The following is a 137,956-nucleotide window of genomic DNA, read 5'->3' on the forward strand; positions in this document are numbered from 1 at the left end:
TTGCTCCTTTGCTTCTTCTCATCTTCATTTTTTTCAATCTTTCCTCTTCTCTCTGACCCGCTGTGCTGAGATTGAGTTGCTCACCATCAAACTGGAATGTATCTCCAACCAGATGTTGGGAGGAACTTCTAGGAGCATATAGACTTATTTTTCCCCCCACTCCTTTTTTTTTTTGCTGTCACTCCCTCGGCCTCCCTTTCAGTTCACTTAAATTATTCTCCCTTTTCTTCCCCTCTCTCAGTATTTCCTACCTCTAAATTTCTTTCTCGTCTATTTATCATTCTAGTGTTTTTCTTTTCATTCCTCTCCCCTCCATACATCTTCCCTCTCTCTTCCTGGCTGTTTGAAGTGGTTTTAGTCTATGCCGGGTGGTATTAGCAAGTTGTGCTTCATTACAGTGGAATGCATCAGGGCCCAGATGTTGCAGGGACACTGTGTGCCCCTCCACTCCTCCTTTACCACTCCTCCCATCCCTCATCCCTCTCTGCTCCTGTGAAGTGGTTCTGATCAGAGTGGTGCTGCATGTGCATGGGCCAGAGAGAGATGCTGACTCGGCTCTCAGCCCATTCCTGTGGTTCTGTTTCATGTCTGACATGTGAGCCCTGCTCGGCTGTTCTTCGGAGGAAAGAAAAAACACTCCTGGGTTTAAGCCTCAGCTCTCTGCTCCTTCTGATGCTATGGCAGCACGCAGGCTCACTTCAAAGTGCCTCTTGCACTTTTGCTACGGGCTCTGGGCGAGGTCGGCCGCTCTCAAGTCTCTCAGCTCTCCAGCTGTTCTTAAGCCGTCCGAGCTTGTGGCTGATTGATCTCTGATCTCACTAGTGGCGCAGCAGTGCCTCATGTTGCTACACAAGCTGACCTAAGACATACTTACCCCTCACCCCTATACACTCAACTTCAGACAGGCCGGCTAAAAATAAGCTCCAGCTCTGCTCTTAAAGATTACAGAGGGCACAAATTTCTTCTTAAGCAAGAAGTGTTTTAAGACTTTATTCATAGTAATGGTCTACATATTTTTCTCTTCTTTCTGGTGCCCAAAATCCACCTGAGTTAACACTTTTAATAATTTCTTGCACCCTCTGATGCCCCACCCTCAGCCCACTGCTGACTTGACACTCTCTCTGTTCCCCCGCTGCTTTCTCAACCTGCCCCCTTGTGCCACTCGGCTGCTCAGGAAAACCACAGCAATTCTAGGCCTAATAAAGGCGTTCTGGCGAGGCTAGCCGCAGGACCACCTGAGTCAATTAATCATTGACTTGACTGCTCTCATTTAGGACCCTTTCTCCTGCCATAAAACACTGGTGGAGGGCAGGCAGAATTGCTGCTCCATGGCCTGCAGTCAAAGGTGAAATCTAGCCTGGGGCAGGTTTAAGGTACTAGGCAGAGGCTGTTTCATTCCTTGTGTTGCAGGCTGATTTTGTCCTCCTTATCTGCCTCTTTTAAAAACTCTAGTTGACATTATAGCTGCGATTGTGCCGACTGTTTCAGTCCCAGCAGGCCTGCTAATGTGCTAACAGAGCTCGGGTCAGAGGTGTAGCCTCTCTTTGTCTCTCTGCTCTCCTTATCCTTCTCACCTGGTACTTGTTTGTCATGGGGTGTCAAGGGGTTCCTGTTGTGATGGGAAAGCTTATGGAACTGTCCTCTTGAGTGTCAAACACACACACATCCACACATCAGCATTTTTTTTTAATAAGAAATGTTTAACTTTGTTTTTCTTTTTTTTGCCATCAGCAGCTTATCCAGCTCTGTTTGGTACAAAACCCAGAGCTCAGGGCAGCTGAATTCTGCTGTGCCTTCTTTGTGAATAAATAATCATTTGTGGGAATGGAAATTACTGTGACACCAGTTGGCCGTGTGTGTCTGTGTGTGTGAGGAACACGTATTCGTGCATGGCAGGACCAACCACGGTTGTGTGTTTTTCTGTAAGTGGTGTTTAACTGGAAGGTTGTAACCTTCCAGTTAAACCCATCAACAAGATTTTTATCATGCCGCAAGACCCAGAGTGCTAAAGAAGTCATGGGCTTTTCCTGTTTCTGTTTGTAGTGCTCAATCAAATTTTGGCTCTAAACTCATCTGCCCTCTTTCTTTATTTCCTCTTAGCACCCTGTCAGCCCTGCAGTGATGCTGAGGTGCTTCTAGCAGTCTGCACCAATGACTTTGGTAAGTAACAGAGCTGTTTTGAAGAATTATAAGCTTCCTGCTGGTGTATGGCAGCAGAAATGTCCAAAGAAAACACCAGTCTGTGTAGCATAAAATCTAGCTACTACCAGTATCTAAATCTTCCTGTTTGGTGTTTCAGTGGCACTGGGCAGCATTAAGAAGGTGGAGCAGGAGGAGGAGCACTCGTCTGTCACTGTGGAGATCAGTCGCCTCTACAGACAGAAGACCCAGGTCTTTGTATCTGGTGGTGTGAGGGTACGGAGCTGGACTGGCCACATCAAGATGCCCCTGCAGTGTGGGGTGAGGTCTGGTGAGGGTGAGTTCCTCTTCACTGGGACAGTGAGGTTTGGGGAGGCCTGGATGGGCTGCGCACCACGCTACAAAGATTTCCTGCGGCTGTATCATGAGGCGCAGCAGCAGGGAACCAACCCCTGTCACGTGGACACTGATTGACTGGATTGCTTGCCCACACTTGGAAATAGGACAAGTCCTCGCTGGGTAGGGACGAGAGCTGAACCAAGTGTTCATGCTGCAGAGAGAAAAGACTGACAGACTGGCCCAGTGGCAGCGCCTCTCTTCTCTCTTCCTGTCTCGAGACTCCTTAATGTACGGAGCTCCTTAATGTTGCAAAGCAGCATGTTAGCTGGACTCTGTGCAACATGATGCAAAGTGGAATGTGTTCGGGCTGCCTTTTCTCGCAGACGAGGAACTCCCCAGGTTTTAAATGTAGCAGACCCCGTTTGGTTTTCATGTGTATAAAATGTGAATGAACATTGTATATTTTGAAGCTCTGCGTGCTTTGTAAAAAGCTTGATGTACAGTTCTGAAGTTATTTCTTATGACAGAAATGTATAAAGTGAAAGCCTCTTATTTTTATTTTGTTTAAAAAAAAAAAAGATTTGCAATTTAATGCCTGAATTCATGTGCTGTTCAGGCCGTACAATTGTTTAAAAAAGAAAAAAACATAAACCAAAAAAAAGCAAAATCTCTTTTTTGCTCTTGAGAATAAAAGCTTTTATTCCATGGAACTGAGTTTGTCTGTGGTATTTACTCATAAAGTAGGTAATTGACTAAATCTTCAGGGAGCAAATTCTAACTTTGGCAGACCATTGTTTCTGGATTTTGACTGAGGTGAGGATTTGCTGCTTTGCTATGTTTTAGATCATTCTGAACTGATTTATTTTTTGGGTTTTGGATTGTTGGTTGGACAAAACGAGATGTGTTAACCTTGGGCTCTGGGAACCTGTAATGCATTTTTTACTATTTGTTAAATATTTAATGTCAACTAAATTTAGTGTCCATGGCCGTAGGATTAATCTGGTAAATTAAATAATTGGCAGTTAATTGGCAGATTAACTGATGATGAAAATAATCATCTATTTCAGCATTAATTACATTAAAATTAAATAATTATATTAAAAAAATATTTTGACACATTAAAGCTTTAAACCTAAAATTTATATTTTACATTTCAGTGTATATAGACATAGTGGATAATTTCAGATCAGATATAATATTCACAGTGGTGCCAACGTTTTGTTTTTTTTTTCATATTTCCTCGTAGAAATAAAAACCCCATCATATGATGCTCATTATCCTCCACTCCAAGGTTCACCTCAGCCTCGAGCTGAGACTGTCTGCCAGGGGTACAGAGAGATTGATATCAGAGAGTTGGGGTGGATTCCTCTGCGCTGGTTCCTGTGGTGATGGGGGTGGCCGTGTGTCAAGGTCAATGTGAAAGGCCTCTTTGTTCCAGTGCGGCAGCCTGGTATGAGAGAGAGGACTGAAGACAGACCTGAATACAGCCCTGTGACTGGGCACGCAGCAGAAAGCAGCACTCTCCAACCACACTCCAAATTTTGATTGGCACGCACAGTTCTGCTCAAGCTCCCTGTCTAAATGAAAGCTTTTCATTTTCATCACCTCAAATAAAACACAAGGAACCAATCAGGTTATAGGATAGCCCATAGTTGGGCTTCCACACCAGATGATGCAGCCTGCGAGCCAGGCTTGTTAAGATGACATCTAGTTCATGGCCAAGGCTCTTTTTGTCTGCCTTTTCACTTAAATGGAAATGCACCTAGAATGTCTTTCAATAAGTTGCCCCACATAGACAATCGCTTTTCCAGACAGTGCTGTGCATTGAATTGAATGTCTGAATTCCAGCTGAAAGCCAGCGGTCCCAGAATTGCTCACTGGGAAATGCAAACACAGTTTCTATGGTAACGATGCCTTACTGTGAACCTTCTCGCTCTGGCTTTAAGACTAGGAACCTTGGAGGAAGAGGAGGAGGAAGAAAGAGGAGGAGGAAGAGGCTCAGTGGGCATTACTTAGCTGTTTGGTTTTCGTTGGTACAGCTGTCCTGGTAGTCAGACCTCCCTCTCTCCTTCCTCTCTGGCCAGTCAGCCTTCCTCTGCTTGGATCATGTGGCCAACAGCAGCTGCTGGTGACAGAAGCACAAAGTCTTCAGGTGATTCCACTGCGCACATAATCAATATCTGCATCACTGTCCAACATGTTGATGGTGTGTGCTGTGCTGTACTTCTTCTGATCCAGAGCAAATGAGCTCTTTCCACTGTTAACAGGAGAATCATTTATCTTCAAACAGTCTAAGGTTTATTTTCACAAGAGCTGCAACGATCAGTCAACTAATCAATTAGTTAACCAACAGAAAATCAATCTACAACTGTTTTGATAATGAATGTATTGTTTAAACAGTGGTTCCAGCTTTACACGTGAGAAATTGCTGCTTTTTCTTGTCTTTTACAATATAGTAAATTGAAAATCTTTGTGGTTTTGGACATCTGGTCTCACAAAACATTTGATAACATATCCTCAAGCTCTAGAAAACTGTGATTAATTTTTCACTGCTTTCCAATGTTTTATAGACCAAACAATTTAGCGATTAAAGAAATGATGAGCCATAGCGCCACATTATCAGTGAAGACCAGAGGATAAAGCATTATCCTCTGCTCATGCTCATGCCAGTAATCACAATATAAGCCTCTGCTCCTTGTTGACGACACTAAATTTATCAACAAGATAAGCCACCTGACAAATCTCTAAAAAGTGTCTGTGTCCCTGTCAAAATTATCTACAGATAGTTTTGTGCTCTGCTTATTGTCACAGATACTGAACTTTCTCTCTAGGTGTAAGGTACTTGATGAGCAGAACAGATCCAACCTAAAATGAAACAGAATATCATTTCAGATGATATTTACAAGTTACATTTCACCAAGGACACTGTGAGCAGCTCATTCAGTTAATCTGTTATATGTGCACATGCAGTCGGTTTCAACTTCATGGGCAAGGTCAGATTTTGTTTTAATTCCAGTTGGGAAGGACCAGTCTAAACCAGACGTGAATACGTGGAGTCTTTGTGCTGTCAAGTGTGATTCACTCAGAAGTCACTGCATGGTCATCTCGTGGGTGGAATTTTAAAAAAGAGAATGAAAAAAAAAACTGCCATTGATAACTGCATTCACAGAAAAGCGCGCAGTCACTTGGCAGAAAGAAGGGCAGTTGAGTTAAAGAGCAGGAGGACCCCAGCAGAGAGAAGAGGCCTGTGAGCTCAGTGCAGTGGCTAATATTTCATGCCTCTCTGGGAAGTGCTGGAATGTGGGGAATGTGTTGACTTCACACACGCGTGTGCAGCTTCCCCCAGCGCTGCTGCCTTGATTAGCCGGAATCAATAGAGTCTCTGTGGTTTTTCAGTGTGTGTGTGTGTATGCCTTTACTGTGCGCGTGGCCCTAACCTCAGCACACATAAACACACCACCCCAGCAGCAAGAGAGCCGCCACCCACACTGAGCCACAGCTCACTCTACAGCTGCAGTCCTAACACCTCCAGTCGGACACAATGCTGCGGAAAGAGGCCTAAAGTTGTGCAATAATTTCTGCATAATTCAATTTTCGCCAGTTAAATAAGTGCATTTACACAGAGGGAGAAAGACATTCCTGTCCTACAGTCCACAGCCATTCCAGCGGCTCTGCTGTGAGGCTGGTGGGCAAATTGGTGCTTCAGGCTAAATGGCAACAACAGCATCCTAACATGCTCACAGGGACAATGCTAGCATGCTGATGTTTTGTTGGTAATATTTACCAAGTTCATAATTTCAGTTCGGCCTGGTCACATGCAAGCATTTGCTAGTGTAACTTGTGTATTAGGCAAACTGAAATTTTGACTCAATGATGGCATGAGACTAACAGTCAGGGGATCACCAAAGTCATAGCATTTGTCCTCTCAGGACATCTCATCTGCAACAATTCATCCAATAGTTTTTAAGATATGTCAGCCTGGACCAAAGTGGTGGACCAAACAACAGTCAAATATTACCATTCTTAGAGCCACACCACTGGCAAAATCCACACCGTGCCTAAAATAAGCATTTTCATGTTAGAATTGCTCAAAAATATTTTAATAATACGTCTATGTTTTGATTTATTTTGACTAAATGCAGATGTGTTGATACAATGCCACACATGTGATTTCCTTCCATAGAAATGAACACATCAGAAAGAAAGGGTCAACAAGCCAATAAGGCGCCTGCCAGAATGCTCATTAGTCCCCAGTGGGTCATGAGTTTCTCAGTCGTGAAATGCCTTGCAGCCATCTCCTTCGCCCTGCCTCTCCCACCGAAGCGATGCGGCAGGATTAAGGTCTAGGGTGTTGGGTGTCTTCTAGCAAAAAGTGAATATGGGGCCTGCATGTCTCAATATCAGGTATCAAGTGGGATCAGGGGAATTGTGTGCTTCTACTGAGTAAATGGGTAGTGTGCATGAAGTGGACCAGGCACTGTCTTCATCAGATGGTTTTGAGATCAGGGTTGCTTAGTTTTGGCTGATGGCAGCCTGTCAAGACAAAGTTTGACTCTGTCTTAAAGTTGGCAGAGACTTTTGGGATCACATCCAGTCAAAAATATACAGTCTCAATAGCCTGCGAATTACCTATGGAGCTCCTGCATTTGATGTAAAACTCCACACTGCTAAGCTTTATCATGTAGATTTCTCTCTCTTGGCTGATGTCTCTGTTATGTCTAATTATTTCTGTTTGTGAATGGTGATTTACTGCTGCAGTCTGCGCCGACAAGACTGTCTCCTTCTTCCTTTGTCGCACATCGTCCTCTTTTCTCAATGAATGAATGTGTGCGGCTGCTGTCAGCTCACATGGCTCCCAGAGGCCGTGTTGGGGTGCCCTGAATGTTCGGCAAACACGCCAAAGTCCTCCAAAAGCAGGGGGTCCCGCTACATGGAGCCACTGGGAGCCCCCCACCCCACCCCATCAATGCTCAGCAGCCCAATAACAGAGCAGAATTTGGCTCAGAGGAAGTCAAGCAAACACACTGCAAATGGCACTTTTCTTTACTTGCCTTGCCTTGCATTTCCCCTCCCCCAGCAGCCTTCATTTACTGGGATCTGCAGTGCCATTTTCAGGAGCCCCATGGCAACAGCAGGCCTTGTCAACGGGGGGACAACTTTCTCATGATGTCACCATGCCATGGTGATTGGCGGTCTGTAGGAAGCTGATGAAGCTCTCCGTGAAATATCAGAATCCTGAAAGAAATAATATTTCTTATGAACACATGAAAGAACACAAACTTTGGATTTAGCTACAAAGCTTCAGCTGTGATACATCACAATCCTGTTTTCTCTCACCATCATCATAGTAAATAACACAGTGCATTGTGGGTGAACCATAACAGAAATTTCCACTGATCACAGTAACAAAAGCTCATCCTGCCACTATAGCTCTCTTAACTTAATCTTGGTTATAAATGAGCGTGGTGCTGCATGCTCTATACAACCTGTCATTCATCAATACTTGCTTCTCGTCTGATTGTGATAATGCAGTCTGCTCTGGCTCCTCTGCTCTCAGGCCTGTCACAGTCACGGTCAGCCTGGCAGATCTGCTGTTTGCACAGGCCAATGAGCACCAGTGGTTTTGACTTGTTGGCTGGCAACCAGGCCATCCCCCTCTGACCTCTGACCTGGGTTGTGGCCTTTGGATGACAGAAGAAAAAAGTGGTTTGTGTCTAAATTCAGCAATCAGAATCTGGAGGAGACAGGGGCGTGCCCTCTAGCCCTTAAAGGAAACTCACATCTTTGGCCATTGTGGGAGCAACAAAAATCATCAACCAATGGCGGGACAAGTTTAGAGCATGATGGATTGTGTATTTGAACGCATGACGTTTGATGGATGTCTAAATGAGGAGCATAATAGGTTTTGTGATGGATAGGTAGGAAGTGAACACTTAGATTTTCACACAGGAGCGGATGTGAGCTGTTTGCTTTTTGGACAGAGAATGATTAATCGATTCTTGAGAGATGAGGACTCAGCAAAAGAGGAAATAGATGCAACGCACTGCTGTTTAGTTTTTACATAATTTCTGTTTTTGTTGTCACCCAGAGAGTTGCATGCATAAACTCAATTTAAAGCCACGAGCCAGAGACCAGCATGATCAAAATCAAATATTTGCAAATAGCAAATGTTGCCTTGTATCTTTTGTGGTGTAGGCACTGGTTATACACTGCAAGCATAAAACACTGATTATAATCTCCCCTAATGTGCAAAACAGACTTGTAGTCATGCAGAAGAGCACAAGCACATTTTTTTTCAATGTGGTAGTCATGGATGGTTGAAATTCCTTAGAAATTTTTAATCTTTAATCTTAAACTGTATTAAATAATGCATTTAATTAAATTTAGCTTGGTTTTGAGTTTTCAATTTGAAATGAATAAAAACAATTACACTACAAATAATGGTAAATTTCCATTTTAAAATAATCTAAATAAAATTATGTTTCCTTGTGCCTGATTTTCAGAAAAAAAAATCAACAAAAGCTGCAAAGTCATTTGAACATGCTTCTTTAACAGTGTGCACACATATTAAATGGAAATCTAAACCAACAGCAGAGCTGGCAAGTTCAGGAAAGCATCAGAGGAATTCAGGGCGGTCACACACCGTCTCACGCACCCTACGGAATTTTTACTCGAGCAAATAGATAAACCATGGATGAAAATTTCTCCCAGTACAATCCTAAAAATAAGATTCTCTGTTGAATTATAGATTCTGGCTGCCACCTCAGACTAGAGCTGAGGGATTTCATTAAAATCATTACTGGTTGTAAAACCAGGGTGCTGAGTTCTGGGCTATGGCAACAGTTATCAAGTGGACAAGTGTTGGCAACAGCTGAAGGGTCAGCTGGGAAAAACATGGCTGAGGCCAGGGAAAGTAGAGCTGCTGGGGGTCACACACACAGACACACACACACACACACACACACATTCATGCATGTAGCTGTTTCACATAGTAGTTTAACACAGGTGACAGCCACTGACCCTTGATCAGAGTTCATGACCCTGTTACATTGCTAGGGACCTGCCTGCACTCCACAAAAGGTCAAAAGTCAACCTGACTGATTAATCCACAACAGAATTTCTAAAAAGTCAAACTACAACTTTGCTTATACGCCGGTGACAGTAAATCATCAACAATGGCAAGAGAGAAGCAAAATGAGACCTCAGACATAAGAAACCAATAAAACATAAGGAAAATTTATTTCATCCCCTTCATGGTTTCAATTCTTTGCTCCGCTTGCAGTATTTTCAATCTCTGTCTCAAGTAGCTTCTTGAGAAAGCGGTTGTGGAGCTGTGTGCTCGTGTTGCACCGCAGTCACGTCAAGTTTACCCCCGTTGCAGACTGAGGAGACAAGTGCTCGTTGGTGTGACATAATGCGTAGATTTTGGGAGGATTATCGCTGCTCGGCTGTGGAATGCGCAACACGTCTGAGTGGGGAAATCATAGAGAGAGAGGCAATGGGGTCATAGGAGCCTCGCGGCGTGCTGACAATGAAATTTTCCTTTGCCCTATTATTTAAAAAATGTGAGGCTGCTGAGAGAAAGAAGCTTCTCTCATTTACCTCCACTCCTGCTGCTATGATCACTGCAGGCCTTATAGTTTTTTTGTTTTTTTTTTAGATAGCTTTATCACTTGGACATTATTCTCTGTTAAATATGCAACTAATGTGGTCAATCTGACAACTGTAGTGTATGGAAACAACTGTATGCTTGGGACAGCAGACACATTTCCAGTGGTGGAATGCAGCTACAAGTCATGTACTTAAGTGCAATTTTGTGGTACTTGGAACATTGAGTATTTACATTTTCTACTTCATGCAGAAAATATTGCACTTTGTACTTTACTGCGCTGATTTCATAGCTTTAGTTACTATTTACTTGGCAATATATGATTTTAACCACAAAACATATTACATTATAAAAAATTAAAAATGACTTATTACTGCTTTTAACGGGGACTGTTTTTCATAACTTGCTTTTGCTTTAAATAAGTACATTTTGCTAATACTTATACACGCCTATTTTTTTGTGTAAAGAATTTGTATACTTAGTCTATCATTGCACACGTCTACAATACAGTAGCATGACTTGCAAAATGATTTGATATGAAGCAAAGTATAAGTGGTTTGTAGTAAATCAGATAAAACAAGCAAAACCACTGACATGGTGCTATAAATGACAGTGAATGCATACTATTCGTTTTGATACAGGCTTGTGCTTCGAAAAAACCCAGCAAAATGCAAAGTCTTGCCAAAAAAAAAATTTTTTTAAATGACTTGTTGACAGTGAGGGTTTGTCCCATGCATGCTCACATTAAGGGACAGGTTTGATCCCTCTTTCCCAGACAGATGCTGCCCCCCGCTGGATGAAAGCCTCTTGTCGCAGATTGAGATATCGTGTCACCGCTGTATATGGCAAATCTTGAGATAATGTTTAGGTCAGAGTACATTCCTCTACTTATCACCCATAATGCCTGCACCGATGGACCAAGTTATGTGCAGTATTAGCCCACAAACCAAAGCCATAATAACAGTGCATCGAGAACACACACAAAAAAATGGATTTATGCTTAAAGCCTCGCTCCAATCCCAGAGAGGCTGCTCATATTTCCAGCCGTGGTGAAATGCAGATTTATGCTGTAGTCATAACAAAGCCTGAACATGACTGACACTGCATAATAAAAGGGCTGGGACTGTGATCATTTGTGCTGCAGACATGCTGTCCACGCACTGATGGATGACTTGAATCTGTCTAATGTAACACTGGATCTATCCACTTCAATAAGGCATCGATTCAAGTATATGAGGCCGTGCCTACCTGCAGACATGAGTAAATAAAGAAAGAGGAGAGCGCTTTTGCCCTGCTGATGCAGAAAACTGACAACTACACGTCTCTGTCCCAAAGACAACAGTGACCCCATGAGGGAAGGAAACCATACTCTGCTTTCTGCTGAGTGATTTGGCCGAGTGTGTACTTAAAAACTCATCAGTGTATCCACAAGGGTTAGATTTTCAGTGAGTGTTTGAGGATATTTCATACCAAATTTAGAAAGAAAACACAGTCCAGCAGATCAAGTTGAGTTCATGACGCCCGGGAAGAAATCCAGTAATAAAATAACAGTTGTTTGCCTGTGAGAGATCTGTGAGGTTGTTTATAATGGGCCTGTGAACACTGACGACCTTTAATTCAATTTCACTGATCACAAAAAGTACGAACATTGCATCATATTGTCTGGATTTTCTTTCAGGAATCACTAAAGTCTAATTAAGAAGAAATCAAGCAAATATGTCAAGTTCCATTTTCATTTCCCTCCTTCAGTCATGCATCTCTTACAATGGGGAAAAAAAACAAACCGTCATTTTATAAACTGAATGAACAAACAGTGCCTTTATACACATAGTGTACAGGTTTTCCTCAGTGGGAGATACATGTTATAGAATTTAATCAGGGTGGTGCATTTACAGTTCGGCAATGGGTTTGTGTGGCCAGTAAGGATGTTTCACTTTGTCCAGTTTTGTTTCCGGGAAAGTCTGGTTCAAGTCTTCAATGGTCATTTGTTCAAAGGGAATCATGTTCCTGAAATTGTCCAGCTGGGAAAGGTGGAACAGAGGATCATTACAAAAGAGGGATTTTGATTGTTTCCACCTGGATCTGATAAATTAAGAAGGTGGGTGAAAATACAGTGTAGTAGGTATTACAGTTGGCAAAAGGGTCTTAAAGAGCAACAGAGTCAGAAGACAAATCTGCATTTATATTTTTCTATCTGTACAAGAGAATACATATAAAAGCTCAGTATAAGTTTTAAGGCAATATTCTGCCGTATTAATGACACACCGGGACTGATCATGTAAGTTTAATTTTAAAGTACTCACCTCTTTCTCATACTGGATGATACGAGCTTTGGATGCTTCAATGTAAGCAGCAGCTGTTGTGTTCTGGAAGACAGAGAAATGAAAAAAAAAAGCTTTAATACAATTTGTATTCACTACATCAAGACCATCTAAAACAAATGCACCTGGGGAAGATGCAGTCTAAAATGGCAATGCTCATATTTTACCGCAAGAAAAAAAAATCTCAAACATGTTTGTTAAAATAAATTTTGTTCAGTTTTCAAAGTTTTCAAATAAAGCCAAAGAAAAAAAAATAAGGATCTGGTTTATTCTTAGTGATTAGTGGTGATTACACACAACATACATCTATGCTTCAGACATTTTAAAAATTGCTCTGCCTAAACTTAATCTCAGTGCACACAGAGGCCCCTACTCACCGCTTCTGCTTCCTGAGAGTTGATAAGTGCTGTCTGAGTGTCTACAGCAGGGGTGTCAAACCTGTCCACAAAGGGCCGGTGTGGCTGCAGGTTTTTGTTCCAACCAATGAAGAGCACACAGTTTGACCAATCAACTGTCTGAAGACTGAGATCAGTTGATTAAATGAGTCAAGTCTGGTGTGCTGCTGCTTGGTTGGAACAAAAACCTGCAGCCACACCGGCCCTTTGTGGACAGGTTTGACACCCCTGGTCTACAGGCTCAGGAACCTTCAGGGCGCTGAACTTAGGGGAAACAGAAGGTTAATACTACAGTATATGTGATAACATTACACTCAAACAACCGTTACTGTGCCTAATAATTATCCAGTAAAGACATACAAAACAATTTTTTTTTTTTTTACGAATCATTTTTCAGAGTCACAGCAGTACAACTGCCCAAACCTTCTGCTGATAGCTTGTTCACTTTATGATCTTCTCTTACCTTCTTCTCAAACTCATCCACCATGCCTGCTTTAGCCACAGCTGACCTGTAGTAGCTCCAGTCAATGAGGACAGGTTTCTCAGGCAGGGAGGCGAGTCTGTGAAAAGCAAACTCCAGTCAGTGGGTTTGAACCAACGAGCTTCTTACTTTGCACCACCACAGAAAATGTGGTGTAATGGTGAAGCACCGCTGTTGTACTTTTGAAGATAAACCCAGATTAGGATTAATCATGGTAACAATGATAAAGTGGTGACAAATGTTGGATATAGTCGGGCATACAAACTTTGCAGAAATGGCATCGCTTCGTGTCTTCAGGTTGTTGAACATGGTCCTCTGGCTGGGCGGCACCCTCTCTGCAAAAGCCACCCAGTCAATGGCTTTGAGTGCAGCTCGTCTCCCAGCCATGCTTCAAAGATGTGTTATCTGCAAGGGACAGAAAAACTCGACAATGATATTCTGCTCATGAATGCTGCTAATGGCTTCGCTTCTTGTGAAGCCTCCTCTTCATTCACGCTGTCCTTTAAAAACCAGTGGTTTCGAGTCTGAAACTTGTCCAACAAACAGACAACAAACTAATTATCGTTTATAAACTGTACTAACTTTATGCCACTCTGCTCTAACACCGGTCCTCTCTGTATCGCCCACAACGTTTTTCATACTTGATCATTTTTCTCATCCTGTCGTTCAGTCTGATGGACAATTAATTAAATCCAGTTAGCAAACATAGCTAACGTTAGTAAGGTCTTAAAACACCAAGGACAGACAGAATAAACTGGCGTTTTAAATCAGTGTTATTCTGTAATATTTTCTAAACGTATGTGCGTGATGAGATCGCGACAATGAGATCAAAGCATAATTTTTTAATGCTAAATTTGAACATCTGTGCAACATATCTCACCGTGAACGGGACACAGACCCCTCCAAACTGCCAGCGATTGACCGGAAACGGAATTGAGCTAATTTAACCTTCGGTTCAAGCGAAGCTTTCAGCTGTTGATCTCAGTGTTGAAAGACTGTGATTATAATTCGTGGTATAATAATTGACAGATCATGTTTTATCATATATATATCTCAGTTGTGTTTTTTTATTTATTTATTTATTTATTTTACTGTAAACGATCATCGGAGACCATTTGTTTTATTTTCAAGTTGCCTCCTAGTGGTGAATAGGAGATACTGCAACTCCAAAATCAGCTCAGCGTCTCTGCAGGTGTGATGAGTTACTCTGGTTCTTACTTTAAAAATAGAGTTAATTAAAAGAAGAAATCATAAAATACACACACAAACAGTATAAACCCTTGCATCAAGTAATGCAGTCAAATACACAAATCTATAATGAATACTACTGCTTTGTCCAAGGCTGGATTACCAACCAGGCAAAGTGGGCAGCTTTACTATTCAGGTTTACTGTACTCTGTCTGTATAATGGGATTAATTGCAAATTGGTTAAAAATTTGCACCACTGAATGTGTACACATTTATGCACAAGAGAAACTGTATAGGATACTACAAAAGTGCACAAAATCTTTTAGTTTTCAAACATTAACATGTGGTGTATAAAACTACATTTGAACTCACTGTATGAGTAAAGTTAATGTTTTCTTGAAATATGCTGAAATGTGCTTTAAATGGCCAAAAGACAAAGATCTTATCTCTCAGCGAGTGTGGATGCGTGGAAGTTAAAGATTACACATACAATGATAAAACCAGAGTAAAAACGGGGATGTAGAACCAGCTCATTTATTGTTGAGATCTAGAGTCTCCTACTTGGACATATTCAGACTGTTTAGATCCAGCTCAAACAGACTGACAGTGAAACTTCAGAGCAATGTCAGCACTGATTTCTTTGTCAGTGCTAAGGTCCTGCACTCTCAGTCTCAGATCTGTGGGTGGACTCAAACACGACAAGACATGGAAATCATGCAGCACGAGTTTGCTCCAGAGGTTTCGGTAAGTTTATGCTCCTTGTGTACAGTAAAATGGCAACATGATGTTACTCTCAAAGTCTGCAAAGGTTTACAGTAAATCCAAAAATGTGGCTTTGTAAATCAAATAACAAAGATCTTGAAGTCAGTGATTAAAAAATAGGCCATGTCATCTTGTACATGATCTTACATGCTTAACCTGAAGGTGGCCACCATCTCCACAAGCAATATTAATTGATCACACATGAATTTAACACAGTGTTTCCCTTTTCAGTTGGAGGTTAAACCAGTTATCTCAGACTTCAACCTCTTAGACTTAACCTTTAGCTTAACCCTGAATGCTTGCATTTCTCATTTGCTGTCTGTGGATATGTTAATATTTGCTGATGCAGGTAGGTTTGTTCTCTAACAATGATTAAGCATCATAACAGTCTTCCAAAACCAAGGCCTCTGTAGTGGTTTTCTATTTAAAAAAAACAAAAAACAAACCCATGTACCTCTTTATTATTAATGGCCAGGAAATTCAGCAGCTGGACAGTTATCAATTTCTGGTAACAACTATTTTTGTCTTAAAAAGAGTAGAAATTTGCTGGGTTGTTAGTAGAGTTTGGGGAGTGTCACCTTTACAATACAAAAAACAAAAACAAAAACAAAGAGCAAAAATATTTCCCAGTTCTTTCTCGTCCCCATGTATTTAAAGGCTAACCATGACTGTTCTGTCTGTCAACAATATGAGCTCAGTCTTTCCGTTTTTTTGTTTGGTTTAAGGGTCACATCACTGCTCTAAAACAATGCCCCCTATTAATTCCTTGTGAATGTTTTTGCTCTCACTTGTTAGCTCATGCATTGGTTTTTCTTGGCCATTAAGACTGAACCTGATTGCCTTGGCATGGTGTCTGTTTTTACCTCTTATTCATTAGGCCTGTCCAAGGCTCACTGTTTAAACAGCCTCATGTATTCTGTAAAATAGAGGAACGGCAAAAAATCAGTGTGTATTCTCCTCAAAATCTGGAGTTAATTATAGTGCTCAAATCATAGACCATACACTGTATTTGACCCTTGTGCTTTTTCTTGAATTTTGTTCTGACTGGCAGGTCACTCCATGTGGACAGTCCTCCTCACAAACCCTCTCTGACCAGCAGCTATGTCCATGGCACTTCTTTGTTCTCTCTGCTCCCCCTGACTGTGGGCCAGAGCCTGGACGCCACAGTGCAGCGCTGGCCTGACCGTGAAGCTGTGGTCTTCCTGCAGGACGGCATTCGGAAAACCTTTGCACAGTTTCAGCAAGATGTGCGTCAATCAGCACCAATCAAATTTAGTTTTATGAAGTGAATTTTGGTTCTCTTGCTCCACTCTTTGGAAGAAATAAGTAATAAGAAATAATCATCAGCATTGTGCAAATAACAGGTTAAATAAATTGCATGCAATAGAAATAAATTTCTCTAGTGCTAATGTTGGCGTGTAAAAGAAAGAATTGTCTAATACTTTTGTGACATTCATTGGTGCAGGTTGACAAGGCGGCTGCAGGTCTCCTTGCTCTGGGCCTGAAACGAGGCGACAGACTGGGAGTTTGGGGACCCAACACATATGAATGGATCCTTTTCCAGTTTGCTTCAGCCAAGGCTGGAATAATACTGGTCAGTTCGGGCAGTACGTGTACCTTTAAAATTACATTCGCAGCAGTGTAGCCTTGTGGTTAGACACACAGTCTTTCAGCTTAGTGACTGAACAAATTAAGCCAATGCCCTGTGTCACTAAATACCATGCTGTCAAGTGTCATCAGTGAGCAGGACATTGTACCTGTCCAGGGGCACAGGGGAGCTGTTCTGTACTATTATATATTTACCAGGTCAACATAGTTCCAAATATAACATAATATGTATTAAGCTCTATACAGAGAATGATGTAATGGGTTATGTGTCTAATAGAAAATGTAATTGTTAGAATCTTACAGTCATGTATGGTAATGAAAAGCCTTTGAGAAATGTGTGGTGAAGGGCTGTATAAATAGACTTGACTTTAACCTGTTGTTGTCCTTGCAGGTGTCATTGAACCCAGCCTATCAGGTGAAGGAAGTGGAGTTTACTTTGAAGAAGGTACAATCTGTGACCGGTGTCACAGTGCATTAGCCTACTTACATAACCACATACTTCCTATACTATTTAACCAAAGTAAAATGCAAAAGCTATCAATCAATGTAAACAACTGACGACGGAAAATGTCCTACTTTCATACCAACAAAATCCTTACACACAACTATGTAAGACTACAAATTCAATAGAATTAATATGTTGTGTCTAGGTGCAATGTAAAGCAGTGGTCTGCCCTACCCACCATAAAACCCAGCAGTTCTGTGAGATGCTGAGGGAGATCTGTCCAGAGATCGACATGACACCAGCTGGCATGATCAAAAGCTCCAGGTGTGACCGATGGTCTTCCTCTATCATCACTGTGGGAGTGAGATACAGTAAATACACCAAGAGGTTATGGTGTGTAACTGATGGTTTTCTGGATGTGATATATCCTGTCTTGGCTCTGCCAGGGTACCAGACTTGCGTATGGTGATCGTGACAGATAGCAGACAGCCAGGGATGCTTCATGTAGAGGATGTGATGGAAGCAGGAGAGAGTCGGCACCACAAAGAGCTGATGGATCTGCAGAGCAAGCTGTCCTTCGATGAACCCATCAACATTCAGTTCACATCAGTAACCTACAGTATTACAGCTTTTACACTGGCACACTTGCATTGTATTACTTGGACTGACATTATGACTTAACATAATACTCACCGAGCACTTTATTAGAAACACTAATATTTGGCCTTTCTATGCTCAGCCTCAGTTCTGGGTGGTATGGATTCCTCAAACAGTTGTAAACTTTCCTCTGGCTGATTGGATAATTGCATGAATGAGCAGGTGTCCTAGTGTTCTTAATAAAGTGCTCGGTGAGTGTTGCTCTAACAATGATTCAGATATAGTCATGTTTTTGTTTTAGGGCACTACTGGGAGTCCAAAGGGAGCCACTCTTTCCCACCACAATATTGTAAATAATGCCTACTTTATGGGCCTCCGAGTGGGTTATGCAGCAAGAGTAAGTCCACATTTATCTCCTGATTTGAAGAAAATGCAAACAGTGAAACACGAATAATCTTGATTTCCATATTTCCATCAGCCTCGGGTGCGAGTGTGCTTGCCCGTACCCTTGTACCACTGCTTTGGCTCTGTGCTCGGAGGGATGAGTATGGCAGTGCATGGTATTACACTCGTCTTCCCTTCCTCTGGCTACAGCACCCGAGCCAATTTAGAGGCCATTCAGAGTGAAAAGTACGACATGCTGCTCAACATCCAAATGACTTTCAAATGTATAGAATTATGCACTTTCACTGATTGCCACCCATGTATTTTTTCTCAAGGTGCAATTTCATCTACGGCACTCCCACAATGTTCACCGACTTGGTAAACCAACCAGATTTACACAAGTATGATTTGTCATCAGTTGAAGCTGGTAAGAAATTTGAAGACTAAATCTATGTTGTACTGAACTTGCTGAGATGCTCTGCCATTATATGAGGCCTCCTTGTGTATTTGTTGTGCTTTAGGGCTCATGGGAGGTTCTCCGTGCCCCCCTGAGATCGTGAGAAAACTGAAAGAAGACATGAACATGAAAGAAATAATGGTGAGCATTTACATGTCGTGCACCTTTTCAAATAACACAAACAAAAAAAATAAGAGTTGCTTCTCCAGCATAAAAGAACATGTCTCCATCATGCTTTAACAGATTTGTTATGGAACCACTGAGAATAGCCCCATTACATTTCTGGGATTCCCACAAGACAGCGAGGAGCTGAAGATAAATACTGTTGGATGCATCATGAGCCACACTGAGGTACGCCCCCTCTTCTGCACAGACCTATATCTGCACATCTCTATGACAATACTGTGACTTACAGTATGACTATAACTCAGGCTAAAGTTCTGGACCCCACGACTGGGGAGACAGTCCCTCTGGGAGCATCAGGGGAGCTGATGATCAGAGGCAGCTGCGTCATGCATGGGTACTGGGACGATCCTGAGAAAACCAGTGAGGTTATCTCCGCAGATCGCTGGTACAGGACTGGGTAAGATGAATGTTGACTTTTGACTTGACATGTTAATGGCACAGAGGTTGATGCTCCACATGAGAATCCCTGTGGGAAATGCCATAAATACAAAGTTTCTGTACAATCGTCCTCTGCACAGTGACACAGCCAGCCTGAACAGTCTGGGATACTGCCGCATTGAAGGGCGCATTAAGGACATGATTATCCGTGGAGGGGAGAACATCTACCCTGCTGAGATAGAGCAGTTTCTTTATACACATCCCAAAGTGAAGGAAGTGCAGGTAAGATTCAAAACCACTAGAGGGCAGCAAAGTACCTCTAAATGGTTGATGGCAACTATCCACTGTCAAGTTAATCTCAGTGTGAGAACAATGATTTGAAAACCTTTTGTTTTGTTGTAGTTGTAAACAATATGCAGTCTGAGCAAGTATATTTCACATAAATTTCACGGTGATATCACATTAATCAGCTGTGGCCGTAGGTCTAAAGTCTACGTGTTCTGTTTCACTGTTTCCCAGGTGGTTGGAGTGAAAGATGAGAGGCTGGGCGAGCAGGTGTGTGCCTGCATCAGGCTGAAGGAGGGCCAGACCTCCAGCACAGAGGAGATAAGAGCATTCTGCAAAGGCCAGGTGAGAGGGGGTGATAAATAAATCAGCTGAAAGCTCAACATACCCAGCCTCAGACTCCAACTGTATAATATGTAGACTGATAGTTTTTTTGTTTTTTTCTAGATTTCTCAGTTCAAAATCCCCCACTATGTGATCTTCGTACACAGCTACCCCCTGACTGTTTCCGGAAAGGTAACTTCTGCTCTAATACCAACATTTCTAAACTATGAAAATGTGTGGGATGAATTATGATTAATCAGAAAACTGAGATGGCTGCTACTTTGTTTTTTTTTTTGTAGATCAAGAAGAACATATTAAGGCAGGATATGGAGAAGAAACTGGGCCTTTAATTTGTGCACTGATGGATATCTAGTGCACCTGCAGGGAAAGAAAGAAGTCTGGCAGGGGAGAGTAATGCATTTGGTATCAAGAGCTAAGCTGGGATTTATAACAGATTGACTGCTTGAATATTGATTTTTTTTCTAATATTTTGCTGTTTCAGTGTTTATATAAAAATTAAAACTGATAACATTTAACAGATGGCCTGCATCTTTGATCTTAATAGATCACTACTGACCTCGTTCCTTTCAGTGTATGACATAAGTACAAGTGTATTTATCATCTCAGTCTTTATTTCCTTAAACAATTTTGACAATTTGATATTGTAATACAATGGCTTTAAACCACTGTATGACAGCAAAACTCATTATCTCAACACATGCCATACAGAATCTGAAATAAATAGGACCTTAATGCCAAATGTCAGTATGTACAAATGTGGTAGGCAAAATTACCATCCTTACAAGCTATATACACTGAGGGTAGAACACACTTTAGTAACAGGCTCACAGAGTGCCCAAAGTGACATCTCATATCTTTAAATAACTATGAATACCAAAGGCTTCAAATACGCTCCGAGATGCCAAGATGGTGACACAAAGATCTATAGAAATATGCAGCGAAAATGGATTTAGATGAAAATTTGGTATGTTAGAGGAATGCAATGCCGATATCCAACCTGCTAAAAAACAGATAGTCAGTAAATGTGCTGCAGGACACAAAGGCCTCACTTTACCATGAATTCACAAAGCACCAACCGAAGCTGACAGACAGTCTGGAAAAGGATTCTTGAGTCAGTTCTGTTTTGCTTTGAGTTTACTTTTGTGTGAGGTGGAGCTTTATAAAATTAAATCCACCTACTCAAATCACAAATCCACCGTAGAAAACTGCCATGACATCAGAATGAGGTAAATGAGCCTGTCACAATACTTGAAAAAAAAATCTACACTTAAACATAAAAAAAAAGAAAAAAAGGCAAAACCGTTTCCCTCAAAATGCCAAAGGACGTCCATGGAGGTTACTCGACTGCAGCAAAACCTACCAGGAGCAGTTTGTTTGAAAGCCGGTTTAAGCCAGAGGACAGAACCAGCTGGTACTTCCAACCTTTAACATGGAGACTACTTTCAAATTAAGTACAACAAGCAGCCAGTAACAAAAGAAAAGACTGCACAATAGCTACATGGCTTTGAACGATCAACATTCACTTCAGTCATGAATATGGGGACCAACCATACCTCTCCGACCCCACATTACATATGCACACATGCACGAAAATTGCAAATAGGAAATATTGCATTTTAAAGCATTCTGAGATAAATTAGTTAATATGAACATATCCCTTTTAAATATAATACATTCTAAATTGAAGTTAGCTTAACTGTGCAATTTAAGTGGCAATACAGGAAAACAAAGAAGGTTAAGATGAAGCTATAGTCTGTTAAGGACCTTTTGTCAGGGATAGCAGTTTTCAGTGGAACTAAGAATATAACCACTTCAGATTTGACATCTAGAGAGCAACGAATTGCAATGACATTCATACAAGCAGAGAACAGTACAGCTTTAGGCACATGCAAGTATGTGGTAGGAACATATAACTGTGCACCTACTCACAGATGCATTTGGAGCTGCAAACTGGAGGCAGGAAGTTAATCGTATGGTCAAGCCTCTCTTCCACACATCAAGTTCAAAAATGCACAATCCCAAACAGGCAAACACACACATCACTCTTCCTTTCAAACTCTCTCTCTCTCTCTCTCACACACACACATACACACGCATGTGCACACACAATGTCATGGTCTTTCAAGTGTCCTCTCTGTTCAGTTTCAGTAGAGGTCTGTGTGCCCTCACACACTCAGAGGCAGCATGCCCGGTGGGGAGACAGCTCTGGATGTTGTCATGGAGGTCAAGGAGCTAGGGTCCAATCCATTGACAGTCCTAGAGTTACCAAGGACATGTATAACATTAGCAAACATAGCTACACCAACAAACACGAATAACGCCGGGTATAATACACTAATTATTTTTTGTACATTCGCATTTTGGTGTGACCTTTTATGCAAATCTGTGTTTGTTAAATTATGTAACGAGGTGACAAGCAGCCGGTGACTCACGTTTTGTCGAAGTAAGAGGTATGTAGAGTGTGAGAGAATTTGGTGGCATTGCTTTTGATGAGTGTGCCGTTCTCAGTGGAGAAATTTTTTCTTGCTGCTTGGTCTTTGGCAAAGTTCCTACAGGCAGCGAGTTTGGACTCCAAAGCCTGGTGACAAAACAGGAAGCAAAATCTGCATTTAGCCTCATCATAAACATGTCTGTTTGTTAGCCTTAAAATACTTGAAGAAAACAACACTGTATCCAAAATCTTACAAAAAAGGAAATTTTTCATTTGAAATGAAAAACACCTACCCCAACTTTCCTGAGGAGATCACCAACAATGTTAAGAGCTGAGATTCTAGCAGAAGGAGTGAGTGATGAGCTGCCACAGCCATTGGTCAAAGCTAGATGATACAAGTTGATATTAGTAAACACAGTGGTTCATTTTCCATCCCCAGTGTGCAAATATAAGAGGGAGATTAATCCTGACCTTTCTGGCTGATGAAGGAGTGCTCTATGCTCTTTCCTACAGGTGTGGCTGGGAGGGATAGAGAGGCCTGTACTGCAGAATCTATCTTGTCGATGTCTAAGGTGGGTGAGCTGGGTGCTGACATCCTATCTGTAGTCCGCTCCCGAACTGCCAGCTCCTGTCTCAGGTCTGCAGAAGATAAAGTCAAATTCATGAAATACTCCTCCACTAACTCTTACACAGATGACATATTGCCTGCAAAAGGGCAGAATGGATTCGTCTCTGCCTTGTCTTTACCTCGTGCTTCATCTTTCAGCCGCTGCACAGACACTAGAAGAGACTCCTTCTCATCCAGCTCACTCTCCAGAAATGCATTTCTCTCAATGGCCTGGTTTAAACGTCCCTCAAAGTCCTCAAGTGAGACTATTGTAGCCCTGCACAAAACAAAAAAATGAGGGGAGCAACTGTTAATATCTTTCACGTTCATTACTGTAGCTCCAAACGCTACAACAATCACACAGTCACCAGAATGAGTTAGTACAACATCCATTAAAGAACCACTATGTTCTGTGGTCTGCAAATGAATACATCTTTGAATGCTTTTGCAATACTCTGAAATCCTATCTTGACAGTTACAGTTGTTTATATTCTCTAAACCCTAACAACCTACCAAGAAGTAGTATTATACTGTATGCATTGACCAAAATGTACTGCAATCACTCTGACCTTTTGGCTCTCTCCAGGTCATCGTTAGCCTGCTCAAGCTCACGGACGTATTTGTGGAGCTGCTCCTTGATGCTGCGTGTCTGGCCCAGATCATCCTCTAGCACAGAGATCTGTTTATAACTCTGGGCATACTGCTGCTCCAGCTTCTCCTGAGAGAGATGGATAAAGTGAAGAAGAGAGAAGAGCTTGGGAGTTAGTGTATGCAGAGAAACAAGGACAACAAAGAGACCTGTTCTACCAGGAAACATTTCCTTTTTGTTTCTTTTTGCTGTGGTGTGTAGTGTGAAAGTACCATTTGCTATTTTTATGCACAATACAACAATCATTAACAACAGAAGGGGAAACCTGGTGAATCATGAGATCATAAGACAGCTAGCAAAGATGTTCTTCCACATTATTTCACTTTCAAACTGCCTCTTTGTTCCCTGGGTAGGCCCTGTGGCTCATTTGCCCTGGGGTACATCATAGTACAGTCAGTGGTGGGGCTGCATGCCTGTACTGTGGCCCCCTGAGGCACAAAGACAGGAAAGAATGATTCATGGTCTCTCTGGTTCATTTACACAGTTCGTTTTCAGCATTAGCTGCTGCAAACACGCTCACATGTTGGGCCATGTGAAAAATCATAACACTTTTCAGTCGTGTGCACGGTAACTACGGTAATATCCTCAATGGTAATTTGCTCAACAATGTACACAATCTCCAAAGGAGAACACTGAAAATTCGGACTAGTGGTAATGCCTGCTGTGATTAAGAACCAAATTTGTCCTTGCAGTTTTCTATTTTCTTCCTCCTTATCCTGATATCCAATTAGTTAGGAGTGCTGGAGGATTACCTAAGAGCGTGCCCTATTAACACCTAGCATACAAATCATTGGACCTTGTCCTCAGGATCTAACAGATCAGATAACCTCTTAAGTAACCACAAATTACTTTATTAGTGTCCTAACCAACAGGCCATAAAAGCAAGCTAAATTCCAAAAAAAGCTTCAGAGTAAGTCACCAGGCACAGCTACCTTGAGGTTCGCCACCTCGTTCTTCAGTCTCTCGTTTTCAGTCTGTAGATCTCGAAGGCGGTGTTCGGCCTGACCGAGCTGCGCCTCCAACTCAGCCTCCAGCTCACGGCTCCCCTCCTGGAACTCCTGCAGCTCCTCCTGTGCATCATGGCAACTGGATGGTACACACACAGACAATGTTGGGAAAAAAAAACAATCACTGTCAATTACCAGCTACTCTGTTCATTGTCCACCATTCAATTGTTCAGGGCAGACTGGCTGAATGGCAGCGGGCATGAGCTCTAGAAAACTGCCTGGCTTTTGTCCTGTAAGATGAGCCAGGCTCAGGCATGTTCTAGTACCTTTATCTCCACCAGGCCAGAAATAAACCTGCATGAAAAGCCAGTCAGACATTTGTAGATTTTTTTTTTTAACCTTGCCTCTGCCAAACAGGAAACAGAGCGCAGCTCAGCATTGTCGAGTTAAGCATTCTAAATATACGGCTCTAAAGAGACAGCTGAACTGTGACTGTAGGTGCTTCAGAAGTAGCTCAGAAAAACATGCCTGTGGTCATGTGTCCTCAGCCGTAGAAGGGGTTAAAGGTCACGGGTGAAGAGAAAATAAGAGGGCAAAGAGACAGGATGAGGATATGGTCTAAAAAACAGGATGTGTGTACACGCTGGTCAGCACTGACCCTTCAAAGGGAACCTTTGGGAAAAACACACAGGATAATTTATTACCTCCTTTTTACTGTGTGTATGTTTCTGTATATCTAATTACGTAAATCTGTCAGCAGCATAATCTCTGTATTGAAGTCTCTAAATTGACCCTAATTTGTCTGCATGTTATGGGTGACACTGTGGTTTACGCTGCCCTGAGATCAGCTGTCGCCTGCTAGGATAATGGCCTCTCAGTGGCTCTACGCAGCACTGGAATCCATGAATCAGTTGTTGTGCCGGGGTCGAGGTTCCAAGCATACCAGCGCCACAGAGGCTGCTTCATCAGCACGCTGGACCCTATAACTTCCCTGTTTAACTGCGCAGAATTCTCCTCGTTCACGCTTTTCTTGCTTTAAAGATGACCAACAGAACATCATACTGTATGTGTGACACAGAGCAGCGTTAAATAACTGAACGTGTGAAAATTAGCAATAAATGTGTGAAGACACAAGGAGATTTCACACTATTTAATATTTTCGTGACTGTATAATGTCCAAGCAACCTGGTGACACCAAAATGGAAAAAGTCAAATTTAAACAAACAAAGCACTGTGAATGGTTTGCTGTAAAGTGGTCCTGATAAAAACCTACGCTCCAAACCATGTGAGAGACAAGCCATGGCTAACTAAATACTAGGGAGTTATTTTTTCCATGGGTTGATGTTCTTTCCCCTTCAGTATGTACCCACAGCAGGAATTTCTTAGAAAACCACCAGGACTGAAACCTTCTCTGTGCAGTGTTACGCTTCCTCCAAGAGAACGATGGGCCCCAGCTCCACAAATAGAAAACACAGGCAAACTCCGGAGTTCAACAGACTGAGTTTAACAAAGAATTGCAAGACACACATAAGCACCACTGCTGCCTTTCCCAACATAGGCTGTGGTCTCTGTTTAAGAAATCAAAGATGTAGTAATTTCCTCCTGAGTAAGCCACAGCTGTTTGTGGGCACTGATCTCATAAAGCTTGTCTGGTCATTTGCCTTATATGGTTAAACACCGGCTTTCAGTGCTGAAACCTTTAAACAGAGATGTATCCACAAAACATCTGAAAACATTTGGCTCAAGATAAACAGAAAATTATTGTGTAATCACATCTTTCATAAGTACAGACAAAACATCACATTCAGCATATTAGGATCTGCCTGTTATGTAAGAGTGAGTGTCTACAACTTTTTAAACAAAGTTGTCTTTCTGCTGTCTGGTGTTTTGAACGTTTTCTGAGCATGTTTATTTAATATAGGGAATTGCTGCCATCTCATATTTTGATAAATGTTCTTGCAAGACAGATCACACAATAAACCATGACACATTGTTACATAACACAGTTTTCAAGAATGAGCTTAGTAAGCACAAACAGTAATATTCGTCATGTGCAAAAAGAATGTGTATGGTGCATCGTCAATGATTTGAACAAAGGTGTTAAACATCAATAAAGAGGTTATGCCACACAGGTCAGCTCACACAGCAAAGGAATTCAGTAAAGACATATAATCCTGTCACACGAGAATTAAACCATGTTGCCTACCTTTTCTTATATTTGAGGGCTTGTGACTTCCAGTAATCAACTTCCTCATCCTTTGACGAAAATTTGGGAATCATCTCTGTGTCCATGTCAGGGCACCCTGAGGATTACATACACATATTTTATTAGCCTCACGACCATTTGCATTAGTTAAGTGTGTATATGAAAATGATGCAAGGCTAGCAAAAAAAAGGGAAGATAACCAGCAGGTGACTCAGACATGGTACAACACTTTCATTATTTGCATCCTTTGGCATGTAGAGTCAGGTACAGTGCATTCCCTTCTTATCTCAGAGCTAAACAGCCAGGAAAAATCAAGATTAAAAATTTCCCTCATTCCTCACCGGAGAAGATAACAGAACAGACTTCTCTTTACTTTAAAATAGCAAACAAAGCCAGAGTGGCCTGGCCGTGTAACCCTGTAACTATGTCATTCTTAGTTACTCATGAATCAGTGACTCGGATAAAAAAAAAAAAATGTATTTACTGAAATAAATCAACTGAGTAGCCAACATGCCAAGCCTTTCTGCCACTGTGAACAGCCTCAATGAATGGCCCCAGTAAAAGAAGTTCTCATTAAATCATCACATTTCTAACCTCACAACAGCTCAACTCACGTGATGTCAACCTAACTAATTCATTAGCAGCAATCCATGTCACTTCAGTGTGGCTAATGCCAAGTAGATCAAAGCTGTCTGTTGTAGCCTAGTTCTGAAGTTTTGACTGAAGTGTTAAAAGTTTTTCATCTTCCTTCCTGTTAACACTTTACTAGACGGCTGTTCCTCTTTTCTGGTGAGCTACAGATGTTCTGCCTCACTCTGTGTACCAGGCAGGTTTCAGGAAATTATTAAAACACATCTGGAAAGAGCCACTGTGTGTGTTCTGTGACGGGGGGAAATATAGCTGCTGCCCCCTGGACTACTATTGCTGCTCTAGCTCCAGGAATCCAACCTGAGCTCAGAAGGATTTCCTGTAGATAGGACATTTATGAGGCTTGGAGAATTTGGTTTGATTATTGTTGAAACTGAAAAAAAACCTACTAGCATATGTTACTGTAGCTACTATTATTATTATTACATTTTGGCCAGGCTAAGGGAAGGATATGTTATTTTCCTTGCCAAGAAGAAGATGGTCTTAGACCCAGAGGGATGGAGACTCAGAGGCAGGGCCGCCTCCTCTTCCCTTTACACATTCCACTGAGATGGTGTCATCCACAATTTACTCGCTGCAGGCCCCTCACGTGTCAGTACACTGCTCTGGAAATCACGAAGGAAACTGGAGACCAAAATACCATAAGGGCGGAGGGAGCGAAACACTACATAGCTGCTAATGACATAACATGTTAGTTGTATCATATGATTAAGGAGAGCTTTCAAATCTCTCCTGCGAACAGGCCAGAATATTTATTTTGATTATATGCAAAGTCCAAGAAATCTAGCAAGCACAGTGGATGTCTCTATTTATTATGATGCTGGATGTGAACTGGTGTTTTCTATTGATCCCTGTGTGTCTCAAAAAGGCATGAGCGACAGGAAGCGGTTTCCATAGTGATTCAGATCAAAGGCCTAAACAGGACAAACACACCCGTTAAAACAGACAACAACTATTAGCCCACTGACCAGTGACAGCGTACTTGAAACAAATGGGCAAAGAGAGGTATATCCCTACCAAAGCTATTTCACATATTCAGGACAGATGAGGACAGACTGCCACTGTACTGGTAACATAATACATCACTTAAAATTAGATGAAAAGCTTAGGCTATATCACGTAACAGGACAAGTGCTGGGACTGTGCCAGAGCACATGACAGTTCCTGTTCTCTCTCTCATTTGAGCATCCTTTGGAGCGGTGTCAGCTCGACCCCTGGATCTATTTGTCTGTTGTAACAATGCCAGGACAGGCAGGGTCCATAGACAGCAGACATGGTGACGGTGACAATTCATTTACTATGGAGACATCTGGAAATTACAGAAAAGGGAAGGAAGAAGAGTAGAGACAGTTTCCTTTCCCACATTCTTGCCTCTACATCTTCTTCTTTTTTTTGCTGTGGATGACTTGGTGCTGACTAAGAATTTAAAAGCTGACAATGATGTAGCCGCATTTCTATATTTGGGATCTAAGAGGGTGAGGAAGAGGATAACACAAATTCTTTTTCGGATTGTCCTTTTGGTTTGCTCTAATGTGAATAATAATGAGACCTGCAGGTTTTCAGGTTGCGGTGTTGGTATTCCCCAGAACTGAACTCACATTTTGATCCTTTGTGTTGTGTGGATTAGCTAAAGGAAGACATGCACGTTTGCTAGGAAAATGCAAGGAGTTAAATATAATCAATCAAAGAAATGAAAAGTGAAAATTAAAAACCAAGCTCTACTGTAAAAATTCCACCTGACATTCACATTAAATAACCTGTAAATCATTTACAGACCGGATTTAGCTGAACAGCGGCAGGTTGTCACTTAGGTCGCTAACTGAAAAGCTGCTGTCAGTGTGTCGATATCTGATTTAGCGTGGTTTGACAGACTGTCCAGAGGCACAGCTTGACACCAAACCGAGCGCTTTATTGTGTAAACACAAAAAAGAAAGTACCACGCATAAAAAGAAAACAAAACTAACGGCACAGGAAGCAAAAAATCAAAGCTGAAACCGAGCGTCTCGGCTGAGCACGACATCGCTACACCGACAAGTCAAACATCAAACACACCAAAAACCGAATAAGCTAACTGTTGAATTCAATACCTGCTCATGTCAAATCGGTGTCCAGCTGTCTTCAGTTTCAGCAGGTCGCCTTTCAGCCGGTGTTATAACCAACACAGACTCACTCCTTCACCCCCCTGTCCTGGCCTCGGCTGATACTGAAGTGAATGAACTGTGTTTAGGAAATTGCCAACGCGTCTCCCGGAACCGACGTAAATCCTGACGTGGACGTGCGACCTGACGTAATTCACGTTTGCGTCAGAAATGGGTGGGGTTACCAAAGAAATAGGTCCTCTAGAGAGCACATGAAGCTATCGGAGCGCAAACCATTAGAGGAGGTCTGGATTTTACTAAATGCAATAATAAACGTATTCGAAATTAAATGTATAATGTCCCCAAGAAGAATCAGTTAACAGAAAATATTAAGTGGAATAAACCTAAAATCTGAAATACTACTACTAATTTTAAAAAATCTTACAGAACATCACACTAATGTCACTAATGTGTTATTGGTGTTGTCTACTTTTCCCTCAATCGACTGCGACTTCCACTTGTAATGTTTTAATACTTGGACTATGAGGAAATTGAATTTTATTCTCATCAATAAAGTCTTCTGAAAAAAAGTAGATGTGCTGGTATCAGCCGCACCTTTTTTGGACAGATTTATAGCAACATAGTTTTCACTGCAGTGACCACAAGGTGGCAGATGATGTCAGGTAATGAACCACCACACATGGGAATCCTACATTCCTTAGTAGTTTTACATGGGTACCATTTTAGTCTACCTATCAGTTGTCCAGTAATTGGTTCGTTTGTCCTGTTTCTCCGTTTCTTTTTGGCCAGTTTTAGTTGTGAACTGTGCCGTAATGGTTTGGTTTTTAATTAATTTATTTTTTCCTCGTTTTTCCCCCCTCATTAAAATAAAATGGAATAGAATTAAAGCTAGCGCTTCAATTCCAATTGGTTTCACTGTTACTCTATATTGTTCTCAGCTTTGTCTCAAATAAGACAATGGTGTATTTTAAGCAACACCGATTTAAATCCGTTAACGTGAAATCAAACCTACGTTGTAATTACTACACTAATAAGCCCCAGCTTTGGAAAACACCCCCATTTTTTTTAAATGCCAGTATAACCTTCCTATCACGAAGAACATGAAACATGAACCAGCTTGGCCACTTGAACTGCAAGTAATGCTTTCGGGGGATCCAATCAGTCAAGTCGCTGCAGCCACAGGTGGCAGTCCTTGTTTTACAAGGCGCCGCTTTCGCCTCCACCCACAGTCAAAAGTAAAGAAAGTCATGCGCTGAGGGAATCATAGGTTGAAGAGGACTTCTCACCACATTTATCAAGGAGTCGGTTTTTAGACAAAAATAATTTTGGTAACAGCGCAACTCTCTTGCTGCACTAGTAAATTTTTTTCCTTCTATGGCATTTTACAAGGAAGATAGCCAGGAGGACGCAAGAGAGTGCCCAGTGTGCTATGAGTGTCTGTCGGGCACTGAGAGGACCCTGAGCTGCGGACATGTATTCTGCCACGACTGCCTGGTCAAAACGCTGGTCAGCATCAACAGCGATGGAAACATCAAAGACACAATCGTTTGCCCCGTCTGCCGACATCTTACATTCATCAAGAAACAAAAGGAAGCGCTGGTTTCCCTCGCGGCGGGTAAGGATCCAGATGAAGGGCAGACCCTGGAGGTGCCTCTCCCTCTGCCCCTGCAACAGCTCCAGAGCGCACGGCGCACCTCCAGGGACAGTTTACCAAGGGGAGTTAATTGGATCGCTAACTGCTTCAGGGGGATCTCTGAGCGTGTCCGTCGGCAGAGGTTGATCAGCCCCAGCCATAATGCATCTCAGATCTTTATCATAAGCGCTCAAGGGCGACCCATGGCTGAAGAAGATGCACTCAGTGTTGTGATGACTGTGGTTCAGCCCCAGCGCAGGCGACGGCGCAGGATTTGCACAACTGCACGATGCCTCCTCGTTTTGCTGTCAGCATTCACTATACTCGCGCTGGTGGCTGCAACTTTACCCTGGATTTTGTTGGCATAGCCCAGTGATCTGGGTGTCTGGATTATGAAGTGCCAATAGGGAATGATGAACTTACATTTCTAGAACAAAACAAACCCTCCGTTAAATGTCCAGAAATTCAAGATTATCCATCAGCTATATGCAATAAAGCGTGTGCAACAGCATATTTGTCTTACTGATCAAAAGAATCAGAGCATTTCAGTGTTCAACCAATCAATTGAAGATATACAAATCAGTTAATCTATTAGTATATAGTTTAGTTTTCAACGTGGTTTTCAAGACATGATCAGGTCATTTCCCCCTGATTTTAAGGAAAAGCCAAGGAGTTTATAGACATGCCCACCTCCTTTGTGTGCATTACCAAGCAACACTCTAACTGAAAGTAAAGGTTAGGAAAGCCTTGACAGCTAAGCCCTTTGTCTTGCATTCCTGTCTGCAACAAGTTCTACCTGTTTTATGAGAAGCAAACATGCAGGAAATTTTAACAATTTCAAAGCTCATCCAAAACCTGGTAAATTCAGTGAGACTGGACATTTTGAAGGTATAGTTCGAACAATAAAAAAGTTTGTCAGGGGAAAAAAAAAACGCAGTAAAAACCATTTAACCCTACAAAACCACATTGCTGTTAAAGCAGGTCTATTCATCATTGTGTTAAGCCGTTGTTTGAATACCCAGTTTCCAAGCAGCAGGCAATAACTTTGTGGGAAAAAGCTGTAAACTACATGTACAACACCCATCCCACTCAGGATTGTTTTTTGTGTCCGCATACTGTATGTCATCAAAAGAAACACAAAGGGGTTACATTTTAATAGCAAGGTATGAACTTGGTTTAGAGAGGGAGCAACGTGTGATTGGAAAGACCCAGTTAGGGTTTCACATAGACAGACCTTCTCTCCTCCTTACATCACAAAAAGAAGTGTCAGATGTTTAAAAAAAAAAAAGTATTCTCACACAATTTTCTTTTGCACTGTAATCTTACACTTGCTGATAAAATGGAAAAGTGTTTAATAGGCAGATAACTGGATAGAGTCAGTGGCTGAACTAAACCGTTCAGTAACATCCTCTGCAGCATGTGATTGGTTCCCCTTGCAGCGTGTATAAAGAAGCTGTAAACAGAGTCACCTTTAAAACTTTGAGTAAGAAATAATTGATGCTCCCATGGCTGTCGGAAGGAGATAGACTAGCAGGTGGGGATGAGCTGAGCCTGGCTGATTGCTGTAAGGAGATACACTGCTGGACTACAGCATTAGATTACCACAGACTCTTAAAGAATATAGATTGAGACAGCAGAGGTGGGTTTATTTTGGAAAACATGAGAAAACAATTAAAGTAATGATAACTAAAGATAATATGGCAACTGATTTCTTAGAAATAAGTCTAAATACTAGCTGTTCTTGAGTAGAGTTAAAACAGTTTCAACAGAATTGCAGTGAATTATGGAGCATGGGGTGGAAGTTCCTAACAAATGAAAGACTAGTTCTCAGAATGAGCTTTATCAGTGTCACCATCCTCACAAACCTGGACACTCCTAGTTTCCTCCTGTGGCAAGCCCTCAGTCATGCTGCTGGGCCAGTCCTACAGGTTACACCTTTGAAGAGCCCTCTGTTTTTTTGGCCCTACCTGGTTTCTCTGAGTGTGGGAGGAGGATAATAATGATTTAATCCATTTGATGAATCAGACTTTTTAGATCACAGCCCTGTTTGTGGCTTGCGTGTGAGTGCATGGATCCAAATTAACCCTCAAGTTGTAAAAAGCCACAGCAAAGAGATAACAGCTGAAAAAGAATAATACTAGGAATGTGTTCAGGTCAAATTATGACAGTGCCAAGTGAAACAATTGCTCAATGAATCAGTTGTTAGGTTTGTACACAAGTATGATCACACCTCTGTTAAACCACATCTGTTATCAGGGCTCATTAACTGATACAAACAAAAAAAGGGAAAAAAAAATCTGGAAAAAAAACATGGAAATAAAACCCACATGAACCAGGTGAGATTATTAAAAATGTAGAGTTTAATATATATATTTATTTCTGACATTCTGATAAGGATTGCAGGTAGGCTTCACAGTACACACTGTGTTCCACTTGATATGCTAAGCAGAGGAGGAAGGGGTGGGCATGGTGGGCTTGACAAGCGGCAGGTTTTGTTTATACACTAGTAGTGAAAGCAGAAGGAGGCAGTACATCCACAGGCAACGTCCACTCCTCTACCGTATTGCTCAGAACCCCACAAAGGACCATTTGTCGTGATCCACATTCTCACTAAATTTTATTCATGACCCCTCTCACAATCCCTAAAAAGACAGTGATTGACACAAAACGTGGATTATCAAAAGACTATCTAAGCGCATGCATGACACTTTTTCAGATTTTCCTTTTTTTTCTCATTTAAAATCCCCCCCCCCCCCCCACAAAATGTAAACAAATTGAGCTTTACTTTAGACCAACATACGTGGTGGTGAGGTGCGATAGGAAATATAGGCCTACAGTAGTTAAAATGCTTGATAAAACTACATAACAGTGTACTATTAGGTGCAAAAAAAGTGGCTCCTATGAATATGCTCATGAAAACTGCTATAAAGTTAAAGTACTGGTTGAAATTAGGTGTGTGATGGAATTGTGACTTGAGTTTTGGGGGAGGATACAGACATTTTTTTTTCCTTTTCAGCAGCATAATAATCACACCTATAATGAATATGAATGCATGCTTTTAGGTGGCTGTAAGTTCCAGTTATGATGCACAAAAGCATTACAGTAATACTGCCCTGTACTGATAATAATACATGCCAACAGGCCCTAATTAACCTTCATTCAAAAACTAGCTCTTGTTCGTCCTGTTAGTTATTACAAAAAACAGGTCCCCTACCACTGGAAATCTGAGTGAGTCACATTCAGAGATACCCCTGCCTCCTTGTACAAATGTATGGATCCAGCAGAGACAATAAAACCTCTAGCACACATTGATTATGCCTATGGTTCCAAAATAATAACCAGTGTGAGGGCACTTGCAATTGTCATATAATCACCACAGCTATCAATATAATTATCAACATCACCAAAATCTTCATAAACATAGTCCATTAAGAACACACACTGAGGCATACCATGAATCAGTTTTGGAGAGAGGTTAATCTAGAACTGATTTTTTAAAGAGGTCAACTCGCACGAAAAAAAAACAAAAACAAAAACTTAAAAAATTGCTTTGTAAAATTAATGGCTTTTTTACTTCTGAAGGTTTGGGAAGGGTGACTTTGACCACTTTTTGGACTGAGGTGGATCAGTAAACACTGTAATTGCACTTAAACTGACAAAATTCTTGTCCTAAGACATTCTGTATGAAATTAAAAAAAGTGACACTGCAGCATCTGTTATCTGATGAATTGGAAATACCTCTAATTGATTATCTAATACCAACAAAGGACACAAGCATTTTCAAATTTGGAAAGCGATACAGCAGATATGACAAATTTAACTACATATTATCTTTTCTAATTGAATTCACAAGTGTTTCTTTTTTTATTTTGTTATAGTCAATCCAACAATATGGGTTTAGGACTATATTTAGCCTCATTATGAAATTATTAAATGGTCCAAGGGGTCTCAAAGTAATCTAATTATTTACACAGGAATCTATTAAATAACTGATTAAAAAAGAAGGAAAGATACGGCATTGGCGTGTAACTTATTAGCGCTCTAAAATGTCTGAAGTCAAAGCTTAGGAGACAGAATTAGAAAGACCACAACTGATTTCTAGCAGAAATAACATTCTGCATTTCTGCTGCAGCATCGTTGTTACCTGGTGAAAGACTGTGAATCTACAGTAGACCTGTTCATTGTGTGCAGGGAAAAAAATAACACCAAATTTTTAATCATTACATTTTCTACACATGATAAATATCAGCACATATATTATTATTATTATATATATTCAAGATATGCATTTTACATAGACTTTTCCTCTCAGATTTATATACATCAATTTATATACAGTCTTTGTATTTACACTAGGGGTCAAAGGTCACTGAACCTGAAGCACTTGAAACAAGGTTAAGAGAGAGAGAATCATTTGAACCTAAAGGCAGTGAAGTCATCCATCCGTGATCATCAAGCTGCAACAGCACATGGGTGGTCTAAATTTACTCTGCAAGGACAACAACAACAAAAACACTCACACAAAGTAAAACACTGCCATTCTGAGGCCCTTGATCCGAAGCAGTTCGATCACACTGGCTTGTCATGCAAACACATCCTGGTGCTTTCTTCATAACTAAATAACAGGTGCAAGTTCAAAAACTTGAATTTACAGCGACATTCTTCTCATACTGTGCTGGCATAAAGTGAGTTAAAGTGAGTTTACCTATATGAAGGTAAATGTCAGGTAAAGAACTACAGTTGCAATGTGGGATAGAAGAGGGGAAATCAAAACTTGTGTGTGATGATAAGAATCGAACTGCATTAAATGTCTCATCTTGCATGCGAAACCAAGCTGGGCTCAGCATTTTCCTAATGTGCACTAAGCTTGAATACCCTGTGAATAATATAACCAGATTACCCTCTCACTCTGTCTCTCTGTTTCACCCTGAGGATGGTCTTTGCTCCTAACCATGTCAGGCTCTGAGTTTCCTTAACCAAAAGTTCTACAACTCATGAATATCATATTGCAATTTGATTGCATGTTCTAATAAGGCAAAAAGAAATTGAGAAATATGCACAGAAAATACCACTGCATCAAACAACAAAGATGAACAAAGCATAGCAAAAAAAAAAGAAAAAACTAATGAAAAAATCTTGTTATACTCATCTATATTCCAGTCTTTCCTCCAAAGGCAACTGTTCCTCCACTATGGCATTTTGGTGTTTTTTTTTTTTTGTAGTCACATTTAAGTACTAGCGAGCAATTGTAAGAGACGAGTTTCTTTGCAGCCTGTAGCAGATGTGAGGGAGGGTTCAAGTTCTGGTTTCAGGTGGGCATTGGTGAGGCCAATTGGTGTTTCCATCAGGCCTTGGCGGCGACAATTAAGAGTATGTACAGCCATAGGGGTGCTGGTAAGCTGTGATGCCTTAGGGTCATAGGTCATAGAGTGGTGCTCTGGGGCTCCTCCTCAGGCACAGCATCCCCCTCTGGAGAGTCTGTCACTGCCAGGGACCTCCTGCAGGGGGCACCGCTGAACTCATCGATGAGGCTGTCCAGATTGACATTGATGGAAGGGATTTCATAATTGAAGATATCTAATGGTGAGCATGGTGGGAAAGGTGAGTATGATGAGCAGAATGGTGAAAATGGTGATGATGAGCAAGAGGAGGAGGAGAAGAAGGCGTATGAGGATGATAATGAGGTGTAAAAACGGAAGAGAGCAGAAATAATATTAATCGTTTTGAGTCTGAACTCATGGTAAGCGGCATATGATGTCTGCCCTGATTGAAAGAATCAGCAGATTACATGTGCTTCACATTCTACACAGGGATGTTTTCAGTGTGTTGCTAGTCACACCTGAACAAACTTGGTGGCGACTAGTGTGGTATGTCACAGCTTTTTGTGTCTTTTGAGACAACAACAACAGATATTTTGTCAGGTAAAATACAATAACAGGTTAAAATGACTGCACAGTGACACATTACTGTACACGTTTACAACAATGGCCGGATAAACCAACACAGAGGCAACAAGATGTGTGTGGAACTCTGTGAAAAAATGGCACCAAGACACCAAGTGAGCTTGAAGTAACAATGGAAATCTCATGAAGACTGAACAGTTGTTCTAAATATAGATATGTTCTAAAATACGGCTGCATTTACTGAAAGCAGCAGGTTCAAGCAGAGACTGATGACTACTCCTGTGTAGGAATGAGATGGAGTGTGGCAGTGTAGTAAGAGGGAGCAGGGGTTATAAAAAGCGATGAACCTGCCAAAGGAGGACTGGGGGTTACCTGTGGCCCCCCCTGATACCGGTGGCAGAAGCGTTAGAGGGGGATGTCTGCTGGCACAGGGCTGGGAATGGGGAACGAAAAGGGGGGGTGGGGGGCGCTTTAAGATGGACCTTTATAAGCGACGGTGTCTGCAATGTGAGCGCAGTGTGGTGCACTCTGGGAAGTCCTTAAGCCATGCATTACTGGTTGAACCACAACACCATGCAAAGAGTCAATAATGTCAACCTGCTAACAGGGAATAGGGAAGATTTTCTGATTGAGAGCTACAGGTAGGTACGTTTGAGGCAGGCTGCAGGAGACCCCAGAGGCAGCCACAGCACGAGGCCAGGCAGTGAGATGGAGCGCATGGGGCGGGGGCGGTCTGGCTTACCCTAAATGTCCCCCTCACACTTAGCCCACACTGAATCCCTGGCCTCACACAGCTGCAAGGTACACAATAGTAGCAGGGGGAACAAGAGAATGATAAATATAACAAAGTGACAGAATGATTGGTATATATTGACAGAACACCTCATCATCAGAACATCATACTGTAGATATAATGTGGGGTTTGTCTGGCTAGGTTTCCACGCCTGCTACGCAGTAAGAGAGACTGGACTGGTGTGAACCGTGTAAGCCTCTGACCTACCTCTGCCGAGTGAGGGTCTGGGTAACACAGATAAACAGAGAGCACATGATGAATCTAATGGCAACTTCCATACAAGCAGGACGAGCTATGCTTCTCTGATGTTTCCACACATTACCCAGAAACATCATCACATAACACAAGCAATGAATACATAGGTCAGGAGATTTGCTCACTACAATAGCACAAAAATGCTAATATTTACATTGTATCATTGTCAGGCATCTGTGTCTAAAAGGCAACTTTTATTCATTCAGACATTCGTTTGGAAACAGTCAATAAAGGGGGACAGGTATCTCTTATATCTACAATGACAAGTCCTACAGAGTCCTACACTCGTCCACCGTCTCCATTGGACAGGGCCACAGCGAGTCTGAGAGAGGGCCTCTGCAGCCCCACCTGTGGTGGTGGCGGGGGTGTTGGTGCCAAGGGCTGATGTTTACCTGTAGACATGCTCTCCCCAGGAGACAGTCCATCCAGGAGGCCCTGCTCCAGGGGCTGGGGGACTGGGGCTGTGGCCGGGCCAGTGAGCCCCGGAGGGGCTGTGGGCGGCTGAGGAGGGGGCAGGCTGGGTCTCTGCCTGGGCTTAGGGGTTGGCCGAGACTTGGTGAGAGTTCCGGTCAGGGAGGGCGGGGACGAAAGGGAGTGGGGCGCCCCCAGCGGGGTCTGCCCAGGGGAAGATGGGGGCACTTGCCCTGGAGGGCAGGCCAGTCCATAAGGGGAGGGGGTGCTAGGAGGTGTTGGGGACAGGCTGACCGGTGACGGCTGACCTGTGGACTGGTCGGACATCCCGCCAGACTGGCCATAGGGGACCTTGGGAGGCACAGGGGCCAACTTCTTGGAACCTGGAAACACACAACACAGTCACATTACTGCCTCCGGTTCAAAATGAAAATACGTACGTAAGCTTAGACTGAGAGAAGTGCTGACCTTTGCGCAGGGTGTGTGGACTGTGCTCTGTAGAGTGGGGGGACTGGCTGCTGCTCTGAGGACTGCTGCTGGCAGGGACTGTTGGGCCTGCCACCTGGATGGCTTTGTGTCCAATTACAGGGGAGAGCTCTTTACTCTTCAATGAACTGAAAAAGACAGATGGACATTAGTGTGCAAATAGCATCAGACACAGTTCATTTGTGAACACGTTTACATTCTGAACTGTCAGTATACCTCATGTACATTGCCTCAGTGCCGCCACCACCATCATCATCATCATTTTTGTGTGTCAATGCTTTTAAGTAGCCAATGTTACCAATGTTACCACAGTTCTCTGAAACCCAGAAAATTAGGTCAACACTACACCAAGGGAAGCAAATTTGTGTATACGGGCCAAACAATGTCACATATTTCAAAGACCTTTTATTTAACAGTTATAGCGACAAATGATGCAAATAAGTCCCTAAAGTTGCAAATCTTTCTGCATGTTCAAACCACAGTACATCAAACATTACTGAGAATCTAGTGTTGTCTTTGATGAAAAGGTCACTGACCACCCAGGGACTAAGAATGTCAATATGTCTATTTTTGACTGAAATAATGAAGTTAGATGGAATTGTTAACCAGACAGATGCTGCCTGACAAACCCAATGAACATTCTAAATATCTCGCCACCATTATTATAATCACATGAACATAATGATGACATGTTAATTATAAAAACCCCCCAGAAATTTTAGTTACAATGGGATAAAAAAAAAAACTATTGAAAGCATGTTTTTTAGAGCACCAGTAAACTGGAAGTTATAAAAGAAAAAAAAATTGCACATACAGAACCTTAGTGATATGAACCAAGGCAATTTTATGACGTGGAACGACTGAACTACAGCTCAGCTGGGAACTGAACTGAACTCATTCAAGATCTGAATGTCAGGATGGATTCCTGACAAAAACACCACTGAGCTTGAAGAATTCTTTCCAGAATTAGCGAACAGAGGGTGTACATATTTGTAGCAGAAGTAGCATTAAAGAATCCTTCCTTGGACAGAAACCCATAAATTACATTACATTAAGAATTAGGTTGATTTCTATGCAATACAAACAGTAGTGAAGATGTTCAAAAAATAGAGCAGAGACACTGCATGTGACTAGATAAGTCTAAACCTGCTAAACCTGCATGTTTTGCAGGCAATAATGAAGGCTGTGCACTTAGTCAAGAACCCACCTTGCAAAAGATTATTACTATCATTTACTGTACATTTCTAATTAAACTGTATGAGCTGTCAATAAACATTGTTAATTACGATGCTTATTAATAAGCTTAATTTAACATCCTGCATGATGGTGCCAAAATCCATGCATGTACTAAGCTTGGCATTAACTATCTTTGTGTTTAAGCAAACTTCGATTTCGATTATGTTAAAATGGGAATAACATTGGATATATCGTATATTGCTTCTTTCTCTGCTTTTTAATTTTAAAACACAAACATATTTTGAAATACTGCAACCTGTTCTCACTGATGTAAGTTCATCTGTAATTAATATTTGCAGCAATGATACACTCAACAATAGGAACTAGTATACTTGCAAATACAAGGCTTAGCTCATGAAGTCTCATCCACAAAGAGCACCCACACTGCAGTATAGTAGTCACATTTAGGATTATGTGACATCTAATTAACTGCAATCTCCTGCAGTCCCTTTGAGCTGTGTGCCTCCAGCAAATACAGTAAGTCTGAATGCGAAATCATGGAGTTACCAAATCACAAGAAGGAGCATTGTCAAGCGAGCTTGTTCTGACTGCTGACAAAGATTTGCCATAATGATTCACGCTGCCCTGTGTGGTTGTAACACTAAAGACTTATGACTCAGGAAACTGCCACAGTCACTCTATACAAACTCAGCACCTTATGTATAGCTGGAAGATGCATATGCTGTATGAAGATATTCTATACTTTCACTTCAAGGACATAACTGCGAGGAGGGTATTACATCACTGACCTTGAAAATCTTTACTTCCTGATGTTTTCCTTCTGATGGTTAGTAAAAAATTGCTGCAAACTGTAGAATAAATACATTCATATGCTATCTGATAGCCATATGCAGCACTGTTCATGTATTTATCGTCTACTCAATACCAGCATCAAACCGAGTGCTGTATAAGCCAGTAACATCCTTAGTTGCTAGGCAACCCCATGAGAGGCATCCCCGGACAACCTGAATGTTACAGAATCTGAGATATGTAATTTGACGGGGGAGGGAGAAAAAGCAAAAAAGAAAATATGAGCCAGCGAGCTAGAGGAGACACAGCTGCCACTCTGTGATGCATCCATAGTGGCCATGGGTGTGTTGTATTTACCTAGTCAGCCTGGGGGGTCCTCTCTCTCGGGCACATGGACAGGCAGCCCACGGCGGGGGCGGGGGTGCGGACGAAGGGAGGCTAGGGGGGTTGCCAAGGGACTGGTCATGGCGGGTTAGTACCAAGGGGGTTTTGATGTAGAGTGGTGAAGCATTAGTGTCTGGTGGGGGGGCATGCGACATGTCACCAGGTGGACTGTGCTTGGGGAAGTGCAGACAGCTGGGCTTGGGGTTCGAATTGATGTCAAGTGACGAGGAGGAGGAGGAAGAAGAAGAGGAAGGGGGCGGGGCTGGGGGAGTGAAGCCAGACCAGCGCATTGGGGGTGGGGGTGAGCCAGGGGGCTGGGACTCTGGACCCGGTGCCACAGGGCGAGCGCAGGGTGGGGGTTTGGGATAAAAGTGGTGGGGGAGAGTGTGGCACGAGGAGGTGGGGTAAGGGGGGGGTGGCCGGTCCTCCCCTGGGGGTGGGTGGGCATGAGAGGTGTCCGGCCGATTGGGCGACACGTCTGAGCTGTAGATATTAAGAGAATAGACAGCACAAAAGAAACAGCTCTAGTGATTGAACAGGGAGACGCATTGGAGCGATATAGGATAAGCTGCTTTGATGATTAGGGTGTTAGTGTGTTAGTTGGTCCGTAGGCAAAAACAGAAGAAAAAAAATAGAAAAAAATTGCATTTTAGGGTGGGCGGTGGGCACCAAGCTTAGCACACAGTCAGCTTAGTGCAAATACAAAGACAAGCACAAAGAAAAAGCAAAAGAAAAGAAAGTTTTATTGCCAAAGGAAAAGAATACAGTGTGTAGAACTCCCTCTGTGATCACCTTGTGTCTGCACACTGCATGGAGCTGTGAGGATCTGTCTCTGAAGCCAAAGTGCTGGTCTGCAGCTTACAATATTATCAAGCTGACCTGATGACTGAATCTCCTCAACCTCTGCATATGGAAACCCTCTCGGCCCCTAATCCTGTAAGACTTGTTTGCATTGCAGGTCCTGCAGTCAGCCCAGGGCAGTGTGAAACAGACACAAAACCCTTTCATTGGCTGAAAGAGCCACAGGAGAGGAGGGGAAAGCCAGCCAAGCCAGAAGCCATATTATCTCTTGTCTGCCACACAGACAGAGCCAGCGACCATGAAGTGATTATTCATGTGCTTTACTATGATAATCATACCAAAGAAATGATGAAATCAGTCTGAGTGTCAACAGAAAAGGAAATAATTCACGACCAAAGCTGAGAAAGCCAAGCCAAAACAATGGGATACTGGAAATACTGGCATGCTCGCAAGGACTTGCAGATTGAAGCTTAGTGCCATGTACAGAAACAAAACTTCCATACAGTACTTCGACTAAAACCCTTCAGAGTTAGAGTCAAAAATGTCATTATCCTTTTGAAAATTGAACCCACAGTGACATCTACCTGACAAACAGGAGAAAGTGATGAAATGTAGAGAGTGAGAAATCATAACAATAACAACAGAATGAGGCATGAAGGCGTAGGTGTTGACAGAAATACACCAAAAAGAACATGGAAGTGTTTCAAATTAATGAATGTATGATTAACACTGCCAAAGATCTCGATCACACAGAGCTGAGAAGTTAATGATGGTGATGATGATGGTGATGACAATAAAAATGAAAAGGAGTGGATGCGCGGGGGAGAGGGGGACAGCGTCTCCATGTTGACTTACCAAAACCTCTCCCCAGGTGGCGGTGTCGCGGACGGGGAAGTGGCGAGCTCTCCAGGCTGCTCGGGGATGAGTGTGTCTGCAGGAGAGCCGGGGCCTTGCATGCCTGGGGGTGTGGAGGAGGCCTTGCGTGCCAGAGTGGATGAACCCTTACGAGACACCCAGGAGGTATCCATAACCCGGACACCCATACTGGAGACAAACACATACACAGAGTCATATATGATAAGAAAAGAACTACGAGGTGAGTGGGGGTAGTAAGGAAAGAAGTGGGGGAAAAAGGCATGATACGGTACCTTTGTATCTTCCTAATGCTGCGTTAGTAGGGGAGAAGAGAGGCAAAAGTGATATGAGATGAGGTCAGAGGTAATGCAGACATGGTTCACAACACCACACTTAACCCACTCAGACACCCAGTATGTACCGTATATAATGGGGAGATGAGATCTGCAGAGGCAGGAAGGAGCAGAAGGGATACTCCAGAGGTGAGAGGATGTCAGGCCACATAACCAGCCTGTACTTATCTACTGAGTGCCAACGAAAGGCTTGTTTTTTCTAATTAAAACCTGTTTGGTCGTAGAAATGTACAAACACACAGACAGAGCAGACGCTTTTTCCTAAGCTGCTCATTACTCTAAACAGATAAAAGCTATTTTCTATCACCCCATATTGATAGCTGCTGAGTACGCGATGCACAGATTTAGATCGATTCCTATAATATTATAGCCGTTTTTTCTTAATTTGATGGGGGTATTTTGCAGGCGTGGGTTCTAATTCTGCCAGTGATTTTCCACCGGCTGGATGAGTGACTCAGGCCAGGTGACGTGCTAGCCAGACTGGGAAGGAGGAGCTGGGTGTGGGAGGATGGGAAGATAGCACTTGAGAAATATTTCCTGAGAAAAAAAAAAGAGGTAACCAGCAGCCCTCCATCAGAGATCAGTTGCCATAGAGACAACGCCACTCAAGGCAATTCAGCCCCATATTCAAATGAGACTGGGTTTTAGTGTTCTCCCCTCCTGATGAAGTCTTATAATAGGGGATGTAGTTGTGTTTTCTGGACTTACTAACAGGTGAGATATATGGGAAGATTCTCACCTCTATTACAGGACGTGTAAATACTCCACCAAGGTAATGGGATCTTAATGTGCAAGTATTGCCCTCTTCAAATATAAGAATTCAATATCAGATGCCTGAGAGGAGGCGTGGGTGGAAAGAGAAATAGAGCAAGAGAGAGAGAGAGAGAGAGGGAGGGAGAGAGAGAGAGTGAGAAGTGGACAGCAGAAGGATGCACTTGGCATCATACCCATCCTTCTTGTAAAACTCCAGCATCATGTTGTCAGTGGCAACGCTCAGTGGGCGTCGGCTCTGGTCGTGCTGCTGCTTGCGATCAGATTGGTCCATGTCTGGTGAGGGCATGGAACTGTAGTTGGAGTTGTGGTTGGTGTGGATCGGGCTGCCATAGCTGCCTGTCAAGTTGAATTCAATGTCTGAGGGAGAAGCAGACACACGATCAGCATACAGCAGTGTTGGTCTGTGTGTGTTGTGAATGCACAAGACTACTCTGAAAAATTGCAAACTACCAAGTTTAAGAATATTGTACTATATTGCCTAAAATAGATAAAATCTAAATTTAAAAACTGCCACTTCTATATAACAAAGACAGTATTATAATGAATCTTTATCTGAATATTATATTAAGTAATTAATAGAAAAATAAATAAAATTCAAACTGATTTTCAGCAGACATTCGATGCGTTAATCTGAACAAAACTGTGGGTCATAATCTATAAAATATGTATTTTTAAATCCATCAATTCAATTACAATGATGGGAGATCCCTAAAAATTTATATGGTGCACAGCCTGACTACAATATTATATATACTTGTGATCCACACCTCCAGGGAAGAACCAGTCAGCATGCTGGATAATAGGCTCAATGATGCCAACAATCTGTAGGGACACGGTGGTCATCATCTCTGTCATGTTTCTGGGAGAAAGAGAAAGGAGTGAGCTACAATATAAACAATATATAATAAGTTTAGGCAAAAAATGTAAGTATGTTGTCGTAATACATACGGTTCAGTGTGTGTCCAGAGCAAGTTAGGGCCGAGGACAATCGCCATGTTGCCGGGAGTCATCTTGTTTGCGTCTTGATACTCACTCAGCTTGGCTAAGAATTTGATTAGATATCTGTAGGATGTAAATGAAAGATCTTAAAGTCTATTTTTAACCTGTTTACTCCTTTTCTACAGGCCTGATAATTGCTATTTCTCTATTTCTCGGCTTCTGCTGTCACTTTTCTTACCTGTAGGTGGCGCAGGTTGGATTGAAACCGAAACATAATTGGACTTTTTTTTTGGTCTTTTTATAGTTGTCCAGCCACGTGGGAACATTAGAACTGGACAGAAAATGAGGGGAAGCAACTGACCTGAAATTGTTCAAGTTGTCTGTGGGGAGTTTTTCACACGTTGCCATTAATGCTTGTAGTCTCTTGTCCATATCTTGAATGCTGGGGAAATAAAAAAAAATCATTATGGTTTGCTGTTGCTCCACGTCCTAATAAATGTCCCCATTTTTTCATTTTGGCAGTTAAAGACTTTGGACTATTTTCTATTTTGGCTAGTGGCATAATTCAAGAAAACACTTTTAATAAAAAAACAAACAGCGACTCACTTGGAGGCCTGAATCCATTCATCATAAAGTTCAGTGGTCATCAATGGCTCGGGGAGCTCACGGAGGTATGATTTCAGAGCTCCTGCAGGGGAGAAAAACAGGGAGAGCGTAAAAACTGGTCAGCTTTTGGAGAGAAGTGGAGGGTTGTTTTCTCTCTTCAGAGCACTGGTGAGGCCATGCCCCGTATCTCCACTCCCCTGCAGCAGGCCCTTGCAGCTAGTGCAGCTGCCAGACTGAGATTGCTCAACACAGATTTCATGCTAATGTGTGAAATGGACAGCAATATCAGAACAGAAAGCCTTCAGCAGAACAGCACTGAGGGCAGAGCTGATGAAGACTGTATAATCACACTCATGCTCACCCGCAGACTCACATTTTCCACCAACTAGGTCCAAAATCAATCCACAAACTTTTGTATTGTACAAACAAACTTTCCACATCATAAGAAAACGCTGCAGACACTGAGTAAAAATCATTGTCTTTTATAGAGATATTTTACTGTTTTTTTTTCCTGACTTAGAGTGACAGCGTGTAGGGGTTGTTGTTATGGAAATTGGCTTTGAACAAAGCATTTGTGTGGGTGTAGTTCACCTGCGATGGCGTGTGGGTCAGAGGAGTACTCCTGCACATCCAGAACTCCGCAGTCCAGGGAGGCTTTCAGTTTCTTCAGCTTGGAGGCTGACGGAGCCACTCTGAAGAGGCCCTGCAGCCCACACACAGGAAACACATAATCATGAGTAATTATCAGATCTAACATGACCTGTGCATAAATGCTACACAAAAGTAACAGCTTCCATTGTTGCGCACTTGACACTGGGATATGATAAATAACACAGGATCGAACCGGTGGTTTTGAAGGTTTGAGTCTATGAACTATAAAACATGAAGGCTACACTTACACTATATTACTGCCAACCATTTTTCAAAGCATATCTGTGGATTTGTAAGCCAATATAAGCTTGTCAGAATGGGTCTTTTCAGTCAGACGAGGTTTTCTGAAAACTGGTAGAAACAGCAGCTCTGTCCAGATAGTCTTTCTGTCAATTATACTAATGACATAAAATTTTTGTAATTAATGTTGGCACATTTATGGCATCCATTTTCACTAAAGTGTGTATGTGTGCACACATATGCACTTTTTTGAATATATGCATGTCTGGCTGTCACGTCAAGTAGAAATACTGATGACAACCCCGAGTGTAACTGTGAAGAATCAGGGGTTTGTAATGGCACAGACTCATGCACAACAAAATACAACAAACATATTTTCCTACACCTGAAAAGCCTAGGTTGATGTGTATTTGTGTGTGTTGCCCTCTACCTCTTCTTGCATGCCACACTCTAACAGCATGGTGACACAGGCTTCGATGGGGAAAGCAATCTCTCTCCCACTAATATTCAGGTGTTCCTCCAGAGACTTGCCGAACGACGGCTTCTCCACCCACGCCTCTGCAACACAAAAGAGCAGCTTGAGTCACACACAGACGCAAACAAGCCTACGCACTGCAGTTTCATCTCCTCCTGAATGACATAAGGTCAAAGATTGCATATGAAGTTTGGGGACACTATTTGTGAGAACTTTTATTGAAAAAAAAAAGATGAATTGAACCCTTTCAAGGTTGGATTTCAGTATTTCACAGGTGTTTATTAGGATTGTTTGTGTTGTTTGAGCCATCTGTTTGGTTTAGCACAACTAGCCATATCTTCAGTATGAAGGTGGGTAATTATAGGTTAATGAGATTGTTATGTGACACGTCAGGGCTATTAACTCCTTTACTTCTCGTCTTGTTATTGCTTCAGGTGATGAAATGGAGCAGATCTCTACACTCATACAGTGCATGACTCACCTTGGTGAGCTTTAATCTGGGGCAGGACACTGTGAAGAATCTCTAATGACTTCCTGTGATATTCTGCCTGTGTTTCTATCAGCTATAGAGGGAGACAGCAGGAGAAGATATTATAACAAGCAATCCATGACAAGTGTGTATCATACAATATAATGCAAGCTATGCTATAAGTTAATCTACAACATTTACTATAATCTGAGCTAATATGAGTAATGTGGGGAAAAAACTACTGTGCAGAAATGTAGTATCCAATATATTTTCCCACTGGGATCACAACTTTAATTATATACTCACTGTCTGGAAGTAATTTGCATAGTCGATTTCTTTGGCCACAAAATTGTACATATCTGCTGACAACTGATCCTGAAACAGAAAGAATAGAGAGACATCTTTTAAAAAATGACCTCACTAGAGTCCTACATGTAACTGTAATATCCTCCTGGCCAATGTGGTCCATTTGCATCCGATACATGCAGAGGGGTTATAAATCAAATGGTGAGCAAAGCAGCTGGAGGAGGGAATAATACATGAATGGATTGGTGACTCACCCTACAAATCTCCATCCGATTGGCTGCCTCTTCCATCTCCTCTCTGAGGGACTCGGACTTGGCACCAGGCTGCAGAGTGCTCGGGTGACTGGACGACTTGGACGACTGCTGATATCTATGGGCAATTGAAAAAAAAATCACTACACTGGATACGTCATGCTTCCGGCACAGACAGTTAAAACCTGCACCTTTATTTTATACAATAAATGAACAGAAGCAGATCCTTCACCTTGTCCGGGCAGAGTCCATGTCCAAAACAAGTTTAGCTAAGTGCTTCCTCTGCTTCTGGATATTGGGAATGTCCACCTACAAGAGAAAATTAAGTAGAGGATTACAGTCGGCTCAGAGGATTAAAGTGCAGCCCTTTATGTAAATGAAGACCATATTCTGCTTGTAATTTTCTGTTAATCACAGCGGAAATAAAAAAATTAATGTAACAGTGTGCAGCTCTCTAATTCAGTCATATCAGGAAGGTGTTATGTCTTAATTGGGGCTTTAGGTAACAGCAGTGCCGGCTCACCTCAGCAAGCACATACAGAGGCTCCACCACATCCCTCTCTATCTGGAACTCAAACTGGATGAGCTCCTGGGCCAACTTCTCCTCTGTCTCCCCACACAGCTTCAGCATCTTCCTGTTTGGTGACAGCGAAACACAAAGTCACAGGCAATCAAATACAATTAAAATGCAGACAAGGGTAATGAGGACATAGAAGAATTCAATAGCCAAATCAATAATTAAAGATGACTCCGTGAGTGTGTGTGTAAGTGAGGGAAGTGTGTGAGCACAGGCTTGTTAACTACAGTGACTTACCCCAGGAGAGAGTCATCTCCCAACACTGCAGCCCCTTCTACCATACATTGTGCCAGGATTGTGAGCGGTAGTTTTTTCTGAAAGCAGAGAAAAATAATTTTACAAGAGCTTCTGTAAAAGATAAAGAATAATGTTATATTTTATTACCACACATCACATCATACCAGTTTGCGTAAGTTGTCAGCATCTGAGGGAATGATGGATAGAGGTACTCACAGAAGGCGACTTTACAGATCTCTTCTCCACATCAGTCCCCTGTTGACCCTGCAGGCAGGCAGTCAGCTTCTTGTGAGTGCTGTGTGTCACCTGCTTGACCAGATCCAGACGCTTCTCCACCTGGAAGAACACACACAGACACATATCAAAAACCTGTTTGGTATGCTGCATGTGTTACTACAGACACAACATAGTACTCTAACAATACATCAGTCATCTCTCACACAGCATTATAAATACCTATAACAATTAGAGGTTGCGAGATGATTGATGGAATAGGAAAGAAGAGGGATTGCTTCTTTGATACAAAAACCTGTTTTATTTTTCTGAACGTTTGCTTTTTCTTGTGTGATAAGCTCTCCCCAGCTGCCTCTAAATATTGTTCAAGTGAGACTGTTTCACTTCAAGGGGTCATGAGACAAAATAGATTTCCATCACGTTTAAACACAGCCATAATAATCACATCATTTCCACCTGTTAAAAAACACAGCGTGAAGAATGACAGCACTAACTGCTAACAGACCATCATTTAATCAAGCACCTGGTTCGCAGGTGTTGTCCCCTTCTTACACACACACACACACACACACACACACTTTTACAATGTATCTTACCTGTAGAAGGTCCTCGCTCAACACTTCTGTTTTTTCTGCCCTATAAAGATAACAGCGTGAAACAGTTAGGGAGTTTAGAGGACGAGAGAACATAAACATTAGCTGATGCTGGAATTTTTAAATTGCAAATAAGCAACAGTGCGGACATCTGTTTCTGTCGGGTATAATGGCTCTGTCAAATATTGAACTTCGTGCAGCTCTGAGTATTGATAAGGTCAGGAAAAACAAAAACTGCCACAGAGATGGAATTTGTTGATATATCCTCTTTCAAGTCAAGTAACAAGCTGGACAGTCTGTGAAGATGAATATTACAGATAGCTTTTGTACTCTCACGTGAGAGCAGAAAACACATTTCTTCCTGCAGACATAAAAAAAAAACCTCCTGTTATTCTCATATCTTTTCTCTTTTCGTTGTTTTCTGGTGACACATATGGGAGAAAACTGAAATATTCTGGAGAACACATAATAAAACACTTTTTATTAGTTTATGATGACGTGTTAGTTGTCACTGTGATTTGAAGCGCCCTCTACAAGTAGCTCATATATCCAAAAGTATTTCATAATGGTGTGTCTTTGCCAAAATGTTTCTCAGTTGGGAAATAAGGACCCAGCTGTTTTGCACTGGATGCAGAGGTCTCATTTACTAAGCTGTTGTACATCATCAGTGTGGCAGTGCTCCAAAATGGGTGGACCACATCCATGCACCTGTCCCTTTGGAGTATGTGTGTGGGTGTGTGCATGTGTTTGTATGGCTGCCCCACTAAGTCATGATCTTAGACAATACATCGCAACAACATATTAATTATCTGGCAAACGATTCATGCTGAAAACCTGCTGCAGTGCTGCAGCACAAACACGAGTGAAACAAGCAGGACAACATTGAACAAAGGCCACTGATTCAAATATGCCAGTTCCCACTGAGGAGCATCACTTCCCACTGTGAATCCAGCAGACTGGGGACATAGCCAAACTCTGAAGGAAAGGGCAGAGCTGCACTGCCGATGAAGCAGATGAAACTACTCATGCGGAGTAGTGATTGAGCCATAAGCTCACAAAAGAGCAAACGACTGGATATCATAAAAATGTGCTGTCAGCTCAGGCTTTTTTGGGTGGTGGAGATTTATGAAATATGCCTTTAATAATCCAGAAGGAAAAGATAAAATAGGCAAATTGCCTCCTTGGACTGATTATATGGCAAATGAATTTGTGTTATTTTGCGTTTGAACACCAACAACACACAACAATGCACATGTCTACAGCAACAAACATGGACCTATCAGATCAGAGTGGAGGATAACATGTACTTCCTGCTTAGAAAAGGGGCTGTAGTCTGACAAGGGAGGGACTGCTTGGGCAGACAGTCTGACCTCTCAAAAAGAGTCAAAACCAGGTCCTGCAGACCCCCAGCAACCACCCAGTGGTGCGCATACTCTCTCAGCAGTTCCCCTTCCTGTCTGCACAACCTCTTCCTGCTATTGTGCCTGAACCATGCCAACGCCAATTGCAAATAATAGCTTTTTTGTATAATTTATTTAAAAACATCATCTGAATATATCTCTCCGTTGACCAAGAGAATGGAAAAGACCTTGGTTTGTGCTCTATTCTTTATCAGCCAGACGAAAATACATCAGCAGCTCAAAACTAAAATGCTCTTCTCATGTACGATGACTCGTCACCAAGTCTGTCAAATGCACAGCAAAGCAGCTCTGTGTTGTCAAGTGCCACCATGTTGAAGAAAATTCAGAGGAGAAATAGACCATGTCCGTTTAACGTTGACATGCTTTTGCATATTCCATACATTGTTGCCAACAACAGAAAGCTGAGCTTTAATGATGCCAGTTATTACCATGGCTAGTCTCAGTGCCAAGATGTGAGCATGGAGCCATGGGAACTGGGTCAAACCATGTACCAATGGATCTAATCACAGCCAGCCTCTTGGAAAACTGCTCTGACTACTGAGCTAGGAGGAAAATACAGGAAATGTGTGTGTGCGTGTGTGTGTGAGAGTATGCACGCCTAAGAGAGAGAGGATGATAGCAGAGCAAGAGATTTCTGGCATGATATGTGAGGATAAGTGTGATCGCAGATTGCTGATTACATGACAAAGGGGGTACAAAAATAACCCAAGCAGTGCGCTAAAGTTTGGCACAGTTTTGCTGCAACACTCCAAGCAGCCTCTAAAAATCTCTAAAACTCCATGTTCTATAAAAGATCTTGCAGGCAAGACTGTCACATGTATTCCATGCTGAGTGTGTAGCCTGGAGGTCTGCAATGCAGCTGTGAGCTCATCACTGTCAATGTGGTCTCAGATTGGCTGGTTGAGGTGTCCCTTGGGAGACTCTGGCAGCTGAGGGACCCTAATAGGAGCCCAATAGCACAGATGGGAGAGGAGCTCCGGCACTGACAGGGATGCGGAGAAGAGACGATGTTAGCGATGTCTGGCAGAGATAGATGAACAACCTGTGAGGCTCTCTGGCCTGGTTGTCTGTGTCAGGAGCTCTACTGAAAAGTTTAGCCATCATACTTTCTCACGAGTGTGACAGCCGCATATGCTAGAAAGTTTTAATAGTGAGGGATCATCCTATTCCTGTCACTCTTTCTGTTTGTTTCAAACATATGTTGGTCGTGTGTGGGGGAGTGTTTTTCCTAAAGGCTTGTGACTGAGGGAATGTACTTTCCAGGCTAAAAGGGTTGGTAAAAAAAAAAAAAAACAGTTAAGTTGTTTAAAACTGGGGAATGAAAAGTTAGCACGCAGACATCTACTGAGACATCATCATTTCACTGACCACAACTGATGTGGCCAATATGACCTAGACATCAAACAGATTGGAGCCTGTCTTCAAAGGCAGCAGACTGTCTTGTTCTTTGAGTTTGTTTGTTTTCAGACAGTGGTATTTCCTCTAAGGAAAGCAATATCGTACATCATCGGCCTATCAAGACACACAGACAAAATAGCATTGCCCAGACTGGAATAAAAATGTTATTGGAGTTGCTTGGCCCTGTAGAACCTGTTATAAAGTTAACCTGAAGGAGATTTTGGAGGTGAGGAGAGAGATTCCTCTCAACAAATAGTGTGCAGAATGAGTCCTGGGAGGAAAGTAAACACGTGGGAGAGTTGGCAGTCATGTGGGCGGTGTGCTCATGAAGGGGGAAGAAGACGTTGCCAGGTTTATGCCAACCATCTGCCACTTTGCAGGCATTCCTTTACCTGGAGCTGCTGATGACTCAATACAAACAGGCGAATACTGACACACGCACAAACACGTGCACACACGTCTATAAATATACAGATTAATTAGCTTAAGTCAAAATGCTGAAATTTGTCATAGGGGTTCAACCAAAAAAATCCCAAAATCCAACCAAATTTCAAAATCTTGCTTGTTTCAGTGATACGTCAGTGACAAGAACTACAAATCTGTGCAGTGCAAACATCGACGACTACAGACACTTGAAGGAGATGAATTTATTGAGACAATATTTAAACTGAGAGATCAATTGTCAGACTTTGAATAACTCCCTCTTCACCTCTGGTAGCAACATTAACAATAAGAGCTGATAAGAAGAGGGAGAGGCCTGAATCTGTTGAGGACATCTGGGCTTGTGTATTTATAGTTGGCCAAAGAGAAATGTAATTTTATTTTTGCATATTTTCCCAGGAATCTTAGAGATTCCAAGTCATTGTAATTCCATAAAGTTGGGTGCAAAATGTGTACCAAATACCCAGCAGACCATTTCAGCTGCACATTCCATACAAATATGTCTTATATAATACATATTTCTAACTTGAGATATGTTAATGTTGGACAGCCGCATGTTCAGCCCCCCAGCACCGGGCATGGTTTATGAAAGCATGAATAATCCATGTCGACATAATCAAAATGTGAAGAAAATAACATGCGCAGTCTTGAACATATTGGCTTGGTAGCTAGCTCTCTGCTACAAACTTTTCAGTCCACAAGTTCATCTGAGATCTGTCTGCAAAAAAAAAAAAAGGTGGTCATGCTCTGGTTTGCTCACACTGCTAGCCTGGCTAACAAAATGGAAGAGCTGTACTACATGCTAGGTCCTGTGCTGCTAGGCGAGGGCACTGGAGCAGAATGGTGGCCCTGGGCCTCAGCAGGGCACCGCACGGCCTGGAGCACTGGCATTAGTTCCAAAGTCGACCACACACACATACAGTACATACATACAGCCACAAATACACACAAAAACACACAGCAGTGTTCATGCTAGAGATACTCTCTGAATATTTCTCCATTGAATGCTTTTTTTTTTCTCCAGACCTTTGCAGGGCAAATGCATCTAGAGGCCCACTCGGTTCCCTCCCAAATGACAAGACAGAGGGCTGATGGGAGAGAAGGTTACTAAAACAGAAAAACCCACTTACTGTAGTTGTCCAGCAAACTAGGTCACAGTTCTGTTAAGTATGCAAGAATAACTGCGAGAGGAGTGTACACACATGTCACGCACACAAGCGTGCACACACACAAAACACACACATGTCCAGGGAGGGAGTGAACGAGAGAGAGAGCCTGAAGCATTCAGCAGCGTTTCACTGGAAACACAAGCAGTGAGTTATCTCTAATAACTTTATTTATGGTGAATAATCTCCACAAGAGGCACTCTGCTCTGTCACTTAACTGTGTTTTTACACTTGGCATCTGCCTGAGCACACACACACACACACACACACACACACACACACTGCACCTAAACGATGTGAGATGTCCTGTAGAGAACATCATGTAGACAAAGAACTTAAATTGAGGCAAGGAGTTTCAAATCTGTGCTCTATTTCCATCTATTTCCAGCTTGTGACCGTGCATGAAAACATGGCGACAAGCCATCATTCTTTGTTAATTCTAAAATCTTTTAAAATTTGCCATTTTTGAATATTTAACATGTTGGTTGGCAAAGCCAATCGAATGTGATGAAACAGCTAATATCAAATGAGCGTTTCCAGGCAACCAAAGCAACTGAAATATTTTACATCTGCTGTATAGAAAAGGACGATGAAGAATCATCTTGTATATTTAAAACTAAACTTTACATGAAAAATGAGGAACTCTAGTAAAGGCAATGAGAGGTAAACAAAACAGGAAATTGTTATTAGTGGATTAGTGCTTCCTGTTTTGAGCCTATTGGCATTCCTGAATGGAAGGAAGTGGGCATGCTGATAGGGAGTAACCTGCCTCCTTAGGAGGACTTAGTTATTTCTAACAACAATGCCACTCCACTCTAGCTAACCTCATTTATAGCTGTTTATAACTCAGAATTACACAACAAATAACTGTAAAGCTACGCCTTGGATTGTACACCACAAAATACTCAGAGCATTATGAGCAGTGTGCTGCACACAAAGTGAGAAAGTCAGTAATTGCTTTCTGAATGTTTTAAAGACGTAACTTTACACTGCACTACTCCTAACTGGATATAAATGCTTCTTTTTATGAACAAAAAAGATGGCTACCACAGCAGAGAGTGTAATACCTCCATAATCAATTCAAATAGTTAATTGCAAAAACATTTCAATCTAAAAATCATAAATGTAACCTGATAAAATTTATGAGTTAGAGGAATGTGGTATTTTATCACTTCAAGACTTACATTTGAAAATGTATTTGTCAAAAAGAAGCCTCACAGTATCTTTATGTATTTTATTAAATCCTCTTTAGACCTCATCTTGTTTCTGAATGTCTTGTATGTCATCTGATTCATGTGCTGCATTTCAGTCAGGCCCCGGGGTCACTTTCTGTTGGAGATGAGATCATGAGCAAAAGACTGGGTCAACCCCGACACATGCCGTGAGGCATCGTGGCTGTGATCGAACCCACCTGAATATGCGCCAGGACAAAAAGAAAACCAAAGGAGAGTTTGAGTCCGTTGAGATCAAGTGGCCATCCCTAAAGCTGTTTGTGTGCCATGTTGTCTCTTTCATACTGGATGTGCTTTTATAGAACACTGGTGCTGAGTTTTTAGTGGACCACCAGTACAGTGGCTCTTTAAGAGATTAGTCTTTTGAGGGAATCAGCGACATGGAAAGGGAGAAACAGTGCTTTTGTCTGATATTACATCATCTCTCTTTTGATGGCCAAAAAGGTCCCTTGACAAAGGCTCTTTATCACTAACTCTACCCTGTAGTATGCTGTCTCTGAGAGGCACTGATGGGGTTATGGGAGGGTTATCAACACCGACCTCTGATGCTAGTACTGAAAGACACTACACAATTACAGCAGCAGATTTTGCTTTAAAGAAAGACGCACAATCTAGAACACAAGTAATGACTAATCTCTGACTGCTGATGACTAGTGCTTTGAAACTGAATAAAAATCTTGTCATTACATAATATGTTGAGAAGTTGAGAGTGTACTTTCCAGTCAAGATTTAACTATGTCATCAGCCACAAACTACACAAGTGTGAACCCAGAAGAGCAGTGAGTCGAATGACCTACGAAAGAAACTCGCTCTGAGATCTTCACAGCCTTGTCCTCATCTGCCAAGCCAGCGAATCAGGGCAATGAGGTGGAGGAGGAGGAGGCGAGAGAGTGTAGAGGAGGAGATGCTGCATTGGCATGCAACAGGGTTGCCTCCTACATCTCATGTTACCTGTCAGTAACCATATGCTTTTTTAGAGTCCCGCACACATTGTTGCCAAGAGGTGAATGTGTGCTAATGCTGTGCAGAATGTACAAACAGGCAAGGATGGTTGTTTTTTTTATGCTAACAGGAATTTGTTTACAAGATTAATATGTTCAAGGGATTCGTGCTTAATCGTTCCTTTTCTAGCTTTTTTGTCAAAGGACGACTATGAGTACTCAAAGTGACTACATATTAACATGCAAACCTTTCACTTAAGTGTATACAAACATTCACAGGCACATTTCTGTGTTTGCCCAGTGCCCCTCCTTCCCTCCCAATGTTCCACTTGTTAAAATTCTGTCTATAGACCCATGGTCTTTTCTCACTGAAAATCTATGAGAGGCCAGCATGCAGGCTCATTGGTAATGCATTCACCTACTGCATCACACTGTCAGGAGGAAGAGAAAGAGAAACAGAGTAAGAGTGAGACAATGCGGGAAAGAGAAAGCATCTACAACTTATCTGCCTGCCCACAAATGGCTTCCATTTTCTGATAATTGCATTGTGGAGTGGTGAGCTAAAGCCTACCCTAAAGGCAATGAACAGGAAGGCTGCTATGACCATACACTAGTGGTATTGTTTGACAGCATACAGGTGAGTGATGCGGAGTGTGAAGATGGGTGGGGAGGGCATGGAAGTTAGGGCTAGAGAGAGTGGTGCCCTTTACGAGTATAAAACGGAAACGTTTAAGTTCATGTGTGAAATTCACTTATTGTACGGCACGACATATTCTTACAGACTTGTATCATGGAATCTTTTACCAGGCTGTCCTAGACCTAGATAGGGTAGTGAGTTGGGAATAGAGAAATAGGTCATGAGAAATGGAGGGTGGGAGCTGGCTGTACCAAAGTAATCTTTTCCTGGCTTGTTCAGTGTGTATGAGGGCATCAAAAAAAAAATTATTATGCTGTTTTTCATACAAATACTCAAGTGAAGTTCACTACCCTTAAAATCATGGAAAAGATCTGAAAAACACTGAGTCCTCAAACCCAAAATGATGGCAACACAGAACAAAATGAAAACACAAATTCAGGCATAGACATGACACACTGTTGTCTCTCCCACTGTACCACAACACATCTCTTTAAGCTATAGGGTATGCATGGCTGCACATCCTCCAGTATGAAGTCTTGCTCCACAGAGGTGATTGGTCAAGCTGGTGATCACATGACATGGATCTCACCCAGGCAGCAGCGGCAGCAGCAGCAGCCTTGGAGAGCAAGAGAGATGCTGACACAGCACACCTGATCTCCAACCCCCCTCTAAAAGAAGACCTTCAAATCTCCATCACATATGAGACACATTTAAGACTTGCAGTAATGCTGTTAGTGCAGAAACACTCAATATTTCAAATATGATAACACCAGATGATGTCAGAAACAGATGAGGAGATTAAAAGTCTGCAGTTATAACAGCTCAGTCATTATCTCTAAATGAAGACACGCTCCTGATAAAACACACACCCACCCACTCAAACATAGTCATACAATTTCCAACATGGCCACCTACTTTTTCTTCTAGATCTGTTGAGTTGGTAAGAAGTGACTGTGATTGGTCAGCGGTACTAACGGTTCCACAGAGACTCCCGGGGGTTCAGGAAGGTCAAACGCTCAAACCACCAGAGTAACCACGTTCCACTCTGAAGATGACTGAGGCCTGAGTCAGCAGAATAGTAAATCTGAGGCCTCAGTGAGTACAAGATGGAACGTAACTCTGATCAGTGAAATTGTTAATTAACAGACTTTTTCCTGATATGCTAATTTGTCCCCAGCTTTGCAGGGCAACATTAATACTGCTCCAAGGAGCCTTGTATCTCATATGCCAAACTGCTGGAAAGACAATGAAAAGATAGCTTGAGTTTAAAAGCGTCTCCATTTCAGTCAGCATAGCATAGTTACACACTATCTCCATGGAATGCCTTCAGCAACCATAGAAATCGGGATACCATGCAACATAATAAACATATACACGGTCACACATTCTCCTTTGTGGGTGGTGCTCTCATGGGACACTATCACCCTTGATGGTTTGGGTGCAGACATAAGAAAAGAGCTTTTCACCAGCCACATACATGAACCACCTCTTTGACTCCTTCAAATTATCAATGGGGGAAGAAAGTCTTCAAAAAAGAAGGTCCCAGTATTACACAGCCAATGTTTGACTCTGTTCAAGGTCACTACAGGGTCAGATCTCTTACTTCTTGCTCTCACCCAAAGTTAAAATAAAATGTCTTTCAATGGAAGCTCCCCTTGGCATGGAGTAACGGGTGCTGTATAGCTGACAGTTTCTGATTATGCTTTGATTTGAGGGTTTGAGATGGCAGTGCTGGCTGTGAACAGTAGGAATCATTAGTAGGGGGCATGGAGAATACTGTTGCTCATTATGGCTCTGTGTTGCAGGCAGACCACCACAGCAGGTTGCTGCTGCTACTCATAGACAGAGAGACGCACACTTAAAAGAAAGAAACTGCCCTCTCTGTTCATATGAAGGCCCACAACTCGTATGCCCACACACACACATCCAGAATCACACCCACACACACTCTAATGAGTCACACAGAAATGATTATAAAAAGACTGGAGCTAGAAAAAGCAGCCTGAACCAAGGGGTAACTGACAATGATAGCACAAGCAAAGCCTGCAAGGTGTGCCACCCCACCCCCCCACCCCCCCCTTCTGAGTGCATGCCCCTCACGCAGCCTTGTAATAATAATGACCCACACCTCCTGGTCCTAATCCCCCGGTGCTGAGCAGAGAACACCTTCTGGCCCGGCGCTGCTTGACAAGCTGCTCAGCCTTCCTGTGAGGTGAATGGGGGAAGAGTGATAAACCCATAGGACCTTAGTAAAAGGTCACAAAGCATCTATTCCTGAAGGTGGGAAAGGATTGCAGAACCACCCAGATGCAGATGCAAGTGCAGGACATAGAAGAGAGGAATGGGAAATCCTTCCACATAAACCTCGTATTTATTCAGTTTACTGGACTTTAGGAACCGTAGTGGCTTGATAAGGGCATTTTATTTGATTAGAATATACCATTATTCAAACAAAAAGTAGGTTAGATAAATGCCAGATGCGGGATACGACCTTCAGGAATTCACGGACCTGATAACCCACGCCTAGGAGGTGCTTCCCTCCTCACAGCTGATATTACTGCGTAATGAAAACATTGCGCCTTTTCCCATTTTCCCTCACGTCTCAGCCCACACCGCATCCGTCTGCATCACGTTCACCTATTGACAGGTTTGGTGGCAGGAGGTAAATTTAATTACAGCATAACTTCACTATAGCTTTTCTTTCATCCTCGAGGGGGTGATACCTGGTCTTAAAGAAGAGGTCGTGTCTGTGTGGTGGTCGGTGATTCTGCGATTGTCTATATTTAATGCATTTCCGTGGGCAGGTTGTACTGGGGCAATGCGCCTACACGCTGCATATGCGGTAGCTTCTTCCAGTGGACATTACGCATAGGAGCACTAAAGGCGTTTTGAACATGGGGTATTCTTTTGTTCCTCTGATTTAGTCCAACTGCACTGATCATTGACCATTCCCTGTGTTCAGCCTAATAACATATAACATTTATAATATTTGCATAGATATGATTCACGTCCAATTGGAGCAATACGGGGGGTTTCTCTTCTCTTTGACTTGGCCCGGCGAGAATAGTGCAGGCAAAGGGTTTACTTACCTTCCCACCGTTTGGTTGGCGAGCTGTCGCATCCGATTGAACTGCTTCTTCATCTTGAATTTTCTGCGTTAACACCTACAGAGGGAAATATTCCGCATTATTTCTCTCAATATAAGGCTCCGTGCTCCACAGCGGCGCAAGACAAAATCCAGACTGTCATGTTTTCCTTCCCTCATTGCAATCTGCCAACGCCGAAAACTTATTCCACGTTTACAATAAGTTTTCCTTTTTTTTTCAAAAATTTTTTTTCGAATATTATTTTTAAAATCTACATTCGCCCCATTGCCTGCGCAGGGATGCTGGACCAATTCACCGCGGGCACTCAGGCAGAGAGCGACAGCAGTGACAAGTAGCGGCTGCGCAGCAATGCAGTGTGGGAAATGTAGTAAATCAAGGCTGAGTCTCAATAAAGAGTCCAATCTTGCCGGCTCCCAGAGGGCTATGAGGCGTGATTAAAAAGTCACATACACTAATACGTGTTAATGTGTGTTGAAGTACATTTTATTAGTCTACATTTCAGCAGTTGGCTACAGCAATAGATTGAGAGTAAAATGTTGCTCAAATCCTGAAACACTTACTACAAAAATTATGACCCAGTGTTTGGGGAAACACAATTAGCCTACAGCTGAATCTGGAGGGGGAGGTTACATTCTCATAAATTAAAGTTATTATCATAATTGATCATTATGTGGGATATAACCAAAAAGATATGTTTACTACATTATTTTAAAAGGTGGGGGCGTTACCGTGTACACAAAGACGGCACTAAGTGCCCACAAAAACCTTCACCGATGTGAATCAGCCTGGTTAACATCGCCATCTAGTGTCCTTTATGTGCCAATGCAACTAAAAATGAGTGGTATCGCCTCATTCTTAACTTATAACATTAACGAACGAATTAAAAAAAATAATGTTGTCGTTATTGTCTTCAAAACTTGATTGTTAATTATAACAAAAATGTTAATGAGGTTTTGAAATGCAGGATGTAATCATTTTACACTGGTGTATGTATGTCGCCAAAAGTTTGCTGTATGAATGGGATTTTATCTTTTATTTCATATGTTCATTTTGTGAAAGTTAAAAGTGATGGTACTATAAGTTCTGACTGGGTTGTGATGATTTTTTTTTTTTTTTTTTTTTTTTTTTGGAGTCTGTGCTGCTTTTCTGCTGACTGTCCAGAAGGGAGCAGTCTTATCTTATAAACCACTTCAGTCATCTTCAGTGTTCAGCACTTCACTGTGAAGCATCAGCTTCAGCGTCATGACTGTTTATTCAGGATGTGTGTCTACATGCAATGTGTTCAAACACAAATGACATGCAGCATAACATGTTATGACTAGTTGTGCTTGTCTTAGTGGTTTATCTGCTGAGCTCATCAAAGTATTTTTAAAAATTGAAATCATAAGGAATATTAATTTGTCACATGGCAAATGCTGCTATAACTACGATAGAGGAAAGTTTCAAAGTGTAAGAGAAGAACCATTGCTTTCTTGGACACAAGACCTAGGGAGCAATCCGAAGCTTTGCATAGAGCCATGATAACACAAAGTGCTCCTGTCTGTGCTGTGAATTGGACAGAACCATTACAGCCCTCAGTCAGTAGTGATTCCCTCTGTCTGAGTGTCATAAGGCCTTAACAGGCCAACAGGTGGGCTGCACATCGCTGCCACAGGGTTCAGAGGCCTCAGGGAGTAAATGATACAGAGAAATGACTGTTCTCAGCCCTCATTAATCTCCCAAGTTGGAAATTGAGAGGGGCGGGGGATCCTTCAGCCTTGATCTCAACCTTTTGACCTTGTCAGATCATTTGTTTTCATTAGTCCCCACTCAGAGGAACTCGCCAGTCCAAGACCAGACACCTATCCTGCCCCCCTAAAACAGGGAGCTTTTCTGAAAGCATCTCCAGGGGTCCTCTCGACTCCAAACCCAGCCCCCAAAACTAACTGCTCGAGAGAGTCTCTGGGCACTTCTAAATCAGTATGGATGATTCTTCACATCCGGCTGGTCTGTTTCAGACACTCTCTCACCGGTAATCCCTGCACAATGAAAGGCTTGCCCTTGTGCAGGGAAACAGGAAGGGCAAACATAAAGTGAACCTACAAGGGAATTATGAGGTACATTTGAACCCTGAAATATTATTAAAGAGCCCCTAGGTTTTATAAGCTGCAGCATACGTCTCATGAGAGCAAAACAAGGGAAAAATTTGAACGACAATGCTTCATCTGGTCTCCTGCTGTTCCTGTCAGTGCGTGGGATGACTGAGTGTTCTTCCTCTCACTCTAATGCTCCTCTGCTGGGCAGCTGGGGACTAATTGGCTCCCAGTTTGCCTAATGAAGCCTTCTCTCAGGTCGTAACCTCTCCACCTGATGACCCATTGCTGCTACTGATATGCAGGCTGCACTTTGACAGTGACCTGGTCAGATGGATGTCCTGTGGTTCCTTCACTGAGATAGGACTTTACAGTCACTCCTGTACAGCAGTACTTACAAGTCTTGTGCATGCAGTCATTAGATGGGTTAGGTCTTGCTGGAAATAAAACGTTTCTGCATGTTAGCTTTGCTTAAAACAAACAAGGGCAGGGCGTTAGGAAGGATCTAATGGCATGTTATGAGCTCAGGTTAAAAGCTGCCTGGTCAACACAGGGAAGACTAGTGAGACTGCCTTGTACTTCATGCTTGTGTTTTATCTTCAGACACATAGCATCGTATTACCCAGATCAATCAGTCTGGGTGTGAGGGGTGGGATGCTACAAGCCTTTGGTCTGTCTTTAAAGAAAAGTGTGACATATTCATCAGTGAGGTGTGTGCAAGGCAACAGGCAAGCACTGAGAGTCCAACACCCTCTGGCTATCATTCACAGTCCCCCCTTTTTAATTCAGGGAAATTTACTCACTCACTAATTCCACATCTAATATGATCATGATCCTATTGATTACCGATATTACTATTTGAGTCAAACTGCTTATAAAAAGCAGGGAGGTATGCCTTTCTTTGTAGATGATGTTGTTCTTGCCTCTTGAAGAATGGGTGTGGAGAGACAAAGCTCACAATAGGCATTAGCACCAGCTTTTCAGTAAGAATGAGCGCTGAGGCAAGATTTTGTGTTGTAACTTTAAAGGGACGTCTAGGGCCATAATGAACCCCCGGTGAGCCTAGCGCCAGGGCTAATGAAAATGCAGTGACATCTGAGGGGGAAAGATATTACAGGTCTAAACTACGGGGACTGTTTTAACATGCATCAAATGACAGAAAATGATGGTTATCACAAACACCTTTCAGACACTAAATGCAGGTCTGCTGGTGAGTAGGCCTGAAGTTTAGAGACACGAGCTGAGCACTAAAACCTGATGGTATGTTGGACACTCAGCGTCTAGGACTATCCATCTAAGAACCATCAAGAAATTACAATAAAACATGAAACTGCTTTTTTCTCTGAATGAGAAGAAGAAAATGGTTTCAGCACTTTAACAGGACACCTCATGAATTCTATTTATACAGTAAGGTGTGGATGTAAAATTGAGAAGATGGTACTTTCATACCAGCTATCAAGGTGTTATCTTTCACAGCACACCTTTCATCAAGTAGATCTTCAAGGATGCAAACATACTGTAACAGATGATAATTGTAACTGAGGCCTCTGGGGCAATCAGTGGGAAGAATACTTTATAATACCTTTACTATATGAATGAAAATAAAACTGAGATGAAGTCATCAAGAAATATTCATCAAATCGTTGTCATAAATCTGCTGCAGTATACTTTGGGTTGAAGGCTGGAGTATGCTGCCACTTCACCACAAGGCAAGCACAGACAAACCTTCGCATGCACAGAAATCAGTGTGAACTGTTTTACAACCTGTGCGGCTAAAGCTATAACCACGGCACCACTGTGGCGTTTTGTAAAAACAGGTTCATCTTTGGTCAAATCAACTTTACCTGTGTTGCTTTGAAATACAGTGGAAGTGTGATACAAAACTACTCCAGAAAATAAGAGGGAAGCAGAACATGAAATACTAACAGCAAATTAAAGATTTAAAGGAAATTAACAAGGTGCTAACAGCAAAGAAATAGCATGACAGGCACATTTAGAAGCTGTAAAACCATCTTGTTTGACAGATGTGATGATCTGGGGAAGACCATTCTTCTCTCTCATATACATCACTAACATAGTCTAATACAAAATATATATGGGCACCGTGAAGCAGAGTTAACTTTGACCTTTTAACCTTTAGTATTTTAGTCTCGCTAAACTCTTCAACAAGTTAGTTTAATGCCCTGAATGTGAGTTATAACTGCTCCTTCTTTATGGTTTATCAGCCTTTAACACATAAACAGTAAGCAGTTCACAGGAGTGACAGGTATTAGCCTGTGGCAAACTCATTGACGCATTAAGTCTTACGATAATACTAGTTCCTGGCATGCTACTCTCTGCCAGCTCTTTTTGAATACCAATTCAATAACTGTTTGTTGGGGTGTGGTGAGCTCCAGCTGCAGTGTCTTGTGAATGTACTTGTGTTTAGAGACAGTGCATGTATATACATGCAAGCTCACATGTAATAAACAGCGGGTTTTACTTGAAAGAGAGGCTGAATATAGAGCAGCTGTCTCTGCGAAATGACAGCTTTTTCTGTTTGGAGGAGCTCCTTGCCCTTTTCTTAAAATGCAGATCTTAAATTGGTTCATTTTAAACACAAGTTGATACAGTTTTAAAGAGAGAGCAGACGTGGTCATGAGCAATCTTGTGTTTGACATTGAGTTTGAAATGGAAATTTTATCGTACCATTGTTTGTGTATAGTGCATTGTCTGTGTTTTTTCTCATGCCATAAATCCTGTTGTAAGTGGCACTGACTCATGCTACATGCTTGTCCCAATAAAAATAAACGTTAAACAGAAAATAAAATGTATCTGTAAACGTTGGACCATTGTATGTCACTGTGGAGATCTTGCTTTAATGAAGATGGCAAATTATAGGAAAAAGATGAGAAATGAAATGCAAAGATGAAATATTAATGACTCACTGTAACACTAATCTGTGTCTCAACATTAGAAAAATTGATCAGTCTCGGTGAATGTTCTTTTACAAGCTAATGATGTTTGATAGTGTTGTTACTGTATGTGACAGATCGTAGCTGTGAACTCACGATATTGTTGCAGGTGTAGGTTGAACATCTGTTGTACAGAAATGTAGCACAGCAGATCGTTCACACATGCGCACTCAGCCACACACATACAGCACATTTGATATGAAACCAGCACTTGTGGAAACCAAGGCCTTGAGGTAGCCTTGGCATTTTATAGATCTGAAAGACAGATTGAGCTCAGATGGCCCAGGATTTATGACATGAGGCGAGCAACCTGAGGGACAAGCCAACTCCTCCCTGAGCTGGCAGCCACTAGTGATAGAGAGATTTATAGGCAGGATATTACAGCTGATTGCTCATAGACCATGGGAAAGGGAAAATGTGCACATGAGCACAATAATACCGCATCGTTGCAGCCGGCTTGAAAGCGGAATTAGAGCGCTGGATCCCAGAGTACTTGTTCTACCCTAAAGCTTTGGAGACTCAGGTCAAGAATGGCTGTGCCAAACTGAACACCGAAGGGTCCATAAATCAAATGCTCAGAGAGCTCTGAATCCCAGAGTCAAGATCTTGTAATGTATATTTGGCAAAACTGCTCAAAATTTCGATCATGACTTCAGGAAAGTATGTATAACAAAAGTGGTTTATGTGGTTCATGGTATTTGCCCACCCTTAGTGCTGTAGTATGTACAGTAAATTTTCAATGTACTGTCACAACCCTTATGAAATATGTATACACTACATGGGTTTCTAGTGCAGTGTTCTGTTTATCTAATGCTAATGAGCGTGGTTAGCCCTGCAGAGAGAGTTCATAATCTTCAATGCACTGTTTGTATTGGCTTCATAGACTTTCTTTATGCTTTGTTAATATGGGATTAGCATATTATCATTAAAATATTTGTGGACAAAGTACAATAAAGTGAAGTTTCTCTTCTCAGGATTTGTGTTCAAAGGTTTGAACCTAATGTAATAATCAGCCTCTTTTCCTGTTGACACTGGTGTTCAGGAATGTAGGAAGCATCAACGTCAGTGTAGGAACTTCGATGACTGACTGACCTTACTTCCCTCAACCCTGAGCTGAACTCCATTAAGTGCTGCCTGCAGTCTGTAATTTTACCAACAGCCTCTTATCATGTTTGTCTTGTCTCTTCCTCAGGGGGTTGACTGCTTGCCCACAGACCAGCTTTACTTCATTTCAGCTGGCTCTAAATACAGTCAACAAGTATGACAACTGCGTGACTGACTGAAAATACAACTGGAAGACTGAGAAATGACTTTGTACATTTTTAATGAGAGCGGTTCAGGGACAAACAATGTGTATTTGAACTATTTCTGATTTATTAAAGTGGTCTGCCTGGGAATGTCTTGATTTAGTTATTTTTCAATCAGTGCTGTGATTGCATGCTTACAAAAATGCTAACTTCTGAGTTTTGCAACGCTAATTCTGCAAGGATCATTTGCAGTTCACAAGGTATTAGTCACATTTATTTCTGCTAAACACATAAATCTACTCTTCAAATCACAGAGCTTCCACTATTAAATTTTGAGCATTATTTTGACAGTGCTGGGTTTTCATAGCCATAATAGTTCACTGTTTGTCTTATTTTTCTCAAACTCATTCTACTTTCTGAGATAATAGTGCAATAGTTATACGCAATCATTGAAACGTTTTGTCGATTTAACCAAACCACGTTTTAAAATCTGACTGAAATGAAAGAATAAACTGCTCATGAATACACATTTGTGTATTTTAATGTAAACACTTCCCTCAGCTTGGGGTCTTTTGCCCACAACAGCACCCTGTAATACAGGCAGATAGGAGGTCATGTGACTTGAGGTCTTCCCTCCCCTTGAGTGACCTTGTCACATTTTGCCTGTGGTAACAGAGGAGGCCTGGGGCACTGGGACCACACAGCCTTGTCATCTCAGGCCAGATCAAAGGGGGCCCTGCTCTTGTCTGACAAGAGCCAATGCCCTCAATGAAGGCTCTGGTGAGCATGGAGCTAGAGAGCAGGGCTTGATCAACACCATGGGTGGCAAATCTGTGTAGGTTACCCTGCATGAGGCAGTGGTCTCCACCCTCTTCTTCTAACTTTGCCAAGGAGATGCTCAGGATATCTGACGAGGGAAGTGAGATTCATAAAGTATTTGTAATCTGGAAAGATGAGTGAGATGAAACCAAAGTGAAAGAAGAAGCAAGTCAGGAATGTTGAAACAAAAGCCCGGAGAAGCAGAAGAGGTGCAAACGGTGCATAATGTGTCTTCTGAGGACCTCCACCCAGACAGAGCTTCAGCGAGAAATTTTGCTTGGCCGCAGCCCTCTTTTCTTGTGACCTCAGAGTATTGCTGACTTGCACAGTCTCTCCACTGAACAATAAATACTGACTGAGAATAAAGATCAAATTATTAAGTTACAAACCTGAAGTAAATGGTTTATGAAACGATATTACAGTGTGCTCAGCTTTCCTGGTTTTGAGGATGAGAAGATTTACAGTACTTGGAGAAAGCGCAATTAGCAATAAAAGAGTTATTTATATCATTTGGATATTTAACAAAAATAAAATAATTGCACAATGTTTTATGTGTTTATGCGTCATCCTGTGACACATGAGACTCAAAATAACATTTTGACCAACTCATAATTTTCCTGTGTGTGTCCAATTAACCTGCGGTACGTGGTTAAGAAAACTGTCCTCTATTCCTGTTCAATTTAGGAAACGCTTTCCTTGTTTTTCCATCTTAATTCTATAAATGGCTTCACTACTTTGACTCACAACCCTGGCATCTGATCTGCTTTGCTTTCTAAAGGCCACATCGTAAATTCCTGGACCTTGATATTTTCCCTCATTTCCCACAGGACCATAATGATGCAGGGCTCTTTGTTGAAAGCACCTGTTCTCAGCTCGAATAATGGGCTACATTTTCATCCAGGATATACCCCCTAAGGGACGCCCAGCCTCCAAGCCTTAGACTTGAGGGTATCTAGTTGCCGCCATTGCCAGTGAATGTTCTATGCAACCTTTTGAACATTACCAGTCAACATGTGTTCTTTGGCTGGTAGGATCTGTTTTTGGAAATGGTCAAATGGCAAGGCTGTGTTATCTTTTGAAGTTATTATCTGTGTATATTACAATAAAGCTTTGGTTGGGGTTGTGAAAACACACTGAGTGTGAGTGAATGATTTTTTTCTAAATAAGATGTAAACTAAACTGAAGGGGTTAATGAAAGCTACATTGTATTCCTATTCATAATTAAACTCCGTTGGATATCAGAGACATTTCACACTCCAAGCCCATAATTCTCCATTGATAACTAGGCCATGTCCATCAGGGTATGAGCTACTTTGGCAGTGATTATGGTAAATGTCTTTCAAGAGACGTAAGACCTGAAGCATAAGTCACTCTAACTGGCAGCTGTATAATATGATTTGCTTCTCTCTCCAAATGACACTTGCTGTTTACTGATATTTTTAAAGCTACTCAGCTGAGTATCGTGTATTTAGTTATGCTGCAGAACCTTGATCAATTGATGACTATGAATCCATATGGTGGTACAAGACAGAATAACGAAAAAAATAAATGCAAAACGAGACTTAAATTGACTGAATTGTCTTTCTGGGGCATTAACTAACTGTAACTGTCACCCTCATGCTCTGAGATTAACCACATTTACAGACTTGCTTAACAGGACAGAATTATTTGGCTGAACAGTGCAGAGTTTGTTGCGCATATGTTTTTGTGAAATTAAAATAGACCTGATAATGAGGTGACAAAGTTGTATCATACCTGACGCTGCAACCTTGACGATAAACTTGTGAACCATATGGATAATGTGAAGGAGAACCAGACAACTCCTCTGAGTAAGGTAACACACAACTTGCTTTCATGCTTTTGAAACAACTTAAATAACCTTAATATTTGACTGGAACAAATCAGCGCAACAAAAAGTTATGGTCTGCATACAGTGCTAAGAAACTTCCTTAAAGGGTAAAGGGATGGTAAAACAAATAGGCCATGTCAGCATGAGGTAATATTATTAAACCAATGCTACTGCATGTGTTTGGAAAGCTTTCATTTGTCTAACTAGATAAATGCTTTTAAATTGAACTGATGTACCACATCAGAATTGTCATCAGCAGCTTGATGAAAGGAAACAGAGCCCACTTCATGTTTTCAAAGAACTGCAACCGGATGCTGGATGCTTTGATTTCACAAATGCTCATTCATCAGTATGAAAACCAATGCATCTTTATTTTTGTTAATGTAACAGAGCCACTGTTCTACATTCACCTACAATAAAAGAGATAACAGCATAAAGATATTCTTCTGCGAAACTTGGCAGGAACAGCACATCTAAGCCTGCCTGAGCTTTCCAACCTGCCACAGGGTTGCCTCTATGGCCAAGAGGACATCAGTGAAGGATAAGACTTTTTCTATGGGATCAAGGGAGGAAATCTGCTCAAGCTAAGGCTATTCCTTAACAGAAGATAAGATGGTCTCTAGCTCGGCTCCAGAGAATTTATAGACATTTTAAATGGCTTTAGCTAGAGTCGAAGACCTTGCAGGAGGACTTAAGGAGCCAGAGAAGTGTCTTGATCTGCCTCTCAGCTCTCCTAATAACCCTGTCATCAGATTGAAGGCTTTGCGTGTGTAAGACCATCGTCGGTCCTACTGTTGTTTGCGTTTATTTGTTCTTTCTGGGATAAAGCAGCGGATGAGATCATCCATCAGTCCACTTTACCCTCTAATGGGTTCAGATCTCTGACATCTGGAGGTTACTCCAACAGTGACGTTAGCCCAACATGATGTGTGCATTTGACTATACGTTCTACCATAGATTGTAATGACGGTATGCACATGTGCACATACATGCATGCAAAAATACACACAGGGCTCACATGTCCACCTGATTCTCACTTTATTCACACAGCTGCTTGAATGCTGAGATGTGAATTTTGAAAACATGTTGACAAGGTGATAAACAAGCACAGACTGTTAGCGGAATCATTAAAGCTATATTGTGATGGCAGATGTGTGGGACTCCGCATGTCTTTGTCAGGTAGGAAGACAGTTTTAGGATTTCTCCTCCTGGCAATGAAGCAGCAACAGTCTTCTGTGGTGTGAACACTCAAGATGTTAAACTATTCTACATTTAAACTTTTTACACTCACTAAATTGGAAAATGGCACAATGATGGTAGGTTGGCAATACAGTCGAGTTAGATCAGGTTGCACTTGTTCATACTGTAGCTACATGGTACAGTTGATGATACACACTGACGTGCCTGAATACAGTATCAGTGCGTGAGGCTTTACTTAACTGTCTGGCTTTTATGTATGAGGTGAGTGCTGTTTGTGTCATCTGTTTAGGCTGCAGAAGAGGAGTGTGTTAACATGGTTCAGTTAGTGTAATTGCTTTGAGGATGTGTAGAACAAGTCAAGCACGCCCCTTCAGTGTGTCCGGTTTACTTCTCCTGAATCCTTGTGAGATGACATGGGCTGCCCATGTGTGCGCATGAGTGTGTGCACATGAGTGTGTGCACATGTGTGTTTGAGGTATTGTCTCCATGCATCATGAATCATGAAGCATAACAGATGGAACAAATCAGCACAACTCTGGAAAAAGTGTGTGTGTGTGTGTGTGTGTGCGTGCGTGACTGTGCGTGTGCATCCTCCCTCAGGTGCCTTTTGTTCTGACTCTAAGTCTCATCCTTCCATGACTGTGCTCTACTTTGAAGTCTGTCAATCCCCTCCTTGCAGATAAAAATTAAACCATAGAAAAAGGCAAACACAACGCCCAGGCCCCCTGTTTGTAGTGTGTTATAGTGGGAATCATTACAATTAAATTGAAAAATTATGCTTCTAATAATCAATATATAATTGTTTTAACAGTACCTTCATTAAATTCTTATAAGCGATTTAATAGACTTTTATTCATAAATACTTTGCAATATTTATGTGCTGTGTATTATATTCACATATCTTTGGTGCCCAACAGTAGAAAAGTCAGGAACTAGCAGGTGAATGCTAAGTCTGTGAATGTTTCATTTCTGTCAGATGGACAGAAACATGATCCAGCAGGATGACAGTATTACTGTGTCTGCTGTAGGGTTAGGGTTAATTAAGACTTAACATTCAAAGCTGTGTCAGCCGCACACATTCCAGACATAACATTATTTGATCTGTTCAGGAGACTTTGTTAGTCTGGTCATCTGGAGTGCTCCATAGGAGTGTTCCTGTCTGTTTATACTTGGCTAGAACCGACCAAATTTGTCAGAAGAAATCTGGTGATGACTAATACTTTGTTATAAAAAAAGACCAAGTTAGACAAACACATCGTAGCTCTTTGAAAACAGATGTGTAGTAATTTCCTCATAGTTATATTTACAAATAATTTTCTATTGTGAGCTCTGGGCATGGAATAAAGTGTTGTGAATGAATCTGTCAACGATAACAACCGTAAATAGCTCTATCTTGTTCTATTTGCACGACACAGAAAAGAGTTTTGGGGACTTCAGAGTAACTATAAAGATAATACAACTACTCAACCATTCAGCTTCCACCCAGAGAGTTAGTACACAGTGCAAAGACAAACATGGTCTGTACACAGACCAGAAAGGGCAAACCACGATGGTGTAGCTCTAACCAAATCCCTTGACGCACACATTTTTCCAAACAGGTTATCTTGAGCCCATGCACTGTGGAAATACAACTATTAGGATTAGAAAACGCACACACACTCACACCACACACATATATCATATATAGCAGTGTCTGAGAGATGAGATAAGGGGCTTAGATGAAGGGGGCAGGGTTGTCTCTGGTGAAACTCTGACTGACATGGCAGCTCTGGGGTAATCCTGCTAATCCTCTGCTAGCTCAGGGGTGCAGTAGGACTGGAGGCCTTTGACCCTGCACCAAGAGAGGGTGCAAACACACACAGACCAAACTTCCAGTGGCACTTCAGAATTCACACTCACACTTCATCGTGCCTACAAACTTGCAGTGGCTGCACCACCACGCCCTCATAGAGCAAATTATTAACTTTTATGGATCCATAAAATGTGCTGATAACATTTGTTTATGTAGAACTGCATGTCCACATTGTTTGAAATGATTACAAGGGCAATTAGGAAGGATTATGAGGCCAATTAACTCTGACTCACTCGACCATTCCTCTCACAAATACCAGGAAAAGTGTGAAGTTGTTAAAGAAGCAGCTGATCCATGACACATATTTTCAGTTGTGTCATTTGTACCTGGGGTTTTAAAGCTACAATAAATCTGATGTTTTGACATACTCCTCTTGACAACACTACACAGGTAAAAACATGCAATAACATGTAATCACTAGCTATTTAAGAAGCTGAAAATTAGTTAAAAATGTGTTTATGGCACAGATTATCATTGTTTGTGTGAATCAGTTATCCCAATTTTAGTCCCCTACGTTTTATGAAGACCAAGAAACAGGAATCGGTGAAAGCTGTCAAGCTAATTTGAGCATGGCATACTTCTGTATGCTTCTATTTTTGAAAGCATGGAAAGGCTTTTAAAGGCAAAATCTGTGATCCAAATTTCCACCAAAATTCAAAACGTAAGACTGTAGGCTGCTATCTAAACCTAAATTACTCTTTAAACACAGATAAACTAATTGGGGCTCTTGGGGAGTAGGGGATTAAAGTGAAAAGGCCTAAAGAATATAGCCTAAACTTGTGCATTATATGAGATAGAGTGAGACTCAGTGATTTTTAAGTTGTTGTACTGTGACAGGAACAAATGTTTTTTTCTTCGCCTCATGTGCTGCTGATCTAATGTTTATTTCATCATAACTGAAAATAAAAGACACACATTTTACCTCCAAGCTCTCCGATTGTAATGGCATTATAGGCTGTAAGCTCTTCAGGCTGGAAGATTGTTCAAATCCGCAGGCAGTCGTCTGTCCTCCACTTTTGAGACTCTGAGACCTGCGTCAAGGTAGACAAGCAAAGACAGAAAGAAACCGGAATCTTACACAACTTTCAAACAAAAACTGAAGAAATAAAAACTTTTATAATAGTACTTTGTACAGAACAGCACTTTCTTATACAAAATATTGGAATAAATCCGGTCAAGAGTTTTGTATGAAATCACACGAGACAAAAATGTTTCAGTTATACCATCTACACATATACATACCACAAAATCATAGTTGTGATTATATGGATATGACAACAGCATAAAACAAACAGGTTTTTCAGGCAAAGGGGTAAATGACACGATATGTTCCCCTACGAAGCCTGAAATGCATCTACTTTTATTTGCTTACTTTACAACCTGCTCAGCAACCGCTTTACTTTGAAATGATCTACCGGAAGTAAGTTGGCCACATTGCGTGTCTCTTGACGCTCTTGCCTGGTGTAGATAACGTGGTGCTGCGCTGTGAGCGCTCACACGGAGGGCGAGTGATGGGAGACTAACTCAGTCCCTGACAGCGCGTGTCGCTCACCTGGCGAAATTTTCATTCACTGTTTTATTTTTATTTTTGGCTTCAGGTTTTCTTTCCTGTTAAGAATAAAACTATTCATCCTATTCTGCAGGCTGAACTGGAAGTGAGACAGGGGGGTTAACGCGCGCCGCTCAATTCAATATCAATTTTCATACTGGGCAGAATTTGTGATTGGGAAATTGCGCATCGACTGTTCACTACCTGAACCATGGGAGAGGAGTGAGTCGCCTTTGCCAAAATGCCTGTTAACTGGAATATAACTTTTTCACGGCGGTCCTATGGAATATAGTCCGATTTTACACAGTCTACATGTTGTGCCATCATCCCACGTGAAAAACAAACTCTTTGTGTTCTGCATAATGCTGTCCCTTTGGGTGTATATGATTTACTGTTGTGTCGGCTACTGCTCAACTATGCCAAACCTGCCGTACGGCTCGGTGAACAGACACGAAAGCGATGCAGAAGTTGACAATCACGAGTCCTCTTTAGGGGCGTCCAGGGACTTGCTGAATAACGAAAACGATTTGGACAGCAGAGGAGATGAGTGGGATGAAATTAGAGGCGAGGCGAAGGCGTTGGATGATAATGCCATGTCAGGTTTCCTCAATGAGTCGGAAAGTAAAAAGTTGCCCCAGGCCATCATCATCGGGGTGAAGAAAGGAGGGACCCGTGCGCTACTGGAGTTTCTGCGCCTGCATCCAGACATCAGAGCGGTGGGAGCAGAGCCGCACTTCTTCGATCGCAACTACGACAAGGGACTGGAGTGGTACAGGTACATCGCACTGATATTCCTTATCTATTTTAAACACTTCAACCAGAGAGAGAGAGAGAGAGAGAGAGAGAGAGAGAGAGAGAGGGGGAGAGAGAATGGGAGTTAAATGGAAAGCTCCAACCATCATATTCACACATTTTCTCTTTTAAACGTGGGCTCTTTCTGTCGGTATTCAAGCGCTTAGTGGCTTACACAAGATCATCGTAGTTGTGAAGGCCAACTCACGGCTGTGTTTGACTCTGTGAAGTCCAGAATAAAACACAAACATCGCTGTTACTCTTCGGAACAGCGATGCTTCTTTAACTTTAACTTCAACTTTCATACTTTGTTTCCTATGATTTCCATCCAAAAACCACAAGACAGAAGGCTGGAGTAAATATAATAGGCAAAATAAAAAGTAATCGAAATCACTGCACACCATCTTGTTGTGATCATCAAGGCAAACAATTAATATTTACTTTGCTCCCATTAAAGTCTATCCTCTATTAACCTTTATCTGTCTAACGGATACATATGTATGAACGAGTAGTTCGGTTCCATAACATTTTCTGCAACAGTAAGAAGGTAAGAGGTGATACAACAGTAAGAACAGAGGAAGTGAGAAAAATAGAATAACGAGATAGTGAAATTTAGTGAGTTTTTTTTTACTGACAAAAGTAAGTAACATGATCCTGCTGCGAGATTTTCAAGGTTTTAAGAATAAAACAATTCTGACTGAAAAGTAGAATAAGATTTGCTAGTGACGTTTTATCTGTGCTGTGAATTTATATTAATCTATGTCAGTTTATAAAAGGACAGTGAACTCAACTGACCAAAGATTTTTTTTGTTTGTTTTTTGTTATTGATTGCCTTGATTTTAAATGTTTATGAAATCTATTCTCCAGGCCTGAGGCTACTGCAACAACAAAACATGAGTGAAGAACAAACAGAATATATCTGTTAGAGAACACAGTAAACACACTGTAGATACGGCATAATGTTATTAATAGAAATGAAATAGAATCTCAGCCATTGGTTTAGCCACACAATAAAACACTGATAAGGCGATAAGTGTGACCTCAGGTGATAGCATTATGTAACACACCCTACAACTGTTGATGTAGTCAGTATGAAAAGCAAGAGCAGGCCATTTCAACATCTGCATGGCCTTAAAGTTTTACCAACAGCAGGTGCAATCAAACCTGTAATGTCAGTAACACCACAGGTCAAAGTACTCAAACAGAACACAAACAGCACATACACACATTTCTACTGAGACTATAAGTTTCACTTTGACATTTTAGGCAACTCTTCTCAGTCATGTTTATTCACAAAGCACAATTGATTTTGTGCTTGTTTGCATGACCTTCACTCAGTGTTCCTGGAATTTTTATACATCTGTCCTTGGATCTAGACTTTCTGAGGAGGAGGAGGGGCAGGTAGAAAAAGATAAAGCAGAACTTTCATTTAGATTTGACCTGAATTCCATTTACATAAACAGCCTTTAGTTTATGGTTAGGAGTCGGCAAGTTACATCATGCCGTCATTCTTTAACAGCCAGAAGCGTGATTCAAGATTATGAGCTCCAGGGTATTGATTCAGTGGCAATAATTTGTTTTGATCTTCAATCCAAAAGACATCATTGTCAAAAGCAGAGATCAGGGATCTGAGGCTGCTTCCACCGTCAGCGCTGCATAATGTAACATTTATACTGTATTCTCTATCATGGCAACTGTTGTCCTTGTACCACACCTCACATCTCAATATGCAAGCTCTTTCCAATTGACTCAGTTGCAGTTACACAACCTGCCCCTTTTAGTGGAAATAAACCACACACACAAACACAGCATATTCATAGAAATGATTGATCTTTATGTACCAGAGATGTTCCCGGAAATGGTTAGGCACTGAATGCTTTACATCAGAGCAACCACATTGTTAATAAGAGATACTGCTGTTTCAAGTGTCCATTTGGCTGAGCTGAGGGATTAACAGGAAATGTCAAAGGATCTACACACTGTTTCAAAGCTGACTCCTTAAAGCTACAATAGGGGAAGCGAAGCATTGTTCAAAGGACTTCGCGCTTAAGCTCCTTTAAGAATTTCCGGACAGGTTTAGGACATTTTTGGATGATCAGTCTGTGAAGAGTGGTCTTTTGTCCATCTCTACAAACTGAGTAACAAGAACAAATTGAAATCGTCCCATGCTTGAGGATTTTTTTTTTTTTCAGGCAATGCGTGTGGAGAACGAGTAATTCCTAAACGAAGGAGCACCTATCATTAAAGATGCATAAAATGAAATATTACGAAAAGTAGTCAAAGAAGCAATTGCACATAATTGAGACATGCCAGCTTCTTGTTCACAGTGGCAGCTGCATACTAAGCATATAGCAAGGGGATGTGGGAAACCGTTTCATCTTGAGACATGTATAATGAAAGGCTTCTTCTCCCAAAAAGGTGATCAAGCTAATTAAAACAACTTGGCTTGAGTTGTCACAGTGAGAGCACTGAGCCACAGGCTGACCCCATGCACTGGAGCTCCATGACATCAAGGCAACCCTTAATGATCATTTACTGGCGCTCGGAAAAACCTAGGGTGGGTTTATGGTCGAGCACATCGTTGTCGGACGGACGAGTATGTCCACAAAATCCTCTGCTGGTTCAAAAATGAATACTTTCATATGATGTTTGGCGCACCTGTTAAAAAAAATTCATCATGCAAGAAAAACTGAATAAATAAAGCCGACGAAGATGTCCATTGATTTGTTTGCCCATATGTTTCACTTCATTGCTCCAGACTAATGGTGAGCAGTAGCTTGCAGAGAGGAGCAGTCCTCTGGGTGGGCTTATCAGTTCCTGTGGTGGCATTGAGTTGTATCCACACCATTTGTCTGCTGTGATTGGTGTGTCCATCCTGCTGGAGGTCTGCTGTGTCCATCCTGCCGGAGCCCCGCATAGAGGAGAGGCCCCCGCACAGCAGGACACCAACCGCGATACAGCACGTTTTCAGTCATGGGCAGAAAAACAGAAGCAGGCAGACAATTGTGCACACTTACTCACACAGAGCACAGGAGGCAACTCCCAAAAAGCCGTGGGAACAAGCTTCCTCCTTGGCCCCCCTTTCTTTAATACCAGCATACTTCTAACTTCCTCCTAGATGTCTTTTTGTGACAGGTTAAGTGCTCATCTGCTGAATGCACGCTCAAATCAAGGTCTTCTGATTTCCATACAGTAGATGTGAATAAATTCTTGAAATCATGTTTTTTCTCTTGAAGTTCCATATTTAGAACAATGAGAGGACTTCTTACTAACTCACTGAGGGTGTCAGAGAAGACGGCCTAATCCTTCCCAGAGCCCCAGGGAAGCTTAGATGCAGGCCAGTGGCAGATAGAGGGCAGTAAATTTAAAGTGAGTCTTTAGAAAGCGAAACAGTATTATGGAGCTCAATGAAAGGAGATGCTGGAGAACCCCTGAGGTCTGCATTAACCCGGACAATAAAAGAGCAGACAATTAGTGTGAAACATGTTTTCTCTGCCTTCACTTTGTATGCAAATGTGCTCAGAAGGGTGAAAGTGCCCTTTGACGAAGCCCAGCAGGAGTTCATCAGAGAGCGCATTCATTCGAACCTGCCCAAGAAAAGACTCCAACACTATACTTAAGCTTTTTTAGTCTGAAAGTTGACTTTCAGAGATCTCTGTGCGGAAAGTTGCATTTCCCAAGAGAAGGTTCATATGAGTCCACCGGTGGCTTTTTGCTTACTCAACACTTTTGGCTCTTTGCAAGGACACGGGGGAATTCGTGAGAGCGCTCTCGATATAGGTATCTCCCAGCTTAAACTAACGTGTCAGCACATTGACAGGAAAGGAAGGGAAAAGTGCAGTGATAATGAGATGCTGCAAAGCAAGAAGTCACACATGCTTACTGTTGTTTCAAACATTCCTAAAATTTTCTCCATGAACCATAAAACCTTGCTCCTTGAAAACTCCATGTCCCACAAAAGAGCAAATCAGACTAAATCTGACTGTTTCTTCTGATAGGCTAACACAATGCTAGCATTCCTTGAATAAGCCTACTAGATTGTCAGTACTGGTAATGTGTACCTCCCCTCACTTTTCTAGAGATTGAAGATTTAATTTGCTGCAATAACCCCCGGGGTTTTGCTTGAGGCAATTTGTCAGACCGCAGCACTTATTACAGCACTTTGGAAACACTGAAACAAAGCAAGTTCACTCCATTATATCCCCTTGAGTTGTTGACTTCCTCGTCTTTCTCTCTCGTAGTATCTTCAGAGAGAATGTGTTGTTTCCTGCCTCTGTCTTTCTCTCCACTGCAGAGACTCCCTGACAGCAAGTCAGTGCAACTCTAGAAAGCGCCAATCTGCCTCAGCCATCTTTGTTTTGCTTCTTTGAAGTTTTGCTTGCTTTTGCTGATCCTCTCAGACCAGAATGCATCTGTGGGGAATTACCAAATTGTATCGTATTGGGTTCAGGTTAATGGTGCTGCAACTGAGTACTGTATTTCATAAAACTGTTGGACTCACAATGGACAGTTAAAAAAAGGGATCAAAGTTTACCAGAAGTGTGGTACAGGACCTTCAGGTAATCTGCTGATGAGTGCAAAACAGAATCTGACAAAAACAATCAGTGAAACACTGAAACTCACTTTTTAAAAAAAAAAAATTAAAACAGCAGCTAAACCAACAGCTGGCAGCTGTATGTCCATACATAGTGGTACTGATTTTATAATCACTTTTACCTGGAGTGTGATCAACATTCAGTGTGATTGGTTTACATTTTTCCAGCACTACCACCCTGATAAGAAGTGCTCTATAAACAACTGACTGTCAGAATTGTTATGTGTTAATGCAAGGCTGACAGTTGTGTGATGGAAGCCAGAATGGCTCATACCCTGTTCCTCCTCCTCTCTTCAAAATCGGCCTGTCTCCACCAGACAGCCAGGTGGCCTTGAGTTCCGCATACTGACAGTAATAATGGAGGATGGGAAAAAGCCATTCTTATTGTTGTTCAGGAATGCTGTTGAGACACTGAGCGCTGTTCAGTGTCACAGAAGAAGGTCCTGAGTGTAGAGCATGATGACGATGACTTTCACGCGCATGATAAGATTGGCTGCAATGGTCAGAGGGCCCTCCCCTTCCCTAAAGTTGCTCTCCTCTTTGATTTCTGTCTGGAACTTGTCTCACAGTAAATTGGTCTGATTATTCTAAGTGGCTGCATACCACCACCTCTCATCCTGTCTATGAGAAGAGGAATGATTCCCACAGTGGCTCAACCCCTCTCAGAGCTGCAGTGTAAGATCATGATGTTAGATAATGCTGAGGTTTTTTTCTGGAGCAGTCCCTTGTCACAGGGGTCTGAAGAGCTGAAATATAGATGCCAATTAGAGTCAGTCAAGCAGAATACTGCCGGATACAAAAAAAAAAAAAAAAATACAAGTCTTGTTGAAGTTTTCTGCACTGTACTTGTTCCTTACTTTGGTGAACTCATTACTGAGGGCATCATCCAGCAGCCACACACAGCAACGTTGTAAATTCCTTCCTTTGAACTTGCTTCCTGATAACAGTGAATGTAAACAATGCGCCAGCTTTCAAACACCGTCTCCCCAGCAGCCGGGACACACCTCACTGCCCAGCCGACAAAACATAGGCAAATTACACAACACAGCACTCCTGGATTAATATCTGTCTGTAGGTTGTAGTAGGCGTGATTTATCTTGTGCTACTGCTACAGGTAAATGCAAACACAGCAGCTGATCTGGCAGCTGACTTAAAACTTAGGGTTAGGCTTCAGGGTGAGAGGAATCGTCCTATGCGGCCTCCATCCTCCACCTAATCTTCTCTTTACTCCTTCCACCCTTTCCTCTATTGCTTTATCTCATTCTCTTCACTGTCTTCCTCTCTGCCTCCCCCCGTTATCTTCCCAGTCGTGCTGTTCTCTTGCGAGTTTAACAGGACAGGTTAGAGGGCAGAGGATGTTTATATGTAAGTGCAAGCATCAACACAACTTCTACTCTTCCAAGAGCAGACTCTGTGCTTTACAAATCTGAATATGTGTAGTGTTTTTAGCTTTATGAAGTCAAACAGAAATATGCAAAATTCATGAAGGGGCAAAAGTCAGCATGCAGTGGCTCAGTTCTACACAGTGGACTAGCTTTTTCTGTTGTCTTGAAGCTGAATGATGATGCCGCTGCATGGCTGATTGATAGATGAGGATGCACTGAAACCTATTGGTTCCAGGCGACATTGTTTATTAAGCAGAACAAATTGTGAAAGCTTGCTACATCTGCCCCCCTAAGGCAACTCTCCCACTCCCCGCCCATTCAGAGATGTTCTCCCGTGCTCTATCTTCGCTAAGATGAATAATGCATGTCCTTCTCACACAGATTGTTTTGCTTGGGGACTAAGTGGAAAGTTTGATTGGTAGTAAGTTTTTGTGTCCCTTGAGGCCCCAAGACAGGCCTACAGCGCTCCGCTTGTGTGTATCCAAGAGATGCAAAAGATAATTGCAGGGGGGTTCTGATAGAGTTGTTTGTGTCTCTCATACCTATTACCTTGATTAGGTTTGGGGTTTTTCCACTACATACAATGGTGGCTAGGGCTCTTAGGGAGAGAAAAGTGGAATAAATGTGTAAGACCTGGAGCCTCCATAGAAAGGAAGGAAAGAGCAGGTGACATTAGGTGATGAAATTGCACAAGAAAGTGGACACCCTGTATGTTTGTATGGCATTAATGAGGTATGGATGATGCCTACTTTTCCCACAATCACAAGAGCTTTTTCCTAGTGCTCTGCACAGCCAAATCTTGCAGACCATTTTCTGCTCCTTTCCACCACATAAATTTGTAAGATGAAAGCTGTTGGGCTTGGAGAGGAATTTTGAAGCTCCTTGTGCATGCACCAACAGATGGTTGGAAATGATGGTAATCACTTTAATCACATGGCTCCTCTGCTTTCCTGTTGTTCAATGTAGATCAACTGATCACTATCAAAACATGGCAATATTACCAAATACTGTAATAGCTGAAGATTTACATTTTAACTGACTTAACCCCGGGTGATGTATTCTGGGAGCTGATGCTCGTGAATACACAACATTGTATCGCGGCTCACATTTAGCAGAATAAGCGATCTCTGCACACTGCTTCTGTATTCAAGACACTGAGCTCCTTTCCTAAGCTCCCACATAAGAAGTCTTTTTACACATCCAACAGTCAGTAACATACGGGGGCTGGACACAGTAATACACAAACACGGGAACATGCAATAAAAGTTGCGACTATGAAGTTGAACATGTTAAATGATGATGACAAAGTAAGAGAGGAGTTTATATAACTTTGTAACGCCTGATTATGTAGTTTGCTGAATAGTGCTGAGTTACATGGAACTGTGTTTGTGCTGCGCTCACCAAGCGTACCCTTGCGAGGATAGACAGCCAGATAGCATCAAATGACGAATGGGAGGCGACTTTTCATGCTTCACTTGGTCACAGACACACGCTGTCATTTATTCTGTAAAATTGAAATACATCAGAAAAAACAACACAAATCAGTATCCGCACAAAAACGTAAACAACAGTACACATTTTGCGAAGTAAAATGGAGCTAGCACGCAAGCTAAACTAAACAATGCGCAAGTTAGCCGCTAACATAAAATGCTAGAAACACAACACGCTAAACATACCACTTAAAACTACACACATACAATACTCACAGACTGTAGTGGTCACAAGCTGAAGCGTGTGTAAACACATTCACCAACTTTAACAGCGCGACTCTCCGTTACTGTCTTTTCTTGTTCTATCAGGTAACGTACCTGAGCGGAGCGGCAAAGATGCCAGTCACAATATTGATAAAAAGAGCGCTCACTCTGTCGCCGTTTTCAAAACCTAAGAAAGGAACCGAACACTCACTTTGACACAATTTTCATGAACTAAAGAAAAATATATCTTTTACATTTTACATCACTTTTTAACACTTAACACTAATGAATTTTAATATTATTTTAATCTAAAGACAGCACAGTGTTGTTGGGGTGGGCGAATAGGGAGTATTTTCCCATACAATGCTGATGCAACAGCACCTCATATTACTTGAAATATTGCATGAAGTTGCAATATCTCCGTGACATAGTCAAAATGTAACATTTTATATTGAGTTGCATTTGACTGCACTGGAGTTTTTGTTATTGTGTGTGGAAGCAGCTGTTTTTTTTATGTGTTGTTTAATGGATTAACAGTTTACCACTGACTCTCGTTGTGGCAACATATCGCTCTCCCTCCATCTCACTCCAGAGGCACGCCAGCCACCCAGTCAGCCAACAAGGCAGTCAACCACCTTCTAATGCTCCAGCGTGTTTGGCTTAGTCCTAATCCCCCTTGGCTCACTTTAGCCATTATCCAGTCAGGGCTGCAGTTAACAGGCTATATTATGATCAACCAGAGCCATGCAGGGTCAAGAAGAATATGCAGTTATGGGAATAGACGGCTCCAAAGATTTGCATTTTCTCCTAAGGAATGCAAGCCGTCTCCAAATCTTCCCATTTTTCACAAAATCACTGACAAATAGGAGGAAAACGGTGCAGTCATAGTCATATGTCTCGGCATGACATTAAGAAGCATAATACTGCCTATTCATACTTAAACCATCTTTTGTATAATGTAACGAAGGTGTGGAATATTTCAATGTGAGGATTGCGGGGTTTGAAAGAGGATTGAGGTCTTGAGGTAGATTTAATGCAGCAGCAGGAGATGAATGTCTTCCTTTAGGGTTTGTATTCAGAACATGTCATGAACTGTTTATTGTCCTCACACAGTCACGCACGATTGATGGCACTCCTTCTCTACCTACCAGTCCCTGTCACTTTAGGTACACTCACAGACTCTAACGCTGTTAATGTTGCTCACGATGTCTAAAATTGTTGTCTTGATGATGATTGACTTCCTCCTGCCTGACAGTATTTTTAAATCCGCCATGGAGAGACTGTGTCAGAGTTAATCTCATCTTCCTTTATGGGAGCTTTTGTAAGTCACTGGCCTTAAGAAGTGGTGGCATGAGAAAGAAGAACAGAATATGATGGTACAGAATTGTTTTTGTGCCATACAGTGTCTGTAGTGCAAATGTAAATCAGTGTATTTGCTTCCTTTGCAGGGAATTGATGCCCAAGTCATCAGAGGGCCAGTTGACCATGGAAAAGACCCCCAGCTATTACGTCACCAAGGAGGTCCCTGCTCGAATCCACACCATGTCTAAAGACATAAAGCTGATTGTAGTCGTTCGGGATCCTGTCACACGAGCCATCTCAGACTACACCCAGACCCGCTCCAAAAAGCCAGATATCCCCTCTTTCGAGAGCCTGACCTTTAAGAACATGTCAGCAGGTCTGATTGACACCACGTGGAGTGCTGTTCAAATTGGCATGTATGCCAAGCACCTTGAGCGCTGGCTCCAATTCTTCCCAATGGAGCAACTGCTGTTTGTTAGCGGAGAGCGTTTGATTAGCGATCCTGCAGGCGAAATGGCTCGCGTTCAGGACTTTCTTGGGCTCAGGAGGGTGGTCACAGAGAAGCATTTCCACTTTAACCCAGCAAAGGGCTTCCCTTGCCTTAAGAGACCTGAGGGGAACAGCAAGCCACACTGCCTGGGCAAAACCAAAGGCAGGACCCATCCTAACATTGACCCAGAGGTGGTGCAGAGGCTAAGGGACTTTTATAAACCCTTTAATAGCAAGTTTTACCAGATGACTGGTTATGACTTTGGCTGGGACTGAATGAAAACTATGATGACAGACTCATGCTGGTCCCTTGTCTGTTTCAGTTTTTTTTTTGTTTTTTTGTTTTTTTGTGTTTTTTAAATAATTTTATCATTCTGGAGATATTGTTATACAGTGTATGTACAGTATTTGGTGGATATGTAAAAAAGTTCAGAAGTCTATTTTATGATAATTTATTGTTATGATATTAACTCACTAAGCTGCCTAACTGGGTTTATTCATGATCCACCACACATTTTTTGTCCAGTTTTTATTCTCATTACATACGTAAACATTTTTATAAAAGCACAATGTTTTTACGGGTATTACAAGCAGGGTCAGTATCCTTCTTTTGGCTTCATGTGGATAACCACTTCTCTTTCTTTTACTTTCCCAAATGCAGCTTTTGCTTCACCTTAAAGTGAGTGAGATCCAACTTTTCAAACAACTGGTAATATCCCCTTAACATTTGCCTGACCCTCAGAGGTCTGTGGACCCACTTAGTCAGGTCGATACAGGCCTCAGCTGATCCAGTGCCACTTGCCAGGTGGATCAATACAGTAATAGCTCCTAATCATGTCAGTTAGACCTGAGTGATGGCACTGCCTTGATCCCTCTGGCACTGCAATAAAACATGGATCCATTAATGGCAGTAAGTTTATGGTTGACCCTTGAGCCAACTTCAAGTTAATACAATAATATAAATTTCCACTGCAATGTTTTGACTTAACCACTATTTATACTGTTTCTACAAAGGAATGTTGATTAGGATCCAATAGAGGCTCCTGTCACGATACTTTTTGGATGATTTTATCCTTTTTCCAAAAACCTGCTGCACAGGCTTCATAATGCCTGATCCTTTATTGCTCTTTCCAAACCGAAAATGATTCATATGACTCAGTTACATTCAGTGATCTGTACTGAAATGGCACACGAGAATCATTCTGTACTGCTGTTTGTTTGTTTTTTTAAATGACAGGTGACACTTGACGTGTTAATGATGCCCTTATCCAAGATACATTAGCTGATAGAGCAATGGCTACATGAAAATAAGCATTTCTTTTAATATTTTTACTACTACTTTCAGTGGTACCTGAAGAGAATATAAGCCAACCTACCTTCAGCCAATATTTACATTTCATGTATGGTTGAGTTTTATTCAACCTTTTTTACATTCGTCAGCATCTTAACAGACATCATTTCACAATGATGTACTGCGACCCCGCTATTGTAGAGGCACTATTTTGCTGTACACATTGCTTTACAAACATGGAAATGAAGCAGGTTTGACTGAGAAGTTGATTCAAAGGTGCAGTCATGTCATTTTTATGAAGTAAGAAATAAATAAGTTTTACCAAAATCATATAATGAAGTCTCTGCCATCTTTGCGTTAATTGTATTTAAAAAACAAACTGATCAAAAATAATCGTTTCACCTGGTGAATATGCTGAACTTGTGTTACTGTTTAATGCACTACCCCCACCTTATCTCTATAGATTCCTGGTGTACTGCTTCACCATCTTGCACATTATTGCACTAACAGGATAATTAGCGCAGCCCAGTTAACTACTTTTAGCTTTCTCAGCCTCCCGCTGCCACCTATGAGGAGGTTTTGTTGCCATGACCCCCACAAACACATAACAGAGTGTCAGGTTTCTCATGAGGAGGGGAAGTGACATATTATGAAAAACACTGGCATTCCTTTTTGTCCCTGGGTGACACTTAACTCTCCACACTCCACATTATGAAATGAGGTCAGGTTTCAAGCCACTGTTTGACTGTGTTTTTGCTGATGTAAACATAAGGTGCTTTTTCTCTTTTTCTTGCAGCGTAATTGATTACGCTCCTGATGATAGAATCTTCAACTGCAGAATTAAGGTCTGTTCACATTTGCACATTTTTGTTGTTATTCCAGAAACGTTTAGTATCTTCTGTCGGCACATTCCGCCATATTTTATGGAGGCACCACAGGTTGTCTATGCACTTGCCTCAAGCAAGTTGTCGCATCCATCATGCAGCACAGTTAACTGCGGAGCAAAGGTTATGGTTCAAGAGAGATACGAATCACCCTACTCTATTAATGAACAACCGTTATTTAACTCTCCAGCAAAACACCCTCATTTACCTGGGGCTGTGAAAGGTGATGAAGCCAGTCTCCCTGGTGGCAGGCTAGCAGTCTGATCTCTCAGGAAGCAACTCCCTTTGCAATTACAGGGATAGAGGAGGGGTGCTGTAATTGCTAGGCTCCCAACTGGGGAATTGCTGTTAGCACACATCCCTCCAGGCTGTTGTAAGGGAGGCTGTTGTTGTTTGAAGGTTAGGAAGACAAGGAAAATAGACACCTGGCAGCCCTGAGCATCAAGCAACTTCACACATGCACTTGGCAGCTACCACTGGGGAATAGAATCAGAGCTGCTGAATAAAAGTGAAAGGAAATAAAACATCATACAGCAGCAGACTGTTTAGTTTAGAGAACAGATTTACAGAAATTTGGGGTTTGGGTGCAGGCAGCAGGCAGCAGGCAGCAGGATGAACTGTAGCCTCATTACATTGTCAATGAAAAGTCTTTGAATTCTGCCAAGATGTCAGTCATCATGCAGATTTAAACATGTTTGGTCCTTGCCTGCAGAAATGGTTGCAAGTCATTCATTCATTCTACATTTCGCTCAGCTGTGTGCTTAGTCCTGTCAAGTCATGGATTTGGGAATTTAGTCAGGTTGTCCAAAATCACCATGTGAGATCAACAAGTAATCTTTTATGTGACATTTGGAATAGATGCAACAAGTGAGAGAGTGAGGACGGAATGACATGAGCAGAGGTGCCAGGCTAACTCTGAACCAAAAACATCTCAGGTACATAATGTATGCCTCAGTCTATACAGGCATATCAGTGTAAACTACTTCCCAAACCAGCCAACAAAATGAGAAATCTAAGATTCTAATACTGTTGTATCTTCTGGTCTTACAGGACTTTTAAAATACACACCTTTGAGACAACCTCACTGACTGAAAGCTGAAATTTGTTGAATCGTGCAGAGAATATGAAATTAGTCATGCTTGCTGCATTGGAGCTTGCTGAGCTTTTCAGTCTCACATGAAATGAGTGAGCTCTTATACAAAGTTCTGCAGCACATGACAGCCCAACAGGATGTTAAGTCTATTTTACTTTTAGTTTTCAGTGTGTTCTGAAATCATTTTTCAGCAGCATGAAATATTCTTTTAGAATCTAAAGATCATGGACGATAAAAAAAAAGGTTGAGGAAGGGCAACTCTTCTTCTTTGGGGTCGCCACAGCAGCTCATCATACACATATTTGATTTGGCAGAGGTATATTTACACCGGATGCCCCTCCTTGGAAACAGCTCTGAGAATGCACTGCCTTAGTGGAGGAGGAGGTGCTGGTGGTTGAACAATCTGCTCTACCACCTGAGTCATGGCCCCTCCCATTTGAAGATCACCAAATGTTCACTGTTATTGATTTGGTTGAGTTATCCATACAAAGTGCTGTTGCAGTTCAGTTGAAGCTTCTCTAAATAATAGAGGTGTGAATCTCCAAGCACTGTAAAAGCCTGATGTCTAGGACAAAACTCACGTGAAATCTACAGAGTGAAGAAGACAATTGCCTTCCTTTCTGGCCCTTAATCTTTTATTCTGCATTGTCCAAACCCTAATCCTAATCCAAAAGGAAGGGCATGCATTAATCTGAGACAGTAGACTTGGAGTTGACATGTATGTGCTGACATAGCTAATCCAACTCTAATCCCGCTCCCAGAAGGGTTCTTAGTGTTGCGTGGGACCAACTTGATTTACATAACTTTAAACACAACATGGGTGAGAATTTGAAGGTGAAGCAGATGTTTTGCACCACACACCTACAATTTGGGCTTGTCAAGTCAAATCTTAGTGCTGAATTCGCTGCTGTCAGATTATGATGTGTTGCTACTGTACATCAGCTCCTCATTGGCAGGATCTAGGGCTGCGAATGCTCCACTGCATCTGAAAGCAACTCTTCATAACAGATAGCGAAAGAAAACATTGCTCAACATGTTATTCTTAAAATAATGTGGCAGATTTCACAGGCATCTGTTCAAATGCAGCAGAGATATTCACATCCAAATGTGATTTAGCACGAAGATCTATTTAACCAAATGTTCTATTTTATGTTGGGGATATCGTGGCTTCTGGGATCAGTATATAAAAAAGACAATTTACTGTAAAGCAGAATTTCCATTTACAATTTACAATTTATCATTCTTCTCCTTCTTCTTACTATTATATTTATTGATAGTAGTACTAGTGGAGGTAGTAATAAAACAAATGTTAAAGTAAATAAAATGAAACATTATAATTCTATCACATTTGCTTTAATTTACTTTCGTAATTTAGTTTTTGCTGTCAAATCCCTGTCCTTTAACATTATAGCTGTGAATGTAATCAGCACAATCAAGTCTCTCAAACATGTTTTCATGCCGCTCATGTTCACAATGCTCTTGATCTGTGGCTTATTTTTAGTTCATCAAGGACTGGAACAGATGGATAAAGAGTCCTCAGACCTCCTTTTAATCACATTTTTGATTTAGTAATTGCTTTGATTCTAATTAGCCTCCAAGCATGAGCATAGCTTTACTTCATGTGCTTGTCAGTGTTTTAAACTGTTGGTATTATAATGCCACTCGAAAATGTTCTCATCCTGTCCCTAGAGGCAGTTTGTTTACTCTGGATTCTCCTGTTGCAATTCTCATTTCTACCTCTTGTTCTTTGTCTTTAAACCATTAATCTTGTGCAAAACGGCTGATTTTACCAGTGCTCTCAAAGGGCTGGGGCTTCAGGCATTGCACAATGAGATTATTAGACTTCACATATGGCACTCAACATGGCTGCTAATTTGAGCTTTGAAGTTGCTCTGAGTCTATCTTTGCCAGTCATTCCCATTAGGCAAATATTTTCTTACATACTTTATTTAAAAATCTTACCAGTTCATATTGTTTAGAGGACAAGCAGACACTGTGATGCTGCAAAGACTGAAAGTTGCATCACCACCAGTGAAATCCATGTCTTGTAACCAGAGATTCCCTGGAGGAAGGGAGAAATGCTCTCTTACCAATACAGGCAGTTCTGTCGGCAATGTTGATTCTGTGGTCTCCCAGCACTATTTGTTGCAGTCGCCCGCCTGCCTGGTACCACTTTGGACTCTCCATTAGGCCAGACCAGTCCTCTTCAAATCCCAGTGGCATGCCATTGTAATGACTTTATCACTCTACCTCAGCATTGCCACTCATTGAGTCCCTGATTGCAAAACCATTTTGGCTCTGAAATAGTGGCACAAAACTCAACAACATTGTGCTGTCTGAACAACACTGTGATGTGAAAGCATATGAAAAAGAATAAGTAGCTTGCCTGGCTTATCTGATTCAGCATATTGCTCTCATTTCCTTTAAATTATATCTTTCACAGGGGACTCACGAGAGAAAATCACCATTAGGTGCTCAGACATGACCACTTGTGACCCCACCCAGCACAGACATCTCAGTGCTTTTCCAGGCTCATCCTGCTTTCTCTGTAATGAGGTGTGTACAGCCCCCTACTCTCTATGGACCAATGTCACCTTCATAATCCATGATTTGGAGCTTGAGGGGTGAGGGTTTTGTGGGACCCTCAGAGGGATTACTGACTGAACTGTCTGTTGCATGGTCTGTTGTCTGTCTGCAACCTCCACAAAGACTGGGCAGGAGGATCATTGCCCTTTAACTGGTGCTAATCTGGAGTGGAAGGTATAGTGCTGTCTGAGCTGGCCCCAGGATCAGACAGTTACATTTATCTGTACATGCGTATGTGTGTCAAAGATAAGGATATTTTTAAAACAGTGCTTTTGAATTCAGGACAGCTCCTTCTGGCCATGGCAGAGACAAGCCCACGCGGCATTATATTTAATAAAGTTATGTTGTGGAACATATTTCATTATGACTGTTGACAAGGATAAAAACAGCGGACAGATAGAGAGACTTATGACAAAGATCTTACAATAAAAATTAACTAGGGACAAGAATATGTGTGCCTTGAGCACAGGAGAAGCACATCACACAGAGATAATTTCAAGGCTTTCAGGGACTTAATCTGATTTTGCAATTAATTGGTTCGTTAAACTCCTGCTCCTGGGATTAAACACAAATTAAAGCAATGCCAGAATGGAGCAGGGAATTTCCCAAGACAGTTCCTCCACCAGACTCTGTTTATCTTCCATTCATACTAACGCATCACTTATCTCTCCTTGAGAGAGATAGGCCACAAGTTTGTGCTTGGTATGTCAACTAGAATATAATATTTCATATTCTTTTAATATATTTGTGCTGATTATGGGTGCCACGAGAGGAGAACTAAATCTATTAGTCAAACAGTTGGTTGGATTATTCTCCGCAGGTGCTCAAGGCTATAAGGATGTTAATAGTACAGGGCCATTTCTTCATTGTACACATGCAGAAAGATGTGAACATCAAGAAGTCCATGCACCTCATGCAAGCATGCAGAGCAAAAAACAGGGAAAAGTATCTCAGTAGGGATGATAGATGGGCTGCATCCTATGTTATGAATATTATTAGTCTCACCAGAAATATCCTGAATTATTAGCTGAGGTGGGTTTGGCACGGCAAACCTGTAATCTTTTTTGAATCTGTTTTTTGCACTTTCCATTTTCCTGATTGCACTGAATAATTAAATAAATGTTTTCATCAAATGACTTCCTGCATCATATTTGAGTTTTCCCCATCCGTACCTGTAGCAACTCTAATTCAGTACTATTTGTGGTCTCAAAATTCTCAACATGGCCCAATATCCATTGCAAAACCAACAGACTCTGTATCAGGTGTTAAATGCTACCAGGGGTTAAATGAAAATTACAGCATTTACTGAAATTATATACAATACCGACGGCCTTCTGTGAAACCTCTTTTCTTTCTCTTGATGCACTCTTTCCACTTTCAGCCACTAATGATTTATCATTGCAAGCCTCAAATCAGTTCCCAATAAGGATGGAATACACTCTTACTATGAGATTTCATTTCTTATATAAAGCTTGCACACCATTCCTGGTTAGAAAGAGTTCTGTCCTTGATCTCCTTCTTCCTGCTACCCTCAGTTGGAAAGCAGGGAATATCAAGGTCTTGATTCGTCATGGGCTCTATTGAGTAGAATTCCTCGTGTTGCCATGGTATCAGGGGAGGACTGTCACTCATTTGCACTGAGATGACAAGCTCTCATTTCTTTTTTTGCCACCACATTTGTTCTTTTGTAACAAGTTGTTGTGCCGAAGCAAAACAGGCAGGAAATTAAAACATGTCAGATGATATCTGAGAAACACAGATGCTGATGGTGTATCTGCATGCTACCAAACAAACTCTAATCATTAATTTAGCCAAACAGTGGAGCTGCCAAAGAATGTAGGCCAAGTCAAGCTTCCCCAACACAAAGATCCACCAAACTACCAGGAATCTGCCCTAGTATCCTCCCACTCTTCTTCCTCTTTCCCTTCATATTCAACCCTGCGCTTCATCATACCACATCTAAAAGCCTAAGTAATTATCCTGCAATTCATTCAAAACCTTACTCTCCGCTGCTTTTCCCTTTGATGACTTCCATTAAGTCACATTGTGAGACAACAGGCTGAACTCCAAAGCCCAGTTTTTCCATTCTGTGGGAGTACACCAGCTGGTGGAAGTTATGCAGAGCAACCTCCTCTGATCTTCTCTTTCCTTCCTTGAGGCACAGTGAAGCTCCTCCACCATAGCTTCACAACACAGCCACTGGCACACTACATATAGGAACTCTGTATAATGTCAAACGTGGGTGCAGCTGGAGGATCTTCTTGATATCACTAGCATCTCCTGTATCTAAAGAGATATTGCAGATTTATTGTTCACCTTATTACCCCTGATGAAGCCTCAAAGAGTAACAAGGTTCACAATAAAGATGTTCCCGTTCTCTCTGCCTCTGTTTCAGCCAGTGCCTGATGACTGGGACAGAAAGGTTGTTGCAGTATGGAATTAATTTCAGCCTTTACCACAAGAGAGAGCTTTATCTAGGTCATCCATCCCATCTATAGGGCAGAAACTGCCTTTGTTCTGTTGTTTTCCTTCACGTGTCACCTTCTATTTAACTTTTCAGTGAGTGAGTGTTACATTTACATCAGCAGCAGTGCTGAGGGTGCTGAGTGCCACTGTGCTAGATTGAGAAGGTGAGACTCCAGGCCCATCAGAGTTTGTTTCAATCAAATACCTCCAATCTAGTATAACAGCTTTCACAAACGGGCTTAAAATTCTCTTCTCACCTGTCAGTGTGTACCAGGAGTCATAAACAGTTCAAAAGAAAGTAAGCTATCAAAGAGCATTGACAGTCAAATACCATACATTGTTCAGGTTCTATTCTGGTTGAACTTAGGCCCTCACATGTACAGTATAGTGCCACTCACAAGTAAAATGACAACATTTCTGAGAAACATTTCCTGGAAGATCCAGGATTAGAGCCCGTAACTTGCATTGTATTGTCATACTAGAAAAATTAAGAGGATTACAGCATTGCACCTCGAGGATGGAGAATAAAAGTAAGTAGTTAGAAAAGTATTAGATTCAACAAAGGCCAAGGATATTTCCTAACCTCATGTACAGAGATGTTTTATAGAGTAGGCTTGCAGACGACCACCCACTCGATCCTGCTCCCAGCCCAGATCTGGCTCTCCTGCCTTGGCTGCTGCTGCAACCTTCAACAATGAACAGAGAGGAAAGGGTGGGAAAGATAATAATGTGGGTGGGTGGGTGAATGGCTCGGGCTTGTAACTCTAGTCCTCAGAGCTCAAACTCATACACAGGCAGACACATGAACTCGTTGGTGTCGTCCTACATTTTCAGTGCCACGACATTATCCCTGCTAAGTCAAGTTATTAATGTCACACTGTTAAACAGTTTGCACTCCTCTCTGGTCACTTGGCAAAGCATTTCCACCAACCAGTGACCCATAGCTCAGAGGACTGGGACTGGCTCTATATTAGGAGAGCCAAGGGAGACTAATTCAATTATTTCTGCAGCGATAAATGTATCATTGCTGCATCATTACAATAAATCATTGTAATGACTATATTATAGTCAGAGAGTAGACTGCATGTGGTCTTTTTTCCTGACTCATTAGTTGAGATTATTGTGATAGTTTTCATTTTTCGATTTAAAATTTCTATGATTTGCTTTTTCACAATAGTTTTTATGGGACAAGATTCCTATTATATTTCAGACATTTAGTTTTAATTGCCCACTGTCGAGAATGATAAACGTGGAAATAGGAATCCAGTGTGGGTGTTCCCTTTTGTGTTTCTCTTTTGTTTTTTACGTTAATGCACACACTAAAAAAAAATAAATAAATAAAATTAAAAAAATATATATAACTACCAGATTGTTCTGTAATACTGGCTTTAAATCAGAGAGTGGAAAAAGAGAACAATGGGATGAAGAGGCTGAGATGAGCTTTCTCTGAAATGTGGCTGGTCTCAGTCTACATGATGGAACCTTTGGTATTTAGACTCGCCTTCCTTTGCTTCAAACTGAAAGTAGCCCACAGAAGACATATGGAAACCTTGACACCTCCTTTTGGAGATAGTATAGGTACAACCAACTAAGTGGAGACCGCGGGACTGGCCAGGGGGAGCTTCAGGATGAAGGATGCATGAGCTACTTTGCTTTCTTTTTGTTGACACTATCACCCTGACCAGGACAAGCGGTTTAAAAATGGATGGGTACTTGCTTAGAACTATAGGCTTAGGAATGTTGTGTTAAAGTAAGTTTCCACCTCCATATACTTGAGCCAGGGAGGACAAGAAGTTCAACAGCCTGCTGTGAATGTTAAGACACAGGAGTTTACAAAAGTGTACAAAAGTTTGTAAAAACACACTTTTTTTTTTTTTACCTCTTGGCCCTGTAGGCAAGTATTTTATATCTAGAGGCAAATAAAAATGATAGGTAATGTTCTACTATTTCACCTGGAACATCCTCTGTTTACCATGGCCTGACTTGAACTGCAGTTTATTATACACTATGCGGTAAAGTCTCAGCAAAACCATTTTCCAGTGCTTTCCAGTAGTATGATAGTCACTAATCCGTTATTTAGCAAATTCTTTCCCTAAGTTTTTTGCTCTCTTACATTTTGCCTTTAGGGTGACATTTTTCTTTCCTTTTCCTCCAAACAAGTTGAACCAGAGGAAAACAGGCTGTGCTCCCTACAGTGCTGGGATGCAGTTTTTTGGAATCAGCTGTGCATTGGCGTCTCTCTCTCTTTCGTTTGGTCTGTCAGCACAATGCTGCGACTGTGTTGGGGCAGAGTTAGGGCTGAGGATGAGTACATGCGTATGTGCATGCTTGTGCGTGTATGTTAACAGAAGGGCTGTATCCACATGAATGAAAGGACTAAATTCCACATTAATCAGAGACAAATCATGGAAAACCACACAATCAAAGACCTGCCAGCTTTAAAGATGGATTCGTGCCCTGCGAACTTTGAAAAATTGCTTTTAGCTCATCAAGACCTCAACTTCCACCCAGAGACAGAATGACTATTGCTCTGAATGTTCAGAAACACTTTCCTCCTTTCAAAGGGCTTTCTCTCTTTCCCTTTTTCACTCTTTCTCCTTTTCTCTTTTTTCCTGCTCCCTTTCTCCTCTCCTCCTGCAAATAATGAACAGATTATAATAAAGCTCAATATCAGACCTACATTTTAGGAGCCTGGTTTGAGGCAATTAATCTTTCAAAAAGCTTCTTAAGACAGGAAACAAGTGCACAGCAATAGTTTCTTAATTTAAACTGAAGGCAGGACAATGGCTGACACGGCTGCTCTGCCCTCATCTTCGTCTTTGCTAGTTTCTGGTTATTCCAGTGTTAACACAAATCCAAGTCAAAGTTCAGCAACAGCCTGGAGTTCACATAGTACATCATGTCAGAAATTTTATGGGGTGTGAATTAGGAATTCAGACAATTTATTATGATGGGAAGTTGTGTGACTTCTCACGACAGGTAAAAGCTTTTTACACAATTTTCTACGAGAATGAATGGCCCTATTTTTAGTTTAACAACATAGATTTTTTTTCTTTTTTTTTACCCTCATAGGAATAATAATCAGTGTCTGATTATTGTCTTTTTTCTACAAAAAAAACAAAAAAACATCTACTACATCCACTCCCTCTCAACAATAAGGTCATTTTTGGAGCACTGTGTAACTACGTCCTTGAGTGTCAAAACCAACTTCACATAACCCACAACAAGCATCCTGCGACACCCTGCCTTACAGTGTTTTTAGCAGACTGCACTCAAAGATCAAATAGACTTTGGTGAGCCACAGCCATCAGGGTTGGTCAGCTGCAGTCACCACTCATCCTTTGCAGCGGTTGAATAGCAGGCTTAACATGAGGCTGCTGTGGTCCGGCCATCTGGCTGGGGTGTAGCCACAAACACTGGACATGAAATGAGGCAAGTGCTGGTCTTGTATGCTTGTGTTTACATGTTAGGTTTTACTGCAGCTGGCACATGTACTCTGCTTGTTTTTAACTGGAGGGTTATGACACACATTTAAGAGAGGCCTCGTGAGTCCATCTCAGCTCATATTCATAAAAGTCAAAATAAAGATAAGGTTTAAAAGGTTAACCAGTCTGTGTCCAAAGGAATGTGTTGGTTACTGAGCTTAAATGTTTGTCTCACTTGAGGACAGAGTTTTATGACCAGATTTATGATGTTGTGCCCATGGGAAGCAGGGGGCGGACGTATGAATATGTGACATACTGTCATGTCCTTGTATAGCACTCCTATCTCACATTAGGAATCAATTAACTGTTGAACTTGACAAAACAAACATGGTGTGAACTTTGGAGCTATCAAAAGGCTTCTTGACACCTTGACAGCCACGGATGGGGAAAATCTCGATACAGTGCATATGCACACTCAAGGTGCCAGCGGAGCTCTACAGGCGCCTCTGTCAAAGACAATAGAGCTATTTCTGACAGCATGTTTAACAAAAATTTTCACCTTCTGCTCTCATTTTATCTTTATTCAGCAAATGTATGAATGCATGGAGGTGTTAAGTAACTGCTTGATCAAATACTTTAATGCTGTAGACATACATCGACACTGAGTCACGTTTTGCACTAAGAAAACTGAAAGGTAGACTTATTTTTCTTGGATGAATCAATAGAAGGTATGAAGGTCATGCTTCTTTCAAATGCAGCTAGCAAAAAGGTCAAGCCTCTAACTGCCATCAATTTCTGCTACTAACTGAGGGGCAAACAGTTACAGGTTATTACGTTTATCTCCAGCCGTGTTTATAGACATCTCAAAGAAAATGTTGAAAAAATGTTGAGAGCTCATGAAGTGGAGAGCAGCAACGTATGAAAGAAAAAGGATTTCATCTACTTTGAACTCACTATTCAGTATTAGAGAGATGTAACTTATGCAGTTTTCATGTTTTCATTTGGGATCAAATACATTTGTGCCATGCAATACGAGGCTGTGTGAAAGCATGTATATGTTTGGTCTTGATGCAAACTTTGTACAAAAAAAGAAAACATAAGACAGATGAGCATCCACAGAGCTCGGGTGTGATGGAGGTGACACAAGGCTCCACGCTTGACTTCACTGGCCAATCAGATGCTCTGTGTCTGCAGGTTGAGAGGTTAACTGGCTCATTAGTTGACGCTCTTTATGATACGGCTAATGAGCACCATTGTTTGCTATTGCCACTTGATGCTTCATAAGACAAAGGGCCGATGCACATTCCTACATTTTTGAAGAATGAGCAATCAAGCTTAGCATGGTTTTGTTTGCAGGAGAATATTTTAGATTATATGCATTTCATCCATATAATCTTGTCATTTCTCTGCATTTTGATAATTTAATAAACACAAGATGTTTATATGTGTAGAGAATGTATGTATAAGCCAGTAGCCAGGCAAACATGGGGTACATGCCTGCTGTGCAGAGGGTGAGCCTGTTTTTCAGAGAGGCATGTTTTGTTGAAAAGTGTTTAAGCGTTTTCTTGCTTAACCACAGTTCACTCACCAGTTCAGACTTTTCCAAAACACATTTATAGAGTTCACAGAAGTGTATGGGCCTTGGGCAGTTTCCCTGCCTGACACCATCAATGAGGAATTGAACAAGAGGCACTTAGAGGCACATTTGAATTAACATGGCTTGTCTCAGTTAACTGTTATTTTTGACACATGCTGCATTACAGAAAATGTGTTGTTTTCTACAGAAGCAAAAAGATACTTCTCCAGGGCAAAGCAGTGGTTTTCAACAAATCATGTCTCTGAAGAGCTGGATCATAAACTTACTTAACTTTTAATTACTTCAGTAACAGATTCTAATTGTTATGTGGAATGTGAGACGGCAGGAGTTACACAATAGCTGTGGACATCATTATTTAGATCTTACATTTCACATTAACTTGCTCAAATGTTTAAAATCAGACCTGCTACCCAGTAATGTAGTCGCTGAACTAAGATTGCTTTATTCAGATAATTAAATAACGTCCCTCCCCAGACATAATAATTAAATTTTCTATTGAAAAGATTCAATAGTGGAATATATTGTTACACAGTTCTCATTGAAATCAGGGTAATAGAATATGCCTCCGTCTCTCCATAATTTTTTTTTTCATGTAAATTTACATAAACAACAGAGCAGACTTGATTCTGGCTTACTTCCCTAAAACTCCCATCTCTGCTGTGGGCACTCTGGGTAATCATTAGAGATGCAGGTCTTAGTACATCCAGACTGATCTGGATTTGCTCAGGGCAGAAGTAAAGCGACCACAGAGCAGCTGTTTGGGCTCTTTAGTCTGTAGGTGACGTGACCGGAGGAGATCAGACATGGACCAGGTCATTAGATGAGACGATGTAGTCACTGTCAATATTTGCACAACGCTGGCCTTTAGGGGAACCTATTAACCCTGTCTGAACCTGGGATCTGTACTCTATGCAGAAATTTAGCTCTATTCACTTTATCTTTCTTTCTTTTTATTTTTTTTGTCTGAACATTCTCACTGACAGGGATGACAAGATTTAGACAGGCTGCTTACAACTGTGGTTCCTTAGTATTTGCAGGTTTATGCCAGCAGCTTTAAAAAGGTTTTCTGGCCCTTGTGCTGCTTACATTGTCCAGTTCCTATCACATCAACACTCTTTAAAGCCCTAATTGGGAATTCTTACTCATACATTCCCAGACTTAAATTTGTAAATAGGAAGTAATGTCTTTGCTACTTTAGACTCATAAAAATAAAGGTGTATTTAGGTCCACTGGAGAGCAAGATGATAAGATAAGATAGAAAAAGAGATAAATATAGCTGTTACACTCAGTCAGTTGTTGTCAATGACTTTAAGAGTGGATGAAGATACACAGAAAGCAACTGAAACAGATAATAACAAAGCTCATAGCTCATGGGGTGGTCCTAATGCCAAATGTGGACATGGCTATTAATGAATATGCAGCTGCAGCTTAGCTACAACAGTAGACGTGCTTTTTACAAAAAAAAAAAAACAAAAAAAAAAACAACAACAATCTGACTTACTGTGATCTGGACATGGCTGTTACATCCATTCATAGGACTGCTGAGGAAGCTACGGGTCAGAATGACCACAGAGTTAGATACATAGATCTGTTCGAGAGGGGGCAAGAATCTCATCTGCCTTTTTTTTTTTCCAACTTTGGGCAGTGGACTGTTTGCTAAAGGTGTAATTCTAGCTTTCCTTATTCCAGGCTTCAGCAGCCACCAGGACTCTGATCATCAGTCACTAAAGAGGGGCATCCAGGCTGGGAAGGCAAACAAAGACACCCACTCCAAACACTTCCAGCTTTGGCTGGTTTCAACTCCCTATCCACTCTGCAATCCACCAGGGAAACTGGGGCCACCGGCCAGGGTCAGTGAGGTTGAAATAACACAGCTACTTCAGTTTGACCCCCCGATTAGGGCACAACCCCCATCCTTCATTTGATCTGCCAGTAGATATCACATCCACCATTCAGGCTTATTTAGCTCACTGACAGATGAGTGGCTGTAACTGGATCTATGTATGTGCATATGTATGTGTGAATGTATCTATCAATGTGTCTATCTATCTATCTCAAAAAACACAATAGATTGTAAATATTCACAAGATACCAGTGCTTGGACTGTGTCAAATTCTTAATTAAATGTGCCAAAATAGTGTTTTGAGTTTGCTTAAATTGGTTTGGTTGAATTTACGTAGAATGATTAGTGTGCGGCACGAAGACACAAATTCTGGGGCAGATTTCTTTTTGTGCTGTCACCCTTTTAGTCTGCCTTACTGTGACCTATCAAGCAGTTCCCTGCCATTTAATAAGGAACTTATTTAATAAGAACAAAAATATATTTTAAGAGACACAGCCAAAAATCAAATACATTTAATTTATTCATTTTGGGGGAGATTGTCCCTTCATTTATATGTGTGAAGAGAAGAGAATCTCTCAGCTGTGTTTTCAAATCATTTTTGTGCCACTTTGTGTGCAATTATCCTCATGTGCCTGTATGTGCAAGCTCTCACAAGCTCTCTCAAATTATCTGCATATTTTCATCTCCATCTGAAATGTGGGAAGCGTATTTGAAGCCCATAAATGGATCAGCAGCCGTGCAACCGCTGCTCCATGTTTCCCCACAGTGATGCATTTCGGCACTGTCACACTGCTCTCTAATTTGGAGGAGCTCTGCTCAGGCCTGAAACACCAGAGAGCGGCAAGACATTCTCCAACTCACTGTTGTATAATTAAAGGAGAAATGTTTGCCTCAGTAGCCTCATCACACCAGTATAGAAACCCTTGTTAGCCACCAGCGCTGGATTAGAAGGTCTTTGTTGCTGACTAGTGGCCACGCAGCATTTGAGTGTGTCTTAAGTATGTATAGGAGATGTATGTGTGACAGAAGGATATACAAATGACACCAAAAGTTATCACTGCTTCCCAGATTCCTCCCTTATATTTCTGTGCATGAAAGTAGCCGTGAATAATTGATTTTTTTCTTCTTTTTTTCCAGGCAACCACCTCTCTTCTTACTCAACGATTATAACTGGTTGAATCTCGCTGCTGGCACTAAATTATTAACGACAAACTGTTTTAATTAAGTCTCAAGTTACATGAGCTTGTCTTGAATCAAATATTATTCAAAGTCACTTGGGATGAGTAAATACACATTGTGACATGGTTTTTTAAACTTTAATCTAGAACTTCACCGAAAATATATTCTTTTTTTTCCAGTCAATATGCAGTGTTGAGGTTTTGTGTTCAATACGTCTCGCTCTTCTGCTCCTGACAGCTCACTGCTGTAGGAAAATGTTTCACATCTGTGACCAGCTCTGAAGCTGTGTTATAAAAAGCATGGGTGATTTAGTGTTTGTGGGATTTTATTCACACTCATAATTTAGATAGAAAGCATTTTCGTTCTATATGGGTGCATTTGTCAGCCAGTTGTGTGTGTATGTATTTGTGTGGGTGTGCGGATACATATGTGCAGCCACTAGCTTTTAGGTAATTATGTGTAGAAATCAAAATCATTTTTATATGAGGTGGTAAAACAACTTTTACTGTCATTCTTCATATGTATTTTCATGTCTCCCTGAGAGTTTTAGGCAGGAAATGGAGCTGGGAGATTCCTGCGCATGGCGGGGGTCTGAGGAGGACTCCAGTGGCAGGATTTAACGGCAGGAGTCATGGGTCAAAGGTGCCTCCAGGTTCCACATCTGCAACTTTGCCCAGATCCTGTCCAGGCTGCTGTCAAAGTGGGCAGCCAGCCGCACTCTAATGTGTATTAGCAAGACAAAGGGAGAGCAGAGGGGTGGGTATAAGATGGGCTTTGATTTCTCAGAGATTTATGGGCGTGATGAAATCAGCTTTGAATAAACTGGGTTTGGCCATTTTCTCTGTCATTTAGCTACATCTGAAGGCTCCAGGGTTTGTTCCGGGAGACAGACACCCTGCATAAAAAGGCAACAAATCTAAAGAGAAAGAAGAGAGGAGGGCTGCAGCTTCCTCTGAAGTCCTCACATGTCCCATTCAGGGACCCATCAGCTGGCTGCAGCCCATTGTATGTGCTGCTTCACGACCATTACTGCCCCTCCAGAGAAATTCCCAACCGTAGGCTTATGGAAATGATCCTTATGTGTTCCTGGGATACCAAGGAAGCACTTGGCTGCCTACATATAAATGTCTTTGGCTGTTGTTTTGTAACAGTTTAACACCAAGGAGAGTGAGGCGTGTCACTGAAATATTCAGATCTTTGTCGGCTTCATCAACTTTATCTAGTTAAACCTTGTTTACGTATGTATACAGCCACCAAAGTAAGTACCCAGTGGATGGGGATGAGGGTGGCCTCCTCTCAGTCCCCTCACCCCCATCTTCCATGTCCTGCAGTAAATACTAAGTGCCCCCCAGTGACCCTCCCAGTGATAAATAACCCTTAAGGTTAACTACGTTTGAAATGGAGCTGTGAGGCCATTATAGGCCTCCGGAGTTTTCTTGACATCCACAATATGTTATCTGTATGCCCAGAGACCTTTACCACTGCAACATTAACTGGCCTCTCTTTTGTGTCAGGGACTGTTAGGAAGAGCTCCTTTAATAAACAAACTTGAGGACGAGATTTTAATCCTCTGTCTGCATGTTCAGGAGCTATCATGAGCTGTTGCTCAAAATGCACAGAGGTTGCGTGGGATGTGACCCATGTTTGTGTGGGTGTGGTGTACTCTGTTTGCCTGCATAACATGCTGCACGTGTGCATGTGTGCATACTAGTGTGTGCACAGATGGTACTGGGTAGTATGTGAACTAATGGTAATTGTACCTTGGCGTCTGGTAGTCGTCTAAAAAAAGGTTGAGTGTTTATCTTTCATGGCTGCTGGTGTTATCTGCGAAAATGTCTGGAGCCTGAAGATGCTGTGATTCATGTCATGTAGAAGTGACATGGAACTGACATGAACCTGCTGTCTTAAATTGCATTTACTGCGAGTACTGTGAAGTCAAAACGATAAAGTAATTCTGTACGGTCAACTGAATGTGACAGTGCCAGAATTGGTCCAGATGGCAGACACCTATTTACCACTATTTTTTATTTTTCTTCTTACTGGTTTGCTGTCTCAGACTTAGAAAAGAACCTCTAAGGAACAAAATTAGTTCAAAACTCACTTCCTCAGAACAGAGTCCATCATTTCTTCTGTTCCAGTGCATGTTAAACATATCACCATATATCACAACACAGCACAGATTGAGCATATTTAATCTGGGTGTCATAAAGTTATATATACACAGCATATACTGTTTAGTTCTGTATATTTGAGCATTGCCAGCCAAAAACTTTGTTTCTGATGTGAAGTATAAGGCATCTATAAACTTCTTTTGATCAAAGTCAGAATCCTATTTCAATAATCCACTGTGGTGTCAACTTCTGAGAGGGAGCATGAGAGAAGATTAGTGTCATGTTACCCCAGTATTGTATATGCTTTAAACAGGAAGCAGAGTTGGTTTTTCGGAATGGTAAAAACAGCAATGTATTCTCTACCGTGTGTCTCAGCTGACAATCTGCAGAATCTGCAGAGTTTTGGTGATTTTCTGAAAACCTGTTTAAAAATCCATCAGGAGTTAATGGTTGTGTGGACTACAAAAGTATGTTGCAGTCGCCACCTAGTGGACTAATAAGCAAGGGGGTCCTCAAAATATTATCTTATTCTGATGAACATTAACTGGCTGACTGCTTAGCCACTTTATGTAGTAACACAATATAAAGTATAAATTATAGACCTGAAGGTGACGAGAAACTATGCAATGAGTTTTCCTCCAGACCTTTAGAAAACAATAAATACAAGTCCATGTGATTCAACCTTCTCCCGATATCCTATGGTGATCTAATGGTAAAATAATCAGACCTTTGTAAAGTGTCTGATTATTTTACAGCAAAATACTCTTAATCACAGCTGTGCTTGGATTGCTATTCTGCTGGTGGTTAGTGCACATGGTTTTTCCAGTGTAAAACCAAAATTCCTGATTCAGTTAGGAGCAAAACATGTTTGCACTTTTAAAAAGAAAGTTTACTATTTTTGCAGTTTTGCAGAGAAATCATCTCTGTGTACATGTTCAAGAAAAAAATGCATTTTAGCTTTTCAAAAACTTCGATTTACTTGATTATTTGAGACATACTCATTCCCTCTCTAAGACACGTTACTGTGCAGTATTTATACAGTTTGCAACCAGTAATGCATCTACAAACTGTATAAATTCTCCACCTTACTGTGCAGTATTTATACAGTTTGTACTCAGATGCATTACTGGGTCTTTGGAATGTTTTGTGTGTAATAGCGCCACCACGTGGTGCAATTTAGATACTACAAGAAGCCATCCCTGAGCAGAAGGTCAGTGTTCACTTTCTGAACTTTTCAGACATGCACAGAATTAATGTAAAATGGTTTATTTAGAAGAATACTGACAAAAATGGAAACATAGGTTTGTACAAAGCAAATTAATCACAGGACATGACAGACTTGCAACACAAAGTAGGCTATACATTTCAAGAATAGTAGATAAAAAGCACCATTTTTCAAAACTAGATTACAAAATGCAAAACATTTTTTTATTTGACATATCAAGTACAATAATAATTCAGAAAAAAACTTCATGAGTTTATTCAAATTTATTGTTACTATTTTTTGTTTAATTTCTGAGGATTTACTCATTTCCTTCAAGAAGAACACAGATTTTCTACATAAGGCACATTGTTCAAAGCATTTGTCAAAGCAAAAGACAACACGATTTAAAAAAAAAAAGCTTGATAATCGGGCAGTTGATGCGACATCTCTTTGGCACAGCTGCATGATTTGTGAGAGACACAAACTCTATCACAAAAGGAGAATGACAATGTTAACTTGACAACACTATGTACAAAATGTATGTAAAAATGTTATAAATATGTCTAAAAACCACAGACACTATGTACATCTTTGTACTGAAGAAAGGCAGGATTGTTCACCGTTGTTATCACACGTGATGGATTTGTGGAAGTCGAGTGCCAGCAGGCAACAAAAGTCCATGTGTCACCAACACATTTCTAAACACATTTTGAGGACACTGTCACCACAGGAAAAATTTGTAGCGTTTGTTAAACTTCACATAGCAAACAGGTGTGACATTTTTCAGCAAATGATGGGAACATAATGGACACTGAAATACAGCAACAAAAAGATCCCCAGCATATTTCCTTATTGTGTTTACAATTGTTAGTGACACATGCACTTTTGTTGTATTGTTGGGATGTCAGTCTATGGTCTGTGGGCAGTAGGCACAGTGCGATGTTGTGGTAAGGGGTCTCCTTACAACCCCTCCTCTTTTCTCCTCTGCTCCTTCTCTCATTCTTTCTTCCTCAGGACGATATAAATGAAGCCACTGATGAGACAGAGAGGGAAAGCTACCCAGGCCAGCACGTAGGCGTAGCCGAACTGTGTACTGGGATCATCATCCGGACTCATCAGAGTGTAGATGATCGCCCCACACATCACAAACACACCTAGGAAAGACGAGAGGAGAATCTGAAGCAAACACAGATGATCTCACTACTCCACCCGCATCTGTTCAGGGTGTGACCGGTCAGTGTGCGATGAAGTCATACTCACTTGCCAAGATCTGGAAGATGGCGGTGAAGTAGAAGCGTCCGCCCTTGACCAGCTTGAAGAGCTGATACAAAAATGCAATGAGGGAAAAGAAGCAGAAGAGCAAGGACAGGATCATGAGGGCTTGCACTGCCTGGATCCAGTCTGGAGGACAAGACAGAAAAGATGGAGTGCAGGAATTTAAACACATTCATTACTTTTCCATGCCAAGAGCAATCCAGGCACAAAGCATCATTTAGTTTCAAACCTTCATTGCTGGCTGGCTTGCAGTGGTAGCCTCCATTACTTGTCATGCAAGTGTACCATAGATCTGTGCTCATATCCCCACCTACAGACCAGGCCTAGTAAACACAACAACACAGAGCAATTTAAATGCATTGCAGCATCCACAGTAGGGGCCTAGGGCTATAATATCCAACAACAATAATAGCTGATGATTATACAATAAAGCAGCAAGAGTCTCTGCTAGCTTAGCACAGCATGGTCCGGCCCTATTTTGCATTTTACACGATTAGAATGTGAAGTGGAAAAAAAGTTTAACAACTTACACTGGCTGCTGTTGACACAATGAGAAGAATGAGAATGATTAAGTGCAAGATAAGCACTCCGAGCAGGATGAGCAGCATTTTTCAAGTAGATCTAGAGGGATAAATAAAAGAAAGGAAGTCAATCCACACGAATCTAACATCGCACAAAAACCCTCTTAGGTATGCAGCTCAGTATCAGCACATCTCGACTCCAGATGGCGCTGTATCCTCACTCCTGCACCAACCGCAATGTTTACCTCAATGTGAAAGTATCCCCTTACATTCAAACGTAGAAAGAAAGACGGAACTATAATTTCTTCCTGATGGGCTCAAAGGGTCAATGTTGAGTTTTTAAATCACGCTTATGGTAATTCAAACTAAATCGAGTTTCTCGACACTAAGTTTTTCATCCATTTACAAGTTCGAATGATTTAATTACAACTCTTCATTTAAGCAATGCATGATTGCATGTTACGTAATGGTGAAACAAAAAAAAAAAAAAAGATAAGGAGAAAAGTTTGGCGGAAACGAAAGTGGGTCGGTATGAGGAAAAGAGAGACTCATTCACAGACTAATCAAAGAGTGCTGCGGGGAAACAAACGCAACCCATCTGCGTGAAAAACATTCCAGCGTAGTGCCGCCATGCGTGAATCTCAGCCTTTACAGTTTTAAAGCCGTTTAACCTAGAATGAGTCTCTAAACCTAAAACGGTGATAGACGAGCGGGTCGGTCAGGAAAAACCGCAACTCATAAGATACAGCTGCATTTGCATTTTCGCGTCAAATAAGTAAATCCAAAGTCGATTTAAAGTCCAGGGGTGATGTCCTGTTGTGTGAGTTGGGGAGGAGGGAAACAAAATAAATAATAAATGAAAAAGTTTCAGTTTACCGACAAAAACGAAAGGAAAAACGCTCCAACATATTAGTCCAACTTACAGAAAGGCAAAGCAAGAGGTTTGTTTCCGTGGAAAAGGACTGCTGAAGACCTGGGAAAGTATCGCCAAGCTTCTGCTTCTCTCGACTACTTTCTCCGTAGCTACTATTCCAGATGTGGCTCACACCCCAGTCAGTCTCTTTCCCCGCCTGAGAACACCGCCCTGCAGGCCCTGCACGTCACCAGGGGCCCGCTCCAAAACTTTTTTCTTTTCTTTTTTTCTTTCTTCCTTCCCGTGGTAGCCTATCATCTAGATTATACTAAAGTCCGCAGGATTGTATGGCGTATCCTGTGGTATTATTGTCCAAACCGCAAAGCCTTAAAAATGTAAGCTTGTGTGTGACAGCCTCTGAATTTATGATCTAAAAACATTCATTATTTCACACCTCCTAATAAAACACCACTTGACATAACGTTTAAAATTAAATTACAACGAGGGCATGTTGTGCCTATGGTACTTAGTAATTTAATGATCCTTATGTTATCAGTATGCTTTATAGCTTTTATATTTTATGGTCCCAATGTTTTTACAAGCTTTTATTATTTGCATGTTGCACAGTGCATCTCTGTTTAAACTTCGTCTTCACAGGCCACACCTGTAATCCTATCTGTTGAGCCCTGGCTGTCAGGGCTGTCAAGGTGACTCTTTACCTTGTTCCACATGGTTAAAGGTGGCTGGACAGTTGTTTATAAAACACACATAGCCAGCAGTATTCTGTCTAGATATCGCGTGTGTGTGTGTGTGTGTGTGTGTGTGTGTGTGTGTGTGTGTGTGTGTGTGTGTGTGTGAACAGACCAGCCCTCTGGAGGCCCCGCGGTATGCCCAGAATGCCTGTGTGTGTGAAGCAGGCCTCCTGTTTACCCCTGCGTCTGTGGAGAGAAGGGAGAGTTTGTCCAGTGCCAAAGGGAGTTAACACGGTGCAATGTTTCAGACATGCTAAATTGATGGAACAGCTTGGATCGCCCCACACACAAGATTCAAGGATGAGTGACAAAGATTCGCCTGCCGCAGCCCTCCATGGTTCTGCATCCCTCATTACACTGTGGTCTCAGGCCATTTACTCACAAGTGACAAAGTTGTAAACCAAAGCAGAATGCGAATGACATCAGTGACAAAACAACAAGCACAGATTTGCTGCTTTGAAATCATCCCAGTCCAAACATGACTGTGATCTGGTACTGCAGTCAGAGAACACAGCTCGTGCCTCTCTCTCCTCTCCCTCACAGTTTTTTGGCTCATCAGGTGGATTCCTGTGGTCTGTGTTTGTAAACACGCGAGGGGAGGAACTGTGGGCTGCTGCCCAGGCTCTCTGTGGGATGCCGGGTGAGGCCGAGCTGTGTGCCCTGGCAGAGCTGGAAGGGGCAGGGAGAGAGAGAGCTCTTTGACAATCAGCCGACCACTCGGCTGGACGTGCTGCTGTTTATGAAGATGTAATTGGTTGCGGTGGTCAGGGGGAAGGCAGTGCCAGCAGCAGCAGGGTGAGAAGTCAAACCTGGCTGCCCAGCTGGAGCAGGTGTGTGTGGAGACTATAAATGTCACAGTGGTCCAACACTCCTGTTTTTGGTCAGAGAGGATTCACAAACAATCCTGCATTATTATTCACAAAGTGGTGATATGGTATACAGAGCAGAATATTAAACAGTTCTTTCTGCTGATGTATAAAAATCCACTCAAAGAATAATAATGATAATGATAACTTCAAATTATAAAGTTGCACTCTTGTTGTTGTTGTCTTTGTAAGCTCTCATAATACAGCATCTGTGATACATTTTTCAGCAAATGAAGCTTCGCTGTAGTGAGCTACGAAGTGCCCCACCCTTTTCCTTATTAAACTGCATTTAATTTAATAATCCGTGGGACTTCAATAAATGTATCATCAGACAGTGGTTGGATATTTAATAATATTTAGAAAAACTTGCACATATTGTCTTTTTGATGAATCTTGTATGCAATTATTGTTTGAAGTTTTGTGAGAAATATTTGAGTGTGAAACCCACCCACTGTCAAAAAAAAATCCCCAGATATTGTGACGGCACTCTAAAAGATAAGTTGGTTTGCTGTCTCTCACTTTACCTTGCATGCTTATTAGTGCCAATCTCTTTGACTGATTCCTTTGTGCAGTCAGAGATAGCTCAACCATAACCCTGAAGAGTTATGATCTTTTTAACATGGCTGATAGCACTGGAAACCATCCAAAACCATTTCCCCCAAACCCGCTGAATGAAAACACACACCTCTTCTTTTGAAAGTGAAGGATCACAGCAAAGCAAACAGGTAAGAGGAGCTCACTCCAGTAACCATAGTCGCTGCCATTGTGGTGAGGCTGCAGCTGAAATTTAAAACTGTCACACCCTGTCTTTATTGAGAGATTCACCAGGAAAGGGGTGTGTCACTTTAGACAGATACTATAAAAAATTGAATTGCCGTATTTGTGGACATCAGACTGGAGAACTTCCTGTTTCCCATAAATAAACCTCACTGATTTGTTAAACAGAACCACAGTACCCCGAGTAAAACAGCTGATCTAAAATGAAGCCACAGAGGCGTCATGGTGATTTCTCTGTTATTTAATGAAAAAATGGGGCTGTGACTTTGTTGGAAACAATCTGTTTAAAAGGAAAACATACCAACCCCCCCAAGAGAATACACTGCATACAGTGAGGATAACTCTGGTTTTGCCATGAATTTCTTCTAAGATTCTTACAATGACAACATGTTAATTTTTTTTTATGTCTTGATATGGCTATTAAAATGTATATCAGAATCTATACTTACCCCAGTTTCTGGATTGGTCTTCAGTGATAAGTGCAGGAAGTCAGTGTGAGTGCTTTCAGTTTTCTTTTTGGTATCAAAGAAAATGATGTCAGGTTTGTGTTTATCTATTCAAAACCACAACTGGCTGGGCTCCAACCAGTGATCATATGAAAAGTCAAGACAAAACTTGCGTCGAATTGTTGCAAATTGAATTGTATTACTGGAATGATCTGATGTTTTGTGACTGAATGAGTCAGTCTCAGTTTAAGACCAGCCCCTGCTGCACAGCACTGGGCCCCACCTGTGGGAGTGGCCAAATAACTTTTTTGGACTGCTCCAATAGCAAACATGGGACTGAGGCAAGAGTGAGAAAATTAGGGATCAGGTTTTCGTTTTGGATATGACCCTGGCTTGGCTGTCTGGAGGACATCTTAGTGGGACAGCTGGACAGGCAATCGTACTTGTGGGAATACGGAGGAATGATGGAACGCCCCAGTGCTCCTTCACCTGTGGAAGTCACTGCCAAAACAAGAAGAAAAAGTGAAGCACTACAGTCAGTGTGGTCAAATGTGATCAGGAGTAGCTAACAATGCCTGTTCACTAAAAAAGTCCTTAGGTCATCTCATTGGACAGCTCTGGGTAACAGCTGGAAAACTGTCGAATCTTTACAGCGCACAGCTGTTCACAGATCTTCACACTTTTGTTATAGCACGGGTTAGTTTGGCCTGCTTGTGCTGTTGCCTAGTTTGGTCAAAATACAGTGTCAAATGCATTATTCTGTCTACTTTGAAACCATAGACAGTGACACTCCACTTGCAGATGCCTTCTCTGCTTTCCAGGATGTGTATGGCTGAACTGACCTCACTGTGCTGCTCTTAGTGTTTATGTTTCGGCACTCAGTGACTATCAGATAACATCCCACAGACCACGCAGGAGGAGCTGGAGAGGAGCCCTCCAGACCCAGACCTACGTTAAAGAATTGCACACTTAGCAAGGTCATGTTAAACTGTTCACACAGTGACACTGATATTAGACTGCATGTCGTCAAGGACCATAAATATGCACAAGAAGCACAATTTGACTGGCTACACACACTTCAAATATGACCAGGCCTTAAATTATAATACACATTGCATCTTATATTTGAGATCAAAAATCTTTGTGCAGGATCTTATTAGAGCATCTGTGGCAGACATGCCCTGTCTCACCTCTCCCATTTTAAACTCTGAAGCTGCAAAATTGACCATGACTGAGCTGAAGATCTCCATTGGCTAGGAGCTAAATCAGATAAAGCCAGCCAAAATGTTTGAGAGGGGAAAGGGCTTCGTTTATTTCCCTTAAGAAATGGGCCTGTCCCTCCCTGTGAAGCAACAACAACCAAATAAATCAGAGACATGCGGCATGACGAACTCCAGATTGTGGCACCCTAGTGATCCTAAACATGTGCTAATCATTAGCTCCTGGCTTCCTGTTGGAGACGATGTCATCAGCACACACATCCCAACAGGCAAGGCCGGCATACAAACTGTTGCTTGGAATCAGAGTGATACTGGCCTCAGGGTTTTGGAATGAAGCAATAAAAGCATTCATTTTGAATTCATTTTGAATCGCCTCTCTCTCGTTTCTACACAGTTCTCACAGATCTGTAATCAAATGGATAAATATCTAAGCTGCATCAGGCATGCTTGTTAGTTTTAATTCCAATCAAATGTGTCTGAATAAACACTCATGCTCATGTTCAGAATGATTCATTTGCTTAAAGATCTGCAGTTAAAATTCCTTACAACTCCCAGGCAGGAAAATAATTCTTGTCTACTTGTTATCAGTGGTTTTCTCATTCCTGCTGCTGTGCTATCTTTTCCAGGCAGTGTATCTGTGCTCCTTTGACAGCTAACAGTGCAGCACTTCCTATACAGGCTGCCAATTCAGAGTTTATGTGAAACACGGTGCATGCCAGCAAATATTTTCTTTCCCAATGTGTTGCCAGCACTTTGTAGCTTTTAGAAATCAGGTCTACCTGCAAGGAGCTGACTCTAACTGGCTATTAGCGCATTATCATGGGCACATATTTATTGTAGCTTTGTAGAAATGATATACAGATCTACCTCTGGGGTCAAAGGTCATGATGGGCCAGTGAAAACACTTAGCACCTGAGTTCATTTACTCTCTGAGGTAAGATGTGATTACATGGTTAGTGAGGGCGAGTGCAGCTCTGATACCCTGAGGTCATCAGGAGGGTTTTACACATGGTCACACTTGGCACTGGCTTTTCTTCAGTCTTTGTGCTGAGAGGTGAGTCTGCAGATTCACAAAAGAATAGCTGTTGTCTTCTGTGAGAGAAAGGAGGAAATAAAACCAAACATAAATAGGATCATTCAAGAATGCTGCTGTTTTATCTCTGTCTAGATCTGCCTCTCTGCTTGAGTTATGAGTCATCTGGCTGTGGACACACACCATAACACTCATGGAGTTTTTTTTTTCTCTTTTTCCTGCCAGTATTTGTAGAAGAACATGGCTGGTCAAATTTGACTGGATTTGGGGAACGTGGTGATACACACACATATGAGATGGCTAGTTGAATACTGTATACCAGCTTAGCCAAAAGAAACTGTGGCCATGATGTAAAGCCTGGCGTGGAGAAGAGAATCTGTGTTGTGTGTGCTCATCCGTCGGCATCGGTCTGGACTGCAGCCCAGAGCAGCCGCTCGCACAAGATCTGCACCGAATTCACTGACAGCTCCTCTCAGTGGCAGAGTGAAGGAGGAGGTGAGGATGGATTGATAAACTCTGGCAGACACAGCGATGCACTAGCACATGCTACAAATCCACACGCTTGGAGACATCTACAAATTCACAGCCAAATTGCTCTGACAGCCCTTCCCTGACCCGTAGATCAACCCGGACACTCTCTATAAAATGCCTCTCCTTAACCATAGAGCAATAAGTTGTGAGAAATTCATTAGAGTAATATATTTTTATTAGCCATGCTAATAAAAAAAGTGGATAGCAAAGTGGGTCAGGCTGTCTGTTGGTCAGTTGATCCATCATTTTTGTCCTGCCTGAAATATGTGAGTGAAATGTCTCAACAACAAACTGTAATAACTCCAGTGTCTAAAATCCCAATAAATGAGATCTGGCAGATTATCACTTATATCAACATAACTGCAGGACAAAGTAAAGAGTCGTCCTCGAGAAGTACAAATTGTTCACATATAGAGAAAAGGGCACCTAGGGAGAACTGTTTAATCTATACAGCCTACAGCATTAGCCTGTACTGCTCCAGCAGGATTTAAAACATAGCAGATCCCACCCACTCCCATCCCACCCTAACCGCGCTCTTGATCCAGCCTGATGAGAGATGTTGGGATGTATTGTTATGCTTTATGCATTCCAGATGAGACCTTATCCCGTTCCCCCACCCAAATGAGTGTTTCAAAACATGTGTTCCGCTACGTTCCTTTATGTAATGAATTTCACCCTTTCATGACAAAAGAAAAATTGGGTGTGGTCAAAAACAAGCAGTGCTGCAAAGAGAAAAAAAAAATCACTGCATTTTCAACAATCCCTTTTTTCCATTCAGTCCTTTCTTTTTTTTTTTTTTTTTTTTTTTTTTTGTAAAAAGCCGAGGTTTAAAAAAAACTGAGGTCCGAGGTTTAGAATTTGGAAGCGGAAAAATTACATAAAACCCCATACTTGGCCATATGGTTTAGGCAAGTGTTGAAGAAAATATAGCTGAGTTGTGGGGGGATGGTATGGAAAGACTTAACTGAAAACAGGCATTGTTTTTATATTTTTCCATTGTAAAATTACCCTTTCAAAACAATTACCTGGGCTCTCATTACAGTGGGCCTACAATTCAGCTTCACCCTTGTTTAAAAAAAGCCGGGCTTCTGCAAGACCTAATGTCAGTCTTTTGGGCTTAATAACTTATGTTTAGTACAAATACCACAAGTACAAGCATGTGTAGACTACATACACAAAGCAAGCACAAGTTAGAGACTCATGGCCATGGAAAACATGTTACATACAAAAGGCTGTCACATATTTGAAGCCACAAACAAAATCTCCCTCTCTCTCACACACTTGCTCACTCTTACACACACACACACACACAGAAAATTACATATACAATCACAATGCAGCTGACAACCTAAAATGCCACTTTGGGGATGTGGGGGTTTTCCGAGGAGAATATTTAATTCTCTGAGGTCATGCTTGGGTTTGTAGATCTCCAGTCTGTAAAAACTACACACATGGTTGTGGGAGGAGGGAGTAGGCTGTGCCGGCCAAGTCCTGAGGATCACCAGACAAACTATAGTGTTTCACAATGCATGACTGGAAACTTCCTGGAAAACTGGAAACTGTGGTGACGGTAAAACTGTTCCACTTCTCACCACTGCATGCAAATATCTCTGTCACTACTAACAGGTAAATGCCAACTCTTTCACTTTCATTATCGAGCCTGGCTTCACCCGGCTACCCAGTTACCATTGTGATGAGCTTTGTGGCATTATCAGTGCCACAGTAAAGGTCTGAAAATGACCGGTGCTTAGTTTTTTCCTTTTAAAACTGCTGCTTACCAGGAAATTCCAAATTCTATCAGCAGTTCTTTCCACTAAGTAGCCTTTCCTCTGTGTGTGTGTGTGTGTGTAAGCGTGGTGTCTGCCTGAGTCGCTGTCTGGCTGGCTCTCTTCCTTTAGTGAGAACTGATGGGACAGGCCGCAGATGACAGGCAGCTGGAGCAACCATAACACACACATACACACTATGGGCCACCCTGGTCACACCCAAGGCATCCCAAGCACGCAGGGCCAGGCACTCACACAGTGGTCTCTAAATATGCCTACGGGTCTGCGGGTGACTCACTCTCACTATGCATGTCTGTGTGTGCATGGGCACATGTATGAAAGAGAGGGTCAGTGTTTAATGGTGTTCAAAATGGCAGCACTGTGTGGTGTTCCAGATGTAGCATGTGCTGGAACAATTTGGATATACCATACGTTGCTGTTGAAGGGCTCAGCTAACAATAAGATGAAGAATGAATAGATAGAGCTGTAACAGTGGGCGAGTGTGTCTCCTCTCTCCTCTTAGCTATCCTCCTATCCCAGGGGCTAACAGCACAGTGACCTCACCCTGCCTCCACCCCACACTCCCCCTCCAACACTTCCTGGCTGGCCCAAAGCTGGAGCACAGCTGGAGCACAGAGCGGGAGAATACTGAAAAAAATGTGATTTGGATGATTACTTAACCATTCCCTCTCTATTTGTTCCATTCTGCTCTGATTCACATTTTATCCAACCTCACTCTTACTCACCAAGTCGGTCAAACACCCACGTAAGCACTCTTGCATTCCTGAACACACGCACACACATACACACAACGAGCTCCCATAAAGTCTGAGGTTCTCTCTGTCAACATGACGTTTTTCTGGAGATTGTGGTGTGAATGAGGCAGTGCTTCGCTTGAGATGAACCTCATATGAGTTTCTTTGCCTCTTTGAGCATCCCAGTGAGCTGTCAATCAGAGTAAACAGTTACAGATGGAGAGGGCTTTAACCAGGCTTTACCATGCAAGGTACACTGCCAAAAGGCTGATACAGGAAAGCCAGGAGATGGCCTCATGCTCAGCTGCGTCTTCCAAGCTCAGAGCCAGACACGCCTCTACATCACATTCGTAGCGTCACAACGAGTGTTTATGTTTAAAATAAACACTGCAGAGAGATTCAAATTTCAAGCCTAAATCCACCTCTCATGACAGATGTGAGAATGTTAATGTTGTTTAAGAGATCAAACAATTGTGCAGTGCTGTTTTTGACTCTGGTTTTGATCCAGCATTTGGGTGAACATTTACATTTATAGCACTCATGCCTGCAGGATGATGGCTGCTTGTGTAAGTGTTTACCACTGCTATTCTGTCTTCTGTCATAAAACACAGAGCAATGAAATGTATATGGGAGAATTTAATGTGCAAGATGTAAATATTTTTTGCATCACTGCAGTTTAAATATGCTGTGAATCTTCACTGAGAACAGAAAATTACTCTCACCTATTCTGCACATCATCTTTTTATTTAGTCAATATCTGTTATTGACTAAATAAATTCAATCACTGAATGATCATAGAAAATAAAATAAATACAACTGAAGCCAACCCAGCGCACACACAAGAACACACAATACATCTGTTCATTGTCTGCTTGCTCTGATTGGCTGTGTAAACTTGGAGTAGGAGGAGGACGAGGAGGAGAGTCAGATCCTGGCCGGCAGGATGATGAAGAGAGCCAGCATCGGCTGGACTTTTCCCGACTCCTCTCCAGCTCAGCCCTGAGGGAACCATGGCCAGAGGGAGGAGAGCATAAACTGGATGACGGAGTTGTTAAATAGAGAACCAACACCCAGTACAGTGTGTTTTAAAGTCATCTCTCCACATGGAGCTCTGGGATTCTTCACCCTAGTGTTGTTTTCTATCTCTAGACACGCCCTGATTTATGATGCTGTTGAGATTTGGGGAAAGTGAATGAGCCTTTAAGCTGTTGCAGTGTTTCCACAAGTGAAATGGGACGTGCGTATTAAGTCGCATGAAAACAGGAAGGTGATAGACTGTAATGGAAAGTCTGTCTTATTGGCTCCGCCAGTGCTAATCTTAGCTAGCAGGTTTAGCCCATGTGAACAGTGGACACTGTGTGTTTCGTAAAGCTAAGCGAGGAATAGAAGCCTGAACACAGCCCCTCATCTCACCCAACCAAGTATGAAGTAAATGAGCAACAGGTTAAATATCCTTCAGTATAAGTATGAGTTCATAAGCATATTGAGGAGATGTGATTGCTTCTGAGATGTACTATGCACTATGTACGTTTTGCTTGTAAGTGGAAAAAAGTCTTTCCGCTCATATAGACTTTAATTTAAAGTACAGTTGAAGACATGGAAAGCTGAAAGTAGTTTGGAGAAACACTGAGACGTTCAGAAAAATTACTTTGTACATGCAAGGCTAATATATATTAAAATAACTTTAGATTGATGAAGAGGAGAGGCGTTGAATGAAAGAAATATGTTGGACAAAAGGAGCCACTTATTTCCCGTTAATCATTGCTTTAAATATCTGAGGGCATCAGACTCTGAGACTGTCCTTCAGCTCCTTCTGCCTATGCAGTGAATATGTGGCACTGGTATTTCTCATTATGTCAGGAAAGAGGGAAGATTAAGTTGAATAAGGACTAGAAGGTCAAAGTTTAAAGCTGGCCTATGGGAAGTGACCCTTGGTGATCCCTCACTTCCTAGTCATCTTTAAAGTATTTCACTCCACAGCGGGCATGCAGTGTCTACCAAACAAGGAGAGTATTGTATGGACATACAGCCTTGGTTAGGATGGCTATAAGTCTGTGTTGGCAAGGATGCAGCCTCAATATGTTATCACCATCTAATGCCTCTTTTTAGCAGTCCTGGGTACACTGATAACTGTTCCCACCAATGAGCTATTAAATTTAAAAACTTTTTTTTTTACCAAAAATTGGCCAGAAGTTCATGTATGGAGGTTTACAACCAAACCTGTGGACGTGTGGAGGTATATAGAGCGCTCTCCTTCCTTCATTGTCAGCCAGCCGTGGGCAGGCCTTGGAAAGGAAGCAGCCTCTGGCAGAGATGAGAGGGTAGAGAGTAGTAGAGCCCCCAGCCCCATCCTATGTGGTCATGGCTGAGTGCAGGCCAGGCCAGACCTCCTGGGGACGCACATGGCTGCAGGATCCGATCTTCTCTTCAGCGGAGTGAGACAGTTTTAGCACAGCACTGCTCAGACAGACAGAAAGAAAGAATGGAAAATGAGGGGATGAATCATTGTTTCTGTGCTTGTGGCAAAAATGAGCCCTCCATGTTCAGATTGTAGCACTACATCCTGGTTGTGGAAAATGGGACAGTACATCTAAGGAATTGTGGTGGAAGTTGATTTTATGATTGACAACTGAGTTTTGAAATCACTGCTTTGAAACAAAAACACATCAAAACTTGCATGTATTGTTCAGGCTGTTTGCTTCTTCATTTCTACCAAACAGAACAATAAAACTTTGGGGAAAACACAGTTTCAGTCTGCTGAGTTGAAGGTGGATTTAGCAATTGTGGTTCTGCGAGACGGAAAAACACATTTCAGCGCCGAAGATTTGAATCCTGCCCAAAGAGGTTATGACACAATCTCCAGATTTATAAAGGAAACTGCTCGTTGCACAACGGCTGAGGGAGAACGAGAGACAGGAGTTCTCTTTCCCTCGGAATAACTTTTCCATCTGAGAAAGCCATACCCACATTCTGACATACCTGCAACAATCCCTGAGCAGGAAGCCTGCACTGATGTTTAGAGGATGGCCTAATTTTTCACAGTCTTCAGCACAGGCATCTGAAGGTCTTTAAAGCGAGGACACCAGAGAAGCTCCCTGCTCCTCCCCCCACCACGTGTGTGTGGTCTCCTGCTGCTGGCCCTGCAGTTCCAGGGTTTAGAGGTCAAGAGGTCAACACTGGGTACTGGAATGTTTATGTTCACCGCTGCTGTTAGCACCGATATCCGTAATGCTGCGCCTCGCTCTCGTGTTGGACTGCCTCAGCCTATTTTTGAGGACACAAAGGAAAAAAAAATTTCCTAATGATAACAGTTGTTAGTTTGAATGTCTTAAACTTTGTTTAGTAACTTGACAGATAGGACTGAAGGCAGACACAGAACATTTGAAAAGGAAAAGATAAATTGCCCTGCTATAATTAAAATTTAATCAATAAAAAAACATCCAAGGAGAAATGTTTTTACTCAATGAAAATATATAAGCTATAGCTTATATAGCAATGATCATTAATTCATTTGAAATATAGTCTAACCTTATCTTAGCAGAACTTCACAGAACAGAAGAAAAGACTCTTGACAATTTTGAACAAAGAAAAATCAGTGTATGCACTCACCAGTGGGGTCAGATCTTAGTCTGTGGAAGTGCAATTTCTTCCTTGCTTGCTTAAAAACTTAACTTGGCACAGTTTAGCTTCTATGCATCTTTTATGGACGGGCCTTCTCACTGGAGTACACTATGCACTCCGAGACACTGTGCATACATTTGGTCAGAGATATGTGTATCAAAGCCTGGGAAAGGATGTCTGGAAGGCATCCAGTTTTTTCATTTTCTCGTCCAACCACAAACACACAGTTGGGGTTTTCGACCATGGCACTCGCCTTCTAGCTCTGTGCCAGCAAACAACTCCACACACTCTCTCATACACACACCACACCCGCACACTCCCCCCACCTCTCCCCCTCAGTGCAGAACTACATAGCAGGAACGGCTGTTTGTTTATGACCCATTAAAAAAAAAAAAAAAAAAAAAAAAAAAAAAAGAAAAAAAAGAACTTGCAAACTACTGCTGCCAACATAAAAGAAAAATGCTGGAGCTGCTTGGGGAGTGGTCTGGATTTTTGGGGGGAGCTCACACGCTAATGTGTGTGTGTGGGTGTGTGTGTGTGTGTAAGGGAGGGGGAATGGGAACAGAGCAAGGCAAAGGGCGGCATATGAACAATTTTGTATTCTGTTTCTTTTTTCCCCATCCCCCACTTTTTTACTTCCCCCTCTTCCCCCTCTTCCCCCCCCCACCTTCCCTTCCCCAGTCCCCTCCACCAGCAGGTTGTTTAATACTTTCCAGATTTCAGCATGCCGTCGGCCTCCTGGAAGAGCGGCAAGTCTGCTGATGGAATTTGGTGGAAAAGGTTGTGGGTCCAGGCAGGGGCTCCTGACATAATAAACCTTAAGGCAATGAGCGCCTCCCATTGGCGGCTCGAGTAAGTAGATTAAATTTTTTTTTAAGTGAGTTGGAAACCAAAGGGAAATGACATTTGACAGCCTCTGAAGCAGATGAGAAACTGCATCCAGAGCGTTTGAGAGGGAGAAACAGCTGCACGTCAGACTCAAATTACAATGAATTTCTGTGGGGGAGGGAGGTGAGCTGAGGCTCCTGAACAAATCAGCTGTCTCCAGTGTCAAGTTTAAATGTGCAGGACAATGTGAGCAGTTCAAAAAAAAAAAAAGAAAAAAGAAAAGAAAAAAAAAATCAACCCCAGTATAATGTCATCTACATTACACTGGGGTTGTTCTGTAGACAGTGAAATGTGGGTGTAAGACTGAGGCATGAATGAAGTAAAATAAAATAAATTCATCAATCATAGAGGTGTTAAAAATATCACTTCATAATCACAAAGTCAAATCAGCCATTACACTGACAGACACACCCACATGTCAACTTTACACAACCACTAGATGGCAGTAGATAACAAGACTTAAATAAAATGATTTACCCCCCCATCCAGCAGACCAGCATCACAAGAGGATATATAATTCATATACAAGCAGTGATTAAAAACAAGACTTTTTGAAACAAATGCAAAAGTGGTGATTCGTGAAGATTTAGTCATTACTTCTCAAAGAAACAAACAAACATGAAAAAAAAAATCTCCAAGAAGAATAATGACTTTATACAGACAGTGAAAAGAAGGATCAATAGCACTGCTGGTTTGTATTGACCACAACAATCAATATAAATGGCCTGTTTCTACCACAAGTCTAAGAATAATGACTTTTTCTAACCCTCTGGCAGATTGGACGCGGGTATAATGTGACTGTGAAAAACTGAAAGTGGAAGGAGATTAAACATCCCCTAAAGTAGAGATGAAAGATTGAATCGAAAAAAGATAAAGGAGGGATGGAGCTGTGTTTTCAGCATGCACTTTTAATGTGAAGGGATCCAGGGTGAGACCTTGAACTGTCTGCAGCGAGTGTTAACAAAACAGAGTGCACTGAACTTTGACCAAGCCATGAGGGGGTTCACTGGTGTGTGAAAAGCCAAAGCGTGGCCTGTAAAATCAAAAGTGACAGAACAATTTTGAGTCCATGATGATAAGTTGGATCTTGTTCTTGCGTGGCTGCCAGACTCATCCATCCTCCAATCAGGGCGAAGAATTACCTGTCATCACTGTTTATCAATGCAGCTCTCCATACTAATAAACCTTTCCACTTCCATCCATCTTTCACCCCTCCCACATCTGTACTGATGAGAATATAGTTGCTCCATGGAGGGATCAGAAAACAGAGATTTCAAGGTAAGCCTTACATTTTGACTTGACTCACCCACATATTTACTCGTGAGTCATCACATCACTCTCAGATTGTATAGCTAATACTTAAGAGACACGTCCAACTAAGGCCTCAATTGCTTCCTTCCTTCCTTCCTTCCTCTTCTGGGCGGGCCTGTGAATTGGGAGAGGAAACAGAAACAGCACTCAAGGAATTCCTTTGTTAATGTTGCTGACTGAGTAGCACTCATACTGCATTTTCCTCTGCTGCACTGAGACGAAAACGCAATACAAAATGCAGCAGAAAAAGATGTTCAGGCTTTCTTTTATTGAAAAATATAGGTTATTTTGGATAATACAGAAAAAGGCTGTAAATATACAGTAAAGAAGACAACAGTAAGGCAGAACATACATTACACAGAACAAGGCAGCACAGTCAACTTCCCATTCGCACAAAATTAACCCTGGAAATTACCTGAATATATTTTGTAATGAGTGATTGGAAATATAAATATCCAGTTATGCAAATTCATTCTTTTCCTTTTTTTCCTGCATGATATTACATCTTAAAACATTACTTTTATTTTATTTATTTATTTTTAACTTGAAAGCTCAATCCTAACTTAAAGTCAACAGTGATTAACCATACAGAGAAGGAAGTGACAGACAGATCTGACAGGCTCTCCCAAAAGTGAGCTTCAGAAGTGAAATTATTTTTGGCTAGAAAATTAGGATTTGGCACATGTCAGTTTCAGTTAAGGCAGTGAAATCAATCAGCGCAACTGAGTTTCAATACTTCTGGCCACGTCTTTTTAATGATGCAAGAGATACAGTCAAGCTGCAATGACTATGCAACTTGCATAAAAATAGCAATCTTTTCTAAATGCTCTTGCATCTATTGCTGGCCGTGTCTTCTCTTTCATCCACTTTTCAAACAGAGATAACACAAATGTAGCAAAGATTTTCGAAGATAAAATAACAACAAAGGTATTAAACACCAAAAAGAAGTAGTGTGTGATTTAATTGTGCCCGCTGGTGCACTAATTTTCAACAGTACATACCCTAAACCCTAATAGTAGTAGTGGAAACCATTTTATACATAAAAGGCAGCCCCTGGACTAAAGAGGATCAACATCTTCTACACAGTGCATTTGCACCACTGCAGTTGCTCAGATGTATGAAAAACGAGGAAGGAAGTGGTTTTCAAACTCTTTTCAGTTTCAGTTTGAAATAACAGACTAGTCGAAGAAAGCAAGCCAATTCGTGACAGCTCACGGAAATCCATAAAATCACCATCGTTATGGCTTTGGGGTGAAATAAGGACTCTAATCATTGACAAGAGACAACAAACACAGTGCGCAGTCTCTCTCCAGTGTGCCACACAACCCTCTTCACACCTCTAGTTTCCTGTAGTAACACCATGCTTCATAGTACATGCAGGCCAACGCATCTCCATTAGCTTCATAGCCCTGCTTTCTTTAATTTATACCAAGTCAAAGCCTGTGTGGCGCTCACAGGGAATTAGAAACAGAAGAGAATTTCAGTTTGGGCTTTGTGGTCCAGCTTTACAGCAGGAAATGGCAGCCTTTGTGTAGCTTCACAAGGACCCCGAGTTGCATAAGGGAGCAATCTCTTGACTGATCTATGGTACTTTAGTATAATATTTTCAAATGAAAGAGGCTCAAGGCAGGACTTCACACTCCAGTAACAAACACAGGCCCCCTTTATTGTGACAAGATACCCACCAGTGATCCTGTGGTGACAGGGACCTTGTGTTCAGCTCCGGCCTCATGATGTCCCACAGCCGGGGAGAGAAAGAACAACAACAAGGGAGAGGCGAACCAAATGCAAAAAGCACATGTGACACGTCAAGTGAGAGAAAAGAGAGGGAGAGGGCGAACTGAGCCTTAGTTATGGAAAGTGTTTTTCCTACAAAAGTTCCTTTCTAACCCATCCTCCCTGCGTACTTCTGGAATGTTCCATATTCAAAAAGTGGCTGCTCTTCCATGTCAGTTCCTTCAGTGTTCAAAAGGGAGAGACGGATTGACAGACAAACAGAAAGTGGAGGGTAAGGCTTTCTGACAGAGTTTGGGCTCATCTTAAAGGAGCAGTCACACTCTCTTTGCAGACCTACAAAGTAAGAGTCCCCCGTCTTCTTCACAGTCCCATTCCCACAGTACCCGACTGCAGTGTCTTCAAGTGCAAATCCACACTGTCAAAAGGACTTGCTAGTTTCACACGAACCCCTTCCAGAGCTCTGCCCTACTTTTGAGAAGGCTTTGGAATTTCACACACGGATCTCGTCATCTTCATCCTCCAAGAAAGAGGAGAAGTTGCTCTCCTCCTCTGGTGGGGCACTGAAGGTGGCGCTGTCTGTATCTCCTGCATAGGTTTGACTGTTTGGTTTCTCATCCAGGGCAGCAGAGCCAGAGCTGGACATGGAGCAGCTGTCTAGATGCTGCAAGTGTTTTGGCCGTGTCTCAGGAGTGTACTCTGGGGTGTAGGGTCCTCCATTCTCAGGCCCCAGATCAATAGAGCTGGCAGGGTGCATAGAAGGCTGTTGCTGCAGTTCTGCCTCTTCTTCCTCTTCTTCCTCTGCCTCCATCTGCTCCTCTGTATCCTCATCTTTCCCCTTCTCCACACTATCTCCTTCCTCACCATGGACACTGAGGGGTGGTGAGGCACGGCCCTCGCTGCTCTTGCCCTCCTCGTAGCCAAGATCATCATCCTCCTTTTCCATCACCCCCAGGATGTCACCCAGCATGGAGGGTCCCAGATCGACATGGAAAGACATGACTGACACAGCGTGCTTCATTCCACCTCCATAGTGATGGGAGCTCTCTGGAAGCTCAGTCAGCTCACCAAAGTTTCGCTCCTCCAGTTCTAGGAGATGAGTGGCTGCAGCTGCACCTCTCCCATCCACCTCCCCATGCTGCTGTAAAGGACTCGAGGACAGGCTCTTAGCTACCATACTGTCCCCTCTGTTTTCATCATTCAGAAAGGGCAGAGACATGGCATTTTTCACATAGGTGGGTGACCCACCTGCGACAGCCAGGGAGTTGTCCTGTTGATCCACTCTGGTGACAGACTGGGAGCGTTTGCTGCTCCTAAAGGTACGAGACAGTAGGCCAGGACGGGGAGAACGCGGGAAGGATGTGTTCTCGGGGGGAGGTTCCCCCGAGCGGGTGCTGAGGAAGGAGGTGTCTCCAAAAGCATCACCACTGCGACCTACATGCATAGTGTGGCGGAAGTCACCCAGTGGAGCACTGATCATCTCCCTGGTCAGGTCCATGCGTGAGCGGCGCTTGGTCTGGGAGGAGCCAGACACTAGCTGTTTTAAGATTGGCATGGTGGCGGAGTTTTGTTTTGCACAGCTAGGTAGAGGTAGGAAAAGATGCTGTCAGACTACGAAAAAAGCTTCCAGATCTTGAATGTAATGCTTGTTAGAGACCTTGGAATGAATATTGAAGCTCCTTAAATCCAGTCAGCCAGCAAACCTGAAAAAATGAAATGAAATACAATAAATTATACAGAACCTTTTTTTAATACTTGTATTTAAAAAAAACAATAATTTAAAAAGACAGTAAAAAGTTGCATAGACATAAAAAAACAACAACATTTCAATCACTTCAGGTAGCGGGCACTCAAAATCATTTCCACGAAAAACACAGAAAACACTTCTGTTGTCAAACAAATGGACTAGTGTCAAAAGGCTTGAGTCAACTGTGACATAAGGCAAATAAGAGAAATCTATAGTTTATTTACTGTGCAGCTTTTGGTGTTTAATCCCATCAAGTAAATAAAAACATTTCTAGGAATTTCAAATCTTCCACTAATTACAAGGGCTGAAGCTACCAATTATGAAACTCCATAATGATAAGCAACACTCTTCAAACATCTCTGGGTGATGACCTCTAAAATGCTCTGAAAAAAAAAATAAATAAAAAAAGATGGGGAGCACCACAGGATTCTGCTTTAAAACGGCATTATAATTGAGAGCAAAACACAAACCACAGACCAACATGAATCAGAGAGGCAGAGTTGAGAGTTGCAAGAGATTTTCCAGAGCGAAGCTCAAGATTCACTGCACAGCATATAACGTATGACCAAAAACTGCCAGTCAAAGAAATGTATATGGAATTTCAAGGAAGGAATGAGAAATGACAGAACAGATTTATATAAATATTACTTATATAATATTATCTTTTTCAACAGACAACAGTGTTTCAGTCCCTAGAGGTTTGTGACTAAAAGCTGAGTTTTTCTGTTATTAAAACATGTAGCCCAGACAGAGGAAACCTCGCTGCGGGCTGCCGGCTAGCCACTGCCGCTTTCTTCCGGTGCTCCACTGCAGGACCAGAGCAGGGTGTCTCGTTAGCGATCCATCTCAACGTATAAAATACAAGTAAAAAGACCACGGTCATGGTGGTCTGCAAAATGAAGTGCAAGCAGTTTCTGCAGACATCAAAAACACATGCACCTCTGACTTATGGGTGGAAAATCTCTATGGTTACATGCAAGCAGGCCTGCAGAAAAACGCTTACCTTGCCGTCTTAAGTGTGCGCCTCTCTGGCTTGCATGTGATGCCTCTTTCTCTGTTTACTCATCACACATAACACAAGAAGATCATCAAAACAGTCAGCGACTTCACCTTGACTTCGGATTTCTTACAGGCAAGCCTTCAAAAGACATTTAAGTCAGAGTTGTTTTTGGTAGAAGTGCCGTTGGGGGATTTCGGCTGTTTAAAGTGGCAGGCTTTATAGTGCATTGACCTCATTCTTCTGTCTCCACCCCCTATCTTTGCCAGCTGAGCCTCTATCCTCCTCTTCCTGTTAATGCCCTCACCTGCTTTGTTTCCATAGAAACACCCTCCTGCACGCAAGCAACTGTGTTTCCTGTCATGGGCTGCAGAAGGCCTCAGGCTTCCTACAAGCATGCAACACATGGCCTCCGTCTGTGTCAATCTACAGCTCAGACAATGCACCCTTTTAATCTGATGTCTGTTATGTTTTCACGCACTCACTCCATCCATGCTGTGGGTATTTTTATTGGTCAAAAAATGTAAAACTTCCAATGCTGTAGACAAGGAAACAGAGCTATCTATATCAAGAGAAAAATATACGTGCAAAACTGCTGTATTTTTGACAGAGGCTGAGGCTCAAAGTGAAAACTTTCCATGAACTCCAAAAGGTTTTGTGCCAAAACTCACAAACAAGGTCCCTGTTTTTTTCACAGGAACATGTTTATTATTGAAGCTGCATGTTCTGATTTGTTTTTTGGGAAATAATAAGGGGGAAATAATTCACACCCAGCAAAAAAACAAAGTTTTTTCTGAGTAGTTGCTTCTGGGTGCCATAAACAGACAGGGAAAAACAACTAGCAGATGAAACAGGGAGAAATGTTAAAAGCCTGCCTCCTACTCCTTCATCTCAGCCCCTCTGGCCAGGATCAAGCCGAAAAGCTCAATAGTGCCCATTGCAGGGACATGGATGCAGAAATTTGTTTCAGACTACCAGGCTGGGTGTTTATCATTGGCTGAATCTAAACCAGATTGCAGAAACTCTGCAGCAGCACAGTTCCACAGTTACATCAAACCCGATTCACAGCCCTGCTATATTTATAACCCTGTGTATCTTTGCGTAAGTGTGTGTGCATGCACATGTGGGTGTACACGTGAATGAAAAAGTGAAGAGGGGCCTTAGAAGGGAGCAGTGAGCGTGGGAACTACAGGGTCACAGTGGGGGGGGGGTTGCCTTTATAAACAGACTTTCACAACACTCAGGGTCTGGCTGCAACAGAGCCTGCTGGAGACACCGAATGGGAGAGACAGGACAATCAAATGAAGTACATCTGCATCATTTCAATTTGACAGCTTCTCAGAAACTAATACACACTGCACACGTCGCTGACCCAGAGACCGTCAGCTTCTTCATATGGATGTGGCATTTTTCAAATGCTGAGTAAAAAAAAAGCATCAGAGCATGCACGCATGAACACACACTGTGATAAACTTGAGCACACTAGGATCGCTACCAAATTGTAGCCAATGCTGCTTCAATTCTGTCGTCTTTTTGCATCTGTTTGGGTAAATGACACTCCAGCGCATTTCCCCAAGTGTATATATGCCGTGGGAATGAAATGTTAGCTCTGTTTATAGATCACATAACTCAATTATCAAATTAAATACCTAGGTTGGGTCTATGGAGGGTTCTAAATATGTTTAAATATCATATGGTTATAGCCACTACTTTGTGGGAAGAAACTACACACCCAATTCTTCTGAAGGAAAAGCACAGAAATAAAGTAGGAAGGAAGCAAACAGAAATGGGTACTTTTACCATTACTGAACTGGTTTAAAAAAAAAACAAAACAAAAAAAACAAAAAAAAAAGGCGGTATAATGAATCGGATGATAACCTCAGTATGTTCACCTGGGAGACTTTCGCGTCTCAAAGGAAATGCTGCAGTCACTTCCTAACACTGTAGACAGATGCTACATCAGAGGAAGAGAACCAACAGTAGCTGCAAGCTTAAGCTATGACTCAGAAATCACTCATCTAATTAACATGCATCCATTAAGGCTTCACAGCTCAGCTAACACACACACACAAACCGTTAGAAGACTGTGAAATTACATGCATGACAAAGACTTCCTGTTCAACATCAGAGAGAAGTATTGACCTCCTGGATAATTTGTGTTTAAGACAGTTGTAACTTTTCACCTCTTGTCAATACTCTCACACTAGGCTAGTCAACAATAATACACAAGAGATCACTCACACTCACACACACTCACACGCACACACATGCTCACTCTAAAACATGACTAATGGGCCATTTCCCTAATTGAGTATTGATGCACCTTCTTTGTGCTTATTTTGTCTGGTGTGTATTCTACTGTCTGGGAGAGGGTGGCTGCTGCCGTGGTGGTGGGGGCTGTCTGTCTGACTCATTTGAAGCCAGTGACCTGGACGGACAACCAAATGACCTGAGGGTGAAATGACACTAGGGGGTAGGAGGCCTCGTGTATCCAAATCTGTGTGGAAAAAGAGGGACTAAAATCGCTGGTTTCACCTGTCTCACTGACATCGCAAACTGAAAACAGTCTGATGATCCTACCATTTGCAAACGTAATTCCATATGTCAGTAAAAACATTTATTCCCACACTGAAGTGCAACACTAGCAAGGGGTATGCCGTTGTTTAGGACTGGGCCAACACACACACATGTTCCAGTAATTAAGCAGACAAATGGCCGCTCGTAGATAGGTATCTGCCATGCAACTCAGTTAGCAGGCCTGAATATCTCATTTAGGAAGGAGCAGCCTGAGGACAAACAGTGGAAATCACATTATCTCTCAATCAGACAGACAGAGAACAACATACATCAAGCTGATGCTGTCCTCTGAGATAAATGCAGCAATGAGAAAACACACTGAGCTAATGAGAATTTACAAATAAAGGCCCTTAAAGGCTTACATAAAAGCCAAATTTAGCTGTTGTTTAAATGGCCCATTTGGGTACCTCTGAATGGGCATGCCATTTGCTTGTGGTGTTATGGATTCAGATCAAGTTCTTGACCTACAGGGTATCTTGCGTGCCCTCCTACCACACTACTCATTTTCCATGCCATTCTCCAGCATGCAGTTCCAATACAGCAAGACAGCCAAGGGCTCGTTTTGATCAAAGTGTAAATCCTGTGCAGTCTAAAGAGCGAGGCAGATCCAAAATCTGTTACTGTGAAATGCTGAAAATGATGGGGAAACATCAGGCATGGTAACAGATTTTGCTTGCACTTGCTGACCAGCCCAATGTTCAGACCAACCTTGTTGGCTTCTTCTTTTTTTTTTTTTATGACCAACTATTTTATTACACTTTGACAGACACAGAGCTGCAACAGTTGACTGACAGAAATTTAATTGGCCGCTATTTTGATAATAACTTAATTGCTTTGTTTTTCAAGCAAAAATGACAAGTATTTGCTTGTAGCAGTAGGCCCAGTGTGAGGATTTGCTGCTTTTCTTTGTTTTATATTATCTTGAATGGTATATTTGTAGGCTGTTTGGACTGATGGTCAGACAAAACAAGACAGTTTTATGGGTTATTTCTGACATTTTATAGACAAAATAACTAATAAAGATCTATTCTAAGTAACTGAGACAACTGACAGATAAATCAATAACTAAACTAATCAATAATTTCAACCCTAGATAGATGCATTAGATCTATCTTATCCTCTCTGAGAGAGGAGGCCCTGTTTATGTGCACAGACAGCAAAAAAGAAAATCACACATCAGTGTTTTTTACCATCTGCTCTCTTATCTAGAGAGCTAGTGTGAGGTGGTCTGTTGTGCTAATGTCCCACTTTACCCAGCAGGGCGTTCTGCTTGGTAAAGATCAAAGCACAACAGATTTTTTTAGCTTTCCTGCTAATAAAAGTGCCTGCAGGTTTTTGAATTGGCATTCATATCGGTGAGTACTAAATCTGTCACTATCCCTAGATCAGTGAATGGAATATTTGAGGTAAGCAGCTTGGACTGGAAGAACAAACTTCCAAAACTCGCCAGTGTTTAAAAATAGCATTGAGCATACTGGTAAATCATTATACAACTGAAACAGACTGTTAATGCCATCTAATCAGTGTGGAATGGTCGCATTAACGGAGCAACACTTCATACTTGAAAGCATCATCATAATTGTCAATAGGCCAACCATAACTGTCCCTAACAGTTACACAAGCAGATCAGGCAAGGCAGTGAGAAGGAGAAAAGTGATAGATGATGACCAGGACAGAACGCAGCCCCACCAGCCGATGAAAGGGTTGCTGGCAGAGAACAGACCCGCAGCAAGGCAGCTTGACGTGTACCAGCTGACCTCTGCTTCCCGAGAGGAGATGACTTGTCTCTTTTACATTTACAGCCAACCCAGCCTCCAGACACAACACTCCATCTCTTTCTCTCTGTTCTCTGCCTTTGTGAAGCTGACAGCTTTTATTACAGACCCAAACATTGGATGGCAGGCAAGAAAGCTCTACTCCACTTCAAGAATTAAAAGTATTCCTTGGCTTCAACAGATAAACACCATTTTCATGGATCTAAAATGCCTTTTTATACACAAACAATATCATCCATTCCTGCTCTGCTATCATCTTTGATCAGAATTAAAATTAAGAACGTGCTTCTGAAATTGCAGCCAGCATGGCTCAACATCGTCATCATGGGCATGGCATCTAAATAAACATCGATGGTGGGGGTTGGGGGTGGGGAATTGGAATCACTGTTTTATGTGTCTGAACATAATCAGAGAGAATGAGCAGAAAGGAAAATTGACACTGGCGATATAAACTAGAGCACAAGCCAGAAACAACCACTTAACATTATTTTGAACGTTTTTGATAATGAGACATGGCTCAAACCTTGCTAGCTTTTTCATTCTCATCCAGCTGGACATGAAGGGTCAGCAACAAGCTTCAGGTCATTAATAATTATCCATGTCTCCACACAGACGTCTGAGCTCTTTTGAAAAGGCGCATGCACAGAGAATTGAAAGAATATGACTAATTATCACTGAGATAAGTCACAGACACTAATAACCTCCACCCCGTTTCAGATTTCATATGCATGAACGCACATGATGGAGAAACATGTTGGTGTGTTGGTGGGCATGTCCACAGGAAGGGCAGGGAGAAAATGAGGCAGTAAACCCTCCCATCCCTCCGGAAATGTACTCAGCCTGCCCTTCCTGACCACTGACAATGTAAACAAGGCTGTCCTCCATCATACTGTATTACTGGTGGGCTAACCAAACAAACACAGCTCATATCTCCATCAACACTCAGTTTTAATAACCTAACAGGGTTTAGGCCAGTGCTGGGAATGTGTGTTCAACAACAGCTCTGAATGTTACATGTAACAGTACATGGAGAACCTCAGATCGAGTTACTTTAATTATTTTCGAAGCTAAACACAACCGGATGTTCTCCATAGGGGGTTGCTGAGTCAAAGCTGGTGACAGCTCAGGTTCGGGCCCAGGTGTTTGTATCGTCACCCAGGACTGGCGGACATAGACTAGCCAGGTGCCTCTTCAGAGCTGCAAGAAATGGAGTGAGCTTAAATTTTTTGAAGCACTCGAGTGGAAACCTGTGCTCCTTGGAAATGGATGGAAAGAATGCAGAGAAATTATGGGATCCACAGTATCTTGCTTTTAAGAGCGAGAGTGCCATAATTATAGGGTCAGAAGAGCATAAAAAAGCAACAAAATGCACAGGCTGGAGGGAAGCCAAAGAAGCAGCTATCAAAGTCGAGAGCTCTTTTCGTCTATATTTTTTAGAAAGTACCAGAAACTGTTCGACTCGTGAATGGGAAATTTAGCCTGCAGAGTGGCAATATGCAGTGTCACTCTTAAGTTGAAAATAAGTTTACTGTGTGTTAGTTCTCATTCAGAGTTGAATATCCAATTATTGGATTAAGACAAACAAAATAAATATCCATGACAAATATAAAGACAGACTTCTTATGACTTTTGTGCAGTTTAAAATGATCATGCCCTGTCGCTGTCTATTGCCACACTGATATCAAGACTATACAATATTTACAACTGGTGACAAGAAAACAGGATAGAAAAATAGAATGAGCTTTTCCTCCAGCCTACAGTACCAACCCCAGCATACCGAATCACAATACAGCATGCTGGATAAGAACAGAAAACAATGCTTCCACACAAAAGACACAGGAACAAACACAGCATTCACACACTGACATATGAGACGCCCTTAGAATCTGATGTTGAGAAAACAAGGTTATAAAAGAGGTAGGTGGCAGAGTACTCATGAACTGTTGCCTTATGTTACACGTCAAACTAGACACAAACACATGCATAAATTTCAAACGAGAATATTAAAGTTTTCGACAACTAGTACATTTTCCACTAAGCTGGGATGTATGTTTATCATTTGCAGGCCTGTGGTAGTAACCGAGGGAGATGACAAGAACCCAGTTACTCGAACTACACATCAATCAAAAGACCTCTCATTTTCTATATAATAATCCAGAGTTTCACTATCACCCTGCTCAGAGGCAGTCCAGGAACGGAAAAAAAAAAACAAAACAGTTTATATTGGTATTTCCTGGAATGTGAAGGGGCTGGACAGGACACACACATTGCCTCAAATGAGCACACAAACTGCAGACATGTTCAAACATGGGGACAAGACTTTGCACTCACTGACCACAAATAACACACTAAAACTGCACTTTAGCACCACCACATAGGGCTTCTGAGATACTGATTATCTCCAAACTGAAAGTAAGGCACACACACTTGTTCACTTTTGTAAACAAAATTCTGAACAGGTTGTGTTTCCTGGGCTATGAGCCAGCAAATGCTGTCTACACTGAGCTGTGCCCAATAACAGAGTGCTTGGCACTCAGCACCACACAGAGGAAGAATGACTTTCACCTACAGGCACTAAACACATGTCTCCTGCAGGCAATTAGATGCTTTGTAATTTAAGAAGGAAAGTAGAGGGAGCAGAACCTGTGCGGGCTGGTTAAAAAAATTTGTCGCCTGTTCAAAATGCATTTCTGAGGACGTTCTGGGAAAAAGTAAACAGGCTAAGCCTATGAGACATAAATCTTGGCAATGAGGCTTGCTTGTTTGCTGTGTCATCAACCTAAATCCATCACAGCGGCCGGCAAGACCAAGTTTACATCTCACAAAAGCTTCTGCGTAATTTGGATAGCACAGGTCAAATGTCACATTTAAACCTATGAAAACAAAGAGAGCCACCCAATTTACCTCACAAGCAGAGCCCCTCTGATAACATTATCTCCTCAAACAATTGCTGAGGAGTTCTTATCAGTATGGTAGTGATGGAGTGCTGGCCTACAGGTGAAGCCCATCACCTTATTATTCCAGTCAATGAGCTCATCGGATGCCATCGTGACGCTCATGCCAAGCAAACTGAAACTGAAGTCAACAAGCTCCAGGATATGTGGGTAATGAACTGGACAAACAAGACGGGCGTGTACTGCATGTTGGGGCAGAAAGTGTGTAATGTAGGGTTTTTTTGTTTAGTCATCTGATCATACGAAATCCACAGTGTGTGGCAGTACCATTCAGTTCCTCTGTTGCCCAAACAGACGTTGCACTCAGGCGAGAATAAGTTTACACACATTTCAAAATCTCACAATTGCAAAAAAAACAAAAACAAAAAAAAAACAAAACCACATGCACTTACACATTTACAACACATTCAGCCAATATGTCATCAAACACATTTTTTGGCCTAATTTTCAATGTTTTGCAGCTTAACACTTGTACTTGAAAAAGGCCTGTAAGTGTTTTCCATTGAATCAACGCACAAGTTAAAACAAACAGACAATGTGCATCAATTTTAGCTTGAAATCATTCCCAAATCAGCAAACAATACGACTAAATTCACATGGTTTCAAAGGGGCTGTAGATAAATCAGCTCGATTCTCGCGACAGGAATTGTCTCTACAAAGAAATACATCAAGCACAAAAAAATAATCTATTTAACCACACTTGATTCTCTGTTGTGTTCATCACTGACTGGTGATTCGATCATATAACAATAAAGCTGTGATTCAGGGTGGGTCAATGGCAAGAGAACAATAAGTAGCTGACCACAAAAGCCTATGCTGCCTTGCGCACCGTGCGCTCCGATGAACCACTGAACACAGCAGGGCTGTTTAAAACGTTTTTGAGCCGCACACAAAACATGTGATGATACATTTAATGCAACGAAAGTTTAAGTGCAAGTACAAATATAAGAACACACACACACTTACCGAGCATCCCATTCATAAAAGCCGGGTGCTGCTCCGCTGTTAGGCCCCCAGCAGGTTGACAATGGGGGTGTAATCATCAAATGAAAGATGCAAAACGCTCGGATCACCGCGTGCGACTCCAAACAACGCTTTTAGACAAACGTGTCTCTGTTTTTGTGAAGGAATATTACCGTAGCTGTCACCGCACCCTCGGAAGCGGTGCCGCTGATCTGAAGCGCAATAACTCACTACAATGCCTCCTGCCTCTGTAGTGTGCGTGAACACGCCTTCTTTACATGGCCCCTTAAAGACACAGGCGGCCAGCATGGGGCCACTCAGACTGGCTCGGTATAATTTCCTTCACGAGGAAAGGCGGGGTTAGTGTCATGTACACTAATGAGAGGAAACCAGGAAAATAAATCATTCTAAAAACGACAATACCTTCATTTCTTATAGATGTAATGCTACTAGATATTAAAAATATGAACATGAAACCAGAGATAAAGAATGTTTTGAGCTAAATTAATCTTTGCACCAGTATATTCAACATTTAAGGCTGTGCTCATGCAGTAAATTGCAGTGTCATGCATTCTGTCTGCCAAAGTATTGTGTTATTGTTCTTTCACTTTCTCACTGTATTATCAGGAATGACTCACTTGATGATGAAGAATTAATGTGTCACTGAGAATGACCGTATGCATGGTCATCCTTTGTAAGAACTTCAAACACATCAAGGGAAGTAGGAGAAAATCATCGAGGGTGCAAACCTGTCACCTCTCTGTGACAATCACTGCCTTCCAACCATCTTTGTTACCTTCTTCACCCCTGATAATGTCCTTCATGCAGTGCCCTACATTATGTTTTTGACAGGATGAGGGTATATGACGAGGAACCAGGGGGAGACACCTCACTAATTCTATGTGGAGAAAAGATTGCCCAAGCTAACAAGGCTAATAGGCAAGACCCAGAAACTGTGTTATTATGCAGACACTTAGAAAAAAACATAATTTTCTAGTGTAGCACTCTACACTTGCAAAACATTTCAGAGGAGCCACGGACAATTAGGAGAAGGCAAATCAGGATGTCACAATTACACAGGAGAGGCTTCTTTTCAGTGGGATTAAAGTGAAATTTTAAAAATATCTTCGACTGAAGTTGTCTCCTGGCTTCCTGTCTTTTAAAGTCTTGTAAAGTTAGTCCCACTTTAAAAAAAAAAAAAGATTTCACACTGTCTGCAATCACTCAAGGTTTTATTGAGTGACTGAACCATTTGTTTGACCTTGTGTATTCCAGGTTGATCAGTTGCCCTCTGTTAGTGACTGGTCGTCAGTACCTTTTGCGATGGAAATGAGTGGGAAGCAGAGGGTACATCCAGAGGCTGTGTAAGCTCACCTTGAGCTCAAGAGAAAGGAATGTGTCAATGGCTGATAAGTATCAAAGGCAAAAGTCACTCTCCTCTAGTACCTGGAGAGAATGAGTATTCACATTTGTCTTTTACAGACATTTGGTCTATCTGTCCATGCTAAAATCTGTTATTTCATGAGGTTTGGAACAGCACATGCTCAAAAGCTATTTTCTGCCTTTGGCTATGTTCCCAGTGTGGTCTGTCCCACCCGCTGCTGATGGGAGAACAACGCTCTTTATGATGAGAATTTGACTGCAGTGGCCTTTTGTCCAGGCTCAAGATGCATTAAATTTTTATGTTGGTTTTTCTTTTTTTTTTTGGTCATACTCATGCCCAAAAAGTATCAGTTTTACTACTCTTTCCTAAAATGGCTGACATGCTCCTAACCTTTCTTCATGAAATTACTCTGTCTCCAAACCTGGATGAGGCAGGAAATTGGAGAATATATTTCCAAGCACTAAAATAACTTTATTACTGTAACATCTGCTTTTACATGCAGCTGGTCACTGTTCAGATTGTTCCCCTGGGCCTGATTCTGTGCTGAATGAACGCAACTATTTAATGAATTCAATGCTCATTATGTTCTTTATCAGAAGAAAGCTGAAAATGCATGCATAACCGTGTAAAGTTAAACTTCTTAGTGACCAGTCAAGAGAAAAAACTAACAAAATTACAACTTTCTTTAATTGAGTGTAGATGGTTTCCTTTAAAGTCATGAACAATCTGAGTTGGCTCATTGTTTTTCCTCACTCACCGTTTGGAGGGCAGCTCAGTTAAAGTTGCCACTGCTGGAACAAAACCACAAGAGTCTCGTACTGTTGGCAGCTCTGACAGCTCTGTACAGTGGAACATTAGAAGAGGTTGTTTGTGCAGTGGTGTCTTTGTCTCGCTTTGTTGATGTATATATTTGATATTCTTGAATCCTTCAAAAAGTCCATTCTAAGTTGTGGCATTTTTGACATTTAGGAAACTCTCAAGCTGTTTGGCCTTTTTCCCGATTTCACCATCTGCTTACAGTAACGCTTTGAGGGTCAGATGTTGATGTTTCTCCCAGATTGGACATGGGACCCCTTTAACCTTCCAGAACTTTCAATTTGGAGTTTTGGCATTGGTTTACAGTGTTAGCAGTCTGGCGTTGTGCATCTCTTCAGCATGGCAACTGTTGCGGTGCCAGCAGATCCAGGAGAGGTTGTGCGATATAACAATTTCTGTTCTCAGCGCAGAGGGATCCTGGAATGGATTGGAGACCAGCTCAAATGCGACTGGAACATTGTCAATATTGTGTTTTCAATATTATGGTGAAATTTCCCAACTTGGGATGAATAAAGTATTTCTATTCTAGTATTTCTATTTTCGTTAATTCCCAGTAGAGGGTGTAAAATAAATCAGGTGTCACAGCTAAGCCTATAAATCATAAGAGACAGAAAACTGTGCCCTTTAACCTTTTAGCCATGCTGCTCCACAAGTTTGTGTCTTTGTGCATAATAATTTCTGTGCCAGCAGCCATTTACTTTGTATGAGGACTCATAGCATGGCAAAGGCAGCCCTGACTGGTTGAACCAGTAGACACACGTATTATGTACATGCAAATTTCAGCACATTGTCTTGCACAGTACAGTGGAAAACTCTGTCATCAAAACCACTCCACAGCTTTGACCATGCTAGCAAAACGTGAATTATGATATATAACAATCATTTTATGGTGTGCAATGCTGCTGTGAGTGAAATATAATAAACCAGAAGTCTTTTACATTTTAACAGAAGTCTTTGTTCATCGAGACCTTTTAAAAGCTGAAACTACCATTTTCCATCTGTATTTTACATCATGGTTTTGTCTTAATTTTGGAGTCACCAGTGGTTCGCTGTGTTGCAAATGTGCTGCGATGCACTCCAACAAGCACAGTCAGAAATTAGGACAAATTCTGTAGAAGTCGGCCCCCATGAGGAGATACTGAACAGAAATGTAAAAATGTAACAGATTTCTAGATGTGAAGCTGCGTCTGTGTGTGTGGGTGAGTATGTATGAACAGAAGATTACTCTGTGTGCCTCCCTGCAGTGAATTGGCAGAAGGTCATGGTGGAGTAGAGTGAGAAGAGTTACCATAATTTTGAGTAACAAAACACAATTATTAAAAATATTACAAAGCAATATGTTACATTTAATCTTTAAAACAACTGAGCTTCAGTTGTTTTTTGTTGTAGAAACATGTTGGGCTGTAAAGTATACATGAGCTCCAGATGTGACAGATGTAATTTCCCCTCTGGAATTCCACATCAGTGTAATGTAACTCAATAAGCAATAATTCCATTTGCATAATGATAAATTATCCACACGTAGTTATACATCCACTTTTGTGAACTTAGTAGCTTTCTCAATGTGATTTCTACTGTTTTTTTCCTTCTTTTGTTCTGTTAAAGTTTTTGATTGAGGCCAAACAAAGATGTTCCAACACCAACTATCTGTACCCTTGACTTGACTTTTTCTTTAAAACCTTCCAGGCTGATCCCTCTGTTTCTCACTCCCCTTTGCCTTGCTCAAGATCAATGTTTTCCGGCCTGAAATAAGGAGATTACCCAAGCACACTCTCAGACCCTCCCCCAGCTTTTCAGCATGCTTGCACCGGATCAGGTTCTTCTTCAAATTCTTCCCTGTAACTTATGCTCTTCTGCATCACAATTATGTCTCTGTTGTGGCTGAGAGAATCAGGTCATTTTTGCACTGTAGGATCAAGTGTCACCTATAATCACTGTGTCTTCCAGACTGTGTAAATGGTTCTATTTAGGACTGTCTGTGTAAAATAGCTGTCTGCAGGGTCAGAAATTCAAAGCTTTACCAGTCCTCTTATTCCAAAAGTCAGGATTAAAAATTACTACCTTATTTGCTATTTATATATATATATATATATATATATATATATATATATATAGAGAGAGAGAGAGAGAGAGAGAGAGAGAGAGAGAGAGAGTGTTCTAAAATATTCAAATGAGGCATGAAGAAAAAGCCATTACAAAATAAAATAATTTATTTTAGAGAGCTACCATGAATAGGTCCATAACGTTTCCTTCATGATGTATACAGTTATGTTCACACTGGAAATTTGACAGACGATAATTCTGGACCTCAAAGACCAACAGTCTAAGTTTATACACTATGGGTCCAACTCCAGCACAGCAATGTCTCATTCAACTTTTGTAAAGAACCCGCATATTCAACGGTCTTGTATAAAACATCTCATCATAACATATGTATACGTGTGTAACTGTGAGCATAAAACACATTTTCAGTCATCATATCAAAGCCGTGTTACACTGTAACATGTTGAACACAAATAATATCACAACACAATCCTTGGTGATGCATTTCACAAACAATACCTGTGTCTTGTTGTTGTCCATCCTTAAATAAAGCTTTTTAAATAAACATAGATACACAATTAAGCTGACCTCATGAACAAACTGAGACTGTAAAATACATACAAGCTTTCTTACTTGGAATTTTTACTGTCTGTGAGTTACCAATTTTGTATTGTCTTTCCAGTAATGTTGTCACAGAAACAGATTATTGAAAAATTGCTATATTTAAGATTCTTTTTCCTTCAAAATTAGAGCTTTCAGTTTGGTCATTGTTGTGAAAATCAACATGAAGGGTTACATCTCTTACACTTGCAG

At 41.7% G+C, this 137,956-nt stretch overlaps 9 protein-coding genes across 11 annotated transcripts in view; 4 read left to right on the forward strand and 5 right to left on the reverse strand.

Annotated features, from left to right (window-relative positions):
* metrnla (meteorin like, glial cell differentiation regulator a) overlaps positions 1–3,185 on the forward strand; it is a 6,643-nt gene extending 3,458 nt beyond the window's left edge. Inside the window, exons 3-4 of the mRNA XM_041062946.1 lie at positions 2,101–2,160; positions 2,300–3,185. Of these exons, the coding sequence (XP_040918880.1) occupies positions 2,101–2,160; positions 2,300–2,613 (374 nt within the window). The 3' untranslated portion in view covers positions 2,614–3,185. The remainder of the gene's footprint in view (positions 1–2,100; positions 2,161–2,299) is intronic.
* An 8,621-nt stretch (positions 3,186–11,806) lies between these two features.
* On the reverse strand, positions 11,807–14,223 carry atp5pd (ATP synthase peripheral stalk subunit d). The gene is made up of 7 exons (XM_041062907.1): positions 14,165–14,223; positions 13,550–13,689; positions 13,267–13,363; positions 13,043–13,067; positions 12,786–12,832; positions 12,391–12,453; positions 11,807–12,108 (listed from the first exon to the last, which is right to left on the reverse strand). Exons 2-7 carry the CDS (start codon positions 13,669–13,671, stop codon positions 11,977–11,979), a joined length of 486 nt encoding a protein of 161 aa, XP_040918841.1. The 5' UTR covers positions 13,672–13,689; positions 14,165–14,223; the 3' UTR covers positions 11,807–11,976.
* An 871-nt stretch (positions 14,224–15,094) lies between these two features.
* On the forward strand, positions 15,095–20,248 carry LOC121198845 (medium-chain acyl-CoA ligase ACSF2, mitochondrial-like). Its single transcript, XM_041063189.1, has 16 exons — positions 15,095–15,216; positions 16,286–16,481; positions 16,700–16,828; positions 17,234–17,287; positions 17,493–17,611; positions 17,734–17,896; positions 18,186–18,281; positions 18,363–18,514; positions 18,604–18,695; positions 18,790–18,866; positions 18,969–19,076; positions 19,157–19,308; positions 19,430–19,571; positions 19,809–19,919; positions 20,022–20,090; positions 20,198–20,248. Exons 1-16 carry the CDS (start codon positions 15,095–15,097, stop codon positions 20,246–20,248), a joined length of 1,833 nt encoding a protein of 610 aa, XP_040919123.1.
* Positions 19,796–29,631, reverse strand: ndel1b (nudE neurodevelopment protein 1-like 1b). The gene is made up of 9 exons (XM_041063190.1): positions 29,495–29,631; positions 26,760–26,856; positions 24,539–24,692; positions 23,527–23,675; positions 23,098–23,234; positions 22,822–22,989; positions 22,644–22,735; positions 22,352–22,497; positions 19,796–22,175 (listed from the first exon to the last, which is right to left on the reverse strand). The coding sequence occupies exons 2-9, from the start codon at positions 26,843–26,845 to the stop codon at positions 22,085–22,087; spliced, it is 1,023 nt and encodes a 340-aa protein (XP_040919124.1). The 5' UTR covers positions 26,846–26,856; positions 29,495–29,631; the 3' UTR covers positions 19,796–22,084.
* Positions 29,632–30,691: 1,060 nt separating this feature from the next.
* Positions 30,692–31,668, forward strand: LOC121198745 (RING finger protein 222). Its single transcript, XM_041063052.1, has one exon. It carries the CDS (start codon positions 30,881–30,883, stop codon positions 31,505–31,507), a length of 627 nt encoding a protein of 208 aa, XP_040918986.1. The 5' UTR covers positions 30,692–30,880; the 3' UTR covers positions 31,508–31,668.
* A 3,419-nt stretch (positions 31,669–35,087) lies between these two features.
* Positions 35,088–74,157, reverse strand: arhgap44a (Rho GTPase activating protein 44a). Its single transcript, XM_041062755.1, has 22 exons — positions 74,029–74,157; positions 72,977–73,085; positions 60,044–60,118; positions 49,722–49,761; positions 49,108–49,227; positions 48,892–48,968; positions 48,601–48,712; positions 48,310–48,386; positions 48,081–48,195; positions 47,827–47,895; positions 47,533–47,614; positions 47,007–47,134; positions 46,277–46,388; positions 45,686–45,767; positions 45,441–45,521; positions 45,089–45,202; positions 44,908–44,999; positions 44,314–44,497; positions 43,014–43,202; positions 41,331–41,840; positions 38,970–39,115; positions 35,088–38,884 (listed from the first exon to the last, which is right to left on the reverse strand). Exons 3-22 carry the CDS (start codon positions 60,094–60,096, stop codon positions 38,370–38,372), a joined length of 2,898 nt encoding a protein of 965 aa, XP_040918689.1. The 5' UTR covers positions 60,097–60,118; positions 72,977–73,085; positions 74,029–74,157; the 3' UTR covers positions 35,088–38,369.
* hs3st3b1a (heparan sulfate (glucosamine) 3-O-sulfotransferase 3B1a) lies at positions 73,526–85,468 on the forward strand. The gene is made up of 2 exons (XM_041062756.1): positions 73,526–74,378; positions 83,517–85,468. Exons 1-2 carry the CDS (start codon positions 73,885–73,887, stop codon positions 84,133–84,135), a joined length of 1,113 nt encoding a protein of 370 aa, XP_040918690.1. The 5' UTR covers positions 73,526–73,884; the 3' UTR covers positions 84,136–85,468.
* An 18,116-nt stretch (positions 85,469–103,584) lies between these two features.
* Positions 103,585–109,223, reverse strand: LOC121198905 (peripheral myelin protein 22-like). 2 transcript variants are annotated; one of them, XM_041063279.1, is made up of 6 exons: positions 109,032–109,223; positions 107,052–107,125; positions 105,344–105,434; positions 105,043–105,136; positions 104,799–104,939; positions 103,585–104,692 (listed from the first exon to the last, which is right to left on the reverse strand). In XM_041063279.1, the coding sequence occupies exons 3-6, from the start codon at positions 105,419–105,421 to the stop codon at positions 104,535–104,537; spliced, it is 471 nt and encodes a 156-aa protein (XP_040919213.1). In that variant the 5' UTR covers positions 105,422–105,434; positions 107,052–107,125; positions 109,032–109,223; the 3' UTR covers positions 103,585–104,534. The 2 variants fall into 2 exon arrangements, with proteins under 2 accessions (XP_040919213.1, XP_040919212.1); XM_041063278.1 differs by lacking the exons at positions 107,052–107,125; positions 109,032–109,223 and adding an exon at positions 106,258–106,526.
* Positions 109,224–119,558: 10,335 nt separating this feature from the next.
* On the reverse strand, positions 119,559–133,135 carry cdc42ep4a (CDC42 effector protein (Rho GTPase binding) 4a). Of its 2 annotated transcripts, none has more exons than XM_041063286.1 (2): positions 132,904–133,135; positions 119,559–123,590 (listed from the first exon to the last, which is right to left on the reverse strand). In XM_041063286.1, the coding sequence occupies exon 2, from the start codon at positions 123,440–123,442 to the stop codon at positions 122,381–122,383; it is 1,062 nt and encodes a 353-aa protein (XP_040919220.1). In that variant the 5' UTR covers positions 123,443–123,590; positions 132,904–133,135; the 3' UTR covers positions 119,559–122,380. The 2 variants fall into 2 exon arrangements, with proteins under 2 accessions (XP_040919220.1, XP_040919221.1); XM_041063287.1 differs by lacking the exon at positions 132,904–133,135 and adding an exon at positions 124,638–124,822.
* Between the last annotated feature and the right edge of the window lie 4,821 nt (positions 133,136–137,956).

The sequence above is a fragment of the Toxotes jaculatrix genome, chromosome 18, assembly GCF_017976425.1.
Source record: "Toxotes jaculatrix isolate fToxJac2 chromosome 18, fToxJac2.pri, whole genome shotgun sequence".
Taxonomy (NCBI): domain Eukaryota; kingdom Metazoa; phylum Chordata; class Actinopteri; family Toxotidae; genus Toxotes; species Toxotes jaculatrix.

What these genes read in the sequence shown, in the direction of transcription:
- atp5pd (XM_041062907.1), bottom strand. Translation starts at nt 13,671, where the DNA reads ATGGCTGGGAGACGAGCTGCACTCAAAGCCATTGACTGGGTGGCTTTT. An exon ending in AGCGATGCCATTTCTGCAAA is followed by an intron (nt 13,364 to 13,549) that starts GTTTGTATGCCC and finishes TGCTTTTCACAG; the next exon opens with ACTCGCCTCCCTGCCTGAGA. An exon ending in TGGATGAGTTTGAGAAGAAG is followed by an intron (nt 13,068 to 13,266) that starts GTAAGAGAAGAT and finishes GTTTCCCCTAAG; the next exon opens with TTCAGCGCCCTGAAGGTTCC.
- LOC121198845 (XM_041063189.1), top strand. Translation starts at nt 15,095, where the DNA reads ATGTCAGCACTGATTTCTTTGTCAGTGCTAAGGTCCTGCACTCTCAGT. An exon ending in TTTGTCATCAGTTGAAGCTG is followed by an intron (nt 18,696 to 18,789) that starts GTAAGAAATTTG and finishes GTTGTGCTTTAG; the next exon opens with GGCTCATGGGAGGTTCTCCG. An exon ending in TGAACATGAAAGAAATAATG is followed by an intron (nt 18,867 to 18,968) that starts GTGAGCATTTAC and finishes ATGCTTTAACAG; the next exon opens with ATTTGTTATGGAACCACTGA.
- ndel1b (XM_041063190.1), bottom strand. Translation starts at nt 26,845, where the DNA reads ATGGACACAGAGATGATTCCCAAATTTTCGTCAAAGGATGAGGAAGTT. An exon ending in GCCCTCAAATATAAGAAAAG is followed by an intron (nt 24,693 to 26,759) that starts GTAGGCAACATG and finishes TGTACCATCCAG; the next exon opens with TTGCCATGATGCACAGGAGG. An exon ending in ACCTCTTACTTCGACAAAAC is followed by an intron (nt 22,176 to 22,351) that starts GTGAGTCACCGG and finishes TGGTAACTCTAG; the next exon opens with GACTGTCAATGGATTGGACC.
- LOC121198745 (XM_041063052.1), top strand. Translation starts at nt 30,881, where the DNA reads ATGGCATTTTACAAGGAAGATAGCCAGGAGGACGCAAGAGAGTGCCCA.
- arhgap44a (XM_041062755.1), bottom strand. Translation starts at nt 60,096, where the DNA reads ATGAAGAAGCAGTTCAATCGGATGCGACAGCTCGCCAACCAAACGGTG. An exon ending in TGAGCGAGGACCTTCTACAG is followed by an intron (nt 49,228 to 49,721) that starts GTAAGATACATT and finishes GTGTTCTTCCAG; the next exon opens with GTGGAGAAGCGTCTGGATCT. An exon ending in ATGGACTCTGCCCGGACAAG is followed by an intron (nt 48,196 to 48,309) that starts GTGAAGGATCTG and finishes AATTGCCCATAG; the next exon opens with ATATCAGCAGTCGTCCAAGT.
- hs3st3b1a (XM_041062756.1), top strand. Translation starts at nt 73,885, where the DNA reads ATGGAATATAGTCCGATTTTACACAGTCTACATGTTGTGCCATCATCC. An exon ending in AAGGGACTGGAGTGGTACAG is followed by an intron (nt 74,379 to 83,516) that starts GTACATCGCACT and finishes CTTCCTTTGCAG; the next exon opens with GGAATTGATGCCCAAGTCAT.
- LOC121198905 (XM_041063279.1), bottom strand. Translation starts at nt 105,421, where the DNA reads ATGCTGCTCATCCTGCTCGGAGTGCTTATCTTGCACTTAATCATTCTC. An exon ending in TTGTGTCAACAGCAGCCAGT is followed by an intron (nt 105,137 to 105,343) that starts GTAAGTTGTTAA and finishes TGTGTTTACTAG; the next exon opens with GCCTGGTCTGTAGGTGGGGA. An exon ending in CAAGCCAGCCAGCAATGAAG is followed by an intron (nt 104,940 to 105,042) that starts GTTTGAAACTAA and finishes CTTGTCCTCCAG; the next exon opens with ACTGGATCCAGGCAGTGCAA.
- cdc42ep4a (XM_041063286.1), bottom strand. Translation starts at nt 123,442, where the DNA reads ATGCCAATCTTAAAACAGCTAGTGTCTGGCTCCTCCCAGACCAAGCGC.